The 140,796-nt window shown below is 51.1% G+C and overlaps 4 protein-coding genes across 4 annotated transcripts; 3 read left to right on the forward strand and 1 right to left on the reverse strand.

The window, feature by feature from the left end:
* Positions 1-5,702: 5,702 nt before the first annotated feature.
* Positions 5,703-46,041, forward strand: EPHA10 (EPH receptor A10; the record flags this gene model as incomplete). The annotated part of the gene is made up of 17 exons (XM_081224952.1): positions 5,703-5,808; positions 8,065-8,129; positions 8,822-9,500; positions 14,348-14,503; positions 15,016-15,366; positions 31,118-31,251; positions 33,839-34,010; positions 37,961-38,069; positions 41,617-41,678; positions 41,829-41,954; positions 43,022-43,207; positions 43,657-43,718; positions 43,957-44,160; positions 44,421-44,570; positions 44,786-44,979; positions 45,621-45,776; positions 45,927-46,041. 17 exons carry the CDS (start codon positions 5,703-5,705, stop codon positions 46,039-46,041), a joined length of 3,027 nt encoding a protein of 1,008 aa, XP_081081078.1.
* A 4,094-nt stretch (positions 46,042-50,135) lies between these two features.
* Positions 50,136-65,794, reverse strand: CDCA8 (cell division cycle associated 8). The gene is made up of 10 exons (XM_081224410.1): positions 65,424-65,794; positions 65,156-65,284; positions 62,810-62,850; positions 60,589-60,661; positions 58,514-58,596; positions 55,816-55,880; positions 54,821-54,916; positions 53,540-53,666; positions 52,708-52,794; positions 50,136-51,470 (listed from the first exon to the last, which is right to left on the reverse strand). Exons 1-10 carry the CDS (start codon positions 65,518-65,520, stop codon positions 51,426-51,428), a joined length of 843 nt encoding a protein of 280 aa, XP_081080536.1. The 5' UTR covers positions 65,521-65,794; the 3' UTR covers positions 50,136-51,425.
* Positions 65,795-65,972: 178 nt separating this feature from the next.
* AIRIM (AFG2 interacting ribosome maturation factor) lies at positions 65,973-71,327 on the forward strand. The gene is made up of 5 exons (XM_081225258.1): positions 65,973-66,236; positions 66,409-66,683; positions 68,791-68,970; positions 70,921-71,039; positions 71,213-71,327. Exons 2-5 carry the CDS (start codon positions 66,409-66,411, stop codon positions 71,248-71,250), a joined length of 612 nt encoding a protein of 203 aa, XP_081081384.1. The 5' UTR covers positions 65,973-66,236; the 3' UTR covers positions 71,251-71,327.
* Positions 71,328-120,566: 49,239 nt separating this feature from the next.
* RSPO1 (R-spondin 1) lies at positions 120,567-135,996 on the forward strand. Its single transcript, XM_081223823.1, has 5 exons — positions 120,567-120,781; positions 131,949-132,140; positions 134,327-134,476; positions 134,768-134,956; positions 135,664-135,996. Exons 1-5 carry the CDS (start codon positions 120,688-120,690, stop codon positions 135,825-135,827), a joined length of 789 nt encoding a protein of 262 aa, XP_081079949.1. The 5' UTR covers positions 120,567-120,687; the 3' UTR covers positions 135,828-135,996.
* The last annotated feature ends 4,800 nt before the right edge of the window (positions 135,997-140,796 follow it).

A 140,796-nucleotide genomic window follows, 5' to 3' on the forward strand; every position in this document is an offset into this window, starting at 1 on the left:
AGGAGGGAAAACACTTTCTAGAATCCCCAATCAGAAGACCTGGGTTGTATCACATGTCCATGCCTAAGGTGACCCTGACACATTGGAATGGGATTAAAATGATTAGCCAGTAAAAATCTTTGCTTATCCTTGAATTTCGTGAGAGGGCCATCTTCTCTGAGCAAAGGACTACAGTAGATGAACATCCAGACAAAATTGGGGCTCCCTCAGCAATTAAAAATATGAGAGGATGGGCTTCCCTGGTGGCGCAGTGGTTGGGAGTCCGCCTGCCGATGCAGGGGACACGGGTTCGTGCCCTGGTCTGGGAAGATCCCACGTGCCGCGGAGCGGCTGGGTCTGTGAGCCATGGCCGCTGAGCCTGCGCGTCCAGAGCCTGTGCTCCGCAACGGGAGAGGCCACAACAGTGAGAGGCCCGCGTACCGCGCAAAAAAAAAAAAATGAGAGGAGCAAGGTCTTGGGTAGATAATCAATGCTGCTTATCTCACTAACAGATAACACATTTATTTTCTGTAAAAAGATGTGCGTGTGTGCACGTGCGTGTGTGTGCGTGTGTATAGAAAATATCAGGGAGGGTACGTATCAGTGTGTTAACATGGTTTAAATTTTGAAATGGGACTATATGGGATGGAATGAATGGATATTTTCACTTTTTACTTAAAATATTTTTATTAGTTTCTGTTACTTTGGTCACTTAAATTTAAAAGCATGAAAATTCCCTGGCAGTCCAGTGGTTAGGACTTGGTGCTTTCACTGCCAGAGGCCCTGGTTTAGTCCCTGGTCAGGGAACTAAGGTCCCACAAGCCATGCAGTGCAGCTATAAATAAATAAATAAATAAATTAATTAAATTAAAAGGACTGCTTCAGTCTTAAAATGGGCTGCTCAGAAATGAAACTAGGATTTAAACAAAAAAACAGTCAGAAGCATATGTTGATGGATCCCATTCCCGGGTCTGGCCCCTAGTATGGTCACTCAGGTGCCAGTAACAGGTTTATCCTTACTGGGGATTTGGAGGCACAAGGCTCTCGGAACCTGATGCCATCAAATATTTAAACCATCCAACTTCCTTCTCTCACATTCTCAAAGCAGACTTCACATCATAAATTGGCTTCCTGTGCACATTTTCCCACAGGGGAAGAATTTGCTGGACATGGCAATGTGAGCATTCTGGTCCCTTCGGCAGTTGCATTTCTCATCGTATATTAATACACTGGTTCTTTGGCTCAGATAGCAACCTAAGAGCTGAGTTACTATGATCTACTTCCCCCCCCCCATTATATAGGCTCTCTCTTAATGCTGTTAAAGTGAAGTTTATGAGCTTGGACCATGATGAACTCACAAAGGTAAATGTCACCTCTGAGGCCACTTGGCAGCTGGCTAGCCAGCTTGCCCTGATGACACTCCTGTCCCTTCAAGCACATTCCCTTCAGGCTCCTGTGCTTTCTAGCCACATTCATGTCAGCCAGCTGTCTCTTTCTTTATCCTTCATTCTGTCTTTTCCTCTATGACTGTCTCTCTAATTCTATTCCTCTCTCTTCCTACCTCACCACCTAACCTTCTTTTATCCTTTCCTTTTTTATTTCTGTTTTTCACCTTAATTAACCATGGACTTGAATAATAAAATATACCAGAAATATGTGCCAGGAACTGCGCTGGGCCATACATATAAATATATTTTGACCTCACAATAACTTTGAAAAGTGTTTTTATCTCTATTTTACAGAGGGGAAAGTAGAGGCTCATAAAAGCTAAGCAGACGTGTTTGATAATTTAAAGTTCTACTGCTTAATTTTCAAAGTCAATAAATTTAAGGTTTTATATTTGCTTTATCTTAGGCAATAAAATTTGAACATTATTTTTGCCTGTGAGTCTATTGTCCTAGAAAAAAAATCACCTTAGCTCTGTTTCTTTCTTTCTTAGGCTGGAGAGTGGGAGTTGGAATGGAAGAGGAAAGAGACAAATTGGAGATGTTTCTTTGAGCAGTAGGGCTCCCCACTGCTTTTTGCACCCTTCCTCTCCTCTTTCTTGAGAGCAGGGCTTGGCCCTGATTTCTCTGGAGCAATCTTAGTCTTCTTCATGAAAGAGATGACCTTCTCTCTTCAGCCAGGACAACTGTACTTCCTGTATCTGTGCAAAAGGAATAGATCAGATTTTCAGCTCCTAGATATGTAACTTTCAATAACTTGGAGATGGAGGTTGCAGTTAAGTTGGATCTGCTCCCTGGAAGACCACTTCTCTATATTTGGATGTTGAACTAAACTTCTCAGCTCCAGCAAGTGTTTCCTCAGCATCCTGGAGGTAGTGAGGTAAAAGTAGAGAGAAACATCCCTGCCATCATTACCTCATATGGGGTTTGAGAGGAGTGGAAGAGAAAACTGGAGTTTTGGGGTTTTTTTAAATGCTCAGAACTGAATTCAGTTTATTTTCTTTCATTATCAGCTTTAGAACTATTTCAAGAAATTTTGTATTACCCAAAAACATCGCTTCAACATTATATCCTAATAAAGCACACCACTACTCTCTGTGATTAACCAAAATTACCCCTGACAACTTACATGGCCTAATTTTAGAGGATCCTCAATCTCTTCTTTTCCACCTTAGTCTCATTCTGGTCAGGTACTTGTAATATAGTTTTATTATCACATTTCCATTGTGAAACAACGAAATTTCCAAACAAATATCCCACAGAACTACCATTTTTCTAATTAAAATGTTACACTACTATGGTTGCTTCTCACATACAATATTTACCCCATATTCAAGTTTCTGATAAATCAACTGTAAGTTGAAATTCTGTTTCTGAGGCATTTCCCGGTATACTAGGCAGTGCATTTGAAAAGATATTATATTGCATTTAGTCTATAATAATTATCTTTTAAGCGTCTCTATATAATTAACAACCATTCAAAAAGAAAGTGCAAATGAGAGAGAACAAAAACTGGGTTCCAGGCACCTACACTCTTATTCCAGGGAATAAGGCTGATTGTCTCCTGGAGACTCGAATATTTGGATCTTGGTTATAGGCTGGAGGGGCAAGCAGAGAGACCTGGGCTGAGAATCAGAGCGCAGCAGCAGAGAAGTCCCAGGTCCGGTTGAAAATGGAGGCTCCAGACCCTGGTAGGTTCAGCACCACGGACAGAAACAAGACTGCCGCTGGCCCTCGGGCTCATAATTAAGCACCAAGGTCAGAACCCCCTGCAGTCCCCCCACCACCACCCCCAGCCCCGCGCTTGCTATTCCAGGGAGGAATCTAACCTGGTCCCTGGTTGACTGGCCCCTAGCACTTAAAGTTAGCAATAAACCACAGTTTAGTTTCCATCTAAAGCCCTCCTGAATTTCTACACTGAGGTGTCTATTCTGCAGCCTCCTGGTGAGAGTAGAGTTGCCCTGGAGCAACTCTTATTAAGATCCGGCTGATTTGCATATATCCGCATACACTGGGGCTTCTCCGTTCTGCTTTTATTATAAATGGATTGTTCAAACGAAGAAAGAGAAGGTTTATTTCATTCCTTCTTTTCCTCTTCTTTCCCTTATTCCTAGGGTCTCAATCTGGTGATTTCCCCGAGGTACCTGCAGGTGTGTGTTGTAGGAGAGGGTGGGCACCAGACCATTCTATGTGGTTTTCCCCAGATAATTTCCCTCATCTGTTTGCCTTCTGAATGATCCTTGTGAGGATCATAGGGAGTCTGCATTTTGTTTTAGCAAATGGTCAGAACCTCCGGGCTAAAGTCCCTGGAGCTCAGGGACTGAAGAAGCCATGGCTGGAGACTTAGAGACTCCAAAGAGGAAGGGACCCGGTTTTGAAGAGAGGGATGAGGGGTGGTTGAGTGAGGACTCATTTTGAAATGAAAGGAGTCCTGGGTCTCCAAGCAGCTTCTAAAAATACCGTCTCCCAGCGCTGGGGGAAGGGGGAGGGGAAAATCGAGCGTGCGGAGAATAAAGATGGGAAGGAGGTGGGAGTGTAAGAGCCCTTCTTCAGGTAGATCTGATTTCAGAGCCTCCGCCTGCATTCAAGGGCCAGCAGGATGCCACATCTCCTTCTGCTTCCTCAGCGAGCTTCAGTCTTCTGCGGTGTCCGAGCCTCAGTCCCTCCTGATGACCTTTCTTTCTATGGGCAAAGGAGCTCAATTCCTCCCAGTCACTATTCCTATTGCTGCTGTCCAGCGACTATGTCTGTGAGCGAGCAAGAGTGCTTGTACACATACCACACACACACACACACACACACAGAAGTGACACATGGAAATGCCCTGTAAATGACCAGTGCTCCATGATGCCAGAAATTTTCATTCTATTTGGTGCTCAGAGAGGTATGGATTGTGGTAGAGACAGTGTGATTCACCCAGTTATCCTCAGCACAGAGCATGGCACCCAGTTAACTGTTGGCTGAAGAGGTGTGGAATACATATATACAAGATGCACAGACATCCAGGCCATGCAGGACTCACATTCATTGTCAAGGTTTCTCCGTCTACTATAGCCTCCAAAGGAGAGGGGTTGCGTCCCCCAAGAAAAGAGCTCTGAAAAGCCACAGGGTGGGTGGAGCTTTCTCCGCTCAAGTTCAGTCCAGATGGTGGCGCTCGACAGCCGCCTCCCTCATCCTGGAGGGCCCCAGCCCTTCCCAGCATCAGTGCCTTAAACCCTCAGCTAGCACGTAAATGACCTTCACTAGATAGAGGTCGTGCTCCACGTTTCCTTTTGGCTTCTTCAGCGCTGGGTGAACTCTGCGAGGATTGCTCCTCCTCTCTCGCTGATTCCTGGGAGTCCGGCCGCTGCGCTCCTCGCCAGTCCCCTGGGGCGGGCAGAGGGGGATTATGGCGGGGGGGGGGGACTCCAGGCTCTGAGCAGGCTGGGGAAAGGGGTGGTTGTGGAGAGCGCTGCCTGTGTCCTGGCAGCAGGAGCAGGAACCTGAGGAACCGGTCGTTCATGCAAAATCTATCACCGGCCGTCCAGGCGTCCACATGGTTTCCCAGCCTCGGAAGAGCTGCTGGTAGGGTGGGACTCTGTCTGCCACTTTACTCTCCTTTCTCGAGTAGCTCTCGAGGTCGGGCTTGGCCTCTTCCTCCAGCCGCTGTGTGTGTGCGTGTGTGTGTGTGTGTGAAGAGGGCGGGGAGAAACGGGGCGGGGTGGAGCCACGAGATACGAGAAGCCGCAGACACTGGAAGAAACCGAGGGCTGGGAGATAGAGGAGCTTCCCAGAGCTTGGGGTCAGGATACCAGGCTTCAAAACCTCATGCAAGTCTTGGGTACAAGGGGTCTTTCAGGTTAGCTCAGAGGCTGCAAGTGTCGGTGCCTCCCAGAGGTTCGCTCCTCCTTAAGCCACGCCCACATCGCCTACTTCTCAGGAATGAGAGGCTATGGTTCAGCGCTCTGGGCCACCAACGCAGCTCATCCCCCTCCCCATGAGCCCAAATGGCTCTCAGCGCTGCCCCACCCCCACGGTTTGGAGACTGGCGGGACCCCTTCCTTCCCCCGCCTCCAATTCGCTGATCCGCCCCTGGCCTATGAAACTCCACCCCTCCACCTTTTGCTGGCGGGGATTGGTGGACTTCCCGCGGCGGTGCATAATGCTTGGTCCCCATGGATGATGGTCACCGGCGAGATCCCGCCCCCCGCCGGCGCTGGGGTCTGGGGGCACTGCTCAGAGGTGCTGGGGCTGGCGCGGCTCGAGCCGCCGCCGCACTGACAGCTCGGTCTGCGGACCATGGAGACCGGCGTCGGCCCACATCCGCTGCGCCTGTTCATCTGCCTGATGCCGCTCTGTCTCGCCTTGCTTTTGGGACCAGGGAGGCCCGGGACCGCCGAGGAAGGTGAGGAGACTGGTGGCTGCTCTTGGAGCCTGGGATGCCAAAATACAGGAGGCTGGAGAACTGGGGTGCTGGGAGAAGGAGTCGTATGGAGAGACTGGAGTCGGTATTGGGGTTTGAAGCAAGCGGGCAGCGGGAAGCAAAGAACTGGAGACACGGAGGGAAAGGTGGCTAAACAACGGAGAAGAGAGGAGCATTGAGGAGCTCGGGGGCTGGAGACCTGGGAGGCTGGGGAAGAAAGAGACCAGGAACCGTGGGAGCCAGAGGCGGCGGTTCAGGGGCCGGTGAGACGGACAGGCTGAGCAATTGGATGTGGGAGGCGTGGGGGCAGGGAGATGCGGAGGTGAGATCAGACTACGGGGAGACGGGATGGAGCCCGAACGGCGGGGGGCTAGGGGATCACTGCGTGGCGAACAGGAGGTAGAGCGCTGGTACCGCGGCGGGGGCGCGGGGTCTGGAGGCAAGTGTGGCGGGGCGCGGGTCGGGGCCGGGGTGTGTCTGGGTCCGGGAGCTGCCCGACGTGCTGACCAGGAAGCTGTCCGCAGTGCTGATTTTGAAGCGTAGACTAACCAGCGCTATCCGAGTTGCCGGGTTTGGGGCTGCCCACTGGACCAGAGCCCGCGTCTTGCCTAGATTTGGGGGAGCTGTACCCTCAGTTGAATCCAGAGGCGTAATATCCAGGTGCAGAATCCGGAGGAGCTGGAATCTGAGGCGTTGGCCTCGGGGTTGGTCGGGGCGCTGGATCTCTGATGCTTTCCAATATGCAATTCCGATGTGCTGTAAGTTATACCGAAATCGGGAAGCTGTCAGCGGTCCTGCCCACTGTCGCTGACGGCTCTGGGACCAACACTCTTAAAGGCCTCACCTTGGAGCCCCACCCCCTTGCTTAAGCTCCAGATGAGGAATCTTCCAAGATTTGGGGACGGCCTGGGCTCCTGTCTCTGAGTTGCTGCTGTGCTGTCCAAACCAGTGCTTCTTGGGACCGATGCTGAGAGCGGAATCCAGGCTGCTGGTCAGATGCCTCCTGGGGGAAGAAAGTGACTTCAAGCCTGTCTGGTATAGGAGGGGCCATGGCTTTATATAGTAAAGGAACCCTGACAGTCTTCCAAAAGGCAGTAAAGGTGACAGCCCCTGGGAAAGGGGCTGGCTGAGGAGATGAGAGGTTTTTATCTCTGTTGCTGCCGGCCGGGTCTCTCTACTTCGTTTACCCCAGAGGCCTTGGGAGACAAACTAAAAAGTTTCAAGTCTTTTCCATCCCTGGTGACCCCAGACCTCAGAAGAACCCCCAAGTATGAGCGAATTCAGGGATGTATACAGGGATCCTTTGATATGCTCACTTTCTCCCTCTTCTTGACACTCAGTTATAATTTAGGGAACCTGGGAAGGCGGGGGAATCACTGATCCCCCATTTAAAAGCCAGTCTTATGGTACTTGTCATGGATTCTGTGCCAGGCTGAAATAATGACTCCCCAAATATTTCCATATCCTAATCCCCAGAATCTGTGTATGTTATCATAAATGGCAATAGACTTTGCAGATGTGGTTAAGGATCTTGAGTTGGAGAGATTACCCTGGATTATATGGGTGGCCCAGTTGTAATCACAATGGTCTTTATAAGAGAGACACAGGAGCAGTCAGAATCAGAGGAGAAGGCAATGTGATGACAGAAGCAGAGATTGGAATGGTGCGTTTTGAAGATGGAGGAAGGGGCCACAAGCCAAGTAATCCAGGTGGCCACTAGAAGCTGAAGAAGGCAAGGAAATGGATTCTCTCCGTTGAGCCTCCAGTCTTGCTGACACCCTCACTGTAGACCAGTGAAACCGATTTTCAACTTCTGACATCCAGAACTGTAAGAGAATAAAGTTTTGTTGTTTTAAGCCACTAAGTTTGTGGTAGTTTGTCACAGCAGCCACAGGAAACTAATACAGGCTCTTTCCCTAATCATCATGGCTACCTTTATTTAGACTAGAGCTACTCACACCTCCCCGTGGGGAGGTATGGAGTGGAAAAACCTTGTCTGTGTCCTTCACCGCATTCTCTGTTTCCTCAGTTAGCTTTTTTTTTTTTTTCGGCCACGCTGCGAGGCTTAGTTGCCCCGTCAGGAATTGAACCTGTGCCCTCGGCAGTGAAAACACAGAGTCCTAACCACTGGACCGCCAGGGAATTCCCTCCATTAGCAAATTTAAAGTGAACTCACCAAAGAATCTCATGCTCCTGAACTTCTGGCTTTCTGACACTTCTGTTCTCCCCTCTCTCTAGTCATCCTCCTGGATTCCAAAGCCTCCCAGGCTGAGCTGGGCTGGACTGCACTGCCGAGTAATGGGGTAAGTGTAAACCTTTCCTTCCCTGTCCCAAGGAGCCTCTGGTGGTCCAGGATTCAGTCCCTTTATCTCCCCGTGGTTACATCAGATCAAAATGGTCCTCAGAGCATGTGGTCTCCAGCAGCCCTGGCTTCAAGCCACAGTGGCCTATTAGAAAACGTTGAGTCTTCAGTCAGACAGAAAAAGCAAGAAGAGAACTGTGTGTGTTTAGGAACAGAAACGTGGCATCTGGATGGAGCCAATGCTGGATGGTGCCTTGCACCCAATAGATCCAGCAAACAGTGCTGTTGATTGATAGACTGACAGAACAAGCAAGACTTGGAATCCTAAAAGAGGCTTGGAAACTCGCGGTAGTGGTGGGGAGATGTGGCAGTGTGGCAGCGGTTTGGTGTTGTGGAAAGGCACTGGTGGAGAGCCAGGAGACTCCTTTCCTAGCTCTGCTACTAACCTGACGTGTATATCCACTCAAGTCACCATTCTCTGGAGCCTCAGTTTCCCTGTCAGTTGGACTCAGTTGTCTCCAACGTTTCTCCCAGCTCTGCGTCTTATAATTTCAGGGTTGTGTATAGAGAAGGAGGGGAGAAGAGAATGCAAAATGATGGGGAAAGGGGGTTTCAGCCCGAGTCACCGCCAGGGCTCGACCTCTTGGGGGCGCCTTGGCTCTGAGCTGCCCACATCTTTGTTCTCCTCCCCAGTGGGAGGAGATCAGCGGCGTGGACGAGCACGACCGTCCCATCCGCACCTACCAGGTGTGCAACGTGCTGGAGCCCAACCAGGACAACTGGTTGCAGACTGGCTGGATCAGCCGCGGGCGCGGGCAGCGCATCTTCGTGGAGCTGCAGTTCACACTGCGCGACTGCAGCAGCATCCCTGGAGCCGCCGGCACCTGCAAGGAGACTTTCAACGTCTACTATCTGGAAACCGAGGCCGATCTGGGCCGTGGGCATCCCCGCCCAGGCGGCAGCCGGCCCCGCAAGATTGACACGATCGCGGCGGACGAGAGCTTCACGCAGGGCGACCTGGGCGAGCGTAAGATGAAGCTGAACACGGAGGTGCGAGAGATCGGTCCGCTCAGCCGGCGGGGTTTCCACCTGGCCTTCCAGGACGTGGGCGCATGCGTGGCGCTGGTCTCTGTGCGCGTCTACTACAAGCAGTGCCGGGCTACAGTGCGGGGTCTGGCGGCGTTCCCAGCCACCGCAGCCGAGAGCGCCTTCTCCACGCTGGTGGAGGTGACCGGAACGTGCGTGGCGCACTCAGAAGGGGAGCCCAGCAGCCCCCCGCGCATGCACTGCGGCGCCGATGGTGAGTGGCTGGTGCCCGTGGGCCGCTGCAGCTGCAGTGCGGGATTCCAGGAACGTGGTGACATCTGTGAAGGTATCCAGCGCACTGGGAGGTGTGGTGTGGGAGTGTAGTGCGCAGGTGGCAGTTGGGAGAGAGAGTGTCCTAGATGAAACAGGCAGGGTGGGGAGTGCGGAAGCCATGGGATGTGGAGCCGGGAGTCCAGACATTTTGCGGTGCTTCCAGTGGGTCCAGCCAGAATCGGTGAGTGAAGTTAATGGGAGGTGAATTTGACTCCATATAAGGGGGCATCAGGGACCTATATTTTAGGCACCATGATAAGCACCTCACACAGGGCTTCTCATTTATTCACAGCAATAAAGTCATCATTATCCCTATTTTGCAGATGAGGAAACAGAGGCTCAGAGAGATTAACACCTCTCTTGCAGTTAGGAAGTGGGAAACTGGGATTTGAATCCAGATTTGCCCAACTCTCAAGTTCTTTCTATTACACCATGCTGCCTCTCCTGTGCATAAGGAAGAATGTTACAGTAGGCCAACTGTATTAGCTAGGGGCTAGTGGAGTTGGTTGCATTATACGGAGTGAGCTCCCTGTCACCGACAATATGCAAGTCAGAGGCTGTCAGGGGGATTCTTTTATTTTTCTTTAAATTAATTAATTAATTAATTAATTAATTAATTAATTAATTAATTTTTGGCTGCATTGGGTCTTTGTTGCTGTGCTCGGGCTTTCTTTAGTTGCTGTGGGCAGGTGCTACTCTTCGTTGTGGTGCGCAGGCCTCTCACTGCAGTGTCCTCTCCCACTGCGGAGCACAGACTCCAGGCTCGTGGGCTTCAGTAGTTGTGGCTCGTGGGCTCCAGAGCGCAGGCCCAGCAGTCGTGGTGCACGGGCCTAGTTGCTCCGCAGCATGTGGGATCTTCCCAGACCAGGGCTCAAACTCGTGTCCTCTGCACTGGCAGGCAGACTCGTAACCACTGCACCACCAGGGAAACCCAGGCAGGGGGATTCTTGAGCTGGAGAGAGAGACTGGGAGGTTGCACTAGATGACTACTAAGATCCCACCCTACTCTCTGAACTAGAATCACTGCACCCCCTGGGGCAGAGCCTCCATGTTGGGGGTTCTTTTGGACTCTCTGGTCTGTAGGGCACCAGGAACAGATCTCTCCTCCTCTCTCCTATCTGCAGCTGGAGGACTGAACGGACTGAGGTAGAGAACACAGGGTGTGGATGGACATATCAAATTGACGGTGTCCATGGTGCATTCAAGTGGATGTAGCTAGAAAGTGGGTCTGGAGCTCAGCAACAGAGAGATAGATGCTACTTGAAGCTACAGGTGTGGTTGGGACAGACCAGGGAGAATGTGTGGGGTATGAAGCAAGAGGGCCAATGATGAACTCTCACAGAACAGCACTATATGAGGGGAAGTGGAAGAAATGGAGGCCATAAAAAAGACTGCAAAGCAGTGATCAGAGGCTGAAGAAGAGTGTGATTTCATGGCAGCCAAGGCCAATGGAGGTACCCAGGAATGAAAGGCCTGCAGTGTCGGTGAGCAGTCAGATAAGGCGAGGATTGGCCAGTGTCTGCCTGGTGGCCCTGGTGAGAGCAGTGTCAGCTGAGTGATGGAGAGAGCAACCAGCTGCAGTGCATTGAAAGACGAAGGCAGCTGAGGAGCTAGAGTCAGGGACCGTAAACACTCTGGAGGCTGGGTTTGAAAGGGGAGGAGAGGGCCTGGTGTCTTGAGGGGGACATTCGGTGGAGAGATAATTTTTATTGTAGATGTGAGCCTTGTTTACACATGAGGGAGGAGCCAGTGGGGTACCAAGTGGGGGTGGTGGGAGCAGTAGGCCTCGGGGGAAGAAGTATTTTATTACCGATGTGGATCAGAATTGCTGACACATGCTGCTAACAAAAAGCAGACCACGTTTTAGTCAGTTTCATTATTTTTAAATACTCTACAGACAGTGCCCTACTGCCCGCACCCTAAATGGACTGCTTTTATGGCTCCACTCCCTATACCGTAACCGGGAAGAGCTAGTAGAGAAGGGAATTACCAACTGATGGCCTCTCTTCCCGCTGTGAGGTAGGAGAAGGGCATCTGTACTAGTGTACAGTAGAATCCTGGTCTGCCTTATTCACTGCTGTAGCTTCAGAGCCTAGAACAGCACCTGGCTCATATTCGATGCTAAAAAATTGTTGAATGACTGGATCAGGTGTTGGAGGAGGGGGTTTGGATACACACTCTGGGCAATGAGAGGGAGACACACACACACACACACACACACACCCAGGAACCCAATCCCACTTCTGACTTTGGCTGAGACCAGACAAAGGCCATTTGTAATGGCATCAACTCTGCCTTGGGGAGTATGGAGGTGGGGAGGATGCCAGGGAAAGCTTCACAAGGGAGGTATTATTTTGAACTAGGATTTGGAGGAACATAGCAGTTCACCAGAAGAGAAGGGGTGTTAAGATTACAGGACAAGATCCAGAGGTGTGAAAGGAAGAGTTCAGTACGGATGGGTGGGGTGGCTGGCATTGGGGAGCTGTGGGAGGGTTTCAAGAAGGGAACGATACGATCAGATTTGTATTTAGAAAGGGAAGACCCTGCAAGTGCCTTCTGCAGCTATTATAGAGCCCTCTCTAAAGGCAGATGGATGTGGAGGCTTCTCTTTTTAGTGACCATGACTCTTGTTCCTTCTCTCCCAGCCACCAGAAGAATTACTAAAAGACTTGGGGTTTCCCTTGGGGGAAAAATCAGAGTGTACGACTCATGTCTTCAAATCTCTGTAGGACTGCCCTGGAGCAGAGGGACCCAAGCAGACATGCTAAGCTCTACAGAGCACATCAAGCCTCTGCAACGAGGTGGCATGAGCGGGGTTACAGGCAGGGAGTCTGCTTTGGACTCAACATAAAGGAATCACTTTCTAACTGCCAGCATTGTTCAGCAGAGGCGGCCTCAGAAGGAGGTGGGCTCCCCATTACCAAGTATCTGAGCAGACTGTGGCTACTGCTAGGAAAGCTGATGGAGGGTGGGCCAGTGGGAGTTGAACTTGATGACCCCTGAAATTCTGACTCCGAAGGAGGCAGGGGCCGGGAATCAGGAGTCGCTTCCTGAGTCTGCCCCTCAATACAACCTCTTTTAAGCAGAGCCTCTCCAAGTAGAAATAAGCAGTGCTGTCTCTGATGGGACCACCCACCTCTAGGACCCCAGACACCCACATACACACGGAGAAAAGGAGCCTCCCACATTCTTTCCCTCCTGCGGTGAGGACCCCCCTCCCCGCCCCCGCAAACAGATCCCTCTCTTATTTCACAGTGGAGGTGGGCAGCCCATGCTTATTATTCTCATTTGACTGATGGTTTCTCAAGGCCAGAGAGGCACAGGAAGTGGCAGAGCTAACACCGGAACCCAGGTCTCCTGAGTCCCAGCCCGGGTGGCTGTTGCCCACTAGACCACGATGTTAGCTAGCCCTGTGCTTCATTCTGAAGGCAGACTTCCAAAGCCTCCTGGGCTTTGGAGACCCTGCCCAAAGCTGCCCAAAGCCCAGGACTCTAGGCAACATGGACGCCCCTCCCCCCGCCAAACCTAAACCTTCCAGATAATGGGAACCCTCAGCCCTCTGCCCTCTCCTCCCAGACAGGGAAAGTTCTGGAAGTTCTTCCCAAGTGCTAGTCTGCATCCCTTCTGCTGTACTATGTCTTCTTGGGGCTGGAGAGCAGCCATGCTTCCACAAGCAGCTAAACCAGAGGAGAGGGATAGAGAAGTCCTGGTGGGGGCAGGGAACCAGGTGAACACCACCCAAGCTCTGAGAGGAGGGCCAGGAGCCATTGCTTCCCTCCCTGGCCCAGCTGGTGAGGAATTTTTTAAAATGGGTGTTTCCCTGTTTCCACTTCAGGCCTGAGTTGGAGGAAGAGTGATTACTACCATTATTGTATAACTGTTGTCTGTACTGGGCTAAGCAGTTTGCATGTTTTATCTCAATCTTCCAAGCACCTTTTTGAGGTAGGTATTCTATACAAGGCTCAGAGAGGTCACCAACTTGCCCAAGGCCACACGGCAAATAAGTGGTGCGACTCAGCTGCAAACCCAGGTTGTTTAGATATAAAAGCCTTTGCTCTTAACCATTGACTTCTGGGGGAGGTGAGAGAAGCAAAGTAACTGAGGAGGTGCCAAGGCTAGAACCAGGGAACTTTCACTGTCCCTCTCCTCTCTCCACCTGGCTGGCTCCACTTTCAAATGGGAACCAAGCGCGTCAGTAGAGCATAGCATGAACCCCCAAATAGTGGAGATGGGAGGAAGCTCTGACAAGTGTGTGTGTTTGTGTGCATCAGAGTTTTTGTCTCTGTAACTGGGAGTGTGTGGGTGTCTGTCCTTGGGTAACTGTGGAACACCCCTTCGAGGGCACTCTGTGGACACTGTGGACAGTGTCTGTGGAACAGTGGACACTCTCTTCTGTCCTCACATCAAAACCGGAAAGTTTGGCTCCTTTTCTTCCAGTGGGCGTTAGTTAGGGCAGTGTGGTGTGGTCTCTCAAACCAGTCGGCTTTGGCTGGAATCCCTCTATTTACCAGCTGTGGGACATTGGGCAAGTTACTTAGCCTCTCTGAGCCTTAGCTCCCTCATTTAAAAAATGAGGATAAAGCACATACCTCGCAGGTTGTTATGAGCATTTAATGAATTACTAAAAGAGAAACACTGCAGTGTTTGCACGTTAAGCGCTTACTAAGGGTTAAGTAATACTGCGTTGTTCAGTCACGAGCTGCCACCCCCGGGGCGGTGCTGGAGTAGCTGAGACCCCCGCCCCCCATTTCCCCATCACAATTCAAGGAGATAAGGCCCACCACAGTGGGGGCAGTCAGGAAAGCGGGGGGAGCCAGAAGCTGTGGCGGAGCCCCCTCCTCACGCAATTCCTCCCCGCAGCCTGTCCCCCAGGGTTTTACAAGGTGTCCCCGCGGCGGCCCCTCTGCTCGCCGTGCCCGGAGCACAGCCGGGCCCTGGAAAACGCGTCCACGTTCTGCGTGTGCCAGGACAGCTACGCGCGCTCGCCCAGCGACCCGCCCTCGGCGTCCTGCACCCGTGAGTCCCCCTCCTGAATGCCTTCCGGATGGTGGGTGGGGCGGTCCATAAGGGCGTAATCGAGGCGTTGTGAGGGCAGGGGTTCCACACTCGGGGGCGCCAGGGCGCACGTGGGGGCCAGCGACCCAGACGGCAGAGTGGAGGGAGGGGAGCCTGGGGCGGTGATGGGGACCGGGGCCCGGGGTTGGAAGAAGCAGGACAACTGAGACAGTCCAGACGGAGGGATGAGGTTAGGCTTGTTGGGGGATCACCGTGTGCACCGCCTACAACCATCCTCGCCCTCACCTCTCCCAACTCTCCAGCCAGGCGGGGGACTCCCGCCCCTCACACTCTGCTGGGTCCCCAGATCCCCGACCTCATCCCCTCACTGACGTCCTCCCACCCCATCACTGACCGCGCCCCACTCCCACATCCCGCCCCTCACTGCTCCCCGTCCCTCCCCCTCACTGGCCCCGCCCCCATACCGCCCTTCCTCCCCCCGCCCGTGACGGCGCCCGCGTCTGTGCCCCCAGGGCCGCCGTCGGCGCCGCGGGACTTGCAGTACAGCTTGAGCCGCTCGCCGCTGGCGCTGCGGCTGCGCTGGCTGCCTCCGGCCGACTCCGGCGGCCGCTCGGACGTCACCTACTCGCTGCTGTGCCTGCGCTGCGGCCGCGAGGGCCCGGCGGGCGCGTGCGAGCCGTGCGGGCCGCGCGTGGCCTTCGTGCCGCGCCAGGCGGGGCTGAGGGAGCGCGCCGCCACACTGCTGCACCTGCGGCCCGGAGCGCGCTACACCGTGCGCGTAGCCGCGCTCAACGGAGTGTCGGGCCCGGAGGCCGCCGCGGGAGCCACCTACGCGCAGGTCACCGTCTCCACCGGCGCCGGGGGTAAGGCCTTCCGCACCCCGCGCGCCTGCCCGTCCAGCCCACCGCGAGCATCCCCACAGCCCGCAGCCACCCCGGATAAACTGCGGTCGCTGGTCTTAAACAAAAATCCCCGACCCTGGCGACCCCTATCGAGGTCAGCCCCCTTCCCGAAGGCCACGGAGGAGAGATTGAGGATGCAGGTGACTCTGTGCCTCTGGGCCAGAGAGGTTATGAGTGTTAGTGATTCTGCGGGAGCCAGTGCATGCTCCTTCTCCTGACCTCGCGGAAAGCCTATGCCCCACATCCAACTCTGCAGTTGCCTTGCCTCTCGTTTCCCGGCAAAAGGGGTGGAAGGTTCCTCAATCTTTGCCCTCCCTTCTCAAAAATTTCAGTGGGAACCAGAATCATACCTCCTTCTTTCCTGTCTTAGAAAGAGGGACCCTGTGTGTATCCCGCTGACTTCGTCCCTCCACCTCTGCAAGGGTTTTGCTGCACTGTCACCCTCTTTCCTGGTCCTGGAAAAGAGCAAGGAAGCACGGAGGGTCAGACTGTAAGGGGCGATAGAATTCACTGGTCAACACATAACAGTCACATTTCGGAGTCTGGAATTGAGATGAATAAATGAAGACCTACAATCCTTTTATACTACACCTTCCTCATTCTTGACATTTACTTTTGATTTGTCTCACTCAGCTTCAAGTAATCCTTCAAGTATCCTTTGCAAGAAAGATAAGTGTGTGAGTGGTATGGTCTTTTCATATCTGAGAAGATATCCATTTGTGACTCTGCTTCCCTGTCTGATGGCAGTTGTATTGCAGAATAGTCTGAGGCCAGGGTAATCTTCATTGTTTTGTAGGTGACTTGAATAATATGAATGTGTACACACATGGATGTTTGTATAATTCTTTAGCCTACTGGTGAAAATAAAATTTAACTAATATTGACCTCTTTTCGTTGAGTTTGGCTAGAACATAGTAAAACTTCGGATCTGCATACCTTTTTTTATTCCTGGAAAAAATTTTTTTTCAGTTTTTATTTCCAGTTATTACTTTGACTAGAACTTCTGATAACTCTGATCTCTCTCTTAAGACTCTTTGTAAACCTTGAGTTGTACGTCCATTTTCTGATTCTCAAATCTTGTCGCTTCCTTTATCATTTTCAGCTCTTAATCCATTTCCTCTGCCTTTTGGGAGAGATTTCCCAACTTGCTTGATTTTCTGGAACAACAGGTTTTTTTTTTTTTTTTTTACTATCTCTATTATGATTTAACATTTGCTATTGCATTTACATTTTAAAAAATTCAGAATAGAAAAAGAAAAAGCACCCATAATCCTATTATCCAGAGATATACAACTACTAATATCTTGGAGTATATCCTTCCACATTTTTTTCTATGTCTATATCCATACCTAGAACTATCTACTATAAAACGCCTTTTGTATAATATACGTAACACAAATTTTTGTCTGGTGTTTCCTGATAACAAATCCTGTTTTGATATAGATGGATTTAAAAATCATGTTAAGGAAATACTCTTCTGTTTCCATTTTGTTAATAAAAATACTAAGCTTTCACTGATTGAGTGCTGCTCTGTGTTTGGCACTGTGCAATATGATTTTCTACATTAATTCATTTAAATCGAATGATAACCATCTTTCAGATGATGAAACTGAAGTCTGAGAGGCCAAGTGAATTATCCAAAGTCAGCCAGCTAGTAGTCGAGACCCATCTTTGAACTCAGGTCTGTCTAATACCAAAGCCCTGCTTTTAGCCCCTTGGCCATATAATGCTTTCACTTTTTACTGAACTTTTTAGAAAAATCAGCAATGGATATTAATTTTACAAAAGGCTTCTTGAGCATCTTTCAAGATGACCATGTTTTTTTGTCTTTGACCTTTCGATACGATGAATTCTATTAATGGATTTTTTCAATGTGAGTTCTTTTTGCCTTCCTAGATTATACCCTACTGCAGATGAGTGTATTATTCTTTTAATATTTGCTGAATTAATTTGCTTATATTTTAATAGTTTTTCCATGTACATTTATAAGAGAGAGTAGTTTTTTTAAATTATTGTGTTCTTTGTCAAGTTTTAGCATTTTGGGCTGGCTTTGAAAAAGGCATCAGGAATAATCTCTTCTTTTTCTCTGTTCTGGAACAGTTTAAATAACATAATTATCATTCTTTGAAGGCATGCAAAACTACCTGGGAAACTGTACCTTGCTGATGTTCCCAATCTTTTCTATAACTTCTTCTTGAATCAGTTTTGTTAATCTGTACTTTCATAGAAAATCTTTTGATGATCTTTTTCTAATTTATTAGCCGAGAAACGCTTATTTAAAAACTTTCCATAGTATCTGGAGTTAACTCTACTTTCTCTTTCTTCATGTTGTGTCCTGTGATTTCTTTTTTAAAATTATTCTGGTCAGAAGTTTATTTTATTGGTTATGACAAATAACCAGCTCTTGAACTTATCAATTCCACTGCTCTTTACTTTTGTCACTTATTTTATGATTTTATCTTTATTAATACCGTCCTCCTGATTTCCTGAAGTCTTTTTCTAGGTGAGTTCAGTGCTTAGTTTTTTTGGGTTTTTTGTTTGTTTGTTTGTTTTTTGCGGTACGCGGGCCTCTCACTGCCGTGGCCTCTCCCGTTGCGGAGCAGAGGCTCCGGACGCGCAGGCTCAGCGGCCATGGCTCACGGGCCCAGCCGCTCCGCGGCATGTGGGATCTTCCTGGACCGGGGCATGAACCAGTGTCCCCTGCATCGGCAGGCAGACTCTCAACCACTGCGCCACCAGGGAAGCCCTTTTTTGGGGTTTTTAAAAAATATTTATTTATTTATTTGCTTGTGCCAGGTCCTAGTTGCAGCACATGGGATCTTTGTTGCTGCAGGCAGGATCTTCATTGCAGCATGTGGGATCTTTAGTTGTGGCATGCGTGTGGGATCTAGTTCCCTGACCAAGGATCGAACCCTGCATTGGGAGCACGGAGTCTTAACCGCTGGACGACCAGCGAAGTCCCAGTGCTTAGTTTTTATATTATAGTTTTAATATTTTAAGCCTATGAAATTTCCTCTGAGAATAGCTTTGGTCACATCCAGTATGTTTTTATACATAATATATCACATTGTTTGTATTGTCATTTTCTTTGTAGATATAATTCACATACCATAAAATTTCACTTACCTTTTAAAGTGTACAATTCAGTCATTTTTCCTAGCAGCTATCACAAACTCTCTAATTCCAGAACATTTTCATCATCCCCAAAAGAAACCCATTAACAGTCACTCCCCATTCCTCCCACCCCCTCCAGCCCCTAATAACTACTAATCTACTCTCTGTTTCTATGGATTTGCCTATTCTGGGCATTTTATATACATGGAATTATACAGTATGTGGACTTTTATGTCTGGCTTTTTTCACTTAGCATAATGTTTTCACGGTTTGTCCATGTTGTAATATGTATCAGTATGCCATTCCTTTTATGGCTGACTAACGTTCCATTGTATGGATATACCACAATTTTGTGTATTCATTCATCAGTTTATGGACTTTGGACTGTTTCTGCTTTTTGGCTATTAGAGTAATGCTGCTATGAACATTCATGTACAAGTTTTTGTGGAAACAGGTTTTCAGTCCTCTTGGGTATATACTTAGGAGTGGAATTCCTAGGTCATATGATGTCATAGACTGAATTGTCTCTCCCAGATTCATATGTTGAAGCTTTAACCCCCAGTGTGACTGTATTTGGAGATAGGGCCTTTAAGGAAATAATTAAGGTTAATGAGATCATAAAGGCGAGGCCCTAATCCCAAGGACTAGTGTCCTTACGAGAAGAGGAACAGACACCAGAGCTCATTTGCTCTCTTTGTGCATACACAGAGGAAAAGACAGGTGAGGACACAGCAAGAAGGTGGCTGTCTGCAAGTCAGGAAGAGAGCCCTCACTAGAATACAAATATGAATCTGCAAGCATCGTCTGGGATTTCTAGCCTTTAGAACTGTGAGAAAATACATTTTTGTTGTTTAAGCCACCCAGTCTAGAGTATCTTGTTATGGCAGCCTGAGCTGACCAATACATATGGAAACTTTTTTATCTTTTTGAGGAGCTGCTGAACTTTTTGAGGAATTGCCAGACTGTCTTCCAAAGCAACTGTACCTTTTTACATTCCCACCAGCAAATGTACAAGGCTTCCCGTTTCTCCACCTCCTCACCAACACTTGTTTGTCTTGCTGGTTTTAGCCATCCTAGTGGATATGAAATGGTATCTCATTGCAGTTTCAGTTTACATTTCCATAATGACTGATGATGTTGAACCTCTTTTCATGTGCTGGGTTTTCTTTTTGTCATTGAGTTATAAGAGGTTTTTTGTCTAATCTGTATATTCTGTATACCTTTGTATTACTTTCGTAGGGCTGCTATAACAAAGTACCAAATATTGGGTGGCTTAAAACAAAAGAAATTTCTTGTCTCACACTTCTGGAAGCTAGAAGTTTGAAATCAAGGTGTCAGCTGGGCCATGCTTTCTCTGCTGTAAGGGAGAACCCTTCCTTCCTTCTAGCCTCTGGTGTTTGCTGGCAGTCCTTGGCCTTCCATGGTTTGTAGATGCATCACTCCAGTCACATGGCCCTCTTTTCCCTGTGTGTCTCCACATCATCTTCTCTCTATGAGAGTCCCTCTCTGTGTCTAAATTTCCCCACATTCAGAAGAACACCAGTCACATTGGATTAGGGCCCACCCAAATGACTTCATGTTGACTTGATTACCTCTGTGAAGACCATATTTCCAAATAAAGTCACATTCTAGGGTACTGGGGGTTAGGACCTCAAAGTATCTTTTTGGGGGGACACAGTTCAACACATAATTACCATTATGATACATGGTTTGCTAATATTTTCTCCTACTCTGTGGGTTGCCACTCACTTTTTTTTCCAATGGAGATGTAATTGACATATAACATGATATTAATTTCAGGTATACAACTTAATGATTTGATATTTGTATATATTGTAAAATGATTACACAATAAGTCTAGATCATCCACAGCCACACATAGTTACAAGAACTCTTAAGATCTACTCGCTTAGCAATTTTTTTTTTTTTTTTGGCCACACTGCACGGTTTGCGGGATCTTAGTTCCCTGACCAGAGATTGAACCCGGGTCTTTGGCAGTGAATATGTAGAGTCCTAACCACTGGACCGTCAGGGAAGTCCCAGCAATTTTCAAATATACAATATAGTATTATTAACTACAGTCACCACGCTGTACATTACATCTCCAGGACTTATTTATTTTATAACAGGAAGTTTATACCTTTTGATCACCTTCACCCATTTAAAATAAAATTTTTTAACTTCTTTATTGTATAATTGCTTTACAATGTTGTGTTAGTTGCTGCTCTATAACAAAGTGAATCAGCTATACATATACATATATCCCCATATCTCCTCCCTCTTGCATCTCCCTCCCACATTCCCTATTCCACCCCTCTAGGTGGACACAAAGCACAGAGCTGATCTCCCTGTGCTATGCGGCTGCTTCCCACTAGCTATCTATTTTACATTTGGTAATGTATATATGTCCATGCCTCTCTCTCACTTTGTCCCAGCTTACCCTTCCCCCTCCCCGTGTCCTCAAGTCCATTCTCTACGTCTGCATCTTTATTCCTGTCCTGCCCCTAGGTTCTTCAGAACCAATTTTTTTTTTTTAGATTCCATATATATGTGTTAGCATATGGTATTTGTTTTTCTCTTTCTGACTTACTTCACTCTGTATGACAGTCTCTAGGTCCATCCACCTCACTACAAATAACTCAATTTCTATTCTTTTTATGGCTGAGTAGTATTCCATTGTATATATGTGCCACATCTTCTTTATCCATTCATCTGTCGATGGGCACTTAGTTTGCTTCCATGTCCTGGCTATTGTAAATAGAGCTGCAGTGAACATTGTGGTACCTGACTCTTTTTTTTTTTTTTTTTTTTTTTTTTTGCGGTACACGGGCCTCTCAGTGTTGTGGCCTCTCCCGTTGTGGAGCACAGGCTCCGGACGCGCAGGCTCTTTGGCCATGGCTCATGGGCCCAGACGCTCTGTGGCATGTGGGATCTTCCCAGACCGGGGCATGAACCCGTGTCTCCTGCATTGGCAGGCAGATTCTCAACCACTGTGCTACCAGGGAAGCCCTATTTTTAGTTTTTTAAGGAAGCTCCATACTGTTCTCCATAGTGGCTGTATCAATTTACATTCCCACCAACAGTGCAAGAGGGTTCACTTTTCTCCACACCCTCTCCAGCATTTATTGTTTGTAGATTTTTTGATGATGGCCATTCTGACTGGTGTGAGGTGATACCTCATTGTAGTTTTGAGTTGCATTTCTCTAATGATTAACCTTCACCCATTTTGCCCACCTCTCACCTCCACCTCTGTCAGCTACCTGTCTTTCACTTTCTTAGTAGTGTGCTTTGAAGCTCAGAGTTTTAAATTTTGATCAAGTCCAGTTTATTTTTCTTTAGTTGCTTGTGCTTTTGGTTTCATATCCAAGAAACCATTGCCTAAATCAAGGTCATGAAGACTTACACCTGTGTTTTCTTCTAGTATTGTAGTTTCGACTAAAATTATTTTATTTATTTATTTAAAAATTTATTTTTGGCTGCGTTGGGTCTTTGTTACTGCACATGGGCTTTCTCTAGTTGCGGCGAGCAGGGGCTACTCTTTGTTGCAGTGCGTGGCCTTCTCATTGCAGCGGCTTCTCTTGTTGCAGAGCACAGGCTCTAGGCATGCAGGCTTCAGTAGTTGTGGCACACAGGCTCAGTAGTTGTGGCTTGCGGGCTCTAGAGCGCAGGCTTAGTAGTTGTGGCGCACGGGCTTAGTTGCTCCACGGCATGTGGGATCTTCCCGGGACCAGGGCTCGAACCCATGTCCCCTGCATTGGCAGGCGGATTCTTAACCATTGCTCCACCAGGGAAGTCCCCAATGTTTACTTTTTAAAGTAACTATTGTGGTTTTCTTTGAGGGCTAAGGTATGGTAAACATTTTAACTATTCTATGGCTACCTTGAAGCAATGTGTATTATTTTTATACTGCAGTGTTCTCTCTCTCCCCCTCCATCTCCATATATATTAAGTACTATATTATTTAATTCTTCTATTTCCTTCTTATTGTCTACTTGATGTTCCAAGGACTAAGAGGTTTAGCTTTCTCATTCTGCTTGTAATTTTGTTAAATTCCTTATATTTGTAATGACTTTTAAATATTTTGATTTTGCTAATGCATTTTTAGTTTCCCTACACGCCTTTCTCACTTTCTCCACTTTTATCTCATCTCATCCTGTTTCTTTTTCTTCTCCATCTGTTTTCTCTTCGTGGCCTTCTGCTCCTATTTCAGGAGGCTGTGTTTTCTTTCATCTTCTTCAAGATGCCAAACAGTCTCCTTACTTGTTCTTCTAACTGTCATATTAATCGCTCTTAAAGATCTGCTTCTCCTGAGTCTTCATTTTTTTAAAAAAATTATTTATTTATTTTTGGCTGCTTTGGGTCTTTGTTGCTGCGTGTGGGCTTTCTCTAGTATGGCGAGCGGGGGCTACTCTTCATTGCGGTGTGCGGGCTTCTCATTGCTGTGGCTTCTCTTCGCTGCGGAGCATGGGATCTAGGCATGCGGGCTTCAGTAGTTGTGGCGTGCAAGCTCAGTAGTTGTGGCTCGCGGGCTCTAGAGCACAGGCTCAGTAGTTGTGGCGCATGGGCGATCTTCCCGGACCAGGGCTCGAACCTGTGTCCCCTGCATTGGCAGGCAGATTCTTAACCACTGCGCCACCATGGAAGTCCCCTCCTGAGTCTTTAGAGTAATATTTTTTTTTGCTTATTCGGAAATATTTTTTCATAGGCCCAATTTCTTAGTGTTTTCTGTTTACTTGTTCTTGAACAAGGAAATAGCTGATGTTTGCCGAAAAAACCAAAAACCAAAACAAGATATATGAATTGTCCTTTTTACCAGTTTGTGAGGTTTTCAGCTGCAAGTAACAATACGTCTCAGTGCAAATGACATTTGACTGAAATGACTTATTAGCTTATCTAAGAAGAGGGGAACTAGAGCTTGGTTAATTCAGCAGCTCAACAGTGCCCTCAAGGACCCAGGTTCTTTCTTTCTCTCCACTCTGCCATCCTTATAACATAGGCTGGCTCCCTTATGGTGGCAAGTTGGATGCAGCTGCTCCAGACATCATCATATCCTTACCATCCAGGGCAGAAAAAGAACTGTTTCTTCCTCGTTGGTATCTTTTATTTTTTTTTTTAAGTTGTGATTCTATTCCTTTATTTCTTAATAGATCTTTATTGGAGTATAATTACTTCACAATACTGTGTTAGTTTCTGTTGCACAACAAAGCGAATCAGTCATATGCATACACGTGTCCCCATATCCCCTCCCTCTTGAGCCTCCCTCCCATTCTCCCTAGATCCCACCCCTCTAGGTCATCGCAAAGCACTGAGCCCATCTCCTTGTGCTATGCTGCTGCTTCCCACCAGCCAGCTATTTTACATTCGGTAGTGTATAAATGTCGATGCTACTCTCACTTTGCCCCAGCTTCGCCCTCCCACCCCATGTCCTCAGTTGCAGGGCAGGAATAAAGATGTAGACATAGAAAATGTTGGTATCTTTTTAAAAGCCAGAAACCTTTCCCATAATCCCTCCTCCCCTTAGGTGATTTCTCCTTTTGTTGGCCAGAACTGGATTATGAACCCAACCCTAACCCAATTACTGGCATAGGGAATGAGTGCACACAGATGTTTTAGAACAATCAGAATTAACCTGAGTCATCTCAGGGCAGACAGTAGACCCTGAATCAAAAACTGGGCTCAGTCAGCGGGGAAGGGGGACATGGCCATTGAATAGGTTTCCAGTCGTGTCTGCTGTACTCTCAGCCCCACTTGGGTGCTGACTGATCTCATTACCAATGTACAGTGGGAGGGCAGGTGCTTGGGCTCAGTTTTTAGCTCCACTGTCAGGATTTATCAGGCTTTCATCTAACATAGCTCTGTGGGGCTGAAATGCAACCTTCTCCTACCTCTATATCCTGGCCATCTGATAACTTTCAACAAATGTAGTTTTAAAAAATGACATTCCTGGGCTTCCCTGGTGGCGCAGTGGTTGGGGGTCCACCTGCCGATGCAGGGGACGCGGGTTCATGCCCCGGTCCGGGAAGATCCCACATGCTGCGGAGCGGCTGGGCCCATGAGCTGTGGCCGCTGAGCCTGCGCGTCCGGAGCCTGTGCTCCGCAGCGGGAGAGGCCACAACAGTGAGAGGCCCGCGTACCGCAAAAAAAAAAAAAAAAAAAAAAAAGACATTCCTGGCTCTTTCCTATCTCTGCCCTCCATCTGTATCTACAAGGGATTGTGCCCCCTCCTAGGATGTTTCATCACTCTTCTTCCCTTTGTGCCTACATCTTTTCTGGGAGCTGCCACCTCCAAGTGTATCTAGGCTGAGAGGCACTCTTCGGAGATAGGGAAGAACACTTTTCCTCCAAAGCAACTATGCAGTAGAGTGATGGCTGTGCGTTCGTTGTCCAGTTGACAAAGACCTTGCTTTTTTTTTTTTTTTAAGGGTCAGACAGTGGGAGGAAGGATAAAGGATCTTCCAAGTTATTTTTAGGATAGGAGGCGATGTCACTCTGTGAGCAGCATAGCCTGGGGGGCACTACAATTGTATTTTTCAGTCCAGTACCGCTGGCTTTAGCGTAGGTGGAAATACGCCACTCTAGTCCCCGTCACCCCATTCTGGCAATCAGCTGTCAAGATTAGTTTACGGTGACATTCTGTGTTTTCAACTCTTTCTGTATCTTTGGGTCTTAATTAGAATTTGGGGGAGACTGGAGGTGGAGCCTGTTAGATGGTTACCATTTAAAACTGGAAGCCATGTTTATACGCTTTTCTAAGAGTGAGCTCCATATGCCCTCCTCTCCACTTCCTCGGCCCGTTGCCGCCTGCTGTCCACTTCCCCTCTATCCCCTGAAGTCACCGGGAACCTCCACATTATTAAAGCCAGTGGGCACTTTGAATCATCTTGCCCCGTTTCTGCTCAGCATATGACACTGCCAACCAGCGGTTCCTCTTGCTGGTAAACTTGGTATTGAATGCTTGTTCTGTGTCAGGTATTGTGCTAAGCTTTCCATATGCATTAATTCATAAAATTCTCACAGCAGGCCTAAGGAGGTCATTATTGTTTCCAGTCTACATATAAGGAAACCGAGGCTCTTGCTTATGGCCCAATAGCTAATAACTGGAAGAGTCAGGAAGGAACCTTCCTAAATGTTCTCTTCCCTGGGCTTCTGTAGCCTCCTTTGCTCCAGGCTTTTCCTCCTACCTCTCTGGCTTCTCCTTTCCAAACTCCTCTTCCTTTGCCTGCCTTTTCTTGGGCTTGTTTCCTGAAAGCTTTGCCTTCTCTCTCTCTGTGCATTGCCCTGGGCAGTTTTCATCGAATCACCTCCTGATGGCTCTCGGATCTCTATCACCCTCCCAGGTACCTTTTGGGAGCCTTGGAACCACTTATCCAGCTGCCTTTCTGGCATCTTCTCTTGGGAACCCCTCGGCTCAACACACTTGAAGTGAAGTCATGATCTTTCCTCCCAGTAACCTGGTGGTACCTTATTCTGGCATGATTACACTTTTGTTTGTTTCTTTTTGTTTGCTACTGTCTGTTCCCCCAACATTATCTAGGCTAGGTTCTCAAATCTGTACACTGGAATCATTGAGAAGCTTTTAAAAAAGATGCTAGGGGCTTCCCTGGTGGCGCAGTGGTTAAGAGTCCGCCTGCTGATGCAGGGGACACGGGTTCGTGCCCCGGTCCGGGAAGATCCCACATGCCACGGAGCGGCTGGGCCCGTGAGCCGTGGCCGCTGAGCCTGCGCGTCCGGAACCTGTGCTCCGCAACGGGAGAGGCCACAACAGTGAGAGGCCAGCGTACCGCAAAAAAAAAAAAAAAAGTAGGGCTTCCCTGGCGGCACAGTGGTTGGGAGTCCGCCTGCCGATGCAGGGGACACGGGTTCGTGCGCCGGTCTGGGAGGATCCCACGTGCCGCGGAGCGGCTGGGCCGGTGAGCCATGGCTGCTGAGCCTGTGCGTCCAGAGCCTGTGCTCCGCAACGGGAGAGGCCACAACAGTGAGAGGCCCGCGTACCGCAAAAAAAAAAAAAAAAATGCTAATGCCCGAGTCCCACCCCACAGAAATTATGATTTAATTGCTTTGGGTTTATGACCTGACCTGGGCATCAATACTTTTTTTTAATTGTGGTAAAAAACATATCACATGAAATTTACCAAATTAACCATTTTTAAGTGTACAGTACAGTAGTGTTAACTATATGCAGTTATTGTACTACAGACCTCTAGAACTTTTTCATCTTGCAAAATGCAAACTCTATACCCCTTGAACAACAACTCCTCTTTCCCTTTCCCCCCAGACCCTGGCAACCACCATTCTACTTTCTAAAAGTTCGATTACTTTAGACACTTCATAGAAGTGGAATCATGCAGAATCTGTCTTTTCGCGACTGGCTTATTTCACTCAGCATAATGTCCTCAAAGTTCATCCATGTTGTTGCATGTGATGGGATTTCCTTTTTTTAGGCTGAATAGTGTTCCATTGTATGTCTACATGACATTATTTTTCCCCCAGCTTTATTGAGATATAATTGAATTACCTTTGTGTAAGTCTAAGGTGTACCATGTGATGATTTGGTGTATGTGTGTCTTGTGAAATGATTGCCATGGGAAGGTTAGTTAACACATCCATCACCTCACATAAGTATGTTTTATGAGTCTGGTGAAAACATTCAAGATCTCTCTTAGCAGTTTTCAACTACACCATGCCATACATTAGATCCCCAGATGTAATTCATCTTATAATTGGAAGTTCGTACCTTTGACCAACATCTCCCCATTTCCCCCACCCCCTACCTCTTGTCAAGGGCCAATCTACTCTCTGTTTCTATGAGTTTGGCATTTTTATTATTTTTTAAATTATATATATATTTATTTATTTATGGCTGCATTGGGTCTTTGTTGCTGCACGTGGGCTTTCTCTAGTTGCGGCGAGTTGCGGCTACTCTTCGTTGTGGTGCGCGGGCTTCTTATTGCAGTGGCTTCTCTTGTTGTGGAGCACGGTCTCTAGGTGCGTGGGCTTCAGTAGTTGTGGCACGTGGGCTTCAGTAGTTGTGGCTCGCGGGCTCTAGAGCGCAGGCTCAGTAGTTGTGGCGCACGGGCTTAGTTGCTCAGCAGCATGTGGGATCTTCCCGGACCAGGGCTCAAACCCGCGTCCCCTGCATTGGCAGGCAGATTCTTAACCACTGCACCCCCAGGGAAGTCCCGAGTTGGCATTTTTAGATTCTACATATAAGTGAGATCATGCAGTATTTGTCTCTCTCTGTCTTATTTCACTTAGCATAATGCCCTCTTGGTTCATCTGTGGTTTTGCTAATGGCAGTGTATCTTTTTTTAATCGCTGAATAACATATCATTAAATATATACCTATATAATTTTCTTGTCTTTATCTGTTCATCTGTCAACAGACACTTATGTTGTTTCCATATCTTGGCTATTGTGAATAATGCTGCAGTGAACATGGAAGTGCAGAAATTTCTTCAAAATTGTGATTTCATTTCCTTGGGCTATATACTCAGAAGAGGGATTGCTACATCACATGGTAGTTCTATTTTTATTTTATTGTATTTTTTATCAATTTTTAAATTGAAGTATAGTTGATTTACAATGTTGTGTTAATTTCTGCTGTACAGAGTGATTCAGTTATACACATATATACATTTTAAAATATTTTTTCCATTACAGTTTATCGTAGGATACTGAATATAGTTCTCTGTGCTATTCAGTAGGACCTTGTTTTTTATCCATTCTATGTATAAAAGCTTACATCTGCTAAATCCAACCTCCCACTCCACCCCTCCTCCAGCCCCCTCCCCCTTGGCAACCACCAGTCTGTTCTCTATGTCCTTGATTCTGTTTATTTTTCATAGATAGGTTCGTTTGTGTTATATTTTCGATTCCACATATTAAGTGATATCATATGGTATTTGTCTTTCACTTTCTGACTTCACTTAGTATGATAATCTCTAGTTGCATCCTATTCTTATTTTTTTAAAGAACCTCCATACTGTTTTCCATAGTGGCTGCACCAATTTACATTCCCACCAACAGTGCACAGGGTTCCAATTTCTCCATAGCCTCATCAACACTTGTTATTTTCTGTTTGTTTGTTTTGTTTGCTGTTGTTGTTTGTTTGTTTGTTTTTGATCCTAACAGGTATGAGGTGATATCTCATTGTGGTTTTGACTTCCATTTCCCTGATGATTAGTGATATTGAATATCTTTTCATGTGCTTATTGCCCATTTGCACATCTTCTTTGGAGAAATGTTTATTCAAGTCCTCTGCCCATTGGGTTATTTGTGGGTTTTTGTTGTTATTGTTGAGTTGTAGGAGTTCTTTTTATATCCTGGATATTAACCCCTTATCAGATATGTGGTTAGTAAATATATTCCCCCATTCCATAGGTTGCTTTTTCACTCTGTTGATTGTTTCCTTTACTGTACAGATGTTTTTAGTTTGATGTAGTGCCATTTGTCTATTTTCGCTTTTCTTGCCTGTGTTTTGGTGTCATATTCAAGAAATCGTTGCCAAATCCAATATCATGAAGCTTTTCCTCTATATTTTCTTCTAGGAGTTTTATAGTTTCAGGTCTTACATTTAGGCCTGTAATTCATTTTGAGTTAATTTTTGTATGTGGTGAAGGTAAGGGCCCAAATTCATTCTTTTGCATGTGGATATTCAAATTCCCCAGCACTGGGGACTTCCCTGGTGGTCCAGTGGTTAAGACTCTGCGCTTCCAATGCAGGGGTCGTGGGTTCAATCCCTGGTTGGGGAACTAAGATCCACATGCTGCACAGCATGGCCAAAAAACAAAACAAAACAAAAATCAAATTCTCCAGCATCATTTGTTGAAGATACTTTCCTTTTCCCATTGTGTGGCCCTGACATCCTTGTAGAGGAGCATTTGACCATATATGTGAGGGTTTACTTTTGGGCTGTCTGTTCTGTTCCATTGGTCTATAGTTCTGTTTTTATGCCAAGTACCATACCGTTTTGTTTACTGTAGGTTTGTAACATTTTGAAGTAAAAAAGTGTGAGGCTTCCAAGGTTTGCTTTTCTTTCTCAAGATCATTTTGACTGTTCATGGTCCTTGGAGATTCCATATGAATTTTAGAATTTTTTTTCTATTTCTGCAAAAAATGCTATTGGGATTTTGATAGGAATTGCACTGAATTTTTTTAGGTCACTTTCAGTAGTATGGACATTTTGACAGTGTTAAGTCTACACTCCATAAATATGGATGTCTTTTCTTTTTTTAAACACAGATTTTATTTATTTATTTATTTATTTATTTATTTATTTATTTATTTATGGCTGTGTTGGGTCTTAGCTGTGGCACGTGGGATCTTTTGTTGCAGTACGCGGGCTCTTCATTGCGGTGTGTGGGCTTCTCTCTAGTTATGGCACATGGGCTTCTCTCTAGTTGTGATGTGCAGACTCTGTAGTTGTGGCACGTGGGCTTCAGAGCACGTGGGCTCTGTAGTTGTGGCGTGTGGCTCAGTGGTTGCGGCGCACAGGCTTAGTTGCCCTGCGGCATTTGTGATCTTATTTCCCTGGACAGGGATTGAACCCACATCCCCTGCATTGGAAGGAAGATCCTTAACCACTGGACCACCAGGGAAGTCCCAATAAATATGGATGTCTTTCTGTTTATTTGTGACTTCTTCAGTTTCTTTCAGCAGTGTCTTGTAGTTTTCAGTGTGCAAGTTTTTTGCTTTTCTGGTTAAGTTTATTCCTAAATATTTTATCTTTTTTGATGCTATTGTAAGTGGGATTGTTTACTTAATTTCTATTTCATATTGTTCATTGTTAGTGTGTAGAAATGCAAATGATTTTGTGATTTGATTTTGTATCCAGCAACTTTGCTGTATTTGTTTATTTGTTCTAACAGTGTTTTCTGTGGAATCCTCGGGGTTTTCTACATATAAGATTATGTCATCTGTGGAGAGAGATCATTTTACTTCCTCCTTTCCGATCTGGATGCCTTTTATTTCTTTTTCTTGCCTAACTGATCTGTCTAGGACTCCCAGTACTGTATTGAATAGAAGTGGCAAGAGTGGGCATCCTTGTCTTATTCCTGATCTTCAAGGGAAAACTTTCAGTTTTTCACCATTGAGTATGATGTTAGCTGTGGGCTCTTCATATATGGCCTTTATTATGTTGAGGTAGTTTCCTTCTATCCCTAGTTTGTTGAGTGTATTACCTCTTGCCCAGATTATTAGAATAGTTAAGTAGCTTGTCTTCCTGCCTTCTGTGCTCCCTAATGTCTCCAAACCGCAGAGAGTGTAGAAAGAGCCTGGGGGATTAGAACCAGCCACCATGAGGGAAGCTGGAGTATAGGGTGTGGGCAAGCAGCACGTGACCTGATGCTTTCCCCCTAGGAGCCAGGGAAGCAGAGAGCTCTGGGGTGAGAGAGGCCTCCCTTCCCTCTAGTCCCGCAAAGATGCTATCTATCCCTCAAGCCCCGTGCCTCAGGAGCATCCTGTCCCCCACAGACCCTTTGGTCATGCTTCTGTAGCTCCAGTAGCCCCGCCCCTAATCCCCGCTTGTCCAGACTTTCCAGCCCCTGTCCCTGCCCCACAGTCAGATCTGGGTCCAGAACCTTGCATTACTTACTTTCAGCACCATGGGAGGAAGATGAGATCCGCAGGGACCGAGTGGAGCCCCAGAGTGTGTCCTTGTCATGGCGGGAGCCCATCCCCGCTGGAGCCCCTGGGGCCAACGGCACGGAGTATGAGATCAGATACTATGAGAAGGTGAGTCGGGGTCTGGGAGGGACCTGGGGCTTCATTCCTGGCTGTGATCTGCCCCCCTCACCCGCTGGCTTCCTTCTCTTCATAAGCACCTCCCAGCAGAAGTCCTTCTTACTTTCTTTCTAAACATTTCCACAGGCCCTCTAAGGGGCCTGCCCAGCTGGGGTTTCTTCCTGTCCTCTCCTCACCATGGACCCCACTGCTCTCCCTCTTTCCCCACGTCTCCGTTCATCACTGGTCATCATGTCCATTTTCACCACTTCTGCCTAGTGTGTACAGTTGACAAGAAGCCTTCTCTGGGGGCTGATCCAGATTTTGTGTGGCGGAATCATGTACATACAATTTGCAATCCTTTTAAGAAAAAGAATGCAGAAATACATTGTTTCAGATTTTACAGAAAGGTACCACGGTGGGAGCACATTGCTAGGTCATGGGGGCCCCATGTTGGTAAACGTTTAGCAGCCAGCTCTGCAGAGCAATGAACGTGTGCATTATTATTATAATTTTGCTGACGTGAGGAATGTGTAACCCATCATTTACAAATAAGAATAGAAAATATACAGCAATCCTTATTGTAAACTCCATATCGCCAGTTGGTTCTCATAGGATACTTCTTGCTGATTTTTGCTGACCTCTTGTATCTGTTGTCATCTCTGGTTGCAGCTCAACCATGGTTTGACAAGTGGAGTTACAACCGGATCCACCGTCTCTTTTCCGCATAAGTTAATAAACTTATGAATTTAAATTCAAACTGTTTGAATTTGACATGTAATCTGCAGTTAAACTGTTTCTCACCTTGGTGCCAACTGTATTCATTAAAGTGAAACCTTGCTTTCAACTTAGCACTACATGTGTCAGGACTTCACTCCCTCCTCAGTGACTCCAGGGAGTTCTTTGCTGAACCAGTCGGTTTTTGAATACGAGAAGTCTGGAGAGCTGTGAGTTGAGAGAGAGAGACAGAGACAGAGAGAGAAAGACAGAGAGAGAAAGAGAGAGTTGGGGGCTTTCAGCATAGAGATAGTAGCTGAAGCCAAGGGAGCAGAAGGGATGACCAAGGGAGGGGGGCATGAATGAGAAGAGAAGTCAGGGCAGAGCTCTGGGGATCCTTGATGTCTAGGAGACTGCAGCGAAGGTCACTGGGAAGGAGCTAGGTACGCAGCAGTTGCTTAGAAAGGGCTCATTGAACTGACACTTGGGGATCACAGCATAGATACAGTCCCAGCACTGAGCTGGGTGGATGCTTCCAGGCCCTTAGGGAGTTTGAAGTTGCTGGGAACAAACATCCTTGAAAAGAGGAGCCAGTACCAAAGGGGCTGTGTTTGAAAGCCTTCAGGAACGTCTCATGGAGCCCGATGACCAGAAGTGTGGCTGGTGTCACGAGCTCCTCACGCCGACTTCTCTCTGTGCACCAGCTCCACCTCCTCTGCAGGGGCCTTGCTCCTAGCACTTGGCAGCTGCCGAGGCTGGCAGCCTTGCCCCTTTCCCCCACCCCGCCCTGAGCCTGTCCTGTCTCACAGGTCATGCAGTCATTGCACTGTCTTTCGGTGGTTTGTTCAAATGCCCGGAAGGGAGATTCTGATTGGCCCAGCTTGGGTCAGAGTCTTCCCTGATTCCTGAATACCATGGCCCTAGAACTGGGGCCACAGGTATAGGGGAGGTGCACCTCTGGGGGCTGTGAGTGTGGCAGGGGCTCTAATAAGGGGGTGTGGGCAGAGACAAAATAATGGTAGCATGTCCAGCAGGTACCATTATCAGATGTGTTGGGGGCAGGGTGATGTAGAGCACAGAGCACGGGACCTGGAGGAATCGAGAAGGTGTCACCCCAACCCTTCTTTGCTTTTATTTTATTTTATTTTTTTGCGGTACGCGGGCCTCTCACTGTGTGGCCTCTCCCGTTGCGGAGCACAGGCTCTGGACACGCAGGCTCAGCGGCCATGGCTCACGGGCCCGGCCGCTCCACGGCATGTGGGATCTTCCCGGACCAACCCTTCTTTGATGTGAGCCTCACCTGTTAAAGGAGATAGGAATGCTGCTGTGAGGATTGTAGGAAGTTGGCTCCTATAGGGTCTAGCCCAGCAGCGGGCAGTGAGTGGACCGTTGCTGGGGCCCATGGGAGAGCCTGTCTACCCCTCTGAGCCCGATTCCTTATCTGTGAATCCGTGCCTTGCAGGACATTGTGAAAGTCCGATGCCGAGGGGAAGGAAAAGTTGTGGGATCCAACAAGGGTCGAACAGGTGTCAGGCCTCATTGTCTTCTTCTTTCCTCTGAGGGGTCAGGTGCAGCTCACCCTCTGGACTGCCAGGCCCTGATGCCCTTCATCCTAGCATCCCTATGAAGGCCAGCATCTTCTCTAAAGTTTCTCTTACTTGGAGGTGGGGCTGTTCTCAGCTACAAGTACCACCGAGTATGGGGGGGAGCTCGTGCTGGAGAAAGGGGCTGGTGACCCTATGGAACAAAGCTGTGGGATCTCCCCAAGACAAGTGGAGTTATTCCACCAGCCCAGGCTCCTCCCTACTCCTTTCCCCCGACATCCTCCCAGGAGAGTGGGGCCAGCCCTGGGTCTGGGCCTCACTTCTCGGTCCCTCCCCAGGGTCAGAGTGAGCAGACTTACTCCACGGTGAAGACAGGGGAGCCTGCGGTCACCGTCACCAACCTCAAGCCGGCTACCCGCTACGTCTTTCAGATCCGGGCGGCTTCCCCAGGGCCCTCCTGGGAGACCCAGAGCTTCAACCCCAGCATTGAAGTGCAGACCCCGGGGGAGGGTAAGTGATGTGTCAAGTGAAGAGAAGACCCAGCCCGGGACTGGAGCAGGGAGGCAAATTGGGGCAGGTGGTGGTGGTGGCTATCTGTGCAGTTAAGGGAACCTGCAGAACAGTTCAGTCACAACCTAATTAATGGATGAATTTGATGGACTTCCCTGGCGGTTCAGTGGTTAAGACTTTGTGATTCTACTGCAGGGGGCACGGTGGAACTGGTCGGAGAACTAAGATCCCACGTGCTGCTCAGTGTGGCCAAAAAAAAAAAAGCATGAATTTGGAATCCAGCAACTAGTGGCTTAGATTGGGTACCTGTCCTGGAGGAACGGGGCCCATGAACAACTATAACCCAGGTCTCAGCTGGTGTCTCCCTGCCTCTCAGACCCTCCCATGTCTCATGGAAACATCCTGTGCCTTCTCCAAGATTCTTCTCTTTTCTTGGGAGAAATTTTTGTCTCCTGGTCACTTCTTGCCCTTGACCGCTAAATTCTTGTTCCCATCCTGCTGCTTTGTCTCTGCCATGCTACAGACTCAAACGTGGGCCCCCGTCCCTCTTCCCACTAGGCCTTACAGTGTGAAGCAGAGGGGTGAGGCCCAGCTCACCCTCTGGACGGCCAGGCCCTGACATCTATTAACCTAGCATCCAACCTTCCCTGAGGGTTGGGGCACATGAAGGGAGTTGCACCTGCAGCGGTAAACAAAACAAAACACCAGGAGAAGTGGTTAGGATTCAGCGCTTTCATTGCCAGGGCCTGGGTTCAATCCCTGGTCAGGGAACTAAGACCTCATGAGCTGCATAGTGCGGCCAAAAACAAACAAAAAAACACCAGGAGAATTGTACACTTTCAATGGGTGAATTGTATGGTATGAGAATAATTTCTCAATAAAGCTCTTACCAAAACAAAGCAAAACAAAAGCTGAACATCAGATATTCCCAATCCTAAAGCAGCTCCAGCTCTTCCGCACGGTATGGTGCCGCCCCCTCCCCCCTTGGCTTCCCTCCCCTGGTTCCTCTTCTCCCCACCCACCCCCAGTTCCCCCTCCTGATGCGTGCAGAGCATTTAGCACTCTCTTTTGTTGTTCTCCTGCTGCTAAAACAGCCCTCAGGATCTCACCTCTATCTACCCGGAGCAGCTCATGAAAGTATTTTCCCGGACAAAGGCAGTTCCCCCTAAGAGGCATCCTGGCACCAGCTGTCAAGATAATAATTCTTTCCAACCTGCTACATGAGTCTAATCCAAGATAGGAAGAGTTCTGAGCCCAAAGGGAGGTGGAGATAAAATGTTGAGGGAGTTTGAGTTCTGGGAAAGGAAACAGCACTTCTTGCTCGAATGCCTGTCTCTGCCAGACCTTGGCCAGGTGCTGGCAAGAGATTAGAGCTGTGTCTTGAAGGCTGGGGAACGTCTGAATGTGTGGAAGTGGGCAGGGAAGGCATTTTGGATAGAGGAAGCCATCGGAACAAAGGCTGGCGGGTTTGGCTGGAGTGGGTGTGGCGGAGGGCGGGAGCTGGGAGCCAGTAGCTGAAGAGGGCTTATGACTTCCCTTAATTTGGTGCTTCTTAGTTGGTAGATACACTGCTCAGCTTCCGGCCAGCCTCCTTTGCTGTGGCCCTGGCTATGGGGAGTGGTTCCCCAATCTGCAGAGTACTTTTTCCAGTGAGCTGTGACCCCAAATCAGGATCACGAGGAAGGACCATGCTTCACCGCTGTATTAGTTACCCGTTGCTGTGTAGCAAATTACCCCAAAACTCAGCGGCCAAAAACAACAGACGTTTATTATCTCATGGTTTCCTTGGGTCAGGAATATGGCCAAGGCTTAGCTGGGTGCCACCTGTCTCAGGTCTCTCAAAGGCTGCAATCAAGGTGTCCTCTGGGGCTGCGGTCACCTCCAGGCTTACCTGGGGCGGAGTGGGGAGGGGGTGTCTGCCCCCCTGCTCGGGCTCTTGCTGGCTGTTTGTGGGAGGCAGGCACATGCCTCCTGGGCTTCTCCAAGGGCTATTTATAACCCAGCAACTAGATTCTTCCAGAGACTGCGAGAGAGAGAGAGAGAGAGAGAGAGAGAGAGAGAGAGAGCAAGAGGGCACCCGAGACAGAAGCCAGTCTCTTGTAACCTAATCATGGAGGTGACATCCCATCGCTTTTGTTGTATTCTGTTGATGAGAAGCAAGTGACTGTGTTCCGCCCACACTCAAGGGGAAGGAGCAAGCACCAGGAGGTGGCGAATCCAGGAGGGCCATCGCACAGGCTGCGGACCACAACCACTTTTATCTCCATCCTCAGTTTCCGCGTCCGCATGGATACTTCATTTCAAACAGTCCTTGGCAACTCCACCGCCTGCTGCCACCAGCTGGACCCTAGACCCAGTTCCCCATCTCTGAAAATGTGGGCTCTGAAATCTTCTCTTTGACCCTGACCTTGTTGGCCTCTAACTCTCCCTTCCTCTTCTATCCCTCTTCCTCACTTGCTCTGTGACATCCTAATAGCAGCTCTTGGGATCTGACCTCATCTCCCAGGCTCTCAGCCCCTCCTGTCCCCACAATCATCTCTCCCCAGTGAGCACAGATTCTCCCGGCAGAAACATGCCCCACCTCTGCCGGCCCTCCTTCCCCGGGCGTCGTGCTGCACCTGCCCCGCTAGTCCCCAGGCTTGGCTGTCCTCCTCCGTCCCTCGCCAAGGCTGCCTGCAGAGTTGTATTTTTCTAATCTCAGTTTAGTCTTCAGGGCTGCGTAGCGTTTTCCCCGTTCTCGACAGTTACCCCAAACTGTCACGTCTCTCAAGCACCTCCCCTCTCTCCCCTCTCCCGAGCCAGCAGATCCCCTCACTCCTCTCCCTGTGGGCAGGAACTCTGTCTATTGCTCGAGCTCCCTGTTACCCTTGGGATATACTGGCTCATACTCCTGGCCTAGTGTTCAAGGACCTTCCGGTTCTGTCTCCTCCCCCAGTTCCCTTCACCCTGCCGCCCTCCAGCTTTATACCTTCATATCTTGCATCTGCATCTCTGCCTCCAGGCAGTCTGTTTTCCAGCCACATGGGATGACTTGCCGTTTTCCAGACCCAGCAGGTGCATCTAAGCATCATCAACAACCCTTTCAATCTTCCAGGTCCAGTGCAGATGATGCCTTTTCTGCAAACCTTCCTCGCTGGCTTTAGGAAGAAATTATCACGCCTCTGCTCAGCTCTGCTCATGTCTCTGTTTCTTTTTTTCGTTCTACAGTTAAGATTTTTCATTTCTGTCTCCCGCACTGGTCGGTACACCCTTCCAGAGCAGGGATTTTGGCTCATCCATTGCTATCTCCCCAGAACTAGTGCCACCCTGGCACACATGTTGAATGGATGGATGGTTGGATGGATGGGTGGATGGATGGATGGATGGGGCTGAGAGCCTGGCTCTTCCCCTGGGGAAACAGTTCAAAGCAGAGGCTTTAAGATCAGGTTCGAATCTTAGGTTCACTGTTTGTTAGCTGCGTGACCTTGGGCAAATTACACAACTTTTCTCAGTGTCAGTTTTCTCACCTATAGAATGGAAACAGTAACACCTTACCGGCTTGGATCACTTAGTCTTGAATGGAGCAAGTGTGCATTAAATGTTAACTCATCATTATTGCTGGTGACAGTTCTGGATGGAGGCTGGGGAGCTTGGATGACAGGCCATCCCCCTGCAGAGCTACCTTCATTGTGCATCAGAAAGGCAAAAAGGGAGGCCTGGGCCTGCCTGTCTGGATGTCTGCTCCTCTGTCAGAGCTGGGCTGCAGTGGAAGTGCCTTGCCCTGGGAAAGGAGGAAGCTCCAGGTGCCCCTGTGGCTGGTGGGGCTGCCTTGGTCCCTTGCCGCCGGGAGGCCGGGCCGAGTGCGGAGGTGCTGTGGGAATCCTGCTGTGGGGTGAGGACAGGAGTCTGTCCTGGAGCTTCCCTGGGAGCCTGGTCCTCTGCCTCTCTCAACCTCGTGGTTTCCCTCCCAGCTGCCTCGGGGTCGAAGGACCAGAGCCCCGCAGTCGTCGTCACCATTGTGACCATCTCAGCCCTCCTCGTCCTGGGCTCTGTGATGAGCGTGCTGGCCATTTGGAGGAGGTAGGTGGCTGGTCCCAGCCTGGATGATGCCTGATGGGCCATATCCCTGTGCACATTCACGTGTGCTCACAGGCACCCATGTCTGTATCTGCATTTGCACCTGTGCGGATGTGCACGGGCGAGCACACCGCTGTGTAGATACAGGCGTGGCTGGTGTGGTCCTGGCCCTCCCCCCACCGTCCCGACCCCCTGCTCCTGCAGTCAGCAGCGTGGCAGCCAGCATGGCAGCTAGCTCGGCCGCTCTGGGATGAAGGGGATTTAGCTCCTTAACTCATTAAATGTCAGAAGGCATCGCTGAGGATGGAATCAAGCTCCAGCTGCTCCGGTGTGATTAGGATCCTCCTGAGGCGCTCAGAGGCCCCCAGCCCGTGCCCGCAAGGGATCTGGAGGCCCTTCAACACAGGCAAAAGGAAGAGAGGCAGAAATTGTGTGTGTGTGTGTGTGTGTGTGTGTGTGCGCACGCGCCCACGTGCAGGGAGAACAGGGAGGGGAACTCATAAGCCAGAAACCCCCAACCCCCAGCAGAAGGAAGCTGGCAGAGGGGGCTGAGAAGGGGGATGGGAGGAGGGGCAAAGATGTGGAGCTTGGGTCTGGCTCAGGGAAGATTCCGGCCCTTTGGCATGCAGCAGAAATCTCATGGCATATATATCGCCCTTCTCCCCAGGGCCACAATCTGCCACATGCAGAGGCACCCCGGGTGGGTTCCAGGCTGGGGCCGAGTTCAGCAGACTGGAGGGGCTGGAAAATCCGCATGTGACAGGCTGGAGTGGGGGGAGCGAAGGAGAGAAATGGGCCAGCCCGGGAGCCACACGTCAGCATCCTGGAACCGCCTGTGGTCTGGAGGGACCGTGAGCTTTCACTTGGCTCGGAGGGGACTGTTTGCTTGGTCTTGAATAAGGTGCCGAAAGTGACTGAGGAGGAGAGAGTCTGGGAGCCAGCTCTGCCCGGCCCGGGTGAGTCAGGAAGGCAGGACAAGAGTGGAATCTCCTTCCTCACAGAGCTTAAAGGTCCTTATGTGAGACCTGTTGGAAAAGCGGGAATGGACAGGAGCTGAGAGCATCTCGTCCTGGCTGTGAGCTCAGGGTCTCTGGGAGGCAGAAGGAGGAAAGGGGAGAGAGGTGAGCAAGGAGGGCCTCTTCAGGCAGACTCTCCAGAACAGGGGCAGCTACCCAGCAGCTCCTCGGAGACAGAGGCACCAGAGCAGGCAGAGTAAGCCAGGGGTGGATTTCAAAACCTGCTCAGAATCACACGGCACCAAAATGAGAATCTGCCTGGTCTAGCGCTGACGGGCAGAGAGGCACACATCTCCAGCACGTGTGTCCCAGCTTTGCAGACAGTAACACCTCCTTCAGCCGCCGCCTCCTCTCACAGTCTCTGCGGTATCCGCTCTGTGCGGTGGGCTCCTTACCTCTACTTTCCCTCCCCAGTCCATCTTGCGTCACCCAGTGGGAGCTTCTCATTTTCTCTGCCACCACTCCTCCAGCCACTCAGCCTTGCCCCCTTCATCCCTCGTTACCTCTCCCAGGTGTTCCCCTCATTCATGGAAGTCCTGTTCCCGTGCTGGATGACTTCAGTAGCCATTGGAGGACCTGCCCCACCCCTTGGCCTCTGGGTTCTTTGACTCCCTTGTTTCCGCGGACCTTCTCTCCTGTTCCATCTCAGCTGCCCTCTCCCATCTCCTGAGGTGGACCTGGCCATCACCCCAAATACTGACACCAGTTCTGCTTTTGCCCTGCAGACTCCCCGTCCTTTGCAGCTCGCTCCCTCAGCCACGTCTGCTGCACCTGCTCTTTAACAGCATCCTTAACCCCTCAACTTCTCGCCCCCAAGTCTACACACCTGCCTATCTCTGCATCCATCCTCCCCCTCCTTTTGATCTGGAGGAGGTGCCGTTCTCCCGGCCAGGATCTTCTACCTGTGACCATACTTCCTACCATCTCAGGAACCCATTACTATTGGTAATGTCCACTTCTTCCCCACATGATAGCTAACATTTATTTAGTGCTTAGTAAGCTCTTGGCACCAGTGTGATCAGGCACGGATGTCTTTATCCTGATTTTATTAAAGAGAAAACCCAGCCCCCTGGTCCCGCAGACAGAGAGTGGACCACCTAGGGAGCCGGTCGTCAGCTTCCAGAGCCCGTGCTGGCGACCGCCATCGTGACCACTCCATACTACAGGACAGCCTCCTCTTTCCCACTGGTATCGGAACGTGGTCCTCTCTCTCCAGTCGCCCCAACCCCTCCTCCTAGAGCCTTCACGTGACCTCCTCCCTCTGCTCCACTTTTTCTTTCCTTGCTTCCTGTGATATCGCCCGCCACCTCCCCCCACCCCCGCCCCCGATTTCCCTTCTGTTTCCCTCCAGTTTCTCTGGTGGTTCTTTCATGAGCTCCTCCATGGCATCCTTCTCCTCTACCCAATTTTTAAATGGTGGGGGTCCTCAGACTTGTTCCCTGTCCCACTTCTCAGGCTCCCTCCTCTCCTTGGGCAATACCCCCAGCTCCAGAACTTGTATCTCCAGAGCACACCTCTCTGCCAAACTCCAGACATACACATAGCTAACTCCCTGCTCATTGATCATCCCTGCTTTTACCAGAGGCCCTGCAAACTCAAATGTCTAAATGAGAACTCCCGATCTCAGTAACTGGTACACCCCACACCCTGCTGGGCAAGCTGGAACCCGAGTTGTTCCAACCTTCCCCCTCTCCCTTTCTGCCTTCCAGCCATCTCCAAGCCCTGTGGCCCTGTCACCTAAATGTGACTTGAGTCCTCTTACTTTTCTCTGAGTCCATGGTCACCGCATAGCCTGAGCCACTGCCATCTCCTGCGGGGACACAGCAGCAGCTGGGATGATCTTCCTAAAATGCAAATCGAACCTTGGCTCAAAACCCCCCAGGGGGTTCTGGGGCCTCTCCTCTGCCCCCAGGATAAAACCAAAGTCTTTTATCTGGGCCTGCAAGGCCCTGCCTCAGGGGGCCCCAGATGCCAGCCTGTGGCTTTGTTGATCATGATGCAGTCCTTTGGTCCATGGCTGCCTCTGTCTCAGGAAGCCATCCTTGACGGCCCCGGCCACGTCAGATCCATCTGTTAGGTGTTCCCCACGGTGCACCACCCTTCTTTGCTTGGACCTGTGAGTGGGCTTGTGGTTCCTTCTCAATGTTTGTTTTCTTGACTAGACTGAAAGCTGCCCCTGGACACAAGGTCTGCCTGTTTTGTTCAGCTGTAGGCAGGGGAGCAGCTTGGGCTTGAAGTCAGGGCGTGGATTTGGGTGCCTCTGGAGTTGCAAGAATACACTATGTCTCAAAGTGAAAATAACTAGGAATGCGGAGGCGGGTGAGGGGTTAGGTCTGGGGCTAGGGTCGTATGTGTGATGTGGGGAGAAGCTTTCAGACCAGCAGGACAAGAAGGCCCCTCCCCTGGGGCGCAGACCTTATCCTTTTGGAGGGACAGAGAGGTGCCGCCCTGGGTGCTGGTGAGATGGGAAGGGCTGGGACAGCCTGGCTCAAAGAATGACTGCGGACCCCCCGACCCCTAACTCCCTACCCCAGGACCTGCAGCTATGGCAAAGGAGGTCGGGATGCCCATGATGAGGAGGAGCTGTATTTCCACTGTGAGTTGTCTGGGCCTGACGCGGGGCGGGGAGGGCACCCCCGCTACCTTACCCCTCAATCCTCTTCCTTGCTGCCATTGCATACCCGCCACTCCTCCAGTCGTGGAGGCCCCTTGTCTCACCCCCCCCTCTCTTTCCCTGCGTTCCCAGTCAAAGTCCCAACTCGCCGCACATTCGTGGATCCTCAGAGCTGTGGGGACCCGCTGCTGGCCGTTCATCTGTTTGCCAAGGAGCTGGATGCGAAAAGCATCACGCTGGAGAGGAGCCTTGGAACAGGCAAGCTAGGCACCCCGGAAGCCTTATCCGTTGGGAAGCCCCGCCTCCGCCCCCTCCCAGCCCTCTCTAGAAGCCCCTCCTCCATCCCACCCGGTCTCTATGCTGTAAGCTTGCCTCCACCCCAAGTCCCGCCCCCACTTCTGGAGGCCCCGCCTCTACCCAGTCCCCACCCTGTCCAAGAAACGCCCTCTCCACATCAAGCTGGACCTCCGTCCACCAGGGTCCAGGGAACGAGGTGGCAGAGGAGTCTGTGACCCTGCCTTCCTACCCTTTGCCTGTCCCCAAGGTCAGAATTCTCTCCAGGCCCTTTCAGAGCTGGCTCTGCAGACTGCCACTGGCGGAAGTTTGGTCCCAGGCCTTCAAGGGACGATGGGGAGGGGCCTTTGCAAGCTTGGGGACCAGGCATACCTGAGTTCTAGTCCTGGCTCTACCACTGACCAGCTGTGTGACCAGGGGTACGTCCCTTTTCTGCTTTGAGCCTCAGTTTCTCATCTGTTAAATGGGCATGATATTTGCCTCAGAGCTGACGTAGGGGCTTTCCAGCACTCAGCCCAGGGCCGGGTTCACAGTGGGTGCGTGCTCTCTAACGGTCAGTCCCCTTGCTTCCTTTTTTCCTGTCTGCAAACCCTCAGCCCCTGCACTAAGGCAGCGCTTTCACCAGGAGCCTGACACTCTTCCCTGGCACTGTCAGCAGACTCACTGGGTAGAGACCAGAAAGGGGCAGCATGGCAGAATAGATGTCATCGTTACCCTTCCCGGGTCGCCCTGGGCCTCTGATGTGCTGGCACGTGCAGCGTCCTCCCTTTGAGACTTCGGAATTTCCCACCAAAGCCGGCAGGGAGGACTCCCCATTTCACAGAGGAGAAAACGGGGACCGAAAGAGGGAAAGAGCAGAAGCCCATGTCACGCGGCTGGTACTCACTTTACCAGGATTTGAAATCAGGAGACCCGAGTCCCAGGCCGGAAACGGCCCCTGATCCAGAAGCTGCTTTCTCCTCGGCTCACCCTGCCCAGGTTGGCCGAGGGAGCGGCCTCGGGTGGGTGTCTGAGGTGCTCTTTCCCCCCAGGGCGGTTTGGGGAGCTGTGCTTCGGCTGCCTGCAGCTTCCGGGCCGCCAGGAGCTCCCTGTGGCCGTGCACACGCTGAGGGAGGGCAGCTCCGACTTGCAGAGGCTCAACTTCCTGGCCGAGGCCCTCACCTTGGGCCAGTTCGACCACAGCCACGTGGTGCGGCTGGAGGGCGTCGTCACCCGAGGTAGGGCCCATGCTCCGCCAGTGTGGGAGGAGATGATGGGGTGGGAGGTGGAGGTGTGCCGTGCCCCCAGGCCCTGTGCTCAGTCATGAGAGGGAGCCCTGATGCTGCCCACCATAGAGAGAAGGGCTCAGCTCTCCTTCGCTGACTCTGGCTGGCCTCTCGGACCCTGCGTGATCTTTGGGCGTGTGGTGACACTCGGTGGGGTTGGATCACTTGGACCTTCAGTGATCGCCCTCAGCTATCCTCACCTTGGCCTTTGTTCCCCTCAGATGACACCTCTTTTGTTCTTCAGCACAGAGGGTCCTGGGCTGGGCAGGAGGGTGGCAAGACTCAGGGAGCTTGGCCTGGGTTCTGGCCATCTTGGCGGGGTCTGGGGCCCAGGTGGGGGAGCACATGTGCTCACAGAGGGCAGCAGGCACCTTAGCGTGTGTTCCCCTCCCTGGGTACAGGAAGCACCTTGATGATCGTCACTGAGTACATGAGCCATGGGGCCCTGGACGGCTTCCTCAGGGTGAGTGGCCTGGGCCCTGTGCGGTACTGATGACCATGATATTCTTGGTCCCCCAGTTTTCCCTTTGGTGGGGCTTGGGGTTGGCCTCATTCCCTATAAAGATGCCCACTGGCCAGGCTGACCTGGCAGGTCACATGGCAAACTGAAGCCCAGAGAGGTCCAGTTGACTTCCCTGGGGTCACCCAGCAACAGGGGAAGCGAGAGTGCAGCCTGGCCTCGCTCTCCTCCTCTCTCACAGCGGCATGAGGGCCAGCTGGTGGCTGTGCAACTGATGGGGCTGCTGCCTGGCCTGGCGTCGGCCATGAAGTATCTGTCGGAGATGGGCTACGTCCACCGGGGCCTGGCGGCCCGCCGGGTGCTGGTCAGCAGCGACCTCATCTGCAAGATCTCTGGCTTTGGGCGGGGACCTCGGGACCGAGCAGAGGCTGTCTACACCACCATGGTAAGGAGGCCTTCCCTCAGCAAACTGCCCTGGAGTCCCCATCGCCCCCCATCCCTCTTTCTGGCTGTGTCAGGGTCACTCCTGCCCCTCCATCCAGTTGTCCGTGCCAGTGTGGGCCTCGCCTGTGGTCAGCCTGTGGACCTTCCCTAGATGAGCAGCCGGGGAGGCGGCAGGTGGGGCTGGATCTGTGGCTCTGTGGGTGGGGAACCCTGGCTGTGACCTGGTCCCCTCCTGCCCCTGACCTGCCTGCCTGCCCGCAGAGCGGCCGGAGCCCGGCACTGTGGGCCGCCCCCGAGACGCTTCAGTTTGGCCACTTCAGCTCCGCCAGTGATGTTTGGAGCTTCGGTGTCGTCATGTGGGAGGTGATGGCCTTTGGGGAGCGGCCCTACTGGGACATGTCTGGCCAAGACGTGAGTGACACCCGTGGCTTCTGCTCCTTGCCTTCTGATCCTGTTGCTCCCTGACCTCTGCCCATAACCCTTGACCTGTTAGCCCCAGGCCCCTCTCCACTGTCTACTTGCTTCCAGCCCTGCCTGGTCACCACTTGAGCCTTCCTTGGGATGGGGTGAGTGTGTGTATTGGGGGACCTAAACCCTCCTGTCTGCCTGCTACCCCCGTGGCCTAGGTGATCAAAGCCGTGGAGGATGGCTTCCGGCTGCCACCCCCCAGGCACTGCCCCTCCCCCCTGCACCGACTGATGCTTGACTGCTGGCAGAAGGACCCAGGTGAGCGGCCCAGGTTCTGCCAGATCCACGGCCTCCTGAGCAAGATGGTGCAGGATCCAGAACCCCCGAAGTGTGCCGACACTACCTGTGCCAGGTACAGCTGTCACCTCGCCTGTCCCAGGTACATTCCCGTGTATCTCCAACCATACCAGACAGAGCAGAACTCTCACCTGTCCACGACTGCCCCCGCGCCACCATGTACAAGTACAGCTGCCCCGCCTGTCCTCCCCCACCAGTCCAGGTACGACTACTCGCTCAGGTACCCCTGAGTGATCTAATACTCCCACCTGCCTTAGGCATGTATAACTTTTCATCTTAGTCACTTCTGCTTGTCCTGGGTTTTACCCCACGTATCCCAGGTAGAGTGACCACATACATAAATGGGGTAATAGTCCTAACACATCTGTAGTTCCAATAAATAAGGGAAATTAGTATGCGTGTCCCCAGTACCAGTCACTTCCCAAACTCTCCTAGGTACATCCTACCCAAGACTGTTCCAGATACTCCCAGTGCCTTTACCTGGCTCCTATGCAGCTCCCTCTCTGCCAGCCTGAGCATCGTGAACCCTCGCCTGCTCTGAGAATACCGGGAACCCTGTGTGAGCCAGGCCTGTCGGAGGGCTCGGCCATCTTCACCTTCTCCTGGCCGTTCCCAGACGGCCTCTCCTCAGGAGAGTGCCCGGGTCTGGGCCCCAGGTCCCTGCTGTCGACTGACCACCGCTCCTCTGCCCCCCAGGCCTCCCACGCCCCTGGAGGACCGTGCCTTCTCCACCTTCCCCTCCTTTGGCTCTGTGGGCGCGTGGCTGGAGGCCCTGGACCTGGGCCGCTACAAGGACAGCTTCGCTGCCGCCGGCTATGGGAGCCTGGAGGCTGTGGCCGCCATGACTGCCCAGTGAGTCTAAGGGGCCCGGGGGCCCTGCCCCTGCCAGCATGGGAGGCCCAGCTGGTTCTGATTCCGGTTCCCTGGCCGGGCAGGGGGTGGGAGGGACGGCAGAAGGTGGGGAAGAGCCAGCTGGGTCTGACCCGTCCTTCTTCTTCGCAGGGACCTGGTGAGCCTGGGCATCTCATCGGTGGAACACCGGGAGGACCTCCTCAGCGGGATCAGTGCCCTGCGGGCCCGGGTGCTCCAGCTGCAGGGCCAGGGGGTGCAGGTGTGAGCAGCCCCACTCTTCCAGGCCAGGACCCCAGGGGGCTCCAGCCCCCAGCCTTGCCCAGGACCCCTGCCAGCTGCACTCCACCCGTGCGGAAGTGAGCTCCCAGAGCTGGTGTGGAGCCCCGGTTTCCCCCATTTCCCTGCCTTCTCCCCCCATTTCCCCCAGTCTGAGCACCTTGGCTGACTCAGTCCCCCTGGAAAAAAGGTTCAAAACCTGGGGAGGATCCCTGAGATAACAGTGGGAGGAAATGCAGGGTCTCAGAGACCAAGGTGGGCAGGGGCAGGGAGGAAGACATAGCTTTAAATGGCCCGGTTCATGCCCTTCTGTCTTCCATACCCACTGGGGTCTGGGGCCTACTCCAAAGGGTGCCCCTCTTTCCCGCAGACCATTGGCCATCAGGCAGCACAGGTCCCTGATGGATGGACTCCTGTCAGTGACCACAGCCGCCTGGCCGCCAATCCTGATGGGCCATGGGGCCTCAGCTCCCCGTATTCCAGCTGGGCCCTGTCTGGACACCGGTCCCGAGGCCCAGGCAGGCAAAGGTGGTGCTGAGCTCAAGGGCTGGACCCCGAGGGCCCCGGACTTAGGAGCTGATTTCTGCTTCCCCCACCCTTGAGCTGACCATTCAGGGTGAGGGTGAGGGTCCCGGTGTTCCCCTGAGGCCCCACTAGGTGCCCCCCACCCCCTTTGCTTTCCTATTATAAACTCATCGGCCAGGACATCTGGGAAGAGCATGAGAGAAGTTTTCTCCCTGGGGCCCCAAGAGCTTTGCTCCCCAGACTTGGGGGATGACGAAGACATGACTCTCAGAGATGGAGCTTCTCTCTCTAACAGGCTGGTCCAACCCTTACCGTGCAGGTGGGGAAAACAAGACCTAGTGAGGAGTCAGGGCCAGAGCTGGGGTTGAACCCATGTGCCCAACTCCCGATCCAGAGCTGAGGTTGGCTCTGGAGAGAGTCCTTGGTCCTTCCCTGTGTCACCAACACTCTTTCCTGAGGCAGCCCAGGGGTCCTCTGAGGTGACCCCCTCTTGCAGGCTCCATCCCCTGCACCCAGCCTCCCGTGGAGTACCTCCTCCCTCTGGCCCCTCTTCTGCGGGGCTTTGGCAGAAGTAGTTGCACTGAGCTGAGTCCAGAGTTCCTTATCCAGGAAGGCTTCCCAGAGGCGGGGGTGATCTTGAGGCCAGGGCTTTCGTGGCACTTCTGAAGGAAGGCAACTGGGTCTGGATAGGTCACCGCTGACCTATGCCCGCTGTGGGTTTGGCTGCGTGTGGGTCGGGTGGGATGGGGTGGGAAGGAGACAAGGGCTACAGGAAGGGCTGAAGGAGACACAGCCGGCCCTTGGAGGGCCCAGACGAGGTGGGGAGGTGAACTCAGGCTCCAAGAACTCCTACTTGTCCCCCATGGGAGACCTTGGGGCCTGTGGACCGGACACTCCTGATGTGTGTATATGGAGGGGTGTCTGGAAAGGTTCCTTGGCTGAGAGTCTGATGCATCCATTGAACAGGGCCTTGGAGGAGCGGGGGGAAGACTCTTTCTTTAGGTGGTGGAGTTTTCCGCAGGCCAAGATGGAGAGCCTAGGACAAGAGGAGTCCAAGCAGAGGGGCCAGCATGAGAAGGAGCCTGGAGGGTGGGAGATGCAGCCCATCTTTGGGGAGTGCTCCGCGGTGGGGGACGGTGCCTCTCAGCAGTGCCTTTGGCCTCATTCTGCCAGCAGGGCAGGCGTCCCCCCACCCCCGCTGTCCAGCTCCTGAGCACCTGCCTCAGCTCAGTGTCCTGGGGGGTGCTAGGGGAGGCCAAAATATTGCTTCTACCTTTGACAGAGCTGGAGGGTCCCTTGCCGGTGCCCTCCAGGCTCTGCCCCGAGGGAAGTCTGGAAGGGACATTCCAGCATCCTGTGGAAGGAGCCTCATTCCCATCTCCAGCCTCATCAGTCACGCCCTGAAGGTCAGAGTCCCCTCCTCCTCCCCGTGCTGTTCTGCAGAGTCCCCTGGCTGTGTTGGCAGGACTTCGGTGTCCAGGGTAGACCTCCCTTCCACTGAGGAGTGAGGTCCCAGCATCCTGATGGGTCCCAGGCCTCAGCCCTGCACAGGTGCCGGCAAGATGCAGGCTGATGGCTCCCTGGGAGCCCTCTACAGATCTATTTTTATATGGACCTTATTCACTGGATAGAGAGAGGTGGCCTGCAGCCCCCCAGCACCCATATCTGAGCCCATCCGGGGAGGGAAGGGGCTGGGTGGGGGTGGGGGTGGGGAAGTGGTTCCTTTGACTAACTCTGGAGGTGTTTTTATAGTCCTTGGGTTCTATACGCAGGACAAAGTAATAAAAACTTGTCTGTGGTATGGTGCCTCTGTCAGTGACAGTTGCTTAACTGTTAAGTAACTTGTGTGGGAGGGTTTCGCCCTCCGCCCCGCCCCACCACAGGGGTCTCAAAAGTGTGTGTCTAAGATCTCTGGGCAAGAGACACACGTAGGAAATAGATGCCAGGACAGTGTGATCAGGGTTTACCCTAGGGCTGAGCGCTGGGTGGCTTCCCCGAGGGGGCAACGCTCCGTGGCGGTGCCATTGCCGGAGATGGACCACGTAAAGGGAGGGGGAGCAGGTTGAGCAGCGATGTGGGAAATGACGAGCTCGGTTTTGGGCCAGGCTGCAGCATGTGTCTGACACTGAACAAATGGTGCTTAGGTGATGTCCTAGCACAGCCTCCACAAGAACCAGCTCTTCATATGACTAATTGAACCTAACTGTTCATAAGGCAACACATTTGGACTTGATTCAACAGGACGTCCCAAGTAGGGCTTTTGGAACGAGCAGGGGGGCCTGTAGAGCAAAGAATGAAACTACTGTTCATTGGAACGCCAGGGTTCCTTGAAGCTCCCCGGGTGAGGGGCAGGACTCCAGGCCTCATCCTCCCTTCAACTCAGAGCAGCTCTGCTTTTATTTGCTTTATACACACAGCAGAGGCTACAAAGTAAACTGCCCACAGGGATGAGGTAAGAATTCCTTTGAATGGGAAGAGGTCTCTGAGGGCCAAGGAAAAGTGCTACACAGCTCTTGTTGACTGTGGCCCGTGTTGCTAGATATTTTTTGGTGGCTAGTGACTATTTTTGTGAAATCTCACGATTTTTACATTGTTAGCAATTAATTGGAAAAGACAAAATCGCAGCGAAAAGCGTTTGCGGCCCTTTTTGGTCTGTGGGCTGGCGCTGAGGTTTGAATGTTCTTTGCCGCATCCCAGCCCTGTGATGGTTCAGCCCATGCCTTAAAAATCCTGGGATGGGGAGCTCATTACCGTCTCCAAGCCAACTCTGATATGGAATGAAGGACTGCTCCATCTTTGTCATGTGACTGGTATTTATTAGGGACCTGTTACATACTACACATTCCCTGCAGCTGGGTCTAGGCAGTAGTGCAGTTGGAGCCAAACTAGGGTGAGGGTGGCTTTGAGCAAAGAACGTTGGATCCTAAGTGTCTTCTTGATGTCAGGCTCTACGTAACAACAGTGTACCAGATGATGAAGGAAAAGGTAGAAGCCTCAGCTTTGGCGACGTAATCGCTTGAAGTGAGTAACCTCTACTCTACATGCTGTCACTGACTGAAGGGCCTTCCCCCTAAACTGTCCACACCGATGACCTGCTGAACCGTGACCCCAGTCTGTCTTCTCTTCCGCCATGAGCCCCACGTCGATCATTTTGGCGAAGAGAGAATTCCAGGAAGGCAGATCTGCCAGAGCCTGGAGCTTGGGAAGTGAGAAGCACGATCACTGAATCACCTGGGCCCCTGCTTTGTCCCTGGCCAATGAGACTTGCTACACAAGTAAACTACAGATACCCTAGATACTGCGCCCCCATGATGTAAATTTCTAGCTCATGGAAGGAAGGTGTTGGGGGAAAGCTTCTTGGGCTCGGTTACCCGTGACCTGGATCTTGGGGAGAGGGCCCCCTCTTCAGGTATCAGAGAGGTTCTGCCTGAAGTAAAGGTTTTCGCATCTTCTGAGGAAAGTAGCTGCTTGCAGACCCCCACTCCAATAGCTTCAGCTCCAAAACTGTCTCTGGTCCAGGTAGCACAGCTTGGAGATGACAGGCAGGTGGAATATCAATTAAAAACAAATCCACAATTTATTGAAAACAGGTATCTTTCAGTAGCTCTGATTAGAATAAATCAGCTTACAGATACCATGACTCAGGAAAACAGTATGTACAAAAGTCTCAGGAAAGGGAGAATAAAACAACTTGAAAGAACACATCTTGAACAGGACTGGATTACTAGAATGGTCATGTAGGAAAGTAATACAAAGTACAACAAAGAGCCATACACAGAACACTGTGCTCTCAGGCTTGGCGTGGGGACTCTCAGCTCCCACATGCTCAGACCACATCTAATAATTCTTTGGGGCAGAGGTGCTGGCTGGAGCACGGGGATCTCAGTGCCCACGTGACAGCCCACGCCAGGGCAGAGGCCAAACGTGAGGAATGAGGCCACCAGGCAAGCTACGCCCACTCCCCCATGAACCTCAGAAGACAGAAGTGCTCTCTGCAAAGTCTACAGACCTGGTGGGGACCACAGGGCCACGGAGAGCTTAGAGCTCCTCTGCGGCCAGTCATGTAAAAACCCCAGATTAACCTAAACCCTACAGTTCCCTTATCCAGATTCCCACTAACCAGACTAACCAGAGAGGTAGAGGAGCAAGACATGGAAGCTGCCCACAAACCAAGTTCTGGTCTTTGGTAAACAGGGATAATACAAACTACTAGTCTACAAGTCAGCTTGAAACAAAACCACTGGGCATGGCAGGTGTTAAGATTGCAGAGCCCCGTCAGTACCCACCACAGGAGGGAGGGGACGGGTGCAGGAGGGGAGATGTTTCCTCCAGTGGTCACTGCTGTGGCAGGTCCTGGCCCCATCTGCACAGTCCCTCCCAGCTTCCTGGAGCTGCCCTCTCACGGAGCTCACTTCTCTGAGCCCAGCTCCCAGCCTCAGGCACGCACAGGGCGGAAACGCCAGCTGGAGCGGGCTGTCTGGTGAGGGTGAGTTGGCAGTCTTCCCGAGAACATGAGGCTCCCCTGTGCAGCCTCGGCTGGAGTTAGGGCAGGGCGAAGAGGACGTGGAGTTACAGCAGGCAGAGGCGGCAGCTCTGAGAGCAGGAAGGAGAATTCAGCTGGGAGAACGGCAGGAGGTTTGGACTGTATGGACACAGAGGCAGGGTCTGTCATGTGGGTTGGGAGGTGCCAATAGCAACGTTTCCTGAATTCTCCAAGAGGAACTTCTCCCTGCTCTGGAACTTCACACTCAAACAGACAATAAGCCGAAGGGAAGAGGTGTCTTCAGGGTCCCAGAAGTGCCCATTGAAGGTCCATCCTGTTAATTCTGGCTTCTTGGAATAGCAGCCTCATTTGTGAGTCCGTATGCTGCTGCAGATTTGAGCAAGACGGCTCTGAAAGGAAAAGGAGAGAGGCCCTTTAGAGAGGATGGAGCTGGGCAAGCTTGCCCACTTAGCACGTAGTCTACTCGGGTAGCACTGGCTTTGGGGCCGCGCTGGTATGAGTGAATCTCAGCCCTCCATCCTCTACTGGTAACACGAACAAACGAACCTTTCTGGAAGGCAGCTACGCCCTCCTCTATACACCAACGCAGACCGAATTGACCTTTCTGAATCTCCATTTCTCATCTGAACAAAGGTGCCAAATACCATCTCAAATGAGACAGTGAAGGTATAATTTGGGAACACCAATGCTGTAGGTCCAGCTAGATGATGGATGTCACCAGATCCGGGGGGCCGGGTATGTGTCTGATCTCAGCACCGGCCTCCATTCTGTACGACACGTTTGGGAAAGTAGCTCCACCCGTCCCCTTACTTGGACGTACCCTTCACAGACCTCCCCCCAGAAGGGGGGACCTACAGCAGCCACGTTTGCACTAGGTGTTCCCATCCACCAGCCAAAATCAAAGCGGACGGGACCGGGGAGGCCCATCTGACCAAAGCTGAGCTAATTCAGTTCTTCCTCTTGAGAATTTAAATGAGGACTGAAACTGGACTGTCCGCGTCGGGCAATGGAGCGATAGAGTCAGAGCTGGGAGTGTGGCTACCCAGAGCCACATATAGACTCAAGGTAAGGGAGAGCAGAACCAAGAGCCTCGTGGAGAAGGTCACCCACTGAGGGGGGGAAGGATGAGGTGCGAGAGAGATGAGGGCACGGGCCCAAAGACAGAGCTGCTGCAGGAGCTGGTGCACCAGAGCGGAGCCCCATCAGCTCCTGGCACTGGTGGTCCCACCGCTCGGAGGGCCTGCCTGTTCAGCGCTTTCTTTGATTCTGTGGGATTCCTGGTAGCAAGCTCCTCACGCTGTTCCCGAACTGTTGTAAGGAAGTTTCAGTTCCCGGGGGGTCAATTGTGCCCTCACATACAGGCACCAACTGCCTGAATGAGGCAGGATTTGATTCTCTTGTGGAACTTCTGTGGTAGGTACTCTGGTTGGACAAAAACTCAGCATCAATTTAGGGACAGAATTGCTGCTCAGTAAGCAGGATAACAGTCAAAATCCCTTGGAGAAAAGAGGCCACACAGTCTTAAGTGTAAAGCAGCAGGCCAGACCCAAAAGGCAATCCTAAGTACGGCTAAACCCAGAAGGCTACTGGAGGCCTCCTGTGTGTGGAGAGGAACCAGAGACTTACCGAGAGCTTCTTAATGTTTCCCAAGGCCTCTGGATCCAGCTGTGCGATATCAACCCTCTGCAAGTCACTGGCCAATAACCGCATGCTCTGTGTGGAGGGGAGAGGGTTAAAGTGGCACATCCCTCAGGGCAGGAACCTCCACCCAGCAGCCCAGTGTGCTCCAGGGTCCCTGGATGTCCTGCACTCGTGGAGGGGGATGGCGAGGCAGGCAGGAGGGGAGTTAATCCGAAAGAGACAGTGACGTCGGTGTTTATCACTGGGCCAATAGCTGGATCAGCTGAGTATAAGGGGTGCACGTTAGCTTAGAAACGCCCTGCAGACCTCATCTGAGATAAACCATCCCGTCTGTCCCAGGAGCCGAAGTCAGCAACTTGCTCTGCCTGCTTCAGACCCCTCGAAGCTACACAAAGTGGAAGACACAGCTCGAGCTCCCCTTTCCAGATGAAGCACGCATGCGCCCCGACAGTGCCCTCCTCTGCACACCCCTTAATATCTCCCTCACTGCACACATCACGTTAGAGTTAATTGGGAGCCTAGCTTGACTACTGAACTGCTTCTCAAGGGCAGGAATGTCTTCTACGTCTTGAACCTGCTACAAGACAGATGGGCAGATGTCAGTGGATGAACAAATGAAACCCAGAGCTGGGCAAGGATCTTCCCAGTCTGGAGCTCTAACCTGGGAGAGGAAATGGTTCTGAGTCCTACAGAAATGTGGATATCAGAAGCCATGCAACCAAAGGGACTTTGGGTTTTGGGAGAGAAGTGGGTGATGGACAAGAGAAATGCTGAGTAAGCAGCACGCCATGGCCTGATCGCTCTCTGGAACACTTACCTCTCCGTCTCCCACTGGCACGGTGAGGAATATCTCTTTGCTGTCAGCAAGAGGACTGCCATTTACAGAGACATTGTAAATCCGCTCTCTGGCTGCTGGAGTACGCAGGCCTGGGGTCTTGAAGACCCTATAAAGTGGGGAAATCTCTGTAAAGACGTCTTGGCAGACTGAATGACACCAGGCACTACGAGTCCTTCCAAACCCCATCTGGCCTCAAGCTGCAGTTTTCAAATCACACATTTCTAAGAAGGCGCCTTCTAAATTTAGGGTTAAAAAGCAGTATTGACTAAACAGAGCTGGAGGAAGGAGGTTGTAATTATCAAACATACATCTAGCGAAAGTCAATTCTTATCCATGTAAATTTTAGGTCCAAAGCTCCATATGGAAACCAGTCATCCATCCATCCATCCATCCATCCATCCATCCATCCATCCATCCATCCATCCATCCACAAAGTCAGAAATAAACTGTGGTTAATATATTTCCAAGAGTGGCTAAGCGCTTCCATCAGGAGGACTTTTCCAGGGTCAAAGTTGGATGATTCAGAGATTACATCATTATATTAATTCCCAAAGTGACTTTCTCAAGACCTTTAAAATGCTGCCATCTATTTTTCCCTAAGTGTCTTTTGCTATGTACTCACGTAAAAAAAAAAAAAAAACAATAAGCAGTTAAGGAAGAGTGAGAAGTAGAAGTAGAAGGTAGGTCTTCCTCACTCTCCCCACTCCAGATAACCACTCTCAGTTCCTTATGCGTCCTTCCAGAAACTTTCTATCAAATGGGGTCATCTAGGACACGCTGCCCTGCCACCTGCTTTGGAGATGCTTGTGATCGTGAAGCTCTTTTCCATCAGCACATGCAGATGTACTTATTTTTTAATGGCTATACACCATGTCCTATCTAGTTGACCAGCACTGTGGAAGGGATTAATTTATGCTATAAGAACATCCTTGTTTATACGGGTCTCCCAAAAGGTGGTGTCCATTTTCACTCCTACCAAGAGTATGGGAGAGTACCTACCAATTTAAAATAAACTTGATCAGAATCAGAAAAGACCAAAACAGTCACTAGAGGCCTCCTAGTCATCAGGGACAGATAAAGAATCATTTGGTCACCAAAAACACGCAAACCTACACTCAGGGGAGAGGCAAACATTAGGAAACCCAGGTGGTTACCCTCCTCTGTGAGGGCTTCCCAGTATTTTCTTAAACACCCTTCTTTTCTGGCAGACATCAAATGTTGGGCTCCCACAAAAATCCAAGTGCTGCTGTCAATACTCACCTTGAGTCAAACCTGGGTGTCAGGCCCGGAGTTGGTTTCACCATAGACAACTCCAGTCGGCCCAAAGCTGGGGTAACAGTGGCACAACGGCTTGACCTACAGGTGAGACATGACCATTAGGTACGCCAACTCTCAGGTCCAGGGACGGCAGCCGCAGAGGCAGGTAACACTGATCATGTCAGAGCCTATCCTGGGCACGTTACACACATTAGCTCGTGCAGCCCTCCCAACCACGCTCTGAGAAGCACCATGATCCTCATTTCCGGATGCAGAAACTCAGGCATATTGAGTTAAATAACTTGCCCAAGATCATACAGCCAATTAGGGCAGAGCCAGAACTCCGAACCCAGGCAGCCTGCCTCCAGAATCTGACTTCTCAATCAAGCTAACGAATGAGGGGAAGGAGACAGCCCCTCAGCACCCTGCAGGCCCCCCTAGCTGGAGCTCCTGTCCTCCTGCCAGACAGCTCCCACTGCCCAGGGAGAAATGGGAGGAGCCCACCGCTTCACAGACACACGCCCCACTGACTACTTTCCTGAGCCTGTTAAGAGGCAGCCCCTCCCCGCCACTCCCAGCATAAACAGTTCAAGTCTACAGTGACTCATTACTTACCAGGAACAGGAGGAATCTTTCAAGAAACTAACTACAGGTAGGTGACAGCCACTTTGTGACTGACTGTGGGTAGCTCTACACGTGGACTGTCAGGCAACTAAACAAAATATGCAGTGCTTACTCTGTGTTTCTGGGTCTTAATCTCCTTGTTTGCATTAAAAAAAAAAAAAGTGGGGGAAGACAGAGAACGTGGGCAGAAGAACCAGAGGTGTTGGGTCAGACGGTTTCTAGAGGCCCCTCCAGCTCGGATACTGGAGGATTCGATGATGTGAAGCTCAACTTGAACACAAGTCACAAAAGCCCTTTTACCACCTATTTCTGCCATGATGAATGTGGTTCTCCAATAAAACCAAAAACACATCTAAATCTGGAAAACCTGTTACCTTTTACTTCTGCCTTTTCCTTGTACGGACTGGGTTCTCTTCTTGGATGGAGGACACCTTTTAACCTGAAGTCACAGGCAAATGAAACTGAGGTTACAAAAAGCCCTGCAAAGGGGAAAGGTAAGGGAGAGGGGTACCAGCTCTGGAAAAGAAAACTAATACCGAACATCAGAAGGTCTATCTCACAGAATTCACAGTGACTTAAATAATTCTGAACATAATTGATCAACTAAGAATCTATACTGCCCGAGTCTTCAAAATAGAGGCCTTTGACCGAGAGTAAAGGTAAGTGTCTTCTGGACTGAGTGCAGCCTGGTTGGTCTCCCCACCCCACTCCCACCCCCTCACAAAGTGCTGCTGTGACGGTCACTAAGGGCACCCAGGTGCCCAATCCAAGGAACCCTCAGCAGTCCCCACCCTTGCTGAGTCCTCGGAGGTACCTGACAGGAATCACGCTTTACCTGCTGACAATCCTCCCTTGTTTCTAAGATCCGCCCACCTCCCCACTTCTCTGGCTGGCCCTCTGCAGGCTGCCTCAGGAGCTCCTCTTTCTACCTTCCCTTCTAGGGTCCATCCTCAGCCTCCCCTCCACGTTCTCCCTGTACAACCTCATCGACTCCCTCGCTGGGACAACCACCTAAAGATCTGGGTGTCGTTGTCTCTCAATCTCTTACTTCTGCCTGAGCTTCAGGCTGAGGTTTCTGTCAGGGCTAGCTGTCCTGGAGAAGTACTGAACACTCAGCAGGCCAAACAACTGACACAGGGACTGCTCCCCTTAGCCCTAACCCAGCACTACTCCTCCTCCTGTGCCCCACATGCCACCGGATGGCAGTTCCCTAGGCTAGAAACCACCGAGTCATCTCTGGTGCCTCCTTCCCTCTACCAATCTTGCCTACTCTCCATTATAAAACTTATCTCAGAACCATCCCTTCTCTTTTTACAGGGTCAGTGCCTCAGTTCAAGAATTACAGCAGCCTCTGCATGTAAATCAATGAAGTTAGAACACACCCGCACACCTGCACAAAAATAAACTCAAAATGACTTAAAGACTTAAACATGAGACATGGCACCATAGAAGTCCTTGAAGAGAGCATAGGCAAAACATTCTCTAATATAAATTGTACCAATGTTTTCTTAGGTCAGTCTCCCAAGGCAATAGAAGTAAAAACAAAAATAAACCAATGGGACCTACTCAAACTTACAAGCTTTTGCACAGCAAAGGAAACCATAAAAAAAAAAAAGGAGAAAACCTACGGAATGGGAGACTGTATTTGCAAATGATGCGACAAACAAGGGCTTATCTCCAAAATACACAAACAGCTCATCCAAGTCGACAACAAAACACAAACAACCCCATCGAAAAATGGGCAAAAGACCTTAATAGACATCTGTCTAAAGACGACATACAGATGGCCAGTAGGCACATGAAAAGATGCTCAACATCATTAATTATTAGAGAAATGCCAATCAAATCCACCTCACACCGGTCAGAACGGCCATCATTTAAAAGTCTACAAAGAACAAATGCTGGAGAGGGTGTGGAGAAAAGGGAACCCTCCTGCACTACTGATGGGAAGGTAAGCTGGTACAGCAACTATGGAGAACAGTGTGGAGATTCCTCAGAAAACTAAAAGATAGAATTACCATATGATCCAGCAATCCCACTCCTGGGCATATAACCGGACAAAACTGTAATTCAAAAACATACATGCACCCCTATGTTCACAGCAGCACTATTCACAATAGCCAAGACATGGAAGCAACCTAAATGTCCGTCGACAGAGAAATGGATAAAGAAGATGTGGTGCATATATACAATGGAATACTACTCAGCCATAAAAAAGAACAAAATAATGCCATTTGCAGCAACATGGATGCAACTAGAGATTATCATACTAAGTGAAGTAAGAGTCAGAAAGAGAAAAACAAATACCATATGATATCACTTACATGTGTAATCTAAAATATGGCACAAAAGAAACTATCTACAAAACAGAAACAGACTCACAACATAGAGATCAGACTTGTGGTTGCCAACAGGGAGGGGGATGAGGGAGGGAAGGACTGGAAGTTTGGGATCAGTACATGTAAACTATTACATATAGGATGGATAAACAACAAGGTCCTACTGTATAGCACAGGGAACTATACTTAATATCCTGTGATAAACTGTAATGGAAAATATATAAAAAAGAATGTCTCTATGTGTATAACTGAGTCACTTTGCTGTACAGCAGAGATTGGCACTACATTGTAAATCAACTAAACTTCAGTTTAAAAAAAAAAAAAAAAAAAGAATTACAGTAGCCTCCTGACTGGTTCCCTTGTCTCTAGTTTTTCCTCTCTCCCGTTTATCCCGAATCCTATTCTGAAATACCTATCTGGTCATGTCATTTACCAAGACCTACCTCATGAAACTGCAACTTCCAAGTTTGGCGCACAGGGCCATTCATTTTCGGGCCCCTGCTCTCCCCAGATCACCCTCACAGTTTACACCCCAGCCATACCAAACTGCTTCCTGTTCCTTAAAGGGCACTTTCATACCTCTTCCTGGAATTCCCTTCCCTTTCTTCTCCAGCTAGTGAAATCTCACTCATTTTAAAGGCTGTGCCTAAGGGTGCTGGGGGAGCATACTGTATTTTAAATATTTCCTTTTTCTCCTGACAGGCTCCAGCCCTGAATCTGAGTGCCTACTTACTCTTGCAGTTTGAGGATTCTTATTTTTATTTTCTTCCTCTTCTTCTTCCATTATCATGTCATCCACTTGCATTACCTTTCGTGCTATAAGAAAGTTTTAACAGAGTGATATTTCTCATGGGAATAAACTTTTATGCATTCACATTTCTTACAGGAAATAAAACTTATGCACTCTTAGGCTGTAATCAAGAAATAGATCCAATATGAAGATGACTTTAAAAAAAAAAGAGGGTTTACACAAAAAAGAGGGTCTCAAGAGTAGTTAAGAAACCCCATATAATGCTTTGTATGGCAGCCCAGCATTCTGAATAAGAATGCAGACCCTGGAGTCAGACAGCCTTGAGCTTGAGGCCTGGCCCTGCCTCTGACTAGGTCACAAGGCTTCCATGGTGATCATCTGTAAAAGGGAGGAGCCACTTCATAGGGATATGATGAGACCTGGAATGTGTGCTCCACAAAAACACGGTCTCTGTTATTCATCCAAAACCCTAGAATTGTGCCTACTGTATAAGTGCTTATTAAATATTTGTGGGACGAATGAATGTAAAGTCCCTTGGACGGTACTGAACACATTATAAGTATTACTATTTATTATAATAAAATACTATTTATAAATAATAAATTATCACGATTATCATCTTAGAAGGAAAAGGGATATGAGAGATGTTTAAGATGGATGATAACAGAGGAAATAATACCAATTTTTAATATTTAAGGGGTTGTCATATGGAAGACAGCTCTATGGGACCTCAAAGAGCAGAACCAGTATCAATATGTAGATACCACAGGAAACTCTGGTTCAAAATTAGAAAAAACGTTCTAACCATTACAGCTGTCTATCGATGAAAGGTAGTCTCACTGCTAAGTACGTACAACCATGGGCTAGAAAATCCCAAGCAGGGATTCCATAAAGAAGTTTAATTATGGGAGGACAGATCAGACTTAATGACTTTTAAGCTTTTTTTTCTCCCTGACACAAATAAGAATCTAAGTATATTTACCTTTAAAAAAAAAAAAAAAGCTTACAATGAAGTTGAAGTCCAGTGGTTGGAGGACACAAAACCAATTTCAACTGTTGTTTGACATGGGCCCCAGTGTGTTCAGTTCCCAGTGGTGAAATCGGAAGACCAGCCCCCCACACCCCACACACCAAATAAAAAAAAAAAAAGGAATTCAGAAGAGAAATTGGACATTACCTAAATGTAGAAATAACCCAAAGCGACCTAACAAATTGCAGATTTGCAGCTAAGGAACTAACTCTAGGAACACCCAAGTCCAATTATGTCACAACCTTAGCGGGGCAGGCCTGGAATATGACACTAGGAAAGTGAAAATCCCATCATGCTGTCTTCATGCTACAGGACAACTCTGATGGAAGGCAAGCTGGAACAAGAATTGGACGGTGTTTCTGGCTTGGCCCAGTGGAGAAGGTGCCTGCTTGGTGGGCAGCCCCAAACTCCAGGTCTTGGGTCAGGTCCATCCTCACTGGAGTTGGATGCATTGAGCTACTGGAGCTTAATGACAGTGACATCACATCCATAACAGAACTCACCCTGGCCTGAGTCTATGCTCACTAATTACAACCCAGCTTCCCCCAAACTTACCCTTTAAGATAGTGTTTCTCAGAGTGTTGGACGTGTATGTGAGGGAATTTTCCACAGATGGGTCAGTGAATTGAGTAACATGGAATGACACGCTGAGACAGTTGGTCCTTTCACAATTCTCTTTGAACCCTTCTGATCACATCAGGCAGAGTCTTGGCTGGCACTACCGTGTCTTGTAGCACCTCTCCAAACCTTGCTCACCTCTCTAACTCAGGGAAGCAACAGTTTGGTTTGGTTTTTCTTCTTTTACTTTCACTTTAGCTCACACATTGGTCTAAAGAGTTTGGTTAGTTATCAGTCCTGCATACCATTAACTGAATGCAGAGGCCAAAATCAAATTTTTGGATTTGCAAGACTGAGGACCAGGCATTAGAGGGAAGAGGTTCCTCCAATGAGGCCTCCCCAAGCAGCCAGTCAACCACACTAGGCCTTCATTCTCTCAGTTCAACAAGGGGTTTTGAAAAGTACTCACTTTTGGCAGATTTCAAGGGTGTCTGAACAGCTTCTGCTGTTAGTTTGTTTATTTCTGTGATATCCAGGTCAGCCTGTGATGAACACAGCCAGAAAACAACAGGTATATTCCATCAAATATGAGGAACAATATTTTAAGATTAAAAACATTAATTAAAAAACATTTTCCTGGGCCTCCCTGGTGGCGCAGTGGTTGAGAGTCCGCCTGCCGATGCAGGGGATACGGGTTCGTGCCCCGGTCTGGGAGGATCCCATATGCCGCGGAGCGGCTGGGCCCGTGAGCCATGGCCGCTGGGCCTGCGCGTCCGGAGCCTGTGCTCCGCAACGGGAGAGGCCACAACAGTGAGAGGCCCGCATACCGCAAAAAGAAAAAAAAAAAAAAAAAAAAACATTTTCCTGGGACTTCCCTGGTGGCGCAGTGGATAGGACTCCGTGCTCCCAACGCAGGGGGCCCAGGTTTGATCCCTGGTCAGGGAACTAGATTCCACATGCATGCCACAACTAAGAGTTCGCATGCCACAACTAAGGAGCCCATCTCCCGCAACTAAGGAGCCCACAAGTCGCAACTAAGGAGCCTGCCTGCCGCAACTAAGACCCCATGCAACCAAATAAATAAATAAAAATTAAAAACAAAAAACCCCAAAACATATTCTCTGATACATACAAAAGTTTGTTATGTTAGTTATAATACAAAATATTGAACTTCCATAAACCCACCATACAACCGAAGGCCTAAAACATTGCCAATTGCTTGCTTCTAGCTATGTATTTTTCCCTTTTCTATTTCCTTGCCTCTCCTCGAAATGTGACCAGTCTCCTAATTCTGTCATTCCTTAGAGATAACCACTATCATCATTCCATTTGCTTGAAAGTGTGTGTGTGTGTGTTTCTCCACAAATGTGTATGTGCTTAAACAATATTTTGTTTGCTTTTGTTTTTGATCACTACTTGTGGTTGTAGTTAATTTGTTTTCACTGCTATATAATATCTATCACGATGGATTTGTCCAATCTCCTCTCAACAGTATTTTGCTATTACAAACACTGTTACTTTGAACTGTCTTATACATGTGTCTGATGCACACCTGTCCAAGTTTTCTCTTGGCTATATACTTAGGGATGGGGCATTACAGGGTTGTAGGGTACACAAGTGTTCAGCCTTAATATTATGCAAAATTGTTTTCCAAAGTGATTGTACTTGTTTACATGCCAGGAGCAAACAAGTTCCTAATGACCCATATTCTCTACCACACTTGATGCTATGTCAGCCTTCTCATTTTTTTCCCTCCAGCTTTATTGAGGTATAATTGACAAATAAAAGTCTAACATATTTAAAGTGTACAACATGAGGATTTGTGATAAGTACACATTGTGAAATGATTACCACAATCAAGTTAATTAACACATTCAGCACCTGACATAGTTACCTTAAAAATTTTTTTTTTTAAGTCTAGAGGGCCAAAAGTTTTTCTACTATGCCCCTGGGGCCTTCAAAAAGGCTTCCAGTCACCATTCTAATTAAATTTGTTCCCAGTGGTAACTATATGTATGGGAATAGGCAAAAGCAGGCATGATTCACAGGGCTTTTCTTGCAGGGCATGTGTAAATACCAGAATAGTCGTTACAGACTAGGAATGACACAGGTTTCATCTCTGGGCTGGCAGAGACTACACGGAGTACTCAGACGAGGATTCTGAAGCTGTCAGGGCTTAGCTTAGAAAGTGCTGTGCTAGACAGACGAGTGCTGTCTGAAACGGATGATGGAACGGAAAGTGGCTACTGAACATTTGAAGTGTGGCTGGTGTGTCTGAGGAACCGAATATTTTATGAATTTTAACTAATTTAAAGAGCTACACGTGGCTGGTGGCTACTGTAACAGACAGTACAGATCTAAACTCTTTATTCTGCCTCATCTAGCAGGCCAGGTCACCGTGTAATGATGCAGGGGCTTAAAGGAACTTGGACTTTAGGCTTTCTACTTCCCCTGCAAAGGTCCGGGCAAAGAGCTGCAAGGAACCTGCCAAAAAAATAACTACCTCTCTTTATAAACCTTGAAATTATCTGGGCTTCATGTACTCAGCATTTGACAACTATAATTTTTTTGTTGACACAGATAATGTCCCCTCTGGAACCTCTTCCACAGTCAGCACCCACTGGTTGAATTTTGTGAACAGACTAAACTTAAAACTAACCAACAGTTCAAAAATAGGAGAAGTCACTTACTGTTGCTGCTTCCTCCAGCGCCCGCTTGTTTCCTCCAAGGGCTTTGAAAAGAACGTTTTGTTTAGTTACTATCAGATTTTAATGATTTAAATAATAAACCATCCTCCCTAATATGACCACTTACTTTTCTTACACTGGACCAGATTAAGCCATTGATCCAACACTCAGGAGCCTTTACAACCTACTTTAATCTTTCTCCAAGCTTGACTGTTCCCCTCATGGCTTATTCTAGGTTCCACCACACCAAAGTGCCTGTTATTTTCCAAACGTGCCAGTGTCTCTCATGACTCAGTGCCCTGGTACTTATTTCCTCTGCCTGAAATAATCCTCTGCACCCAAAAAATTTCTAATTCATACTTCAAAACTCAGCTCAATCCCAAACTCTGCTTATTTTTCTCTCTCAGCAGATCACTGCAATGTGCTGAGTTAGCTGCTCACTATCATCATATCCAACAACTACTCAAAGCTGTAAAAGTGCCCACCCCTGCCTTGAACTGAACTCTTTGAGGACAGAGATAATACCCATAGCTTCTAGCAAAAATATGTCACACAGGGCTTCCCTGGTGGTGCAGTGGTTGAGAGTCCGGCTGCCGATGCAGGGAACACGGGTTCGTGCCCCGGTCCGGGAAGATCCCGCATGCCACGGAGCAGCTGGGCCCGTGAGCCATGGCCGCTGAGCCTGCACGTCCAGAGCCTGTGCTCCGCAACGCGAGAGGCCACAACAGTGAGAGGCCCGCGTACCGCAAAAAAAAAAAAAAAAAAAAAGTCACACAGTAGGTATGGAGTAAATGTGTACTGAATGAAGAGGTCTTTGCAGATTTAGATGTAGAATAAAAACTTAGATTAGGTCCTCTGGCTGGAAAAACTGGTAGTATCCCCTATAATAGTTAAGAACTCAGGCTTTGGAACCAGAATGCCTAGGTTCAAGTAGAGTCTGTCACTAACTAGCTTATGAGACTTTGAGCAAAGTAAACAACCTCTGTGCTTTAATCTTGTTGTCTATAAAACAGGGATAGTATTAACAATTAATATGGTTGTGATGAGGATGAAATTAGTTAATGTATGGAAAACACTTGGTACAGTGCCTGTCTGCCATAGAAAGCACTATATAAACGTGCTCATTGACCACTACTCTATTCTCTTCTGTAGTACTCATAATTTTAAATATATAATCATGTCCAAATTTTAAAAATGATCCTTCTCCACTAACTTGTAAGTTCCTGGAGGCAAGGACAAGCCTGTTTTTTTTTTGGTTTTTTTTTTGCGGTACGCGGGCCTCTCACTCCTGTGGCCTCTCCCGTTGCGGAGCACAGGCTCTGGACGCGCAGGCTCAGCGGCCATGGCTCACGGGCCCAGCCGATCTGCGGCATGTGGGATCTTCGCGGACCGGGGCACGAACCCGTGTACCCTGCAACGGCAGGCGGACTCTCAACCACTGCGCCACCAGGGAAGCCCAACAACGCCTGTTTTATTTCCCAATGCATCTTCAGCACCTAGCATTGTGCGTAACACATGCTCAATGAATATTTGCAGAAATGCACAAATAGGTTAATAAATAAAACAGCAAGTCAAAAGCATCACTGAACGTCTACTATGTGAACAGAACATGCATTTCTATCCAGGAAGGAGGCTACATACTGGGTAATTAACAATAAGGAAAATAGTAAAAGTAAGGGTAACCCAGCAAAAGGACAACCTCCTGCAGTTCCCTGGACATTTAACAAAGGGGTGGGGAACAGGCTGGGATTTTTCTCTGGCCAGGAAAACTCTTGAGTCCCGGCACTTCACAATTTGATATGCCTATTTTTAAATTAGCATTTTCCCTAAGCTGCAGGAAGAGCTGCTTGGGATTATCCTTCCAACTGAGGTCTGGTAATAAACCAAGCTATTCACTCATTCATTTTCAAATGGTTGGATAAAATATCTCCCCCGCCGCCCCCCAAAAAAGAGTATTTCATGACACATGAAATCTATGTCAAATTCCCATTTCAGTGTGTCCATACGTAAGTTTTTATTGTAAGACAGCTATGCCCATTCATTATAGCTGTTTTGGAACTATAACAGCAAAGTTGAGTAGTTTCGACAGAGAACCCTCTGGCCTACAAAGCCTAAAATATTTATTATCTGGTCCTTTAGAGAAAGCGTTTGCCTGCCCGCAGAGGTAGATGAGGGTAAGAGCTAAGGAGAAAAGAAAAAGCCGGGAGGTGAGACGGGGAGTGGGGGGAAGGAGTAGGGCTGCAGTTTCCTGCAGTGATCTTGGGAGACCTCACTAAGAAGACGCAGGCTGCCATGGTAACCACAGAAGGGCTCCAGGCCGAGGCCTGGGGAAAGACTAGCAGCTCTTACCGAAGTAGTCGAGCCAGTTCATCTCGCGCAGCGCCTTGGGGAGTCGCAGGATCTCGATGTTGTACAAGTTATCCATCTCCTTGAGGAGGTTCTGCCTGTCTGACTGAATCTGCCTGGATCGTATTTGCACTGCGAGAGGGCAGAGCGGACGGGACACGGGTCACCCGGCGGGCGAATGCGGCCTGGAATCCGTGCTGCCAGCGCCCCAATCCGCCAGCACCCCGCGGCTGCCCCAGGTGCTAGCGACCACCCGGGCTCCGCCCCTTACCTTCACGGTCGAAGTCCTTAAGAAAAGAGGCGAGCTTTCGGCTCCGTACCGAGTTGGTCTTGGCCACCCGACTGCCGCCCTTCCTAGCCGGAGCCATGGCGCTTCGAAGGAGGCTGCGGGGAGAGGGGGCCGAGCCACAAGGCGTCAGCGGCGGAGACGGGGAGGGACAAGGGGCCGCAAGGGTCAGGGAGAGGGCGGAGGGCACCCCAGGGGCTTTGGAGGGGGACCCCTGCCCTTCGGGGCCTGGGCATAAAAGATTTGCGAGGCACCCACCTGTGGGTCCCAAAACAGGGGTTGAGAAAAACCTGGCGGCTTCAGCTGAGAGGGAGCGGCTCCGGGGCTAACCAGACATGCGACCGCCGCCACCAAATTCAAACTGCCACAGGCTGACCAGTGAGAAGCCGCCGTCTTAGGAGGGTCCCATAATAACCAATCACAGGGAAGCTCCGCGATAGGACAGCCAGTCCACATGTAGGACTACAGTACCCAGAAGGCACTGACGGCATATTTTCGCGACTTGGTAGCCACGTTGGGGCATGCGTAGAGAGACCCGGAGGCAGGCTGGGGCTCTTGGAAGGTCCTTAAACTTTGATTGCTTTAGCTTTAAGTTTTCCCGCTGGTTTAGGGAAAGCGACCCGCAGCCTCAAGGAGAGGAGACAAGCTTCTGGCTCCGGATGCACGGATAGGCCTGGGGAACCCGCAGTCTGAAACAGGAAACTACCCGAACCCGGACGAGCCTCCTCCGAGGGATAGTCAGGAAACGCTTCCCGAGGTGGGAAACAAGGGTCCTGCCTTCCGAGACCCCCTCTAAAGGTAAGACAGCGCCTCGCGCTAAAAACTTCTGTCGGGAGGGGCTGGGGAAACGCCGTTCTCACCTGCGGACGGAAATAACTCCCACCCATGACCCGGTCCTTCCCCTATCGACTTGGAACCCTAATGCTTTTTTTGTGTTTTTTTTTTTTTTTTTTCCTTCCCCCAGCGGAAGATGACTCAAGACCAGCCTTTGCTCGCGGTGCAGGAGGCCCTGAGGAAGTGCTTTCCCGTGGTGGAGGAGCAGCAGGGCCTGTGGCAGAGCGCTCTCAGGGACTGCCCGCCCCTCCTGGCCTCCCTCAGCAACCTGGCAGAGCAGCTGCAGGCCGCACAGAACCTGCGATTTGAGGATGTGCCGTCACTTCGGGCCTTCCCAGACTTACAGGAGCGGCTGAGGCGCAAGCAGCTGGCGGCTGGTGACACTCTCCTGGACAGGCTAGGGGAGAGGCTGTAAGAGGCTCAGTGGCGCTCGTTCTTGGCGGAAAGATTTTAAAACTGGGTGTTTAATAAGCTAGGATCAGTCGGAAGGGTGTTTTTCTTCTTACTTGAGAGCGTGGTATTTAGGGATATGTCAGCCTTACCTCCTTTCCGTCGGTTGCAATGGGATCTCTGTCAAGAAGCCATTTTCTGGCACTTCCCTTGTCAGACTAAGCGTGACAGTGGTGGACTTTGTAAAAGTTATCAAAGCAATGGGGAATGCTTATTGGCCCTCCTCTATAGTCTTTCTTAGGTAAAAAGCAGTGAGGAGCTATACTGTAAACTTATTAGGTGCCAGAGCTAAGGGTTTTACATACATTATCTCATAAAATCTTTTCAACACCTCTTTGACTTAACCTCACTTAATTAATTTTTCAGGTGAGGAAACTGAGGCTCAAGCAGATTGCCTATGGTTGTGCAGTTAGTAAATAGTAAAACTGGGATTCTAACCCCAGTATGCCTGACACCAGGGCCACTTGTTCTGCTGTTCATTGGTGTCTGCGTGCCAGGAGTAGCACGTCTCTAAGCTCTTACTGTGCCTAATGTTAGACCCTCTACCTTAGAGTTACCGGTAATTGAGGATAGAGTAGAGACAGGGCACGTATGGCCTTTCCTTGACCAGGACAAAAGAAGGTTCTAGTGTGTAGAGTCTGTGCCATAGACTAATAGGAACCTGTCAAAGATGGGGGGCCTTCTTTGTATTCATTTGTACAAAAAACATTTATTAAGCACCTATCGGATGCCAAGCACAGGTGCTAGGAATACAACAGTGAACCAGACTTAGTTCCTAAGCTGAGTAAAAGAGACAAGACAATCAATTAAATTTGGTCACGGTACGTTCTAAGATAGTGAACTTTTATTTCAATTGATTACGTGTTTGTATGTGAGTATCGGGCTGTTAATTTTAAGTCTATTTTTTAATTGTGAGTCACAGTCAAACTTTTTTTTTTTTTTTTTTGCGTTATGCGGGCCTCTCACTGTTGTGGCCTCTCCCGTTGCAGAGCACAGGCTCCGGACACGCAGGCTCAGTGGCCATGGCTCACGGGCCCAGCTGCTCCGCGGCATGTGGGATCTTCCCGGAGCGGGGCACGAACCCGTGTCCCCTGCATCGGCAGGCGGACTCTCAACCACTGCGCCACCAGGGAAGCCCAGTCAAACATTTTTGAAAGCTGCAGTTCTAGGCTAGGGACTGCCTTGCCCTTTGGGAAGTTGTAGCCTTCGTCTTGGTGGCTGGGCCCCTTGGAGTCACCAATGGAATAATAACAAAATTTACCATAAGCTAGGCGCTTCGCGAAGCACTTAATATGCATTGTTGCATTTACTCTTCACAACAATCCTTTTCATTCATTGGACAATTGTTTATTGTTCTGTCTGCCAGTCTCGATGTTTTAGATACTTAGGATACACAGTGAACAAAAGAGACTGTTTTTATTCGTGATTGAGAATAAGTAACTTTCCTAAGATCCACAGTAGTCTGGGTGTGTCAAGAGCCCAAATCTTACCTGTTCAAGAATTCGCTAGGATGGGGCACGAGGTAGCATGAGAACACTACTGGCTTGTTGCTTCAGTTTCCTCTTGCTTATTCCTTTCACGTACATTGCATTGGACTGTGTGTGAGCACTTGCTCGCCTGTATGGCAGCCCCAGAAGGGCCGCTTGGTCTTTACTTTCTTTGGCAGCTGGGAATAATATCATCACACAGCTTTGAGAGCCATGTAACTTCAGCCTCTCCACCTTTAAGTCCGTTCTTAATTCTTGAGCCACCCCTGCCTCCAAGACACTATCATCAATCTCTGTAGACCAGTGGATCTCATTTGGAGGCAGTTTTTCCCCACTGGGATGTGTGGCAATAAATATCTGGAGACGTTATTGATTGTCACAACTTGGGAACGGTGGAGGCGTGGTTTGTTCTTGTCGTCTAGTAGGTAGAGGTCAGGGATGCTTCTGAACATCCTGCAGTGCACAGGGCAGCCCTCCACCACAAAGGATCATCTGGTCCAAAATGTCCTCAGTGCTGAGGTTAAGGAACCTGGCCTTAGGCCTTTCGCATGATATTGCCTAATATCTGACTCTCCCCCCAGAGCCGACCTCCTCAAGGTGCGTGATGTAGTCAGCAGCCACGTGGAACACGTGCTTCAGGTCTATGAGCAGCATGCAGACATGATCAGCCTCGATGCTGTCCTGCAGGCTTCAGCTGCAAGCCCCTCTGTGGCTGAAATGTTGGAGTGGTTACAGGATATCGAGAGACATTATCGAAGTTTGTATCCTTTGCACACATTTCAGGTAGTTCCAGAGCTGTTCCAGGAAGTCTTTTTAATTTCAGTTTTCACAAGATTGCCCAAAAATATATAGTATGGGTCAGTTCTCTTTGGTTCTTGAACTTGGATTCTTTCTGCATTCCTTTGTACAGTCATTCCTTAGATCACTTATTGAATAACTGCTCCCTGCCAGGCGTTGCTCTAGGTGCTAGAAGATAGGCATTAAAAAAAGGACATTATATAGAATGTCAGATGGTGATAAGTGCTTTGGAGAAAAATAGAGCAGGGAATGAGGAAAGCGAGGGGTGAGGGTGGGCTTGTGGTTTTAAATAGGGTGGTCTGGGCAGGCCTCACTGAGAAAGTGGTATTTGAGAAAAGACTTGAAGAGGGTGGGGGAGAGAACCATGGGGGTATTTGGGGGAAGAGTGTTTCAGGTAGAAGAAACAGCAAGTGTAAAGGCCCTGAGGTGACAGCGAGCCTGGTATGTTCAGGAAGTAGCAAGGCAGCCAGTGGGGCTCGAGCCGAGTGAAAGGGGGGTGGTCTAACAGGAGATGTGGTCACAGAGGCAGGGCTAGGCCTGGTGGGGCCTCCAAGGTCTTTGAAAGGATTTTGGCTTTTACTCTGAGTGAGATGGAAAGCTATAGCAGGTTTTGAGTAGAGGAGTGACCTGATCAGACCTATGTTTTTGACAGTATCACCCAGCTCTGTTCTGAGGAAGGACTTGGGTGGAAGCAGAAAGACCTGTGAGTTGGAGTCCTCTCACCGTTTTCCTCTCAATTCTTGCCTGTTAGTCGCATCTACTCTCTGGCTGGAGTTTCTACCTTCATTTGAGTCACTCCCAAGCCAACCTTTATTCTTGCCTCTAGTTTTGATTTTCAGTTTCCCGCAGATGCCTCCCATTGGAATCTCACGGAACTGCAAGCTGAAATGGAGAATTGAAATCCTCCATCCAGCCCTCCTGTTCAGCTCCTGTTTCCTTAAGTTGTAGCATCAAACCTGTCTGATCACTTAGTCTGGAAACTTAAGCAGCATTTTCCCCCCTTCCTGCTGTTTTCTGCTTGCAGCGTAGCAGCATCGGCCACAGTGGTGGCAACAGCGGCGTGGGCAGTGGGAGCAGTAGCTGGGGCCACCCTCACTGAGCGCTTATGGTGTGCCAGCTGCCGTTGTAAGAATGTTTGCACTCAGCTGTTAAGTCCTTCCATTCTGCTTCCTTGGTGCTTCTTGTAGTTTGCTTCTCTATCCCCACTGCCTCTACCATTGTTTCTCACTTGGACCCTTAGTCACATGCAGTCTCTAGACAGGTTTCTCTGACCCTGGCTTCTTTCCCTCTAAGCCACCCCCGGGTAGTGGCCACACTCCGCAGATCTATCTTCCGGAAGTCTCGTTCTGATCCTGTTGCTTGTGTAGGAGTTTTCAGTAGCTTCTGGTGCTCTGAGGACGAGAACCCCCATGCTGGTCTTTGTGTTCTGGCTCCACCCGCCCTCTCGGCCACCTTTCCTGGTACTCTGCACATCGTTCTATGCCAGCCACACTGGAAATGTCCTGTCCCTGAATCCATTATGTGCTTCCCCACTTCTGTGCCTTGGCTTAAGCTCTCCCTACCAGCTGGGATCTTCCTCCTATCCTTTAAAGGGGATGAAGTCATCCTCTGAACTTCCACTGAGTTTTATCTTTCCTGTCATTTAGAGTCTTTTCAGTTTCTGTTTTTTTCTCACCACGGTTAGATCCCAGATTGCAGGGACAGTGTTTCTGTCCTTTTCCCTGTAGCCCAGAGCCATGTGTGTAAAGAAGGCCTCGGTAAAGATGTGTAGCAGAGGCGAGTCCTGCCCCCCTGGTAAATGTAGCAGTAGCTGCACTTTCACTTTTCTAGCTCCCAGGAGCTCTCTCCAAGGTATTTTCTTCCTTCAGCATATTTCATTTTCTTTTTGAGCACCTTCCTTAACTCCCAAGAAGATACCTGAAGAGGAAGTACCTTCTGTCCTCGATCCAGTGGGGAGACTTGGGAAACATCCAAGCTTTGCCCAAAGCCTGGGACCGAATTTCAGAAGACGAACACCCAGACCTTGTACGAGGTACTGGTTTTCATTTAGTCCTTCGTGTCTCCTCCCCTCCTTTCTTTCTGTGTCTCACCTCTTTGAAAGCATGTAGAGATGCCCTCATGGTGCCTATGTAGCTTTTACAAGTCTGATGTTTTGTGTTTTCTGGAGAGGTGATATGCCATGTGTTCTCTCTCTTCCTGTTCCAGATATCCTGTTGAATGTTTCCTTCTTCCTGGAAGAGTGAAGAAGCCGTGTGTTTATCGGGAGACTAGGGGGACGCAGTTGAAGACCGACATTGCTGCACTCTGATATTTCTAAAGAAATGTCAGCGTTGCAACTGGACTTATTGGAAATGTCAGTGCCTAGAGCCTGAGGATTGTGCTGGATGTTTCTGATGTTGGGTCTTCTTCATGCCAGGTCCTGGGGTGAGGGCACATGTTCACACCTTGCCCTTTCCTAAGGCTCAGGGCAGTGGACAGAGACAGAGAGGATGCAGGAAAGGCCGTGCAGAAGAACACTGGGGGCAGAAGCAACAGCCACAGAAGTGGTAAGGAAGGAAAGGACGGGGTATAGAGTGCCGCTGCCCCCAGCATCATCCAAAGCTCTGAGCCTCGTTGACACCAGGTCCTGGTTTCATGTATTTGTGTCAGTACCCAACTCCTTGATGAAAAAAGTGGCTTTGATGATTTAAAGAAGTAAGGGGTGGGACTTCCCTGGTGGTCCAGTGCTTAAGAATCCACCTTCCAATGCAGGGGACACAGGTTTGAACCCTGGTTGGGGAACTAAGATCCCACATGCCGAGGGGCAGCTACGCCTGCATGCCACAACTAGAGAGAAGCCTGCGTGCTGCAACGAAAGATCCCGTGTGCCGCAACTAAGACCTGACACAGCCAAATAAATAAATAGATATTTTTAAAAAATAAAGAAGTAGAGGTGATGTTGGTGGAAAACAGTTACTGTTTTCGAATTGCAATAGCTCCTTATCATCAAAACAATTTCAGTTTCTAGAGCCTACCACCAGGGGGAGGTGGTGCAGCATGAATTACTCTGAATGCTTTGTGTTTGGAGGGGTTCCCTTGCTGCTCTTACTATCTGAAAGTAAGTAACTGGCGATAGTGGGACTCCTAAAATAACTGTTTTTTCTTTTTTTTAAACCAAAGCTGGTGACTGACTTGCTACAGTTCTCTGATCTTGAGGTAGCTGTGTGGATGGGAGAACACCAGCTCACAGTCAGGCATTCAGGGTTGGGTTTCTGAGGCCCAGTGCCTTCATCAGTGAAATGGTCGTGGTACTTCCAGACCTGTCAGCTTACTGGGCTGGTGTAAAAATCTGGGTCATTGGATGTAAAGAGGCTTAATAAAGAATATAGATATTTTTCAAAATGGAAATGATTTTTTTCATATTACAAAAGTGATATATGCTTTTTTAAAAACAGTAGAAGGGCTTCCCTGGTGGCGCAGTGGTTGGGAGTCCGCCTGCCGATGCAGGGGATGCGGGTTCGTGCCCCAGTCCGGGAGGATCCCACATGCCGCGGAGCAGCTGGGCCCATGGGCCATGGCCGCTGAGCTTGCGCGTCCGCAGCCTGTGCTCTGCAACGGGAGAGGCCACGGCGGTGAGAGGCCCGCGTACCGAAAAAAAAAAAAAAAAAAGAAAAATTGTAGAAAACATTTAAAATGCAGAAAAGTATAAAACAAGCTCCACCAGAGATATTTTGTTAAGTATCTTTTTAGTGTCCATATTCACAAGTTTTTTTAACAAAACAATTAGGGTGTCATTGATAAATACTGTTTAAATTATCTTTTTTAAAAGTCTTAATATAGTTTGGCCAGTTTTTCATATCCGTGAATATAGCTCAACACAATTATGAATTTTATGAATGTATTATAATGTTATATTTTACATGTATTTTTTAAAGTCATCATGTTTTTCTACCTGTAAGGATAATACATTCTGGCTGTGAAAAATTGAACTATCATAGAAAGTGAAAAATGCACAATATCCACCTACCAGATACGTAATCATTTTTAATAATGTGGTGTATATTCTCCCAGGATTTTTTTTTTCTTCCAGGAATTAAAAAAAATCTATCACATATATAATAATTGTAAATAACACTTAACTCAAGACATTTGGGTATCAAGTCTTATGATGTGCTGTGGGTACAGAGGTGAAGGAGAGCCCTAAAAAGATTTATAGTTCAACCAGGGAAAGATTTAAGCCAGTGTTTCTCAAGCTTGAAAATGTATATAAATCACTGGTATCTTGTTAAAATTTAGATTCCCATTCTGTAGGTCCTGGGGTGGGGCCCTGGACTCTGCATTTCTCACGAGGTCCCAGGTGATGCTGATGATCAAGGACCAGACTTTAAGTGAAGAGGTTTAAACTGTAATATAATAATGCTGTATTTGAGATCAAAACAATTCCATGAGAGAATGGAGGTGACAACCAACTGCTTGTGAAACTACTTCGTGGTGACTGACATCTGAGTCAGGCCTTGAGGCTCAGAAAGGAGTGCAGGGTGCTCCACGTACAGGGACAGTCTAAGCAAAGGCAGTATTTGAGAAAGAATGGAAGCTGATACCTCCTGGAAGTGTGCGGGCATCGTGCTTGTGGCTTGTACCCCCTAGAACTGGAAGCATTAACAGTTGACTATAGCAAGTCACTGGAGTTCACCGGGGGACGGAAAAGTGGCAGGAAATGGGTCTGTAAAGGTGAACTGGGATGAATTTGTGAATGCCATGATCAAGAGTATGTATTTTGCAAATGGGAGTTGCGTGTGTGTGTGTGTGTGTGTGTGTGTGTGTGTGTGTGTGTGTGTGTATGTAAAATAGCTTTTTAAACCTCATTGAAGCAAGTAATCATGACTGAATAGACACAAGTATGTTTAAGGTGCTAAGTAATAACTATGTATTATTTAAGTATAATTTTTCCTTCTTAGCTTTTTTCTTCTGCTGTTAAATTGCTATCCTAATTGTCCCTTTTATTTATTTATTTTTCTTATTTTTTTGGTTGCGTTGGGTCTTAGTTGCAGCACTCGGGGTCTTCGTTGAGGTGTACAGGATCTTTTTGTTGTGGCTTGGGCTCTTCATTGCAGCGCACGGGCTTCTCTCTCTAGTTGTGCGTGGGTTCCAGAGCACGTGGGCTCTGTAGTTTGTGGCTCACAGGCTCTTGTTGAGGTGCACGAACTCAGTAGTTGCAGCATGCAGGCTTAGGTGCCCCGCGGCATGTACGTTCCCCGACCATGGATCGAACCTGCGTCCCCTGCAGTGGAAGGTGGATTCTTTACCACTGGACTACCAGGGGAGTCCCTCTAACTGTCCTTTTTAAATTTACAATTAATTTGGTTTATTTTTTGAGTAAGTGATACTTTCACATTGTACAAAATTCATAGGGTGCAAGTGCATATTCAGTGAAAAGTTCCCCGTTACTCAGTCCCCCTCCCTGGAGGCAGCCAATGTTAAATGTTTCCAGTGTGTCCTTCCAAAAATATTCTTTGCCTCTATGAGTGCAGGGGTGGTTACCCTCCAAGATAGCCCCATAGATCCCAATGATCCATGCCCTTGTATACTCCCCTCCCCTTCAGTGTGGGCTGACCTTGCAGATTCGCTTCTGATGAATAGAAGACAGTGGTAGTGGTGGTCATTTCTGGAACTAGGTTATGAGGAAAGACTGGCTTCCATGGCAGGTGCTGTCCCTTGCCCTCCTGGGGAAGTCGTCTGTGAGGCAGCCCTGTGGAGAGCTCACGTGAGAGCCTGATGCCTGCCAGCAACCCTGAGTGAACTTGGGAGCAGACCCTCTCCCCGAGCTGAGCCTTCAGATGAGACCACAGCCCCAGCTAACAGCTTGACTACAACGTCATGAGGACCTCAGCCAAAGGCAACCTAGCTCAGCCGGGCCGGGATTCCTGACCCATGGAAACAGATAATAAATGTTTGTCTTAAGTCGTTAAGTTTTGGGGTAATTTGTTACACAATGATAGATGACTAATGCAAGAGGCAAATATTTTTGTATTCTCCGTAACTTCATACAAATAGTAGCATGCTGTATATCCAGTTTTGCACCTCGTTTTTTCTACCTACTGTATCTTAGAGATCATTCTATATGAATATGCAAAGAGCTTCCTTAATTTTTTCTAGAAACAGTTGCATAGGTTTCTGTTGTGTGGGTATAACATAATTTATTTAGCCCCTTACTGATGGCCATTTAGGTTGTTTCCAAAGTCTTGACGCTCGTTAGGTTTTGGTAGCCCTCCCTTTCACTCCCACCCCTGCTCATGGTTTTTTCCTTGGGATTTTCAGTTAGTTAATACCACCCCACCCACTCACCCCTAATAAAAAAAGAATTCTGTTGGTATTTTTGCTGGAATCGTATTAAATTTATAAACCAGTTCAGGGGGAATCATCATAGTGGGAATCCTTCTGGCTCTCCTTTAAGCATGCTACTGGCTCATGGGTTGAGAGATTAAATGAGTTCTTTTCTCTGTTTCCCTCAGGTGGGGAAATAGACTCTTGGTGCTCAGAACCCTCTTCCCTGTCCGTGAAATAATCTGTTGGGATGGAATGAAGAATGTGTGTTTCTTTCCTGTCTCTACCCCATCCACATTTAGAATGGACCTCAGGATTCTTCTCTCAGGCAGATTAGGGGGTTTTCAAAGCCAATGGGATCCTAGGCTCTGAAGAAAAGGACTTCTCCCTGCCTAGGGAGAGTCCAGGCTGTGTGGTCTCTCGGACTTTCATGGGGGCCAGGGACCATCTCCAGCTTGTTCAAGCATTGGGTTGTTTGTAATTCTTTCTCCCTGTGAGAAGGTGGGGAGAGTGCACAGTTGGAGGAGCAGATTCAGGGATATGGGGAAGGAGCTAGTGTGTTGATAACCAACTCTGGAGAAACCTTGCTGAATTCAAGTGACGCAGACCTGGGTCCAAGTCTCAGGTCAGCCTCTTACTAGACAGGTGATCTTGGGCGAGCCATTTTCCCTCCTCTAAGTTTCAGCTTCTTCATCTGTACAATGAAATGATGATGTTTGTCCTTACAGAGTTGTAAGGCTCAAGTGGGAGGAGATGTGTGAGGGCTTTTGGTAAATTTATAAACATTGAAGGGGCTGAAATTCACTTGAGATTGATTAGTCACCTACTGAGTGCATAGCTCTGGGCTGTGCCCTTTAACATGTTCCTCAACCCTGAACAAGCCGTGAAATAAGTATGTTTGAGAAACAGTTTTCTACGTGGCCACAGCTTATCAGTGGCATTGCCGGGATTCGTACCAGGGTTTTCTTGGTTCTGGTGAAAGGGGTCTTTTCCTTACACCACTGTTTCCTCTCTGCCACAGAAGGCAGAAGCTCCCTCACACCTCCTCAGCTGTGACAAGAGTTGGTTTCCCGAATACCCAGCCGTGCCTGGGGACGTGAGTCCTCCAAATGCAGCGGTGAGTGCAGCGCTGCCCCCGTCTGGCTTGGCAGGGGCACATGAGGCGTCCAAGGCTCAGGGCGCTACAACCTTGCCAGTTACCCTCCTTTCTGATCCCACAGCCAGGAGGCTTGGAGTGCGTCCTGGGGCCGTCTGCCAGAGTCTTACACTTGTGCCCTTTATGCCAGGCGCTGGGAGGAGAAAGCCAGTCCTTCCAGGCACTCTCCCTCCTCCCCATCGTTCCTGGAAGGCTCCTTCTTGGTTTCTACAGAGTGCAAAGGAAAGTCACTTTTTCTGAGACTGGTACCTGGTACAGCATATGAGGGTCCCAGCCCCAGAGATTCTGATCCAGTATGTGTGGGCAGGGGTGAGGTAGCTGTATGCTTATCAAGTACCCCCCCCATTCTCTTGCAGGGTCATTCTTGAAGAAATAGCCTTAGTCCTGAGAAAAAGCAGCAGCACAGAGAGAGAGAGAGAGAGAGAGAGAGAGAGAGAGAGAGAGAGAGAGAGAGCTGGGTAGGATAGCCACAAAGATTGTGCTTCTCTGGGGAAGAAACCAGAGTTAACAACTTTCTCATTGCACCTCTTCTTCCCTTTTTGTGGCTTCCCAGCACCTAGCTGGTCCTCAATCCCAACGGACACCCGGCTGTGTTCCCCCAACCCCTCTGCTGTTTGGAGCGGGGTGGTAGTAACTTACGTACACGGCACCTGACAGTCTGCCACCTCCATATCCATTCATTCAGAGGCCTCCCGGAACAAATTGCCGGTGATACGGAGATAAATAGGGGGAAGTACACAGTTAGTAGGTCCGGCAGATACGTAAGCCCATTGTGAGATGTGCCGTCATAAAGATGTGCTGGTGACGCAGTGGATGGAGAGAGACGGATCCTTTCTCTGGGCGTTTGTGGGAGGCAAGAAAAGGGAACGTAAGAGTAGGTCTCCAGCAGCTTAAATTCAGCCAGAATCTTCCCTCCGGTCTCTAATGGACTGAGAGATGGGGGAGGGGGTCAGCCCGACCCGTTTGCCCTCATGTGAGCAGGGAGCATCATCTTCCCGGTTCAGACGTGCGCAGTAGTTCTTAATTTGCACAGAAAGCCCGGACTAATAAATCCACTACTCAGTTGCAATCCGCACAGCGCGTTTATAGGCAGCAGCTGACTTTTATCAGCTCGTTTGTTCTTTCACATAAGCAGAGTTTTATGAGGGTCTCCTGAGCTGGCTCATAACGCGATGAAACGTCTGCAAAACTCAACCATAAATCCCCGGCACCTGCCAAGCAGAGGATGCTGTTTTCCAGGCACATTTTGTCCAGCTGGCGGCTCTGTCCCCTTGCCCAGTTTGCATTTCTGCACTTGTCTCTTTAAACTTGGATTTGTTTTTCAGCTCTCTGCGGCCTCTTTAAAGGCAACTGAAAAATGAGGGGTAGGAAAAAGGAACTAGAAAGTTATGTCTGTGCTAAAAATTACGTCTGGCTTATGTTGCCCTGAAAGCTGGTTTTGATCCCACTGCTGAAACAGAGATCAGGCTTCCCAGCCACACGAACCCCAGGGCCAGGGACTGGAGGACAGCGCCAGCTGAGTCCACTGTTAATACTTTGATTCTTTTCTGGGCCATCACCCTCTGTACTTGCCAAAGACCCAAATCCTCAGTTGTCAGTTCCGTAAATTAAAGGAGCAGCTCCAGAGGCCTTTTCCCCAGATGGTCTCCAAGCATGACATCTTTTCCCAGCATTTCGAGAGCTCCCCCAACACGGAGAGTAAATTTAAATGCCCTCCGTCCTCCAAATAAGGCAAGACCTGGCCTCTCTCAGGATGCTGGCTGGCAGAGGCGGACTGGTTTCTTGGGAAAGCTACAAACGCCTCAGCAGAGCAGGTTGTCTGTCTAGGAAATGCTATGTGGCCCAAGGCTGTGCTCTCAGAATCATTCACCTCTCTGTTTGCAGGGTCTCTTGGTTTTGGTCAGGCGACCACTAGGCCCGAAGAAGACCCCTGGGGCTGCCCTTCATGTGGCCTCATCTCTTGCTCATTTTCCCTAGACCCCACTTCAGGGCAGCTTCCTGGGCGTGTGACCTGTGCTTATAAGGGTCCCCCAGCTCGGCCTAAGGCTCTGCTGTCACCCTCTTGAAATTCTTAATAGTTTTTGAACAGAAGGCTGGATTTTCATTTTGCACGGGGCCCTGCGAATTACGTTGCCAGCCCTGCCCCACTTCCCTCTGGTCCTGCTGCAAGGAGCTGCCCCAGGTCTGTGGACAGACCCTCTCTCTCCTCCCAAGTCCAAGTCCGAGACTGTGGAGAGCAGGTTCCTTGCCTGGCCGTGAGGAATCTGGCCTTGCCTCCCTCCCCAGGGCTCCCGTTGTCCAGTCTTCCGGTTTCAGCCACTTCCTGTCACGTGACAGCATCTCGAAAAGCCCTGAAGAGGCCTCTTCCAACCCTAACTCACTGAGTGTCGTCACCTGCTCCTGGCCCTTCATCACCTTCACCTTCCAGAAAAGACTTAGGGTCAATGCACTCTGCTAGGAGAAAGCTGCCTGCTCTGATGGAGGGACTGAAGCCTCTGCTAGGAAAAAAACAGCTGCTAATCCCCATCCCCGCCCCAAAGGCAAGACACAGTTCCCTGCACGGGAGGGGGAATCCCCCCTTCCTTCTCCAAGCCCAGCTGGGACACCATCTACTCCATGATGTCTTCTCTTATTCCCCTACTCAGAACAACCCTTCCTTTTCCAGCATGTTCCTCGTATCTCTATCACTTCATTTTTTGTATCCATCCTTATACCCCTACTGGCCCAGCAAGGTGCTCAGCACCTCTGGGGACTGAAACGAGTGGCAGAAATGCTGCAGAGATTTTGCAGCTGCCCGGCTCGGAGGAGGTGGACTTGCCCCACCTGGTGGGGTTGTGCAGGGTTGGGGGGCTGGTCCTAGGCAGAGCGGACCGGCCACCGGTGGCCGTGGCCTCCCCTAAAGCCATGGTGTCCTGGAGAGATCACGAGCTTCGGCAGAATCCTGGCTGTACCACCTAGGACTGTGGGGCCTTGGCTTTACCTCTCTTCCTGTGAAATGAGGATAATACCTGACTCACCGGACTATTAGGAAAATTAAGTGAGCTAATTTATTCAAAGCGTACAGGATAAGGCCCAGCGCACAGTAGGTTCTTAGTAACTGTTTTATGCTGCCCTCCTCCACCTTCTGGAGGACTGAAAGCTGAGGCCTTTCCTCCTTTGTCAGGTATCAGCTGGGCTGAGGGTATGGTCCCTGGCTACGTGTGTCTGGGAGCTGAGCTGGTGACAGAAGTGAAAAAAGGCAGGAGCGGACCCACCACCCCAATGGCAAAGAGCCGCAGGCCAGGCAAGGCAAAACCTCCTCCCTTCCCCAAGCCCTGCCTGGCTTGGGTTCCCAGATCCACCCGGCATTGCCACACCAGCGGAAATGGTGGTTGCCTTATGATGGTTGCTGTCCCAGCCAAACCCCAGGACTCTGGCGACAGCCCTGACTGGGCCTGGCCACCACATCAAGGACAGAGCTCCACCCTCTTTCCTGCACCCCCTCCCACCTCAGGCTTCCCCGCCTCTTTCCTCCCCAGAGAACCCAGGGTGGAACCTCTCCCTGGGGCCGGGGTCGGCCACAGGCCCCTGTGGCAGCTGCTGCCGTGCGGTGGAGAAGGTTCTGGACGGGGAATCAGGACATCCGCCACTCGCTCCTGTGGGACCTGAGCAGGTGACCCGACCTCTCTGGACCCCAGTGTCTTCATCAAAAAAGCAAAAACAAAGCGGGATAGCAGACAAAAGCTTCAACTTCACAAGAATTCTGCTGCAAGAGTTAAATGGGCTAATAAATGTAAAACAGCTTCAAATCATATACAAATAGAAGTAATGTTCCTCTGAGAAGCAGCAGGGTGTGCTGGAAAGAAGAGGGATTTGGGAGTCCAATAAGAATTGCACCATAATCACTATTTACTGAGTTTCTCTGCTTCAGGCTTATGTCTAGTGCTTTTAGATCCATTACAACCGCCCTGTGAGGTAGATTTATTCCCCCGGTTTTACAGATGAGTCTTGATTTAGGAGGCTCAGGTGACTTGACTCTCCAAGGTCACGTAGCTGATCTGGGATTTAATCCTTGAGGAGCTCCAGCGTTCCTATCTACTACATAGCCATCTAAGACAGCCCTGGCCAGTGTCCGTAGCCAGTCAACAAGACTTCTCTGTGCCTTGGTTCCCTCCCCTGTGCAGTGGAGGAGAGGAAGTGAGCTCAGGAGAGGAGTGTGGCTGGCACAGTGCAGGGCGGGTGGGATGGTGGCTGACTCTACCCGCAGCAGTGGTTCCCAGCAAGGCCTGCGACTGCCCCCCCATCACAGGCAGGGCTTCTGGGGACCACTCAGTGAGGGAAGCCTGGCTCAGGTAGGAGCATAAGGTGTGTCATTTCCCAGCTACGCTTGGCAACTCTTCAGAGGCAAGGCTGGTGGATGTGAGACACCCCGCTGCCCAGGGCAATCTGGAACCTGCCTCACTTCTGTCTCCATCCACTGAAATCTCCATCATGCTCCACGAGTCACCCAAGCACCAGAATTCCACACCACTGCGTGGGGGAAAGTGCACCCAGTGAGCCAGGCTCACAGACCGGTTTGTGAGAATAACCAGCACCACCTGTGCAAGCCACGGACCCCAGCACACTGATCCAAGGCCCGGGGTCTGAGGAGGGCACTTCTTTCTGGCTGAGGACCCCAGCCCAGTAGCATCCTCTATCCAGTCCCCCTCGCCCTGGCTGCCTGGCCCAGCAGGAGACAGGCAAGATGTGGAGTGGCCATCATTTAGACCCTGTGTAACTCTGAACAAGCAAGGAATAAACAGTCTCTCCCTTGGTGAGGACTGAAGGATTGAGACCAGTGGTTCTTATTCTTGGCTGCAATGGGAGTCACTGGGGGAGCTTTGTAAAGCACCAATGCCTGTGTCCACCCCCAGATTCTGGTTTAATTGGCTCGGATGCAGGCATTTTAAAAGCACCCCCTCCCTGTGACTTTAATATGCAGCAAAGGTAGAGAACAACTGCGTTGATACAACTCATTCATTGAAGAACCTTGCTTTTGAATGTCACCATGTGTCACATACTCAGCTAGGCTCCAAGGTGAGCAAGAGTCTGGGCCTCTACCCTCACGGGGCCTGTATTCTAGTGGGGAGACAAAATAAGCTAGCAAGAAAGTGGGTAATTGCAGATGGTAATAAATGCTGTAAGGGACATGGAGCAGTAATGCAGTGAAAGAGATGGGTATTAGCTGTGGCTGCAGTTCTCAAAGTGTCGTCTGGGGACTCCGAGGCCCTTTCAGGGGATCTGCCAGGTGGAAACGTTTTATAACATAGTGGTCCCTTGGTATCCGTGGGGGATTGTTTCCGGAACCCACGAGGATACCAGAATCCACAGGTACTCAAGACCCTTATATAAAATGGCATAGTATTTGCATATAACCTACGCTCATCCTCTCGTATGTACACTTTAAATCATCTCTAGATTACTTATAATACCTAATTCAACGTAAATGCTATGTAAATAGTTGCCAACATGGCAAATTCAAGTTTTGCTTTTTGGAACTTTCTGGCATTTTTTTTCCAAATATTTTTGATCCTTGGTTGGTTGAGTTTGCAGATGCAGAACCGTGGATACGGAGGGCTAACTGTACTAAGACACTGTTTGCCTCTTCTATTCTCATTCTCACACAAGTGTACAGGGGAGTTTTCAGGTGCCCTGTTGTGTGTAATGACATCCTCACTCTGACAGCTAACGAGGCGTGTGCTTGTGTGTTCCAGTGTTTTAAAACATTCTCAGATTTAATGTCTATTTTGGCAAATGTTGATAGATACAAGCCACATGAACACCAGCAGAAACTCTCTGGGGTCCTCAATTTTTAAGAATGTAATAGAGTCATGAGACCAAAAAGTTTGAAAACTGCTGATCCAGGGGAAAAGGCTTCCAGAGGGTTCTGAGGTATGGGAACCAGCTTGGTGTGTCCAGGAAAGAGTAGGAAGGCAAGGAGATTACAGTGAAGAGAGAAAGGGGTTGGTGGCAGATGAGGTCAGAGGGGAAGGTAGAGACAAGGCATGCAGGAATCTGGAGGGAGGACTACTGCAGGCAGAGGAGGACTGCGAGGCTGTCTGGGTGTGAAATAAAAGATTGAACCAGGGGCTCCCCTGGTGGCGCAGTGGTTGAGAGTCCACCTGCCGATGCAGGGGACACGGGTTCGTGGCCCTGTCCGGGAAGATCCCACATGCCGCGGAGGTCCGTGAGCCTGCGTACGGCAAACAAACAAACAAAAAAAAATTGAACCAGGATGACAGCCGTGCAGACGGAGAGAAGTCGATTCCAGAGATATCTGGAAGGTGGAGTCACCGGGACCTGGTGATACATCAAATGCAGAATGGAGGAGGATGGCTCCAGCTTGCTGGCCATTCGTCAAGGCAAGGGACACAGGAACTGGATGAGTTTTAGGGTGGGTGGTGGAGGACAGAATGTGAGAGGTGTCAGGGGTGGGGGATGTCCAGCTGGCTTCTGGAGAGGTGGGTTTGGATGTCACTGGAGGAGTCAGGGCTGCAGTGATCAAGCTTTGGGAGAATGTGTGCAGAAAGGAGGAACTTTGCTGGGGAACCCCAACCTGCAGGACGTGGCACAGGTTGATGTCAGAGCGGGTCGGGGGAGAACCAGAAGGTCCTGGGGGCCAGAAGCCAAAGAAGGAGACCGTTTCAAGAATGAAGGAAGGTCTGGGCTGGTAAGAGTGCAGAGGGGTCGTGTGGGATGAGGATGGCTGTGACCTCTGTAAGAAGAAGGGTTGCAGGAACGCTAGTTTGCAGTGGGTTGAGGGGTGAAAAGAGATGAGGACATGGAAGTGATGTGTACGGAAAGACTTCCAGGAGGGAAAGGAAGAAAATAGCTTGAAGGAGGTGCAGAGGGGGTCTTTTAGGATGGAGGAGATAGGAAATTTTATGTAAGCTGAGGGGATGGTTGATGGCACAAAGTCCCGGAACTGGTGGAGAGGCTGGCTCAGGGCCGGGGGAGGGAAGAACAGAAACAGTTACAGTGAGTTTGGGTGGAAGGTAGATAGTGAAGGGAGGGTCATCTGAGTGGCAGGTAGCAGGTAAGGTGGTTTGTAGAAGGGGAGATCAGGCAGGTGGAGGCTTGGAGAGGGAGGGGAAGGTTTGGACCGCCACTAAGGATGCTGGGTGAGGAAGCTTCTGGGCTCAGCGGCAAGGCTGGGCTTGGGACTTCTCTGCCCCTCACCCAGAGTGGATCCAGAGGGCTCAGAAAACACCAGAGAGACTGCCTTTAAGCAGTGATTCCCCTCAAAGAGCTCCTCGTACTTTTCCCCAGATGTTTCCCAATTATTTTCACCATATTGAGAGGAAATGCATAGAAGAGGAGTGGGGATTAACATGCTGACTTAATGTGAGGAGAGAGCAGAGAAGCTCTCAAAACACTTCTGAAAGCAGTCAGGATCGTAATGTGGAAATCCTGGTTCCCTGAACCGGACCACTGGGCAGCAGTGCTTTTTTTGTTTTTGCGGTACGCGGGCCTCTCACTGTTGTGGCCTCTCCCGTTGCGGAGCACAGGCTCCGGACACGCAGGCTCAGCGGCCATGGCTCATGGGCCCAGCCGCTCTGCGGCATGTGGGATCTTCCCGGACCGGGGCACGAACCCCCGTCTCCTGCATCGGCAGGCGGACTCTCAACCACTGTGCCACTAGGGAAGCCCTGCAGCAGTGCTTTGATGGTGCTCTTCCTCCTTCCCTCCATGGCCACCTTCCTCCCACCATCCCTCCAGACTCATCAGCCTTGACACTTCCCTCTCTTCTGCCTTTTGGTCCTCCTACCCCTGCCCCAGCTCCAGCGTATCAGCCCCCAAGATGGTGGCACTGTCCACGCCTCTCAGGAGTCTGTCCTTTCCCCTCCTTTCTCAGTGCCGAGACTACTGCTGGCCTCAGCCTCCAGTCTGTCCTTCCAGTCCACCCTCTGCCAAGAGGATTGTTCTAGACTATACGTAAATCTAACCATGTATCCTCTTACTCCTGAAGTCTTTCAAAGATTCCCAGGGTGTCTAGGTAGAGACCTAAACTCTTTTTTTTTTAATTAATTAATTAATTTTTTGCTGCGTTGGATCTTCATTGACGCATGTGGGCTTTCTCTAGTTGTGGCGAGCAGGGGCTACTCTTCATTGTGGTGCGCGGGCTTCTCATTGCAGTGGCTTCATTTGTTGCAGAGCACAGGTTCTAGGCACGTGGGCTTCAGTAGTTATGGCGCGCAGACTCAGTCATTGTGGCTCACAGGCTCTAGAGTGCAGGCTCAGTAGTTGTGGCACATGAGCTTAGTTGTTCCGCGGCATGTGGGATCTTCCTGGACCAGGGCTTGAACCCGTGTCCCCTGCATTGGCAGGCGGATTCTTAACCACTGCGCCACCAGGGAAGTCCCCCAAACTCTTCTTTTTTTTAATTTAATTTTTTTTTGGCCACGCCACGTGGCATGTGGGATCTTAGTTCCCCGAGAAGGGATCGAACCTACGTCCCCTGCATTGGAAGCATGGAGTCTTAACCACTGGACCGTCAAGGAAGTCCCAAGACCCAGACTCTTCAGCATGGTGTTCAAGGCCCCTCACTGGCCCACCAACCCCACTTCATCTCCCAGCACTCCTCAGGTCTCCTCTGCCCCTATGCCTTTGTTCATGGGGGTTCTCCTGCCAGGGAAACCCTACTCCCCTTATCCATCTGCGGGGCTGGGGGAATTCTATTCACCTTTCAGGGCTCAGTTGAAATGTCACCTCCTTCGTAAAGTTGGCCTTGACCACCCACGCTGAGTCACCTCCCTCATCTAAGTCCCCATAGTACCCTGTACTCCAGTAGAATAGCCCATCTCACTTTGTGATAACCGGCTATTTATACATACATCTCCTTTCCCTAGACTGTGAGCTCCTCCAGGACAGGGGCCAGGGCTGATCCTCTGCTACGTCCCAGCAAGGACCAGAGTTTGGAGGCTCGTGGGTGCTGAAGTGAATGAATGAGTCAGTATTCTCATGGATCTTGTGTCATCATTGTGGGAACCACTGCTATAGTTATAAGGATTTTTTTTTTAAAAATGTGTTATCCAGTATTATACCACCCAGAAATGCATAGGGATTCAAAGACCCAGGGAGGTGGGCTTTGCAGAGCCCATGGAAGAGGAATCTCGGGAGCCTGCACAGAGGACAACTGGCACCTGGCTTCCCCGTGCCCCTGCAGAAGCTGTCCCCGAGACCATTAGCCAGGACCCCTGGGAGTCCCATCCTGCCAGCTGGGCCTCTGGACAACCCAGGACCGAGAAGCACTGATGGCTGGGAAGCCCTAAAGAGGTACTCATCACTCATCAGCTCAGGCTGGCACCAGTCTGCCCTGCCCAGAGGCAGGGGGCTGCATGAAATGAATCCTGCTCTAAGAGGCCCTGGCTCCCTGAGCCTGCGTGACAGCCCAGACAGTTAAAATGGTTGTGCATAGTCACATCTGCAGGTAATTTCTGCATCCATCTGCACTGGAACAGATCTCATTCAATCAATTAGAACAACACCCTCTGTCCCAGTGCCATCTCTCAGGCAGGAGGGGCCCCAGTGTCCCCTGGACAGCATGTTGCTCAGGCTCTTGTCGGAACCCGCTGTCTCCTAGTGGGCTCCAATTGCATCAGGAGTAACCATGAGGTCAGCGGGCATGCTTGTTATGGGCAGCCTGGTCTCCAGCCGCCTGGGTGCGTGCGCAAGGAGCTCCGAGGCCGTGCTGCCTGACATTTGCAATCGTTTAATGGGGATAAGTTCCATCTTTGAGCTCTGCTCAGCCTTTCATTCAGCAGCCAAAATGTCCACCCTGAACAGGACATAAATCCTATTGGCGAGTCACTGGGCCAGCTCTCCTCCTGGAGCCGCATCTTCCCTGTAGCTCGCCAGGGGCAGCTGTTTGCTCCCCAGTTCAGGAAAGACCTCAGGAAACTGATGGGGTTCAGGGGAGAGAGAGCACTTCATTGGGAGTCAAATTCCAGAGGAGGAGTCCAGGTTGGGTGAGCTACTTAACTCCCTGAGCTTTGGTTTTCTCATTTGTCGAAACAGGATGATACCTACTTATCTTAATTGTCCTAAGAATAAAGGCCCCAACTATGCCTGACACCCTGTAGATACACAGAAAGTGCTTCTTTCCACCTATGTACTAGCTGTGTGACCTTGGGTGACATACATAACTTCTCTGGGATTCGATTTCCTCATGTGTAAAATGAGACCATGAGAGAACCCATCTCATATGACAGTTGTGAGGGCTAAATGAGGTCACACGTGCAAAGTGATTAGAAGGGTGCCTGGCACGTGATAAGCACTGGATACACATTAGTCGTCATTGTTTTTACTCCTTTGTAGGTCACAGTTATAGGAGAAAGGCCTAGTCAGTGTATTATTTGGGATGCTTTGGAGGTTAATCCTCTCCTTGGTGGGGTTCCGAGTTGAGACAAGTTGCAGTTTGGGAGGAGAAAGAGGACAAGTGGGAGGGCTGAGTTCCAGACCGACCAAATGTTCATTTCACGAATGTTTATTGAGGTACTACTGTGTGCCAAGCACTGGGCTAAAAATGTAGTGTTGATAGGAACGCCTATCCGCCTATCCGGATTACTGTCATTCATGTGATCTGGTGAATTATTTTTCTCTTTGCTGGGCTATCCTTTTTTTTTTTTTTTTTGCGGTACGCGGACCTCTCACTGTTGTGGCCTCTCCCGTTGCGGAGCACAGGCTCCGGACGCGCAGGCTCAGCAGCCATGGCTCATGGGCCCAGCCGCTCCGCAGCATGTGGGATCTCCCTGGACTGGGGCACGAACCCGTGTCCCCTGCATCGGCAGGCGGACTCTCAACCACTGCGCCACCAGGGAAGCCCTATCCATTTTTTAAGAAATCACCAGTGAAAGGAAAGAGGTTCCTTGACACCACTGCAGCGGAGCTTCTGGGGTATCTCCATGGGGCTCAGGTCCTGGGTGATATCTTTCTAGGATCTTCCTCTGTTTATGCCTTCCCTCTTTTTCTAGTCTTAGCTGAGAATCCTCAGCTAAGGTCAGGTGGCCTGTCCTTAGCTCCTGATTCTTTGTCTATCACTAACAATGCATATCTTGAAGTTGCCGGTACTTTGTCCATGACCTAGGATGAGCAGGCACCATGTCTCTTGTTTTCTGCTCTTCTGCAGAACCTAGCGGATGCCTGGCATGGAATAGATACTCGAGAGATATTTGTCAAACAAAGCGGTGAGGCACGGACTTTGGGCCTGTGGTCAGGTGTAGGACTGGGGCCTCTAAGAGGTAACCTACCTCCACCTTGGACAGCCCCTCGGACCTCCCCCCATGACCAGCCCCTGTGGAATGTCTCCAGGGCCAACGGTTTCACTGTCTTCCTCTGGCTCCCATTCCAGCTGCTAAGCCCCTGTTGGTCAGGAAGTTCTTCCCAATGTCTGACTATATCTCCAGGAATAACTTAAGCCTGCTGTCCCAGAGCCAGGCAGCACAGAGGCAGACGGGCATCCTCCCTGAATGCCTCTCCCTGCTCCCCCAAGGAAAAGACTGCACGAGGGACCAGAACAGGAAAGTGACTGGGGGTGGGGGTGGGTTGGAAATGGGACTGACAAAGGTCAAGCACATGTCCCCGAGGAAACAGAATGTAGTTGTGGTGAGTGGGGCTTGGAGACTCCGGCCCGCATCTGACCAGAATCTTAAGAGCTTTCCTGGTGGAGAGGCACTGGCAACCAAGAGGGGTGAGCTCTCACCAGCTGGGTGCCCGGTGTGGGGCATCAGGAATCCTGGAATGCCTACTGGGCAGAGTCCGAGTGGGAGTCTCCAGAAACTCGGCCTTCCCAGGCTGGGCTGAGGTTGAAAGGAGAAACTCAGCCTGGCCTGGACCAGGACAACTTGCCACTCAGCAGGCCAGTGAGTGGGAGCCTCTGGCAGGGACGACTACCAGAAGGAAGGGCCCCATCCTCAGTCTGGGTCAACCCCAAAGCCCCCCCAGCTAGACTACAGACGGGCCACTGCGTCCTCTCTGCCCTCACCCCGGTGTTCACTGTCTCCTCTGCCGCGCAGGCCTCCTGCGGCCTGGAGGGATGAAGCAAAGTACTCACAAGGGCCTGGGGAACACCAGCCCACACACTCCTTCCTGCCTCCTCGCTCCCTTAAGAGCTGTTTTCCATCTGCCTCTGGTTTTCCCAAAGTCACGTCGGTTACTCCGGCAGAGGATGGAGGGACAGCTCAGGGGCAGGAGGCGGGTGGCTTGCTTTATGTGACCTTGGACAAGTCTCTTCTCTCTGAGCCCTGAGTTATTTCCCTGCACAGAGTGGGCAAGGACAAGGATATTTACATGCTTTTTGTTTTTTACAGTAACAGACACTTCAGTATTTTGGTGAAAAATCTGAGTTGGAATGTCGATGTTTAAAACAAAGAAAAGCAGAGCTACTCTGGTTGGAGTGGGGGAAGGGTCTGGGACCCCACCTGCTCAGCCTCCCCCAAACCCACGGCCGAACGTCACAGGACCTCATGACCTCTAAGAGACTTGTTGCCCTCAAGTTCAATGGGGCTCCTAAGTGGGTTAGGACTGGGAGGTCCAAGGGCAGTGCTATCAGCTGGAAAATTGTTGACAACTAGTTCAACAGCAGGGTGGGGGAGGCTAGGCTGGTTGTACCTTGATCATGAAATAGAACTAGCTTCCTGCAGACGGTCCCAGCTCCAGCTGAAGGAGTAATAAGAACCGCCACCCTCCTGAAGCAGCGCACATGGCGGGAGACGGGTCCCCGGGCTTTGCCCTCGAGGGGCTGAGGACACACTGCCTAGAGGCAGGAGATCGATTTGATGGCCTCCCGGGGCCCGACACCTTGGGTGGGGATGGCAGGTGTGGAGGAAAGCTCGGAGCACGAACGCCCCTACCAAGAAGAGACTTGAGTCCTCAGACCAGCCTTGCCCCCTCCATGGGGAGTGACTTTGAGACACCCAACCAGACCCTGTCTCCAGCCTCCTCTCCGGAAACCCCCTCATTCCACAGTGTCTGCTTAATCCCTGTTCACAGCAGGCTGACCTCCTGCCTCCGTGGCCTCACACTGAGCCTGCTCCAGATCCTCTCAGGCCTCCTTCGAAAAATAAATAAATACTTTCTCTATTATCCCATTAGCAGCTTCACAGGTTTTTCTGCTATTAGTTCCCAACTCCAGTGAAAGTGGAAACACGTGTCCTGAAGAGCCTCGCTTGCCCATCAGCCTCTGTGGGGCTGGTGCTAAACTCCAGGTGGGAGCTGTGCCCATCCACCTGCAGCCACCCCCTGGCGAGAGGTGGGGTCAGAACCAGCTCAGCTCCCCCCACCGAGTTCCGCCAAGCTCAGCATATACCAGCCCCCGACCCCAAACACACCAGACGAGGATCTGGGAGAGGCAGCTTTTGCACACTTCTCCTCACAGGCTGTGCATCTGCAGGCAAAGCTCTTTACCTCTCTGGGCCTCAGATTCTTTTTTTTTAATGGAGTTTATAATCCCTGGCTTAAAGGATTGGAGGACCAAACTAATCTGAGAGACCCAGGGAAGGTCTTAAAAGGCACAAAGTGCTTTGCCAGTGGGGTAGGATATTTGGGAAATATTTTATTTTTCTGACCTTTGCTCCTACAGATTTAGAAAAGGAAGCAGCCAGGCCTTCCCTATAGCCGAAGAGGGGACTTTGGCAGCTCAGATTCTCTGGCATTGGCTCATCGGCCTTCCCTTCTATGCCTACCACACTCTACTTCCCATGGCCATAGCTCTCTGAGAAGATTCTAGGATGCCAGATCGTCAGCTCCTCGAGGTCAGGCAGGGAGCTGCCCGGTGGCCTCATCTAACACCCGCACAATGCCCCGGGCAGGCCCTGGCACAGAGCAGAGTCAGGCTGGGATCTGGGGATGTGTTTGTCTCTTCATTCTATCTCTTGGCCCCTTTTTCCCTTCCTCTGCCTGTGGCCCCAGGCAAGAGGGCCCAGGAAGGCAAGGCCAGCCCTTCGGCCCAGGTGTGCAGGAGTGTGGGCTGTTTCTGGCTGCCCCCGGGCACCAGGCAGCTCTATTAGTCTGGGCAGAGCCTGTCGGCAGCTGGCATCTGTCAGCAGTGCCTGTGAGGTCACTGCTCTGCCTTCCAGTTTCTAATGAAATAGGACTAAGTCCCGGCTCAAGCCATCTCTGAAACCCTTTGTCCCTTGGCTCCCACCCTAGTGCCCCTCCTTACCCCTCCCAGCACCCCAGCCCCACTTTACTTCTTCTCTTGTCTGTGAGCTTCTTGAGACAGAAAGGGTATCTCGTGATCCCTGGGTAAGCAGTGTTGCCCGGGCCCTGGAGTCAGCCTTGCTCCATCCAGTGCCATTCAATGCCAAGCCTGAATTGTGACTCTCTTCTTCTTTTTTTTTTTTTTAAATAAATTTATTTATTTTTGACTGCATTGGGTCTTCGTTGCTGTGCGCGGGCTTTCTCTAGTTGCGGTGAGCGGGGGCTACTCTTCATTGCGGTGCACGGGCTTCTCATTGCAGTGGCTTCTCTTGTTGCGGAGCATGGGCTCTAGGCGCACGGGCTTCAGTAGTTGTGGCGCGTGGGCTCAGTAGTTGTGGCGCACGGGCTGTGTGGGATCTTCCCGCACCAGGGCTCAAACCCGTGTCCTCTGCATTGGCAGGCAGATTCTTAACCACTGCGCCACCAGGGAAGCCCTATGATTCTCTTCTTAATGGGCCGTGTAGTCTTAGACAAGGGCCCCAACTTCTCCATACCTCTAATTCACTCATCTTTAAAGTGCAAATAGCACATTGCCATGAAGATCTAGTGAGATAATACATCAACACTTTGCACTTTGCAAGCCCTCTGAGGGATAAGCTGCTACTGTTACTTTCCCCCTAGCCCTGGTGAATATCCAGTCCCAGATTCAGTCCCAGGCCCCAGGCCCCAGGCCCCAGCTCCCCAGCCCCTCCTTTCGGTTCCTGGCCAGGGGAGAGATGCTGTTAGCTCTGCCAGAGTGTGGCTTCCCGGCCTGGGAAAGGCTGTCCAGACACCTGGGAGCAGCAGGATGACTACACCCAGGCAGCCTCAGGGCCCACAGCCTCCCTGGGCAGACAGGACCCTGGAGCACATTCGTGGGTGGGGAGCTGGATGTGCCCACCTGCACCACTGAACTTGGCCTCAACGTTGTCTGATGAGCTGGAGCATCTTACCAACCCGCTGCTCCGCCCCTCGCTGTGGGTCTGTGTCAGCTGTTGCGCAGCAGGACCTGGCCTTCCTTTCCCTATCAGAAGTGAGAAGTCCCTTCTCACCCATCAACCAGCCACTCTCACCACCTTGGTTCCCCCAAAAGTTGCAGGAGATCAGACGAGGGCATTCTTCCACCTCTGAGCTGCTAATCCCCTCTCCAAGTCACCCTTGAAGGGGGAGGTGAGGTTGGGGACTGGCTGAGGGACACCTATAACCCACTTTCTCTTGTCTTGGCTGATGCTGGTCCTCAAGGGAGCAGGGGAAGGGCTGAGTCTTCTCCCTCCCGGGATCCTGGGCTCTCTGGCCAGGGGCTGGGGCCTTTGGTGAGGGTCTCAGGGACAGCTGAATACTTTGGCATCAGGTTCCATGCAGGCCAGGATGGGGGTGGGCAGGCCTAGCCCCCTCTTGCCAGACATTGGTGGGGGGCTGGGCATGGCCTTGTGGGGAGCTGGCCTGGACACGGCAGAAGGCAGGAGGCTGGACTGCCTGACCTCCCGTGAGCCCAGAGGCTGCAATTCCTGAGTGATTCTCCCCTCTGAGCAGCTCTCCTGGGAAAGCTGGCAGGTCTGGGTCAAGGGGAGGGAGTCTGGTATGGACCATATTCAGGGGCGGATTAGCTGGGGGAACTGCTCCCACCAGCAGGGAGGGGAGAGATAAAGCCTGGGAGCTGGAGAAGGGGGGCCCAGCATGGAGACATTCCCTCCCCTGACCCCAGGCCAGTGCAGAGCCGTGTCTGTGGTGGGGGAGGGGCTGCCCCCTTTCCCAGGGTACTGGCCGGCCCTGGAGCCCAGCACTTTCTCAGGCCCTTTATTAAATTTCTCAGGAGTTAGAGGGGAGGTTATCCCTCCCCCTCTTCCCCAGGCTCCCCTCCTTTTGTCTCCCTCCCCAGGAGGGTCGGAAAGGAGCTTTTCTCATTATTGTGGTTATTAAAAAATAAATGAGCCAGGGACAGAGACACACAGAGACAGAGAGACTGAGAGACAGAGGCAAGCAAAGAGAGACAAAGAAAAGACAGACTGATGGAAGAGGGAGCTGGGAAGACGGAGACAGAAGGAGGTTCGCATAGAGACTTCTAGAGCCCGTGAGAAATAGATGGAGAGATCCGAGGCCACTTGGTGTAGGAGGCAGAAAGGAGGTTTGGGAACTTTTGGTGGCATTTCAAGTCACAGCTCCTTGGGCCTCACTTACCTCATCTGCAAAATGGAAATAATAATTCTTATTTTGTAGCATCACCTTGTCATGTAGAAATAATGTCTGTACAATACTGAGTGCAAAGCCTGGAGCTTAATGGCTGCTCAAAACATGGCCTTATGTGTATTATATGTTCTGTGTGTATGTATGGGCCGGGGGAACAAAGTCAGTGAGAAGTCAGTGGTGCCTGGGGAAGTGCCCAGGCACGGCCCGCGGGACAGGACTGGGAGTGTCAGAATGCCTCACCCAGGGAATAACTGTTCTCAGGTCCAATCCCCCTTCCTGGTTCCTCACCTCACTTCTCTGAGCCAGTTCATGGTTCCTGAGTGGGAAGGAAACTGGAGTCAGAGATCATCCATCTCAGGTTGTTTGCTTTTTCTTTTCTCTCCCAAATGAAAGGCTTTGGAAGCAAACAGCCCTGGCACTGAATTCCAGAAATTTACTATGAATTTTTTTTAAGGGCAAAGGGCTAATAATGTTTATCTCATATGTTTAAAAAAAAAATCTTGGTATAAAATTCCCTTGTAAAACCCAGCCACTTTAAGTGTACAGTTCAATGATCTTTAGTAAATGTATGGAGTTGTGCAACAGTCCAGTTTTAGAGCATTTCTATCACCCCCAAAATATCCCTCATGCCTGTATGAGTCACTCTGAACCCCAAGCACCTACGAATCTATTTTCTATTTCTACTGATTTGCCTTTTCTGGACATTTCCTATAAGTGGAATCATATAGTGTGTGGTCTTTGGTGTCTGACTTCTCTCACTTAGTATCGTGTTTTGAGATGCATCTGTGTTGTAGCAGGTAGCACGCCTTTACCCCCTTTTGCTGCTGAGTAGTCTTCCATTTATGGGTGTACCTCATGTTGTCCATCCATTCACCATTTGATGGACACGGGTTGTTCAAAGGGTATTTTAAGAGTTAAATATGGGACTTCCCTGGTGACGCAGTGGTTAAGAATCTGCCTACCAATGCAGGGGATACAGGTTTGAGCCCTGGTCCGGGAAGATCCCACACAGCCCGTGTGCCAAAACTGCTGACTCACGCACCACAACTACTGAAGCCCGGGCGCTGCCACCGCAATGAGAAGCTTGCGCATCACAACAAAGAGTAGACCCCGCTAACCGCAACTAGAGAAAGCCTGCGTGCAGCAACGAAGACCCAACGCAGCCCAAAATAAATAAATAGATAGATAAAATTTTTTAGAAAAAGAGTTAAATATGATACTGTGTGTAAAGTGATTAGATCAGTCAATATCAGATAATTTTAAATAGATTAAGGAGAAAGAGAGAGAAATTTCCTTGCAGGCTTACCAAGGCAGTCAGAGTTGGGAGCCCTTCGTAGTAATTTGCTTCTCACATCACCACCCAGGGTAGGTCATTCTACTATCCTGTCTGCTCTAGGGAGAAGAAAACCACAGCTTGGAGGAGAAACTGGCTTGTCTGTGATCACACCCAGTAAGTGTGGAGCTGGGACCATGTGAGCCTGTGCAGTTGGCCCCAGCCCTGCAGCACCTACTCCGCTGTCCAGGACCTGCACTCGGCCCCCAAGAGAGCATCAGGGGCAGAGCTGGAATTCCCACCAGCCCCTCGCTCTCAGCACCCAGCACTTACCTCCACCCACAGGGCCTGCTGCAATTAGCTACAAATCCACCCCACCCCCACCCCACGTCTCCTCTCTCCCCTCCGTCCCTGCGGAGTCTCCAAGCATAGAGCACCGTCGGGCTACTGTGTCGGGCACTGCTTCACAGGTGTGGCATTCACAATCTACTTTAGTTTTCAGCAACCCCTGAGTGTTGGTGCAAAGGCTCAGAGAGGTTCGGAAACTTGCCCAAGATCACACAGTTTGTGTGCAAGTGGTGAAGCCCAAATTCCAGTGTCTATATCTGTTTGATTCCGAACCCCATTCTCTCTCTCTCCCTCTGCTCCCCTCCCTCGCAGAGGCTGGAGCTCTACATCTGGCTCCCAAATGACCCCCCCCAGGAGGGAAGGCAAAGGCCTGGGGACCACGCTGCAGGGGGAGGGGAGGGGGCTGGAGGGGGTGGGCCGAAGGACCGCCTGGCCTTCTTCCCTCCAGCTCGGCTCCGAGGCCCTCCCTAGGGCGGCAGCGTGCTGAGCTGCCCTCTCCTGTCCTCCCAGCTTCTTCTGGGAGGCAATGTGCTTCTCATCAAGCTGGTGTTGGGTTTGCACCACACTGTCTAATTGCGAAGGGTTGGGGGAGTAAGGGCACATCTCGTGTGAGAAGAGCAGTCAGGCCTCTCCCACCTCCCAGGGAGTGGGAGGGGACTCCCAGCACGGTGGACACAGCTGTGCCCGTGCCCTCACCTAGCGCCAGCCCAGAGGGGCAGGGGACGGGCTTCCAGAGAGAAGTCCTTTCGAGCCAGGCCACACTGCCTTCACCTGCACCCATCGGGGGCTGGAAGAGGCATCGACTCTAGGCTCCTCTAGTTACCTCGCCTCTGATTAGGGCTCCCCGAGGGCAGGGCTGAGCCCCTCGGGACAGTCTTCCAGGACCCGGGCCCCCTCCCCAACCTTTCCCCACACCCAGCAGGAGGACATGCACCCCGCGCCGTTCCGCAGTGCTGGGTTCACAGTGGAGAAGCTGTGTAACGAGGGCTCCGAAGGCTCCGGTTTCCTCCCCACCCAGCAGGTCTGTCGGGGTGACTGCGAGGCGGCGCGGATGCCTCCTTCTCGAACGTTCTGAAATCTCTGTGAGTCTGAGCCAGGCCCTCCTGCCTCCTCCCCCACTGCCCCGACGGGGCAGGGAGTGACTGTTGAGCTGCCGGAGCTCCCGTCACTTCCCAGGGCACACACACGCCTGTCACAGCCGCAGAGGCACACGGAGACCCACACGGAACCCTCACTCCCAGTTCCTGACATGTGCACGTGCACACCTGCCCTCACAGATGCGCTCCCCCCAGACACACAGATGTCTGCACTTCCCGACACTCAAACACAATGCCGTGTGCTAACACACACGGACACACACGCAGCCACTCCATGTAGGTGCTGAGAGTCACTTACACACTCAAACACAGTTCTGGAGCATACGCTGAGGCACATGTCAATAGGCACACCTGCAGATACACACACGGACATCCGTTGCAGACGCACGCAGGAGTGTCCTCGTTCTCAGGGCACGATTACATGCGAGGAACCCTAGGGTTCGAGCGCGGGAAGGGACCTTGAAAATGCACTTGCCCAGCACCCTCCTGGTAGGACCTCGTCAGCTCTGCCCAGCGGCTGCAGTAGCACCCACAGAGAGACCCAGCTCTCCGTCCAGGCTCCAAGGTCAAGGAGTTCTCACGACATCTGAATTTTGTCAGAAGGACCCTGTTGATCTGGTCCTTTGGAGATCACCTCCGGTGACTCAAAACCTCAGGTGCTAGAGTCCGGGGCTGGCTCTCAAAAGGAAGGGGCTCTGGGGGGAGGTGGGTGGGGAGGAGGATTCACAGGGGGCCTTGCCAAAGAGAAGCACTGGTTTGGATTAGGGAGGACACCTTGTCCCATCCAAGCTGAGAATATTGGGCTTATTTGGCTGCTTCGACAAAAGGAGGAGGAGGAAGTGGCCCAGGCTCCTGTCCTCATGATGCAGTCAGCACACAGGGAAAACGTGGGGTGGGGACCGAGGCAAGGGCAGGCCAGCAAACCTGAGCACGACGGCTGGTGTAGGCCCCCCAGTCTGGGCAGCATAGCTTGGAGGGGAGAGGCAGGGTCCTGGGCTTTGAGGGAGCAGGGTGGGGAAGGGACCAGGGTTGTGTAAAGGAAGAGAGGCCCCACTCATCCGAGGCCAGAGGGTCCAGAGCGAGCACCTTGAGAGTGATCTCGAATAAGCCTTGCTTCTATTGGGGCTCAAGGCCTGAGCTCCAAGTCACCTGGGCTCCTTTAATTACTCCCCCACCCCGATTCATTCCTGGGTTAGAGCCTCCCTCTGGGCTCCCACGGCTCCCAGCTCCTGGACTGCAAAGTATCTCTCTGTATTGTAAACAATTACCTGCCTCCCTCACTAGAGGGTGACCTTATTTTAGGTCATTCATTCATTCATTCAGTCAGTCAGTCATTTGTTACGAGCCGTGTAACGTGGGGCCATTCATTCTCTTCTCTAAAAGATGGATAATGATAGCACCCTCCTCAGGATTGTTAAGATCAAATGAGTTATTATACATGTAAAGCTCACAGAACATCACCTGACACAGAGTAAGTGCTGTGTAAATGCTAGCTTAAAAAATGTACAGATGCACACCAGACACGGAAGGCTGGGGACACAGGAGTGAGTAAGGTGGATACAAAGCTCAAAGCCTTGGGGGCCGGGGCATGGGATGGGGTGTCATCCTGATGCAGTAGTCACAGTAATGCGTGATGGCTGTTGTAATGGGTGAAGGCAGGATTTTAGGGGAGCACAAGTCATGGGGTCCCAACCTGGGCAGAGGGCTGGAGAGGGGTTTCCTAAGGCAGGGATGTTCAAGGTAGGACCTGGAGGGTGAGTCGGAATAGTCAGGTAAAGAGCCAGAAGCAGAGTGTTCCAGGCAGAGGGAACAGCGTGTGCAAAGGCCTGGAGGCAGGATGTCTAGATCACTGTTATGAGCTCCAGGGTTTAGCCAGAGCCTGGCCCAGGGTAAGTCTTCAGTCGTTATTTGTTGACCGAGCACTGATCTTTTTCTAGCTCCTGCAGTGGATACTCACACTTCATCCAACAGAATCTCTGTAGCAACCTTGTGAGATGGGGGCTAACGTATCCCATTTCACAGAAAGACACTGAGGCCCTTGCGTCGGTGGCCAAGGACACACAGCTAGCGGTGACTCAGTGGTAGACTCAGGATAGTCCATCTCTCAGCTGGCTTTGGAGGGTCATGGGAATGTTTCTTTGCTGCTACTGCAGAGGAGCCCTGAACAAAGACCCAGGCATGACCCGGCAGGCTGGGGACAGGCCCACAAGGCCCTTTCCTTTGAGATGCAGCCCCTGGGATCTGAGATCAAAATGCCTGGAGCCCAAATTTCTGGGCCACCATTGTCCATCCTGAGCCTGTGGTCTGACCTCCTCCCATACTCAGCCTCTCGATGGCCTAGGCTCGAGACCCAAGCTCAGAGGGTCCACCCCTTCCCACCTCTCCTTCCCTGGAATTCCTGGGGACTGCATCTGGCTCCTGTCAGAATGAGGCCTCTGGGCCTCTGTTCCCTGGGCAGTGCTCAGGACCGTGTGTCTGCAGCTGTGGCAGATGTGGGCCTGGGATGAAGCCATCATGAGGGGTGAGGGTGAGGCCTGCCAGGACACCCCATGGCCAGTACCCCTCTCCAAGTCCCTGTCTGCCTCCTCCGGCCCAGCTGTAATTTTCTTATCAGATGCTTCAAAGTGACACATCTGGGCACAGGAACGACAGTGTGTCTCCCTTTGGAAAGCTGAAGTCCAGGAGGAGGCCTCGTGTGCATTGTGGGGGAGCACAGAGTCCAGGCCCAAGGAGCTCAGGGCCAGGGGCCCAGGGTACCAGCATGTCTGACGGTTGCTCAGGCCTGGCTGATGGTCCTCAGCCCCATGTCTGGCCAACTGTCAGTCTGTTTCCAAATTAAAAATGCTTATTCCTTAGGGTGCCAGGTCTCCGACCCCAGAACAAACACCAAGCCCACTACACAGGTAGGAAAACTGAGGCCTGTGGCTGCTAGGAGGGGCCAGGCGCAGTTCTCTCTTTCCATCTTCCTGGGGCAGGGGAAGGGAGGCTGGTCTGTCTGTGCTTCCACCCACCCATCTTCAAGCCACTCTCAACCCCCAACCCCCCCAAATGCTCCCTGGAGCTGGTCCCCAGCGACCCCCTTCCAGGGAATGTGATGAAAGCCCTATTTATTATACTTCAGCTCGGACAGTTGTTTCAGATGTTTCCAATTCGTTAGCCTGCTCACACATCTGTTCCTGGTTGAAGTCAGAGACTAAAAAGCAAAAAGGAAAACTCGATGTGTTTCACACACCCTCACTCAAATGCACATGGACTGGCACACACCCCCCTCCCTCCCAGAGACCCTCACAATCCATCCTCGCCACGCTCACATCCCACTTACTTTCACTCCACATGCTCGTGCTTGCTCAGCTTCCACAGATGTGCTCACACCCAACACACCCAGTTGACACACACACCCTAGCATGCACGCTCATGCCCACGCGCCCCCTGCACCTGTCCCCTCATAGCTCCCCCCCGCGGGTCCTCCACTATCTGAACACCTGACAGGTTGCGGGTGAGCCTCACAACCCCCCGGTGGGGTGGAGGAGTTGCCCGGATCAAGTCTTGGCTTCCGGTCTAGACGCTGACCCTCTGAGCCCAGGGACCATGCCCGTCCTCTGAGCCTCAGTTCCCTTGTTTACAGAAGGATGTTGTCTCCTTCCTTACCTCAGGGGGCTATCATGCTGGTTCAAATCTTGCACGTGAGCACCTGGCCTGATGCCTGGCAGCGAGCTGGTGCTCCCGGTCTAGAACGCAGATCATTGTAACTGCCGCTGCTTCCACCTTCCCTTACGCACACGCGCACCCCCACACACTTTTGCTCCTATGCTGAATATACAGGCATGGGGTGGGATTGAAAGATCTCTAGGGTCCCTGAGAACCTTGAGGTCCTGCAATTCTTGACACCTGTCCCCCAAATGTATACAGCTGGACGTGGCTGCGTGCTCAGCAACCCAGGCCAACACACACACACGTGCAGGCGTAAACAAAGGCATGTGCACTCAGAACAAAAACCTTCCCATACACAATCCTTAACACACCCACACTTCCCTACACATTCACACGCACCCCCGCCACCGCCGTGGCGCACACTTGCACTCCCTTCTCAGCTGATTCACACACTCACAGCCAGCTACACACGGAATGCCTGGGGGAGGGGATGGGGATCAGCCGGGTAGGGGTGGTCTGGGTTCCTAGGGCCTAGGGCTGGACATCCGGCTTGGAGCTGAAGGAAGAAGTCACCTCTCTTGCTCTTAGGCAGGCTGGGAGCACTATTGAAGTGGGGAGGGGAGGACAGCCCCACCCAACTCTGGGGGCCCGGAGCGGGGAGGGCAGGGCGATGATACACGCCTCTCTAATGCCTGGCAGTGCTCACCCCTGTCACCCCACCTCTGGAGAAACTCTCAAGCAGCTCCAGGGAAAAGGGAGGCTGGGAGGGGGGCACAAATGAGTAGGGTGAAAGGTCAGGGTGATGACTTCTCTGCCCAGATGGTCCACTGATTGGCACCTCCTGTTCACCAACCCCAGCCCCCAGGTCTGGGCCATGAACTTGGAAACAAGAGCCCCCCTCTCTCTCTCTGCCCTCCCATCTATCCCTGTTCCCGCCAACCACAGGTGGCTTCCATCACGGCTCAGCCAGACCAGCCCAGGGCCGCTCCAGCCTGGGGTGCTCCAGGCAGGCTTAGCCCAGCCCTCCATCAGCTCCCCTGAGCCCCGGGTAGGGTGGGCCTGGCGGTGGACTGCTGTGGGATAGAGGAGCCCTGACCACCAGAGAGCAAGCAGAGGGGGTCTCCAAGGCCCACCACGCCTCGCTCCACGTCCCCCAGGCTGACCCTCCAGCTGTCTGTGAGTCACGGCCCTTTTGCTCCTTCAACCCAGACCCCAGAGCAGGTGGGAGGAGGGGTTTTCCTTGTTAGACCCCGATGAGCTCAGAGCAGCCAGCTCAGCACGTGTGTGTGTTGGGGGGTCTGAGTCAGAGCCCATCTGCCAGGGGCCCCCCAGCTCCCCTCCCTTCCCTGCCCAAGCTTTAGGGCCACCTCCTTCTTCTCTCCTCTGTTCTTGGAATCAGAACAGACCCGAGTTCAGATCCTCTCAGCCGCTGACTTGTGCTGTGACTGGGGACAAAGCATTTAACTTCCCCAAGCTTTGCTTTGCTCCCCTGCAAAATGGGCAAATGATAGGCTTTGTGGTGAGGACCCATTGAGATCATGGCCACCAAAGGGCCTGGCCCTCCATAGGTGCTCAGTGAGAGCTTGCTGACTCCATCCTGAAGCCAGGTGACCTGTCCCGACTCTGCACCCTTGGGAATTTCTTCTTTCAGCAGACACTCCCATTTGGGCCTCCACTGCAGTAGGAGGGGGTCTGCCTGGATGAGGAAGGGCCGCATCTCTCCCAAAGAGCCTTCCCTGGCTCTTCCAGTCTTCCTGTCAGTCCCCCGAATCTGAAGGACCATAGGCCCTTGGGGAAGGAGGGGTGCTGCTGGGTGGCAGGTGGTGCTGGTGGTGCTTGGAGCTGCCCAGTGCCCTCTGAAATGGATCTCTCCTCCCAGCCACAGGGTGGGCAGTCAGGACATAGCCCTCCTTCCCCTCCCCATCCCAAGGCCAAGGGCAGCACGTGCTACCGCTATGCTTTTAACTATTGCACATCTGCAGGGTTTGCATCTGTGCGTCCACCCTCTTCCTACCCTTGAAGAAGGCTTCTGCAGGTACTTGAGCTGGAGTCAAAAACTGCAGAGGGAGGAGAGTGGGACAGTAGAGGGGCTCCTGCCATGCTCCTCATCTGGGAAATAATATCAGGTGGGAGGAGAGGGTAAGAAATAAATATTTATTGAGTACCTACTGTGTGCCAGGCCTTGCCCCAGAGCAATGCGCGTGTTAGTCTGCATGTACCAGAATGTAATTCCATGAGGGCAGAGATTTTTCTGTTTTGTTCAGTGTTATAACCCCAGTATCTAGCACAGTGCCTGGTAAGTGGTAGGCACTCAGTAAATATACACTGAATGAACGAGTTTGTACCTGTCATTCTCTCATAACTCTATGAGGGAGGTGCAGTTATTATCTCCATGTTACATTGTCTTTACTGGAGGCTCAGAGAGGGTAAGTGACTTGCTCAAGGTCACACAGCCAGGTAAATAGAAGAACTGGCCTGTCTGGCTGTCAAAGCCCTTGCTCTGTCCACTTCACTCATGAGCAGGCCCAGATGACCACGGTTACTCTGTGTGCACAGGTGCCCCGGCATGGGGCTCATTGCCCCTACAGTCTCATAAACATACGTAGATGTTCTTGTGTGTTCTGGTGCCCCAGGGTACCTATGAGGACTCCCATGTTTGCTCTGCACTCAGAAACCGGCCCCTCCACCAGCCCCAGCATCAGTGTACCTGGACACCCACTGAATATGGACTGGACACGGGATGCAAGATGCAAGACACAGGACAGGGCACCCAGGCCTCTCTGGGGCACACTGGACCTAGCTGGCTTCTCCTGTCTCTCTTGGACCAGTGCCCAGAGGATGTGATTGCGTGTGCATATTTTCAGTTGTGCATGGTGTGCGTATGTGTGCACACACTTCCATGCATGTGTGTGTTGGGTGTGCGTGTGTATGCATGTGAACCTGAGTTGCTTCTGCCTCAGAGACCCTGGCCTGCCCTACCTCAGGGTCCAACTCTTCACAGACAAAATGGGGTCCTGGGAAGGCTGACAGAGAAGCTGGAAGAAGTCAGCTCTCGGCCTGGAGCCAGGGGGCAGGGAGTAATGCTTGGGCTGGGGGTTGGCAAATCCCCACCCTCCTCCTTCCATCCCCGAAAAGGGGGGGTACATCAGAGCTAGGGTCAAGTGAGAGTACATACACATATGTACAGACACACACACACACACACACACACACACACACTGATGCAAGTACACACCCATAACCACTGATTGCCACAAAGACAAACACAGATGGGTTCATGTGTGCAAACGTGCCTGGACACTAACATGGACTCCTATGCACACAGAAACACGCACACGCACACACACGCAAACGCACACACACACACACATACCCCTGATGAGCACTCAGATCCACAGACACACACATCACAATGAACAGATCCAATCTCATCATATGAGCCCCTGCCTGACTCCCCTACCTGCCCCATCCACCCTCTCCCTCCAGCAATACCCTCCTTTCCCTTGAGCTTGCTTGGGCCAGACTGAACTGAAGGTTTACTCTGCAGGATGAGTGAGGGCTCTCCATTGCCCATCCCCTCCCCACAGAGTCCAGGGACCAGGGACAAGAGCACCTGAACCTCACTGGCTGTCCATCTTGCTCTGTGTAAGTCCTGCAGGGACTTATGGAGCATCGTCTCTCATTACGCCAACCTCACAGTGCACACTCGGCCATGTCCTACTTCCTCTGGGTCTCTGACGATGACTTACCTTCAGCCTCTGGGACTTCCCACGAGCTCTTGCTCTCAATACGAACCTTTCCCTCTTGGTTAGGCTCTTGGCCTAACCAACTTGTGCTCTCTGGTCCCAGATGAGAGTCATTTTCTCCAGGAATTTTTATGGCTTGTCCACCTATGCTTGGGAGTCCCACTGCCTCCAATTCATCCCAAAGGGTGCACCTTTCCCCTGAAATGTAATTGCTGCATGACTTGTTCCTCTCCTCATCTGTGCTGCCCTCAAGCAGAGGGGCCAAGTCTGTCTTATCTGTCATTGTTTTCTAGTTTTGTTTTGTTTTAGTTTAGAACTTGACATATAGTAAGCACCTCATAAATACTAATTGAATACATGAAATGAGTAAATGAATGAATGAGGGCTTCAGCCCAATCTCCTTCCAGACACTCTGGGTTTGCTTAGAGGGGCAGGGTGATAGAAGATGGGCTCTTCAGCTGGGAATCGGGACACCTGGCTTCTAATCTCTCAGTGGCAGAGTGACCTTGGGCAATTCACCTCCCTTCGCTGGGCCTGGTCCCCTCCTCCATGAGGTACAGGAGAGCTGATGGCCAGGTGCTTCCTGACGTCCTTCCAGCTCTGCCACCAATCGTGGGCCCTGCAGTCTGGGCAGTGCTGGCCCTTGTTTTCAGGGAGGGACAGGGACATGAGTGGAGAATCTGAGTATCCTTTACTCTACAGGATAAAGTCTGACCCTGGTTTGGCATTCAAGGCCTTCCACCATCCAGTCTCAGCCCCAACTGCTTCTTTATTTCATTCCCTCCCCTCACCCCATGCAGCACCCACACCCACACCCACACCCACACCCACACACACTCATGGACACCATGCAAAACAACAGGCCCACAAGAAAAAGGGGCTTCAGGGCTGTACCAGCTGCTGGTCACTGAACCGCCATCAGCATCTCGGTGGGATGGAGGAAGCACGGGCTATTGAGTCAGATGATTTGAGTTCAGATCCAGGCTTCGCCGCTCATGGGTTGGGCACTTAGCCTCTCTGTGCCTCAGTGTCCTCATCAGAAAGGTGTAAATGGTAATACCTTCCCTATGGGGACGCCTTTGATCAAAGGAAGCAAATGTCCGCAAAGCACACTGAATGTCGTGTGACCCTGAAGAATGATTCATTAGAAACCTGCTCTGTGCTCAGGCCCCTGACAAGGTGCTGAGAGATTTGGGAAAGTTGCTGCCTACTCTTGGGGACTCATGATCTAACCAAGAGAATGGATGCAAACCCAGGAGCCCCATGGGAAAAAATGTCATCTGAGGTAAGGGGCAAAGGACAGGCTGGGGGAAATAGCTGAAGTGAATATGACAAGCAAATAATGAATATCCTTGCCATCTAACAATCTTATACAACTTAAGGGGAAAACACCCCACAAAGACTTCCACAGATTAATGGGCACACGATACGGATACAAAATTCACAGCACAGAATATAATACTGCAGATCAGCTATACCTCAATTAAATTTTTTTTAATTCACAAGAGAGAAATTATAAATGTTTAGTGGCAGATGTTTGTAAAATATATTCCATCTTATCAGTTATCAAAGAAAGGCAAATTAAAGCAATGATAACACTTCTGCCTATCAAATTAGCAAAGATTTTTTCTGTAAAGAGAATAGCCAGTGGAGGTAAAATCACGATGAGAACAACCTCAAACACAGCCACCTTTCCCATTCATCATTCTATATTTATTATTATTATTATTTTTTAAAAATTTATTTGTTTTACTTATTTATTTTTGGCCGTGTTGGGTCTTTGTTGCTGCGCGAAGGCTTTCTCTAGTTGCTGCAAGCGGGGGCTACTCTTCGTTGCAGTGCGTGGCTTCTCTTGTTGTGGAGCACGGGCTCTAGGCACGTGGGCTTCAGTAGTTGTGGCACAAGGGCTCAGTAGTTGTGGCTCACGGGCTCTAGAGCGCAGGCTCAGTAGTTGTGGCGCATGGGCTTAGTTGCTCCGCGGCATGTGGGATCTTCCTGTACCAGGGCTCGAACCCGTGTCCCCTGCATTGGCAGACAGATTCTTAACCACTGTGCCACCAGGGAAGCCCATCATTCAATATTTCTCAGACACATATGACGCACCAGGCACCGTTCTGTGTGCTGGGAAGCGGGTTGGCAATGTGGACAAGGAGCCTTCCAAGCATGCACACCAGCAGTGCAGTTAGAAGTCGTGTCCGCGGCGCTGAATGACATGGTTGAGCCGGGTGACGGTTAACAGAGACGTGGATGCAAACCTGGGCGCGTCATTAGTGGCTGTGGCACCTGAGGGGAGCTGCCTGAGTGGCCACGCCCTGTTTCCTTGTCTGTACAATGAGGATGATCATATCCAGCCCACAGCGTTGTTGAGCGCTAAGCAAGCCAACAGGTATATGACACCAGGCCTCAAGCTACTGCCCCTCCAGTAGCAGAGCCTATAGACACGTGACGTCCATTGCGCATTGTTTATCATGGGGGATTTCCCCACCCAAGTGTCTAACAATGGAAGAGCGGCAAATATATGTTGTTACATTGACCACATCACGTATAGAAGCCACTCAAAATGGTACTTCAAGGGGCTTCCCTGGTGGCGAAGTGGTTGAGAGCCTGCCTGCCAATGCAGGGGACATGGGTTCGTGCCCCGGTCCGGGAGGATCCCACATGCCGCGGAGCGCCTGGGCCCGTGAGCCATGGCCACTGAGCCTGCGTGTCCGGAGCCTGTGCTCCGCAACAGGAGAGGCCACAACAGTGAGAGGCCCACGTAACGCAAAAAATAAAAAGAAAAAGAAACTTCAGGTTTCTTAAAGAAAGCCAGGGATCATTTCCTACTTATCTGTGTTTTCCTCGCACATTGCTGATCTTAATCAATCAATCCGTCATTGAGAAAATACCTATATGCCTGCTTTACATGCATCTTATCAGTTCTCCCAACAACCCTGTAAGAGGGGAGCTATAATTACTGTCATTTTACACATGAGGAAACAGAACTTGTCAAGTTCAAGAGACTTGCCAAGGTCACAAAATTAACAGGCAGAGCTGAGATTTGAACCCAGGTTTAGCCTGGCTCCAAAGCACTGGGCTTTGCCACTTTGCCCTGCCATGCTGTGGGAGAACAAACACTCACTAACTCTCTGGTGCTGGAGACAAGAGATGGAGAGATGACTAACTACGGGGGCTGGGGAGAGGATAGGAAGGCACGGACTTCTTCCGAAGCCCTGAGACGGGTGACGGGAGGTGTGGGGATTTGGAACTGGGCTGCCTGGAAGAGGTCAGCTGGGTCAGAGACAGGAGGACTAGGGAGCTGGGATCGTTTCTAGGGAAGGAGTAATCTGACTCTTTCTAGGTTGAATTTGGAGAGATGGCCGGCAGCTTGAAGCATTGACAGGTGTGAAGATAGGAGAACCAAGCTGGAGATGGATATATGAAGGAGACCGAGGGCTCTGGACTAAGAAGATGGCAGGGCAGTTCGAGAAGGGAAAGTGTTTGTTGAGGATGTACTACGTGCCAGAACGTGCTAAGTACTCTGTTTTATGGCAGCTGTGTTTTGGAGTGTCTGCCCAGTCACACCCCTTTCTTTGGAATTGTCCTCTATCCACAATCCCTCCTGGAAGGAAATTTTTTTTTGGTCATGCCTCGCTGCTTGCGGGATCTTAGTTCCCTGCACAGGGATTGCACCCGGGGCCCCGCAGTGAAAGTGCCGGGTCCTAACCACTGGACCGCCGGGGAGTTCCCCACAATCCCTCCTGAAGGCACCTGCCCAGGCAGCCACATGAACGCTCTCTCCCTGGAATGGGCTCGGACCCTGGGAGACAGAAGTAGATCCTGGGCAGCCACACTATTAGGTCACAGAGAGCTGAGGCCGGGTTGGGACGGAAGTGGCCTTGTAGAAGCTGGTCTTCAGGGAGAAGGCACAGCTGCACAGACAGAAGTGGTGATAAGGGACCATGTGACCCCATAGAGGGACAGATGGAGAGCGATGACTGTCACCTTTCTGGTTCCCAGGAGGCAGCGCATCTCTCCTGCATTTTGATTCCCCTCCTTGGATACTCACCAGATTATCAGTTGTAGCATTCTGGTAAACCTCATTTTCCTTGAGCTGGCTTTAGAGGGTTTCTGTTCTTTGCCACCAAATGACATTGAACTGACACATGAACGTTCTGTCTTAAGTGTAAAGTGCCTAGTGTAGTGCTTGGTTCATTACTGGCAACAACAAAAATGGTAGCTATTATTATCTCATTTACTCCTCAAAGTAACCTGATAAAACAGAAGGTATTATCATACCCATTGGAAAGATGAGGAAATTGAGGCTCACTGACGCATTCCACAAATACTAGTGGAGTTCCAGTGCTGGGGATACCAGAGAGAAAAGAGCCTGGCTTTGAAGATGCCTGTATTCCCATGTCAGAGAAAGACACAAAACAAACAAATAATAAACAAGAAAACACCAGGCAGCAATAAAGTGCTGTGAAGAAAATAATAGAGAACGGCCTGTTAGAGCTACTTTAGGCCGGAGAAATCCTCTCTGAGGAGGTGACACTTGAGCTGAGACATAAATGACAATAAAGGCAGGCCATGTACGGACCTGGGAAAAGAACATTCAACGCAGAGGGAAAAGCAAGAAAAAGACTCTCCGGCAGGATTGAGTTTGGGGCTCTCAGGGGACAGCAAGAGGTCACCATGAGCAGAGTCGGAGAGCAGGGGCAGGCCACCAAGGGTTTTGTGAATCAGGGGACATGTTTGGCCTTAATTCTAAGTGCAGTGGGAAGATTTAAGAGTGCCATGGTAGACAGCCCCCCAGAGATTCCTACATGCATCCCCCAAACCTGTGAATGTGTTACCTGACCTGGAAAAAGGGATTTCACAGCTTGACTAAGTTAAGGCTCTCGAGATCAAGAGATTATCTTAAATCATCCAGGTGGGCCCAGTATAATCACAGGGGTCCTTATAAAAGGGAGACAGGAGGCTCAGAGTCAGAGAACGAGATGTGATGACAGTGCCAGAAGTCAAAGTGATGCAAGGAAGGGGCCACGAGCCACAGAATGTGGGTGGCCTCTAGAAGGTGGAAAAGGCAAGGAAACAGAGTCTCCCCCAGAGCCTCCAGGGGTAATGCAGCCCTAAATTGGGCTTCTGACCTCTCGAAGAGTAAGATAATAAATTTGTGCTATTTTAAGCCACCGAGGTTGTGGTAATTTGTTACAGCAGCAATAGGAAATTCATACAAGTGTTATGATTTGATTTATATTTTTAAAAAAATCACCCTGGCTGCTGTGGATTGTGGGGACAAAAGGGAAGCCAGGAGACCAGCATCACCAGGCAGGCAGTGACAGTGCCTGGACCAGGGTGATGGGAGAGGAGATGGAGCCCAGTGCATGGGTTCAGACACCCTCTGGAGGCGGAAGTGCAACAGCTTGCTGATGGATCAGAGGTGGGGAGTAAGGAGATGGCAATCAGAATGCCTCTGGGTTTTACCTTCAGCAGTTGGATTTACTGGTATGGGAAAGACTGTGGGAGAAACAGGTTTAGAAGTGTCAAGGGACTCAGAAAAGGTCACCCAGCCAGAAAGTGGCAAACCCAAGACTAGAACTCTCAGCCCCAACATGTTTGAATCTGTGAGGATGATCTCACTAAGGAAAAGACTTTAGGAGATTTTTAGTTAACATTTAGTTAACACTCTATTAGTGGAGCTCTCCAAAGAAGGAGAACCAATGTGGTGTGTGTGTGTGTGTGTGTGTGTGTGTAGTATAAGGAATTGGCTCACACAATTGTGGATGCTTGGCAAGTCCAAAATCTTCAGGATAGGGTGAAGGTGGAAACCCAAGGAAGAGCTGGTGTTGCAGTTCAAGTCCAAGGCCATCTGCTGACAGAATTCCTTCTTGCTCAATGGATGTCAGTTTTTATTCTATTAAGGTCTTCAACTGATCGGACGAGGCCCACCTACATTATGGAGGGTAATCTGCTTTCCTCAAAGTCTTAAATGTTCATCTCATCTTAAAAATACCTTCACAGAAACATCTAGAATAATGTTTGCACTATGGCCTGCCCAAGTAGACACACAAAATTAGCCATCACAGTTACTTTTCTTACTATCAGACATTGTGTTTTTTATCTATATTAGTTCCTGGTCAAAAGAGTAGCACAGAGGGCCAAGAAAAACCCTTAAGGGCTGGGAGAAGAGGTCGGCAAAAGACAGAGAACAGGAGCCAGGATCGTGGAGAGAAGCCTTCCAAGAAGGAGGGGGTATCAAGAGCTTCAGAGAGGGTCTTCCCTGACCCTTTCAGTGGTTGGGACTCTGAGATCCCACTGCAGGGGGCACAGGTTCGATCCCTGGGAACTAAGATCTCGCATGCCGTGGGGTGCGGCCAAAAGAAAAAAAAAAAGTTGCAGAGAGATAGAAAAGGAAGACAAAGGAGTTACAGAATGTGGCGATTAGGAGGTTGCTGGTGACCTTAGCAACGGACTACGCAGTGAGAGTGAGGACTATGAAAGGAAGAAGGGCTCTTCACATGCAAGCAATGGGAACTTGAGTCCCACAGGGGAGCCAGCAAGTGAATGATTACAAAGTACAATGCCCACTAGAGATTGTCATACTGAATGAAGTACATCAGACAGAGAAAGACAAATATCATATGATATCACTTATATGTGGAATCTAAAATAGTGGTATAAATGAACTTATTTACAAAACAGAAATAGAGTCGCTGATGAAGAAAACAAACTTATGGTTACTGGGGGGAAGGGGGGAGAAATAAATTGGGAGATTGGGATTGACATAAACACCCTTTTATGTTTAAAATAGATAACTAATAAGGACTTACTGTGTAGCACAGGGAACTGTTCCCTGTGATGACCTATAGGGGAACAGAATCTAAAAAAGACTGGATATATGTATACGTATAACTGATTCACTTTGCTGTACAGCAGAAACTAACACGACATTTTAAACCAACTATACTCCAATAAAACTTGTTTTAAATTTATAGTTTAAAAATAAATTAATTAATTTAATAAATAAATTTTTAAAAATACAACATCCAATGAAACAGAAAGGAAGCTGTGATAGGGAATGTTGCTGGAGCTACTTAGATGGAGAGGTCAGGAAAGGCCCTTCAAACAAAATGATGTTTAAGCTGAGATTGGAAGGAAGAAAAGAAGCTGCCCACGTGAAGGTCTGTGGGAAGGATGAGCCGGTAGGGGACCGGTGCAAATGCCCTGAGATGAGAAAGAGTTTGGAGTGATCAACAAGCTGAAAGAAGCTCGGTAAGGCTGAAGCTGAGAGAGAGGGGTAATAGATGAAGCCGGAGGGATGTGGCCTTATAAGGGAAGGTGTTTGGAATTTAATCTAAGTGTGATGGAAAATCACTAGAAGGTTTAAGCAGGGAAGTAAGTGATGGGATCTGCTTTATAATTTTTAAAGTTTATTGTGGCTACTGTGTGAAGCCTGTGCTGGCGAGGGAGCGGGGATAGAGGGGAAGCCGTCAGGGATGCTTACAATAGACCAGGTAAGCCGCATAGATGGCATAAAGGGGTAGCAGTGAGGTAAGCAGTAGGTAGGTTTGGGAAATGGTCTGGAGGTAGAACCAACAGAATTTGCCGATGGAGTGGATGTGGGAGGTGAGAGATGGAGAAGAATGAAAAACAACTCCCAGTTTCCTGTTTGTCAGGTTCACTGCTGTTTACCAAGAAGGGGGAAATCTGCAGAGAAAGAGGTTCTGGGTCACGAGTTTAGTTTTAGGGGCAGGACACTGAAGGGGTCACTCTTGGCTGTCTTAGCTGTCTTGATGAGGGTGGGCCTGGGTGGCTTGAGGCGGGGGGACACTGGTGGCAGAGTGCCCAGTGGAGGCTGGCAGGTAGCTGGGGGATTCTTCTGCAGAGCTCAGTGGGAAAGGGCTGAGGGTTTGCAGGGCAGTTGAGATGTTGGGGTGAGGCCAGGGCAGAAATCATTATCCAGTAGTCAAAACGTCAAGAATCTGAATTAGCGGGGGAGGGAGGCGGAGGGTATGGTGGGGGCCTGTGAGGGGAGTCTGGGATCTCAGGGATGGAGCAGTTTGGGTGAGGCCAAGAGGAGGGAGTGGCCATGTGAGCAGGAGGCTGAAGTGGACTATTGACACTGTCTGGGAGGTCCGGGGGGTGTTGAACATGGCATTGACATGGAGCGTGAGGTCCCTGAGATGATGTTTGTGCCTGCGACGGAGAAGAGGACCTGGAGACAGACATCAGCGTCCTGGGTAAACAAAGAAGTCACTGGAGGGCAGGTAACCCCGGTGAGGAGAGGGGGGATGCAGAGCAGCAGGAATGGAAAAGAGCAGGAATTTCCCAGGATAGTGCAGGGAGGGCCACGACGGCGCGGGCGAGGGGAAGAAGGCTGATGGCTCCTGTTCCCCACCCCCGCCCCGGGCGAGAATCGGTGGGTTTTCCAGACCCAGCGGGGTGAGGGCTGCGGCATCCCAGAGGTGTGTTAGGGGAGCCCAAGCTCCCTACAAGGCAGACACTCTGGGACGGTGGGTTTATGGTGGGAGCAGGCTTCCAGAGGACACACCGGCCCTCGGGAAGGGAGAATGAGAGAGGAAAGGGGAAGAGCAGGAAATTCCGCCCCCTCCCCCCGCCCATCCTCCCTCCCTGGGGCTTCTCACCCCCTCCAGACTCTCCCCTTCAAAGCCAGCCTTCACAAGAGCTGCCAGGCACTCCTTCTAAAGCACAACTCCATCCTGCCTCTTATCTACTTCATAAACCCCACTGCCCTCCGGGTAAAGTCCCTGTTCTTTAGCCTGGTCCACCAGGCCCTTCTGGAAGGATCTCACCTGCTGCCCTCCTTCCCACCTCTCTCATCCTAAATCCACACAAAGCAGGATGAACTTATACCTCTAAGGGCACCATGATGCGTCAGGCCTCTGGGCCTTTGCACACACCATTCCCTCTGCCTGGAATGCCTTTTTCATCTCACGTGCCTAGAAAATGCCAAGTCTTTCAAGCAAGCATCTCCTCTTTGGAGAAGCTTCTCTGACGCCCTCCAGGAGCCATGATTGCCCCTTTCTTTGTGCCATCACTCTTCCTCATCTACCTTGTTTCATAAATCTATCTCCCCAACTAGACCAGGAGTGCCTTAGGAGGACAGTATGATATCCATTTCTCTCTCTCTCTCTCTTTTTTTTTCTGTACCATGTGGCTTACAGGACCGCAGTGAAAGCGCTGAGTCCTAATCACTGAGCCGCCAGGGAATTCCCTTATATCCATTTCTCTATCCTCCATTCCCAGCCCAATGCCTGGGATACAACAGCAGTTAATATTTATGAATGACAGGACAAAAGTATAGCTAATTATAAAAAACCAGCATGTACTAAATACTCACTGAGATTCCTAGCACTGCGGTGAGCTCTTTAAATGCATTTCCTTATGTTACGCCCATAAGAACTGTGGTGGAGCAGGTAGTGTTACTATACTGATTTTACAGATGAGGACACTGAGGCTCAGGGACTGGTCCAAGGACATTGAGCTAGTTGGTTGTAGAGATGGGCTTCTAACTCAGACAAGCCTAATTCCAGTGTCGGTGCACTTGACCACACTATCCTATATTGCCTCCATGAAAGAGAGGCAGAGGACAAGATCTCAGAGGACAATGGGGTCACGGAGACTAAGGTTTGCAGGGGAGTCTGCCATAAATTGACAATAACAAAGTCATCTTTTCTTTGAGTCACAGTGTGATCACAAGCACTGTTTGTTACCTACTCAAAAGCCCATCTCCCCTTCTTCAGTGCTGTCAGAGTTTTGCTTTTGTCTGTGAACACCCTTCCCCCCATAATTCAGGTAAATCCTGACTGGTCTAAGCTAATTTTAGAAGCATCATCCCTCTTGTCTGGTTGGTTCAGTGGTGGGCATGTGATCCAGTTAGCTCTTTTAAATTTCTTTTTAATTGGGATAAAATAACACAGTGTTATCTTTTTAACCATTTTAGAGTGCCATGTAACTCTTTAAGTTATTGCTGGACTTGGTTGAAGAGGTAGTGCCTGGAGCTGCTGCAGCCATTTTGTGATCATGAGGATAATGGCCAACATACTGAGGGTGGTGGAATGAGATTAGAGGACAGAATATGATGTGTGTGGTTCCTCAGCTGCTGGATCATTCCTACCTCAGCTCTTCCTGATACATGAGATAATACACCACCCTGCTGTCTAAGCCATTTTGAGCTGGTCTTCTATTACCTGTAGCTAAAAGTATATTGATACTGACACTGCAGGTGGTACAATAGTTCTTGCCTGACAGAGGACGACATGAAGTATAAAGAATTTCACTAATCTCTAGGAGCTACTGCCCTGGCCTGAATCTACTGACCTTAGGTCTTCTAATGAGAATGATGATCTTAGCCTGGGTGAATAGTAACAGTGACCTGGGACATCATCTGAATAAGCTTGCAGGAGGTACAAAAGATGCAATCCTGGCTGTCTAGGGGTTCAGTTTACCAAACATCAGTTAAGTATGTCTAAGGTGCTGGGATCATAAGGCTGAATCAGACACAGCCTTTGCCCTTAAGGGGCTCACACTGCAGTGGGAGAGATGACCACAGGCCAGTGATGAGTGGTGAACAGGTCTACATGAGGTCCGGAGGCTGATGTGCAAGATGGCTGGGTGAAACTTCACATAAACATTTTGAAGGATGGTAAGAGAAGGGCCAGAGAAGAAGGCATTTCTAGGCAGAATGACCAGCATATGCAAACTCAGGGGACCATGACTCTTTCAGGGAAATTACAAATTATTTAGCATAATGGGAACCGGGCTGGCCACTTACAGGCTGTGTGTCTCTGAGCAAATTACCTGATGTCTCTGAGGCTTGAAATTCACATTTGTGAGAAAAAGAAAAAAGAAAGTAAAATGGTTGCAAAATTAGGTAACGGAATTTAGATGCAAAGCACAGTGCTTGGCATATATTAGGTGCACAAGAAATGCTCTTTCTTATTCATCCATCTTTCTCACATGGTTCTAATTCATTATCTTCTCTGACCCAGGTGGCTTTCTTCCCTTTCTCACTCATTCCTGAGCCTAGTAGCGAGGCCCCCCAACTCCTGCAGACTTTTCCTCAGGCAGGAAACCCGACCCACTGCCTGGCCTGGGACAGCTTCTGGGGCTGGGTGGTTTGTGTTATTCATTCTCTCTCTCTCTCTCTTTTTTTTCCCCCTAAATGCAACAAAATAAAACCAAACAAAAAGCCCAACGCCTGGCGTGGCTTGTCAGGGAGTTATGCAAGTGTGTAAAAAAATAAAATAAAATAAACATCGAGTTTTCGGCATTTGGGGCTGTTTGATTAGGCACAGAGCAGAGCCAAGGGCCGGTGAGATGGAGGAAAGGCTCAGGGCAGAGGGGAGAGGGGAGGGGCTGGAGAGCAGGGGTGGAGGGGGCCCAGGACCAACTCAGAAATGGCTGTTTGCCCCCTGCAAACTTGGCAAGGATCTGGCTGAATGAGCCCAAACCCTGGTATTTGGGACCCAACGGCTCCACTTTCTCTGGCCATCCACCAGCTCTGCTCTCTGGCCATCAGGACACACCAGAGGTCATTCCATCCATGCCCCTGTCACTGTAAAAGACCCTGTTCCCTTGTCTCCATAGTTAGGGCTCCCCCCTCCTCTCCTGAGGAGATTCCACAGCCTGTCTTGATTACTCCTACCCCCTCCCCTCTCCCCTCCCCCCATCAGTATAGCTTTTCTGCTCTAACTTAACTCCTGCTAACTATAGTTTTAGCCCATTTCCCTTTACCCAATCTGAAATGACGCTGGAAAACAGCTGTTTGCCACCCTAAGAAGTGTTTCCCTCCCTCCCTTCTTCAGGCTTGACTTCAACAGCATCTGGGTCACTGCAGGTGTCTGCATCCCTTCAAGACCCAGTCCACAAACATGCATAGGGTCCCTACCGTTTACCGGGCGTTTGCATCCTTCATTTCACTGCCCCTAAAAAACAGATGAGAACTCTGAAGCTCAGAGAGGTTAAGTAACTTAGGCATGGCCACACAGCTGGTAAGTAATGGAGCAGGGATTTGAATCTCGGTCTTATTTCAAAATCTACCTCGCTCTCCTGCACCAGGTCCCAGTGGAGGGTCCTCACCTGGGTTCCCAGGACGTTATAGCCTCACATTTCCTCTGAACTGGGAAGATGCTATGAAGAGCTGACTCTGAGAAGAGGAGGGCGTGGCCGGGACCACAGGCCCCGTTGAGCCTGTTCCTTGTCACTTTCCAGGTTCCTGATGGAGAAACTGAGGTTTCGAAAGGCTCCCCGGCCCTGTTCTGACCCCAAGATGCCTGGAGCTGCAGCCGGTGCTCCGGCTGCGTGGAATCCCCAGGATGCGGAGTGGGGGAAGGGGAGGAGACAAGGATAGAGGGTCTGCGCCAGGGTCCAGACCAAGTATGCGGGTGCCCGCCCTGCGCTCCGAGCGCAGCGCCCCAGCTGGGGGCAAGTGCGCGCGGGAGGGGGGCTACGAACTCCCGGGCCTGGCGCTCCAGTCCGTTTTTTGCTGCGGATCCCGGGAAGGGGGGCCGGCTCGGGGGTGGGACTGCAAAGGGGGGGGGGATTCCCTCCCTCGTGCGCTAGGAAGACTAGCCCCTCTCCCGGCTGGGAGCTCCGGCGGAGCCGAGGCGCAACGGAGAACCCCGGCGCGGGCAGAGAGCCGGGAGCGGATCGGCCGAGTGGGGCACTGTGGAGAGGAGGGCCGGACCGGGCCGCCCCGGAGGACCGATGCGCCGGGTGGGGCGCTGGCCCCGGAGGGCGTGAGCCGCCCGCAGATTGAGCAACTTGGAAACCGGCGGGCGGAGCGCGGGCGCGCTGGGCGCCCAGGACAGTTCCGCGGCGGGCGGGTGAGCCGGCCGCGCCCTCGCCCCTCCCGGGCCTGCCCCCGCCGCGGCTGGCAGCGCGGAGGTGAGTCCCCACGGAGCTGCCCCGTCCTCCTCCCTAGCGCCCCCTTCCACTGGGACCTGGGGCGCCGTGGGCCCTCTCATCTGGGCTTGACCGAGCTGAGTGCGGGGGGAGGGGGGTCGGGGAGACCAGGGGACTTATGACTGCTCTCGGGTCAGCGAGGGCGGGGGAGGGCACCCTCCTGCGAGTCCTGCCGTCCCCACCCCCGGCATCCCTCAAGCCAGTGGGCAGCCTCCTCGCGGTGCTGCCTCGGGCTGCCCTCAACCCGGCAGCCCCCGGTGATCGTGCTCCCTCGAAGTTCTGAACTCCCCAAATCCACCAGACCTATTGTCCAGCGCCCCCGATCCAGAAGCTCTTGACTCCTGGTGTCTTCGCCTCGGATTCCCCCGAGTCCCACGGCCTCTAGTTACCACCCCCAGTGCCGCAGCCCGGGCCCGGGTCCGACGTGGCAGGCGGTGTGTGCCGCGCCCCGCCGGTGCGCTGCGAGGTGGCGCGGCTCACTGTCCCGCGGGTTCGGGGAGCTGAGGGACTTGCTTGGTTGGGGAAAGATGGGGGCTGTTGGTTAACCCACGGCTCCCAGGAGGGCCGGGTCGGATTCCGGGTGCGCGAGCTTGGGGAAAGGGTTTTCTTGTGAAACCCACCTATTGGACTTGGAGAGTTCTCTTGGATTTTGGGGGGCAGTCAGGGGGACTTGAGGTCCACCTCCCCTCCCCCTGCACCTGTTGGGCCTCTCCCGATAATAGGGAAGAAGGCTCTGAGCGCTTGGAGTCGTGATGAAGGGGCGCGAAGGAGCCTTTCCCCGCTGCCCTTGGCGTTGGGGGGCGGGGCGGGGGGCGGTCGGCCCCAGCACCTGGCTTGGCTCTGGCAGACACACGAATCCCGACAGGTCGGGCCGGCACGTACTAGGTCCCGCCCCAGCCCAGCAATTCTGCCCCCGCCCGCCAGCCCTCTCCACCCGTAGCTGGTCCTGGGGAGGGCTGGTGAGAAATTATCTGGATGGTTTACATTTTTGGGTCTGTATCCGGCCCCGGACCGGGTACCAATTTATCCAAATAGTGTTGCAGGGAAGAAGGTGAAAGTGAATCCAGACTTCTGGGGGCACTGAGTCCCCGCCCTCAGCACCACCCCTAGCCGTGCGCCCCTCCCCGGTCTGTCCTCCGCTCCTCGGACCACCTAGCACGTGCGGCCTCTCTCCTGGGCCCCAGCCTCTGCCTCTGCCTTCCACCCCTTCCCCAAGCTGGGTTGTGCCCTACACCCCTCCGCTCCCTAGGCCTTGCTCTGCCCTCCAGATCCCCAGTCCTGAGCAGCAAACCCTTTGCTCACTGACTAGGTTTGTAACCGCAAGACCCTGAACCTGTCCGTGCCCATAAAGTGGGAATAATTCTGCTTTCCTCTTAGCCTTGTGATGAGGCGTCAGTGAGGGCCTGGCCCATGGCAGGTGGTGCAGGCACGTCATGAATGTGAATGCCTCACCCCGACCCTGGCAGAGACAAAATGCCCCTCCTCACCCCCATGGATGCCTGAGACCTTGATCACTGCCAGCAGTTCCCATTGCTGGCTCTGCCGGTGCAGAGTGATGGGCCTCCAAATAGGACCTGCCTGTGCCATGTAGCCAAAGGGGCAGAGGAAATCAGGCAGAGGAACCGCGAGAAATGAGACAGGCTACTTAAAAGAGAGTCATTAGTTCCTATCCCCTCTCTCAGCCTTGGTCCAATGTTGTCTCTGTGTGTGTACCCACTGCATATGTGTGTGTGGGGATGAGGTGGCGGGGAGGGGGCAGGGACCTCCTCTCTGGAAGGATGCGGATTCAGGGACCTGTGACCTTTTGGGGCTTGGTACTGCAGCGTTCCTAGTCTGAGACCTGTCCTGCCTTTAAAATCAGATATCACATAAAATTCAGAGTTTTCCACTTCTCTTTTAAAAAATCAGAAGATCTAGCAATGTGGAACCAGTATTTCTGCCTATCAACAGTCAACTGGAATGGAATAGCAGATGCTCCCTTTGGATGGGACATTTGCCCTCCAGTTCACCCCCCCCACACCCAGTGTCCCTCCTATTTGTTGCCTGTATCCCTGATAGAATGAACTCTTAGCTCCTTTCCAGGGTTGATTCTGTATTGAAACTCTTCCTATCCAGTGATGGGCAAGGAAGGCCAGTGCCACTTGCTCCAGTGACATTCAGCTCTGCAGCCTCCTCCCCACTTCCCTGCTGAGATCATGGTTTAATGGGGATACTGCTGGGAGTGGGTTGGAAGATCCTCCCTGGCAAGGGTTGGGTGAGCCTGGCAAGGGCCAGACTGAAAGCTAAGACCCAGGAGGACAGAAGGGGAAGTAGAGGGAGGGAGAGGAAGGGTGCTAACAGTTGCTGAGCACTAACTCTGAAGTGCCAGGCACCAAGCTGGGCAGGCACAGGGAGTGCAGAGATGCATAGACCTGTTCTGCCCCAAGGACCCAGGGCTACTGATCACACAGTGAGACCAAAGCCTCACAGACTCAGGATTTAACACCAGCTTTGTCCGATGTGGTCTTCCTCCAGTGTTTGTCAAGTTTAAGGACTCAGGGCACCCTGAGAATGTATCTGCCAGGGGTCCTCAGACCTCAGTTTGAGAAAGGCCACCATTAAAGTTTAACCCTATCACTTTGAGTGATCACTGGGGCCAAGGCAATCAACCATAAAGATAAATGCAAATATGGAAATGGCAGAACAGTGTTCAGTGCTAAAATGAGTATCCAGATGGTATGAAAACTGTTTCTATTGCTTTTTAGATGACCATCAGAATATAGACACAAAATGCAGTCTTGGTCATAGAAAATGCAGCATTTATTGAGTCCCTATGTGCCAGGCACTGTTCTAAGCAGTTTCGTGTATTAACTCATTTAGGCTATAAAAACAACCACCACCCTCTTGTAGATAAAGAAATTGAGGCTCAGGCCAGCTAAGCAACTAGCCTAAGGTAACAACTCATAAGTAGCAGAGGCAACATTCAAAGCCAGGCAGTCTGACTCTGAAGTTTATGACGTTAACCATCATACCTACGGCCAGCGCCTGGGATTGTGTACTTGGAGCTGAAGACCCCGGTTTGATAAGCTCGGCCGGACGTCTGCAATCTGTGGGTGATGGAAGTGTGTGGTGGGGGCTGGAGAAGGCGGGAAGGCTCTGGCGGTTCACGCAGGGAGTACTGGAAGGGCAGGTAGGGGCTGGCAGCTGACGGGGCGCTTGGGGGTGGCTGGGGGCATCTCCGCAGGCTCTGGCCAGAGCACCAGGTGGGATCCGTCAGTCTCATGTAAACACTTCTCACAAGCAGCTTAACCACTTGAGTGTGTCTGGCCTTCAAAGCCGGTGGGAGAGGCCAAGGAGGGAGTGCTGAACTCCCTTGTGGGATAATGATTTATCTCCCATGCAGGTGGGCTCTCCTGGGGCCTCCCTGGAGGCGAAGGGGGAAAGGATTGGGACGGGGTTGGGAGGGACACCTCCGCTCTAGCATTTCAGCTTTCTCATTCGTTAAGCCAAAACTCAGCCAGCTCTCAGAGCAAACCTGTGAAATATTTATCCCCATTTCATAGATGAGGAAACTGAGGTTCAGAGAGGCTAAGTGACTTGTCCAAAGGCATCTTAAGCAGCCGGTGGGAGGGTGATGCTTCTCTGGCATCTACAAAGCTTCTCTAAGGCTCTCTGTTTCCTCCCGTCCCTGTGTGGGTATGGGTGTGTGTGCAGCAAGTGTGTGGGCCAATGGACGTGCAGGCATCTGTTGTGAAAGTGTGCAATACTGTGAGTGGGAAGTGGGTTTTCGTCCCCTGACTCCCAGGTTGGGCTCCAACTTCCCAGACACATTTCACCAGGGAGGGACCAGCTCCCCCTGCCCCCATCACCCGGGCCAGCGGGTCCACAGACCTGGCTCTCGCTGGGCAGGGGGATTATCCCCATTCTCTGTGTCTCTGGCCAGGGCGGGCGTCGCTGCCTCTTTTATCCTCTCACAAAGGCCAGGCCCGCAGGGCCTGCTGTGTCAGAGTTTCTGTGGCCAGGGGAAGCCTTACTTCCTTTTCTCCCGCCAAGCCCAGAGGGCCACGCAGGGTCTGCGAGCTTGTCGGGGGCCACTGCTCTAGCTCCAGGCAGGTGAAAGGCACATTGGTGACTCAGCACTGGGGAGAGAAGGCTGAGGGGTCACTCATAGAAGGACAGAGAGAGCTGCTCTTTAAGAGACATGATGTTACTGCAGCATGAAGTCTGTAGGGTAGACCTAAAGAAGGACTTCCTAACATTGGGCAGGCTGGAAACCAGGCAGCTGGTTTCCAGTGATCCACAAGTTTGATTTGAGTGTCCACCCTATTCCAACGACTTGGGTAGCCAACTCCCATCCCATGTTAGGGACTCTTACAAGATAGGCAGAGGAGCAGATTTCTTCTACGGGGGTGCCAGGTGGGTAACTTGTAATGTCCAAACATTCTGAGTTCTCACAGTCTCCTGGGTAGGGGACCACATGGGAGCGTAGGTGGCATAGGTTGGGGGGCCCCATGGTTCCCCAGAATTAACCCTTCTCTCTCCTCCCCCAACAGGTTGGTTTTTGGAGGTGTCCCTGCTGAAGGACAAAGAGTTCTCCCATGTGACACCCCAAGGTGCCTTTGAGGAAAGCTCTCTGGACCTCCTTATGGGCTGATGGAGAAGTGGGCTCCCCACACCCTCTCTGTCCCCAGCTGAGATTATGGTGGATTTGGGATACAGCCCAGGCCTGGGCCTCCTGCTGCTGACCCAGCCCCGGAGGCGTTAGCAAGAGCCCTGTGCCATCCACCCCCCAGAGACCACCCCTCCTACCAGGGGCCTGGAGCTGGCGAGTGACTATGCGGCTTGGGCTGTGTGTGGTGGCCCTGGTTCTGAGCTGGATGCATCTCACTGCCGGCAGCCGGGGGATCAAGGGGAAGAGGCAGAGGCGGAGTGAGTAACGGATGCGGCTGGACCACCGTGGGCCTTGGGAGTGGTGGTGGTGAGGGTGCTGTCTGGGGACTAGGGCCCTTGGTCGTTTCATTCTATGACGACCATTGCAGATTTCTACATTGTCTATTACATTACTCAGTAGACTATCCTGTTTGTGGATTATCCAGTGTGTGGATTAATTTATTGAGATCACCCACTCTGTAGATTACTCACTTTGTCTGTTTTCCCCTTTGTAGACTCTGCTTTCTAGATTAACCCCTCTCTTGTGAGGGTCCAGTTTGTGGATTCTGCCCTTTGATATAACACCAGCTTTGTGTGGTATCCATGGAAGTGCTTCCCGGCCCAGTGCTCCTGGGGTGCTCAGTGTCCCCCCTTTATGGAGAGGAGTTCAGGGCTCCTTTCTTTTAGTGGTGTCTGAAGTGCAGCCCTTAACCCCTTGGGGCCAGGAACCCCACACAGCCTCATGGTGGGCAACAGACATCCCTGCCCAGATAACGGGGCAGAAACAATGGAGCAGAGAAGGTTGTGGGACAGTCCACTGCTGTGGTTTTTAACCCTGCCCAGTGGGATTCAGAGGTCTGTGCTGGGGGGTGAAGGGGAGGCCGTGGGCAGGAGGCTGCCCCCCCCACCTTCAAACCAGAGCAGCGTCCCTCTTCCCTGCTTTTGGGAAGATTCCACGTAAGATGTCATTGGAGGAAAGGGTCTTCACAGCCTAAAAAAATTAAATCCTGTCATTGTGCAGATGGGAAAACTGAGGCTAAGAAAGGGGAAGAGATGACATTCCAAAGGACACACAGTCAGTATTGGAACCCAGGTCTCCTGGTTCCTGTGAGCCCAGTCTTCTTGAAAACAGAGCCTGAAGGAGTTTACCTCTCCCCACCATCCCCGCCGTCCCTCCCAGGATCCCATCCTAGGCAGTCCTGAGAGCAGGTCCCCCATTCTCCACTTGATGCCTCCAGGGATGGGGGTTCAGTACCTGCCATCATGTCGTGGGAGTGGCCACTGCGTGTGAGGGACAGTGCCAGGGAGTGGGGTGGAGGCCCGACCCAAGCCTATCTGTCTCTCAGCATCCCCCGGAAGAGATGTCACGCCCCCAGGTAGACAGCTCCTCTGAAGTCTAGTCCGACCACCTCTTGCTTCACTTCTGAGGCCTTCCGACCGAGGTCCGCCAGGAAAGGCTGAAAGGCAATGGAGTTTTTTTGGGTCTCCACGGGAGTGGCCAAGGCCAGAACCCAGCCCAGAGAGAGAAGCTCAGAGAACTGGTGAAGCTGAAAATCCCTGGCTTAACAAACAATTAGAGACGGTTAGGTTTAATCAGCAGCGAGGCCTTGATTTTCCTCCCTTCTCATCTGTCATGGCCAATATTTTGGACTCCACGGGCCAGATGCGGTTTAGTGGTTTATAATCAGTCTCCTCTATTTCCGAGAGGAGAGAAAGAATGGGAGAGGCCACTCATCGTCATGTGATGTGCACTAGTGGCCACGCTTCCACTGGTGAGCCGCACACTCACTTACACCAGGGGGTCAGAAGACCTGGGTCCATCTTTTGCACTAAAAAAAGAGAAAAGTACTGGCCTGGCCATCAGAATGGGCCACTCCCAGCAACAGCCAATCAAATGCAGCGATTTTGATGTGCCCACTTTTGATAGAGCCACATCTCACAGCCTCGACAGCATGTAGCCCAGTGTTTATTACCAAATGGTGTGACTGACAGACATCCTTGATCACCATCAAGGATGCGACAAGGTTGGGGAGAAGTGTGGGAAAGACTCAAGATGCAACGAGGGTCCAAAATGGACAGAGGTTCGGGGGGATATGGGGGTAGACATTGCTAGGCAATACTTGTGAAATCATAACCAGAAAGCTGCAAGTGTGATTGTATAGGAATACAGTGAGGGTTACATGAGATAATAGGTACACATATTGTGAAACCTTTGTGAAATATCAAGCTCTGTATGGTCAGGATGCATGTCGTTGTTTTTTTGTTTTTTTTTATTTTTTTATTTTTTTGCGGTACGTGGGCCTCTCACTGTTGTGGCCTCTCCCATTGCGGAGCACAGGCTCCGGACGCACTGGCCCAGCGGCCATGGCTCACGGGCCCAGCCGCTCCGCGGCATGTGGGATCTTCCCAGACCAGCGCACGAACCCATGTCCCCTGCATCGGCAGGCGGACTCTCAACCACTGTGCCACTAGGGAAGCCCTTTTTAAAAAAATTTTTATTGGAATATAGTTGATTTACAATGTTGTGTTAGTTTCAGGTATACAGCAAAGTGAATCAGTTATACATATACATATATCCTCTCTTTTAGATGCGTGTCATTATTATATAAACAACCTGTGGACCATTTTGCCCCAGGGTTTCCATGGGAGTGGAGGAGGGAAGAAAGGATGGGGACAGCACATGTGGCTGCTCTGGCCCCCACCACGTGCAAGGGCAGTGGGCAGCCTAGGGGGCAGAGGCAGGCTTGCTGTGTATATGAGCCTCAGGTCTGTCGACTCTGCCATCCCGTGACTGCATGCCAGTGGGGCCACCAGAAGCCACCCAGTATAGCTCTGATCCAGAGCCACACACCAGTTTTGAGCCCAGAAATGTGTGATCTCAGGTCTGAGAGATGGTGTCCCTGCACAGAGGCGAGAAGTTTAGCTGTGAGTCCCAAACCCTGACAGGGCGTCCTCCTCCTGTCCCACTCACTGAGGACGCCTCCCCTCCCCGAACCCTCTCTTCACTCACCCTCACTGACCCTTGCCCTCTGCTGACTGCCTTCCCACCTGGATTTCCTGCCCATCACGGAGCCCTCTTTCCCTCCCCATGCCTCTCACTGAGTGCCCCTCCCCTTACTGAGACCCTTCTCCCATCTGATTCTTGGGCCCCTTCACTCAGTCCTGCCCCCATGAAGCCTGCATTCCTTCACTGAACCCTGACTCTTCCAGAGCTGGACTCCCTAGTTTTTTGTTTTTTTTTTCCGGTACAGAGGCCTCTCACTGTTGCGGCCTCTCCCGTTGCGGAGCACAGGCTCCGGACGCGCAGGCTCAGCGGCCATGGCTCATGGGCCCAGCCGCTCCGCGGCATATGGGATCTTCCCGGACCGGGGCACGAACCCGTGTCCCCTGCATCGGCAGGCGGACTCTCAACCACTGCGCCACCAGGGAAGCCCTGGACTCCCCCTTTTTTAAATTAATTTTTATTGGAATATAGTTGATCCACAATGCTGTGTTAGCTTCCGCCTCACAGCAAAGTGAACCAGCCACACGTGTACATAAATCCACTCTCTTCCAGATTCTCCTCCCGTACGGGTCACGACAGAACACTGAGTAGAGTTCCCTGTGCTATACAGCAGGTCCTTATTAGTTATCCATTTTATATATACTAGTGTGTATATGTCAATCCCAATCTCCCAATTTATCCCTCCCCTCCCCTTCCCCCTTGGTAACCATAAGTTTGTTTTCTACAGCTGTGACTCTATTTCTGTTTTGTAAATACGTTCATTGGTACCATTTTTTCAGATTGCACATGTAAAGGATATCGTATCATATTTGTCTTTCTCTGGACTCCCCTTTTTTGCCCCTTCTCACTGCCCCGTCCTCCAACTGGAGCCTTCCTCCCCTCCGTCACTAACCGTCTGTAGAGTCCCTCTTCCCCGGCTGAAGCCCCATTCACTCCTTGGGCCATTCCCCACTCGCCCGTTGCGAACCCCCAGAGGCCGGCCCCGGGTGGCAGAGACGGGTCATGAGGAGCCCGTGGGTGAAGGGGGAAGAGGCCATTTAACCTGGTGTAGAGGATGTGGAAAGGAACCAGGAGGGCTGCGAGGGCCCAGAGGGAGTGACTCCTGAGATGTGATTTTAAAGATGAGTAGCTGATGTGCAGGCAAGGGAGTGGGGGGTGGTGGGGGAGGCGGAGGGCACTCCAGCCAGGGGACCAGCCTGTCCAAAGGTGAGGAGTTGGGAGGAGGCACAGACTGTGCAGGAAATGGGGTGCAGCAAGGGGTAGCTGGAGGAGTGGTTTCTGGGTGCAGTTCTAGGGAGCCCTGAGGTTTTCACTGGAGCAGCTCTGCTCATTCTGTGTTAGACGTGGATGCTGTTTTCTACTGAAAAGAAGGGTTGTGCTGTTAAAACAAAAAGCTGAACACCCATTAGGGTAGAGCAAGGAAAGCTGCCTGGAGCTGAGGGAGCATCCTGGGAGCGATGCCGCACAAGTGGGCAGAGGTCGGAGGGTGGAGCGCTTGGTACCCGCCAGGCTGAGGAGTTTGCCCTTGACCTGACTTGAGCTGTGGGTAATGAGGACCCACGGAGAGGTCTGAATTAGGGGAGCAGTGTGGTCCAGCTGCAGGACTGGGTGAGGGGAGGTGGTTCGAGATGGGAGGCAAACAGGCCAGTTAAAGGCTATTTGGGCCCAGTCGAGGAAAAAGTGTGGGTCTAAACTAAGCTCACAGCTGAGTTAAAGGATGCCGGATCTTCCCGGGGGATGTGCCCAGGGCACCAGGGCACCAGGATTGGACACATCTCCTGGGAGAGCATGTGGCCTCCACCCGCTCAGCGAGGTCCCAGTTCCTGTCACCCCCCTGCCCCGCCCTTGCCTCCGCCCACTTAACTCAGGGCTCTCTCACCGAGTCTAATTCCTCCAAGACTAGATACCACCCCCAAACAAAGGTCAGCCCTCCTCTGGGTCATGGAGAGTTCCCCTCCCTTGGCACTGACCCTCACCCACCCCCCCGTAACTCCTCATTCCTATCCTGTCCCGCTCCCCACACTTTATCAAGCCCCCCAGTGAGCTCCATCCATATAACCCCCTCCCTGAGCCTCTGCCTCACTCACCACATCCTCAGCCCTACATTCTGGGGGAGCCCTATCCCTGTGTGGAGCCTCACCCCTTACTGGGCTCCCATTCAGAAACAAGACAGGCTCCACCCTCCCAAGCTCTTTCTAATGGGAGGAAAAGACATATTAGCAGATAATAACGACACAAGGTGATATCTACCATGATGGATTCAAGTACTGGGGGCAGGGAACACACAGAAATACTCCATCCAGATTTTACATGGAGGTGAGATCAATGGAGACTTCCTGGAGGAGGTGACCTTAGTTCTGAGGCTTGAAAGAGTTAAGCTCAAGAGGAGGCAGAGGGTGTTCCAGGCAGAAGGACCAACTTGAGCAAAGGCACAGAGGTGTGAAGTAGTGTGATGTGTTCAGAGGAACAAAAACAATTCCATATTGCTTAGAGGTAGTGTGAAGAGATGAGGTGGATGGGATCAGCCTATGGAAGCTTTTTAGGCCAGGTGGAAGAGCTGGGTATTAATTCTGCAGCCAATAGGGAGCTATGGATGGGTTTTAGGCAGGGGTGTGACACCATCAGAATTGGGGTTTTGGAAAGATCTCGAGATGAGAAAGTTGGGGACCTGGGAGAAGTGAAGTCCCTGGAGAGGAGGCACTGTGGCCAGAAGCCATTCTTCAGGGGGGTGGGGGCTGAGCCACCCCGGGGCAAGGCCTAACTGTAGAAACATCAGCCCGAAAGGGGTTTGCATGGGGATGAAGGGGGCGAGAAGCACCAGGGAAGGGAGGAGGACACAGCTTTGCCTTCCTGGCTCATGCACTCAGGCTCCACTGAGTGCCTGGGAGCGGGGGCAGTAGGGTGGGGGTGGGAAGGGCAGAACTGCATGAGGGGGTTTCGTGAAGAGCTTGGAAGGAGGCTCCATCAGCTCCCTGAGCGCCCTCCCCATCACTGAGCCCACCCATCCTCAGCCAGGCTCCAGCCCTGCCAGGCTGCCTCCCCTGCACGCAACCCTCCTGTCAGGGGCACAGAAGCCCGAGGCAGCATTTCAGATTGTGAATCTGACCACGCCCTTCTGAGGTCCCTTTCCCTGTCAATAGACTAAAGCCCTATTTTCCATTCTGTGGATGCCCTCGGATGGTCAGTGCCTCAGAGCCTTTGCACAGGCTGTTTCTCCTGTCGGCACTCCCTCTTCACCTAGCCTGCTGCACAAGGGCATGCCCTTCATCGCTCCTACAGTCCTCACAATGTGCAGCCAGCCCTCAGTGGGCGTCTGTTGCTACACCTCCACATCCCCAGTTCCTGGCAGCTCTGACACGTGTTAGGTGTGCGGTGAACGTCTGTGGAATGAATGAGCCTCAGTTTCTCCCTTTGAATTATTATGTAACCTCTGCCCGTACCCAGCATCTTCCTTGGACACCCCCCACCCCGGCACACACAGAGCCCCGTCCACTCTGGCTTTCCATCCACTCGCTGCCCATCTATTTGCGTCACTAAGCCGAGAACACCCTTTGGGTCCCATTCCCCTTGAGAAGTGTCTCTTTCCTCCTTGGACTGCCCCTGCCCATCACCAAGCCCCTCTCCTCCTTGCTGAACACCACTCTCCCTTCCTGAGCCCCCAGACCTCATGGAGCTCAGCTCCCTAGTCCCTTGTCCCTGACCCCAGCCTCAAGCCTCAAGGCCTGTCTTACCACCTGAGCTCTGTATGTTGACCCTCTCTTATCCTTGGGTCTTCACTCCATCACTTCACCCTGCCTCTGTCTTGTGATCACATTCCCCACCCCCAGCTGGTCTCTCCTTTCTGTCTGTGTTCTCTGACCCCCTCTGTCCCTCTCCTCACTTTACCCACCCCCACCTCTATCCCCTCCACTCACTCTTCAGCCCCCTGTGGTTTGGCTGGCATCCCACCAAACTGCCTTTCTTGAGGTCACCCAATCACCTCAGTGCACGTGTTGTAGATTTGTCCAGGGCTCCCCAGTCATGGTCTCCTCCCAGCCCCGGTCCCCGCAGATCTCGCCCTTTTCCACTCGGTTTCCATCCCACCACCCCCCTCAATGCCCTTCCATCTCTCCAACTATTCCTTCTCAGCCTCTTTCCAGGCACTTTCCTCTACTTGTGTGTTGAATGCGAGTACTGCCCGGGCCACAGCTCTTGATCCTCTTCTCAAGCTGCACAGCTCTTTCCCCCGGGACGCTTTCCTCTCCCACGGATTTAACCCCCAATGATGGCTCCCAGGACGGATCCCTGAGTTCTCTCCCTTCTCCATAGCCAGTCTCCTGAATGAGATGCTTCTCTTTCCTCACCTTCCTTTACCCTTCAGCCACTGCCCTCCACTCTCCACCCCCACCAGGGATGCCAACAACCTGTTTGTGGCTGATTCCTTACGTGACATCTCAGAAGCATTTGGCGTTGGGCTCCCCGCTCCTCCCTTGAGTGTCCTCTTCTCCACTTTTTTTTTTTTTTTTTTGCGGTACTCGGGCCTCTCACTGTTGTGGCCTCTCCTGTTGCGGAGCACAGGCTCCGGACGCGCAGGCTCAGCGGCCATGGCTCACGGGCCCAGCCGCTCCGCGGCATGTGGGATCTTCCCGGACCGGGGCAAGAACCCGTGTCCGCTGCATCAGCAGGCAGACTCTCAACCACTGTGCCACCAGGGAAGCCCGAGTGTCCTTTTCTCTTGGCTTCCGTGATGCAACATGCTTTTGAGTGTCCCTACCTGTCTGGGTGCTCCTTCTCAGCCTCTTCGTTGGCCCTTCTTTTTCTGTCCTTCTCTTCAATGGCTAATGCCTCTTCTCACTGTCTGCACCCTCTCTCCTAGTCGTCTCATGGACCTCTAGGCCTTTGATGACTGTTTTATATTAAGGACTCTGTGTCTCAATCTCCAGGTAAAATGTTTCTCTTGAGTTCCAGACCCACAGGTTCAGCTGCCTAGTAGACACCTCCCCCCGGATGTCCCATGAGAACCACAAACTCAACACAAGTCATCATTTCCTCCACCCAAATCTGCTCTTCCTCCTGTGGGCCCTCTCTTGGTGAAGGACCAACAGCTACCCCACCACCCAAGCCCAACGCCTAGGCATCATCCTTGTTGTGTGCCTTCCCCGGGCTCTCACCCCACATCCAGTTCATCACCTAGTCTCATTGATTCTACCGCCTGAATATCTCACCTGTGTCTACACCTGTCCATCCTCTTGGTTCAGCTCCATCTCTTTGAACCTGGGAGTCCTCCTCCCTCCAGGTTTGCCATCCTTACAATCTGGTCTCCACACCACAGAGTGATCTTTCTAAAATGGAATCCTGGCCATGTCTCCTGTTTTAAAGCCCCCAGGGATTCCTCATGGCCTTTAGGGTAATGTCCGTACTCCTTTATAAGGGTTCGAGGCTGTTCCTCCTCTGGCCCCTGCTTCCCTCTCCACTCACTCCATACACCAGCCATGCTGAACTAATTTCAGATCCCCCACAGGCCGCACTTTCTCTTGCGGGTCACTGAGAGCTCTGAAGGGAGATGCACACAGAGATCTGTTGTTGGTTGAGTGGGGGGCGGGCAGCAGGATTCTGAGAAGGCCCTTTGCAAATCTGTCCTTAAGAAAAGTGATAAGGAACGAATAAATGAGTTACGGGAGCATAGTGATAGAGGCCCACAACTGGGACACCTGGATGACTTTGGTTTTTGAAACCAAGGCAAAAAACTAGAAGGAGCATTCATTTCAATAATGAATTAAATAAAAACCTTGAGTATAGACAACTTAATATCTTTGAAGTAAAAGTGATACCTAAAATCTACAGTGACATTAATTTGTAATACAGCTGAATAATGGCCCGAAGTGGAAAACTAATCCCAAGGGGTTTCCATCATAACTTCGACACCACCTTTGGAGCCTTTTTTTTTCTCTTACAATGACCCAACCAACAAGAATGATATTAAGTTTTAAATTCATTGATTACTTACATGGTAACATTGACTCTCTATAAATAAATTCTCTATTTTAAAAAATCAGTCTGGCCATGCTTTCAGTTTGCCTGTCACCTTGTATTGTCCTACCCCCTGGCTTTCATAAACTTTGTCCCCTCTGCCTGGAACACATACTGGCTGTGAAACCTTGTTTAAGTAATTCGACCTCTCTATTTCCTCATCTGTGAGAAAGAGGATGAAAAAAAAGTAGTAGTACCCCCTTCACGGGTTGTGAGGTTCAAATGAGTTAATACTTGTAAAGCATTGAGAGCAGTGCCTGCCACAGGATAAGTGTTCAACCTTCAGGAATAAGCTGCCATGATTATGATTACGATTCTGTTGTTGTTGTTTTATTGTTGTGTTTGTTATTCCCCTCTTCTCTTCTGTTCACCTGTCTCTTACTCGTTCCCCTGTTCTGAAATCAGGGATCATTCCTGGAGCAGGTGTTCCTCCCCACAACCCTGCAGAGTGGGCATCCTGATCTCCCTATTTTGGTGGTGGGAAGGGAGGCCCACAGGATGCAGTGTTTCACCCAGGGTCACAGGCTGGGCAATTGGCTCAGGTCCAGCCAGCTGAAGCCTGAGCTCTGGGTCCTCCATTGCGGCACAACCCCCTGCCATCTCTGCTCTGATTCCCCTGGCTCTCTGCCTCCAGCCTGTATCTACAGATCCTCGCTGCCTGGTTCCTCTTTTAGTGACTGGCCCCATCCATCCCCTATGCCAGAACCCAGGGAAGCACCGCAGCCTCCTCCCGCTATGCTTGGTCACCATGACCGTACTGATTGTATTCCCTAAGCAACTCTCAAATCGTTTTCTCTTCATCTCCACTGAACAGAACTTGGTTAAAGACTTTCTCATCTTTCTCACCTGGATGATCTGGTCAGCATCCTCCCTAAAGGTCCTCCGGTCTCTGGTCTCTCCCCAGGCTGCAGAGGAAGCTTTCCAACATGTAAATCAGACTGGGTCTTGCTCCTGCTTAAAACTTGCCAATGACTTCCTGTTGTCTAATCAGCTCTGAGAAAGATGGCCCCAAAACTCTGCAAAACAAGGATTCTGTGGCCAAAATGTCTCAGAGGTGCAGTTCACTCTTTCCCCATTTTAGAGAGTCACTCTAATTCATAGGAGCATAATAAAGGCTGCAAAAAGTCCTGCAGTAAAGAATCCTGTTTAGACTTGTTGGATCCGGTGGTTCTCAGTCTCACCTGGTGCAATGGCCTTTTCTCTACATCCTTCTATGAACATTTAGGGGAATCACGTTCCAAGGAATACTCTTTGGGAAACGCTGCCCAACAGGATGGAATTCAAGTCCATTGGCATGATATAAAAGGCCCCTCCTGATAGGACACCTTATCTTTCACTTGTACCCCAAATTATCCACAATTCTCTTGGGGTCATTCTGCGCCTCTGTGGTCTTGCCCCTGGAGGGCCCTTGTCTCCACTTCCCAATGGACAAATCACTACTTATTCTTCAAGAGCTGGCCCAAATGGCACCTCCTCTGTGACTCCTTCCTTCCTTATTTCTGGGTCCTCTATCGCTTGGCCTTGTGGCTGCCAGCATGTTCCTGGTTGCAGGCCCGTCTGCACCCCTGAGAGATTAGCTCAGCTTGGCCAGGCGTCTTCCCCTCCACGTCCCCAGCACTCACACTGCACATGGTACCTGGGAGGGGCCGGGTGAGTGTTGGTTGAACAAGTGAATGAGGAAACAAGATCAAAGGTCTGAGACTCAACGCTGGCGCTGGGGACCATGCTGGCTCAAAGGATGGTTCCAAGCTCAGCACCTTTGACATCTTGGGCCACATTGTTTTTATAGGAGCTGCCCCCCGCATCGTAGGATGTTTAGCGGCCTCCCTGGCCTCTGTCCCCCAGATGCCACTAGCAACCCCTCCCCAGTGTGATAATCGAAACGTCTCTAGACTTTGCCAAGTGTCCTCTGGGGAACAGACTCATCTCTGCTTGAGAGTACTGTTCTAGACGCGGGTTATTCCAGCTGTCTTCCTGTCTCTGGGCAGGTGGCCTCTTTCTCATTTTTCCTCTTGTCCTTAAAATTTTCTCAAGGACGAAAGCCCTCCATCCATACCTGAGCCTGAGCTTTCCTTCCTCTGGGGTGGGGGTGGGGATGAGGGAATGTGTAAATTCCAGGATGGGTGCAGCCTCAGTGCCTCCTCTGGGGATGATGGAGCAAGCCTGGAGGGTGAGTTTGTGTTGTGCCTGGACCTAATAGAGGCATTTAGGGTGGATGGCAGCCCTTGCTGTGCTAGTTCGCTTGAAAGCAGATACCGGGGAGGTTTATAAAGCAGCCTTGCAGAGAGCTACCAGCCTGGCCTGTGCTTTCTGAGAAGCACATTCATTCTACGGGCTGAAACTCCTGTCTACTCACTTCCCATCCTTGTGGGATCCTGGGAAAGATGGAGGTCTCTCCCACAGCTGCCTCTCACCCTTGCTCCATCCTTGCAGTCAGCGCCGAGGGGAGCCAGGCCTGTGCCAAAGGCTGTGAGCTCTGTTCGGAGGTCAACGGCTGCCTTAAGTGCTCACCCAAGCTGTTCATCTTGCTGGAGAGGAACGACATCCGCCAGGTGGGCGTCTGCTTGCCGTCCTGCCCACCTGGATACTTTGATGCCCGCAACCCCGACATGAACAAGTGCATCAGTGAGTGTGGGCGGGGCTGGGCAAGGGCGCCGGAAGCTCTGGACATGGGGTGGGGGTGGGGTGGGGCAGTGCTTTGAACTGTTGATGGACTACAAGAGGAGTAGAGGGATACGGAGGAGGGGAGTCCTTTTTTTTTTTTTTTTTTTTTTGCGGTACGCGGGCCTCTCACTGTCGCGGCCTCTCCCGTTGTGGAGCACAGGCTCCGGACGCGCAGGCTCAGCGGCCATGGCTCACGGGCCCAGCCGCTCCGCGGCATGTGGGATCTTCTCGGACCCGGGGCACGAACCCGTGTCCCCTGCATCGGCAGGCGGACTCTCAACCACTGCGCCACCAGGGAAGCCCAGGAGGGGAGTTCTTGATTTAAATATCCAGCTGCTGGCCAGACCTCTCCCCAGACATCCCACCCACGTTTCCAACCCATACCATAGCCACATCTCCTCCCTCCAAACCTGCGCTGACCTGTATTGGGTCACTCTCAGTGTCCCAACCCATCACCCAAGCCACAGACCTGAGAGCCAACCTCTTATTTATGCCCCCACCCCATCCATCCAATAGCCAAACTGTGCCTCCTTCATCCTCTTTCCATCCTCCCTGCCATGGTCTTATCCAGGGTCCCATCACGTCTCTCCTCGACCACTGCAATAGCCTGTTCATCTGTCCCCCGACCCTCATCTGGTTCCCTTCCACCCTCCCTCTGCACTGCGGCCAGAAAGATGCCTCTGAGACACATAACCAGAAAATCACTGCTGGCTCCACTGAGCCCTGGTCAGCCGTCTCTCCCCACCCTTTCCCCCCCGTCTTCTCACTCTGCTCCGCTCTCTCACACCAGCTACCGTCCCACATGCTCCAAGACACACGCTGTCACACCTCCCTCTCAGCTGGGGGACATGCAGCGAACACTCTCCTGTAAACAACGCCAGGGACCTTCCCATTCTGTTCAGAGCCTTGGAGTTTAGAAGGCATTTCCAGACCTGTCAGTTGAGCCTCCCAACCACCTTTGGAGGGAGACAGACTTAAGTGATGTTACCCTTTTCATAGCTGATAACTTCGAGGTCTCAGGGGAAATGACTGATCCAAGTTCAGCCGACTTGGGTTCTAATCCCAACTCCGCTGCTTATTCATTGTGTGACCTTGGGCAAGTCGCAGCCTCTCAAAACCTCATCTTCAAAATGTGGGTGCTTGCTTTTACCCCCTAGGGTTGTTGTAAGAGGCATATGGAAGCCCTCAGGGTCTGGCACTCAATAAACAGCTGCTGTTATTCTTACTTTTGTTCATATTTTGCCTGCCACCAAACCCAAGAATCAGAGGCCAGGAGGCACAGAGGAGGGTGGGGTGGCGTTGGGAAGCTTGTGAGAACGGAGGTAGGACCCCGGGACTGCCCTCTTGGTCCTCAGGGATTTGGGGTAGGGCGTTCCTGGCTGTGCCAGCTTCTGGGAAACTGGCATCCCAGACTTCAGGGGTGGAGACTGGGGAGAAGTCAGCTCCACCCACAATCCAGGAGGGGAGAGATTGTGAAAGACCCCTCCAGCTTCTAGCCTAGCCCGGCAACCCACCCTCCCCCCACTTCCCCAGAGGAGGGAGAGCTGGCAGGAGGGCTTCAGGGAGGGACCCAGGAGTCCAACCAAGGTGGTTCCTCGAACCCGGCCTTGTAGAGGCAGAGGAATTTGCCCTGGGATTGCTCTCCCCTACTCCAGGCAGATTCTTGCTGCCCCGGGCAGGAGGAGAACCAGGCTCTGGGGTGTTGTGCATGCCCAGCGATAGGGGGAGAGGAGACTACACAGCCACTCTCAGGGTGTCATTGTATCCCTCGGTTCAGCTCTGATTAGGTGGTCCTTGGGGTGCCGTGAGAGGCTGGGACGCTCCTCTCGCCCCCACTAATCTCCTCTCCTCTGAAACCGGCTCTCTTGGGCCTCCCTTTGGGCTCCCGGGCCTGGGATTGGGTTGGGGTTGAGGTTGGCTGACCGTGGCAAGAGTCCCAGCCAGCCCTCAAGAGAGGCTGCTTTGGTCTCCTCTCCCCCCATCCCCTTGCCTTCCTTTCTCTCCCTCTCAAGACTCCCCTGTGGTAATTGCAGCCCCAGGCCCCGTTCCTGCCCTGTGTGAGTGGGCGTGGCTGGGTGGCCACGGGGACCAGGGGAGGCGTCCATCCGAGGCTGAGCCAGAGGCCCCCAATCTGGCCCTCTCCTCAGAATGCAAGATCGAACACTGTGAGGCCTGCTTCAGCCACAACTTCTGCACCAAGTGTAAGGAGAGCTTGTACCTGCACAAGGGCCGCTGCTATCCCGCCTGTCCCGAGGGCTCTGCGGCTGCCAACGGCACCATGGAGTGCAGCAGCCCCGGTAAGGCAGGAAGGCGCGGTGGGCAAATGCTGTGGCCCAGGGTCCAGGACCCCGGAGGAGGGGCGGGCGGGGGATTCAGCCAGGGAGAACGTGGGCTAGGCCCTGTGCAGCGAAAGCGCATCACCACCACCCTCTGAGCTTTCCCTCAGGACTTTTCTGCCTTCTGGACTAAAGACGCCTCTAGCCTGGGGCTGCGGCTGAGAGCAGATGGGAGGGGCTCCCCTGGGGTACCCGGGGCCAGGGGAGGAGACGTGACCCCCTTCTCCTCTTGCTTCCCTCCCCTCCTGCCAGCACAATGTGAAATGAGCGAGTGGTCTCTGTGGGGGCCGTGCTCCAAGAAGAAGAAGCTCTGTGGCTTCCGGAGGGGCTCGGAGGAGCGGACACGGAGGGTGCTCCACGCCCCTGGGGGGGACCACACCGTCTGCTCCGACACCAAGGAGACCCGGAGGTGCACGGGGAGGAGGACGCCCTGCCCGGAGGGTGAGCTGCGGCCTCACCTCCCTGGGGTCGGGGGTCAGCACAGCCACGGGAGTTCTGACCCCCTCTGCTTCCTGCCTGTGGCCCAGGAGAGGGCTCAGGCCAGGACCCCATACTGTGCAAACCCATGCCAGGCAGAGAGTGGGCCCCGCAGCTGTGTGATGGGCTGGGAAGCTTCTATGGCCCTATCCCTCCCCATTTCTTCTGAGCCAGTGGATGTCGGCACTGGAAGTGCCCTCCGAGGTCAGATGATGGGGACGTGGAAGGGGGTGTTAAGACCCAGAGAGGTGCAGTGATTTGGCCAAGGTCACACAGCCTGCAGGTGGCAATGATGTGGCAGTGTCCTGGGGTGGAGGAGTGGCGGGGGGGGCGCTGTCCTGCCTGTCCTGAGAGCTGCAGTGACCATCTGGGAGATACCCTCAGCCCACTGGGATCCAAGGTCCGAGGAAGACGTGAGGAAGAGGCGGGCGTCTGGTTCATCGAGGGGTGCAGGGTGAAAAGGCTCACGGGACCCCTTCTCAGTACCCATGTTGCAGCGCCCTCTGCAGTGGCTGCTTCTCAGAGGAGTCCTTGAGGGGACCCCGACTGCCTACGGGCCTCCTCCCCACCTCCCCCCACCGCCCAGCTTCCTCACCACATTCCTCCTCGGGCCCTTGGCCATGCCCAGGGCCTCCCTGCTGTGTCAGGACGCCCTTTGTTGACTCTTACAGGGCAGAAGAGGAGGAAAGGCGGCCAGGGCCGGCGGGAGCATGCCAACAGGAACCCCGGCCGGAAGGAGAACAAGGAGGCGGGTGCCGGCGCTCGGAGACGCAAGGGCCAGCAGCAGCAGCAGCAAGGGACAGTGGGGCCGGTCACCTCTGCGGGGTCCACCTAGGGACACTGTTCAGCCTCCGGGCCCGTGCAGAAAGAGTCCAGCCCTGCTCTGTGTGATGAGAGCTTTACCGAACTCGAGCACTGGGGGCAACGCTTACACACACTCTCCATACATACACGTACACACAGATACGTGCACACAGGTCCCATGTCCAAACGTGTAACTGACATACATGTAAACGTGTGCACGCGCACACGTGGACACACACACACACACACACAATCGAGGTTACCGGAAGACACTTCTGTCCCTCGGACATCATTGGGTCAGCAGGGCAGGGAGGCAGAGGGCTCATCTCTGCCCTGCAGAGGGCCTAGTGGCACACACTTGGTTTGTGATGTTCCCAGTGGACACATCAGAGGGAACATTTTCCAGCGTCCAAGCCCAAACTCTGCAGAGTGGAGCCTTCTGGAGGAGCTGATAATACCAGCCTGGTGCGGCAGACCGCAGCCAAGCTTGAGGCGTGTTCAGCATCTCCAGCCGTGTGACTTTATCTCCGGAGAGTATTGTTACACCTCCATGGTCCATATCAGGGCTTTCCTGACTCTGAAAACTGCTGAAAGGTTTATTTCAAATTACAAACGAAAACCAAATGACAACAGTAGCCACAGGTACCACGTTTCTTTTCAGGGTACGGGGTTGGTAGAGTACACGGGAGGAGGAAGTGAATTTCAAGGGATCCCTCCTGGTCTAATTTACAGAAGGTCCAGAGCAGGAAGAAAACTTGGGGGATGTGTAGAGCAGTAACCAGATTCTCTACATCTTTGTTACTCAGAGTGTGGTCTGTGGACCAGCATCAACATTATCACTAGGCAGCTTGTTAGAAATGAGAATCTCAGGTCCCATCCCAGACCTGAGGAACCAGAGTCTGCATTTTTACAAGGTTCCAGGTGACTGCCATGCACATTCAAGTTTGAGAAACACTGCTCTAATTACCTCTACGGATGGAACAAAGGTCTCGGCCAGCTTGCAGCAGGAAGGATTCTGGTCAGCTGTAAAGGGAGACTTCTCACCTGGGAGAGGTAGAATCTATATACTGAAGGGCTATAGTGGCCCTTCTAGGGGGAGGGAGTGCTCAGGCTCTCTGAGATGGTTGGGGACCGTTGGACGGGAAGGTAGAACAGGGGATAAAATCACTTCTTGTGGTGTTCTGAAGTGTCCACTGGCAGCCATCCGGGCACCAGGCTCTGGAGGAATGTTTGGTTTGCAGAGGGGAGCCAGACAGGGGCCTTGCTCTCATGGAACTTAGAGGTTGGTGGAGGAACAGGCATGAATCAAGTAATCATTTGAATAAATGTATAATTATAAATGAGAGGAGTTAAAGGCAGGCAACCACTGAAACATACACAGAGCTATGAAAGTAAATAAAACTAAATAAAAATAAGAGACCCTATTTCGGGGAAGCTTTTTAGAGGTGGTGACCTTTGAGCCAAGCTCTGAAGGATAAATAAGAGTTAACACAAAGATGAGGAACGGCATTCTAGACCAGTGCTGTCCAATAGAAATACAATATGAGTCACTTATCTCATTTAACATGTTTCTAACAGCCACATTTAAAGAGTAAAAAGAAACAGATGAAGCTAATTTTAATTATATCTTATATTTAACCAAATATATGCAAAATGTTATCTTTTTAACATGTGATCAATATAAAAAATTATTAGTGAGATCTTTTACATTCTTTTTTTAAACTAAGTCTTCAACATTCTGTGTGTATATTTATACTTAAAGCATACCTTAATTCGGACACTAAATTTTCACCAGGAATACTTGATATGTATTTTGATTTAATAAAAATTCAAGTCGAAAAGTAGATTCACATACCCAAAGTGTTTAAAGAGTAGGTTAAAATTTTCTGATAACTGAATTGAATATGTTTAAAATTTTTAATTTAATTAATTGAAATGAAATAACATTAAGAATTCAGTTCTTCAGTTGCACTGGCCACGTTTCAATTGCTCGCTAGCCGTACGTGGCTAGTGGCTATTGTATTGGACAGCATAGTCCGATATAGAGGGCACAGCACATACAAATGTCCTGTGGCAGACAGGAGCTTGGTGTTCAATGAACTGAAAGAAGGCCAATACAGCTGGGAGGCCTGGAGGGCAAGAGAGGTGAGATGTTCCCAGAAAGGTCGCCTAGAGTTGGGTCTTTATTCTCAGAGCCAAGAGAGGCCGCTGAAGAGTTTTAAGCAGCCACCCCACAGGATCAGATTTGCAAAAGGCAAGTCTGATCATGTCGGCCGTTGTATAGACGACAGATTTTCGGGAAGCTGTTCAGGAGGCTGTTGCTGTCATCCAGGTGAGACGTGGTGGTGACAGTGGAAATGGAGAGAAGAGGACACAATCAGAGGTATCTGGAAAATAAAGTTGGCAGAGTTTGGCGATAAACCAGACATGGAAAAGGGGAGAAAGGGAGAGGGAGGTGTCAAGGGCAAAGTCCCCATTTCTGGCTTGAACATCCAGACAGAGGATGGTGCTGTGTTCCGAGATGTGGAACTCATGAGGAAGACCAGTTTGGGAGGAGAAAGAAGACCAAAACTTTGGTTTTGACCGTGTAGAGTTTGAGGTGCCCATGAGACATCCTGGTGACGAGAGTGGGTAGACATTGCATTGACACAGATACAGGTCTAGCGTGCACAGGGGACGTCTGAGCTGGAATGCCAACAGGCATAGAGAAGATCACTGGGGCTGTGGGTTGGGAAGAGCCCTGGGTGACGAGAGGCCTCAGCACCCAGCTCTGGGCCCTCCAAGGATAAAGATCAGGTAACAGAGGGCCGGTTGGCAGAAGAGTCAGAGAACAAGCAGGCAAAGGAAAACCAAGGGAGTGTCACGTCCCAGAAGCCAGCAAGCAGGAGGGGACATCAAGAGGACCAAAAGCTGCTAGGTGCAAATAAACGAGGCCTGGGAACTGACCACTGACTTACAACATGTGCACCAGTAGTGGCCTCAGCCAGAGCTGTTTGGAGAAGGTGATGGAGGCAGAATTCAGCACAAATTCTTTCCAGAAGTTTAGCCGAGAGATAGAGAAGTAAGACAGGGGCTAGAAAGAGATATGGGCTCAAGAGAGTGTCTTTTCTTTTTTTAGGTGGGAAAGATTTGAAAATGTTTAAAACCTGCTGGGAAGGGTCCAGTTAAGAGGAAGAGGTTGAACACACAGGAGAGAGAAGGGGAAATCAGTACTGAAAGACTCTGTGGGGAAGGACAGCTCTTATAGGAGCAAAGAGACGGGGGTGCCAGAGCGGGAAGGCTGGGAGGTTTGGAAGTGGGGAATCTCAGGTCTGTGCACCTGACACACTGTGGGGCTCGACCCACCCATATCTCTGAGCCCCTTCGCTGCTGGTCAGGAGCCTGGGTGGTCACGGGCTGCCTCCGGCCTCTCCCCAGCCCCTTACTTTGCCTTCTCTCTCCGCCCCGGCTCTGTCTTTGCCAGTCTCTCTAGCCCTATGCGTCGTCCATCTCTGATTTGGTCTCTCTGCCTTTGTCCCTCCCTGTTTCTCTGACTCTGTCCCACTTTTTGTCACCGTGTCTTTCTCTGTTCCCACCTCATCAGCCCCTGGCTCTATCTGCGTGCACCATTGCTTCTCTGTTTTTCTGTCTTTGGGTATCAGGCCCTGCATGTCTTGGCTGTCTCCGGCTCTGATTTGTCCTCATCTCCCAGAACCTCAGGTCCTCGCTACTTGAAGGGTGGCCATGGATCAGCAACCTCAGCCTCATCTGAAAGTTTGCTAAAAATGCAGACTCTCAGGCCCCTCCCAGACCTAGAAATCGGAATCTGCCTTGTAACAGATCCCCCAGGTACTTCACATGCATGTTAAACGTTTCAGAAGCACTGCCCTCAGCTTTCCTCTAAAACCTCAAAACCAAAACCCAGAATCTTAGAATCAGAGTGAGCTGGATCCTCCTGTATCTCCTGCATCACCTGGGTGATGCTGAGGCATTCCGCTTCTCCGCACCCCTCCTAAAGCCGCTCTTGATGCTTTAGGCAATTAAAGGAGGGAACTTAATAGGAGCTCCAGGGGGTCCTGAGCTTCCAAATCTGCAGAATTACCGGTGGGAGGGAATTCTCCTGGTACGGATATACTGGTGCGTCCAGGTACAATTCCAGTGTGTCCTTGCAAACATTCCCACCTGGATCTACCCCCATCGGTCTCACTCTGTCCTTTCAAGACTAACAATGCTTTTTTTGAGCTGGAGGCAGGGTATGGGTTTCAAGATGGGGGGCCAGCCTTAGAAGCTCGCAGCCTTAGAAGCAGCCCACCTGAGGCCGGAGACCATAGGTTGGATGAGAAGTCACACTTCGTGATTTTCAGAGTGAGGGTGTGCTGGAGAGAGGAGTCATGTCAGGATTCCTAACACTGGGACTTCCCTGGCGGTCCAGTGGTTAAGAATTGGCCTTCCAATGCAGGGGACGTGGGTTTGATCCCTGGTCGGGGAACTAAGATCCCACATGCCACGGGGCAACTAATCCCCTGTGCTGAGGGGCAACTAAGCCCATGTGCTGCAACTACTGAGGCCGCACACCACAACTAGAGAGCCAGTGCTCTGGAACTAGAGAGAAGCCCACACACCGCAGTGAAGATCCCACATGCTGCAACTAAGACCCAATGCAGCCAAATAAATAAATATTTAAAAAGAGAAGAAGATTCCTAACCCTACTCCCAGGTTTAGGCAACAAGAGCATGTGATGTGTATACTGCTGTTATCTGGCCACAGTGTCATTTGGAAAATGTTAAGTTTTCCCTCTACAGGGTCGCAGACTTGCTCGGGCTAACACATTTCTGACCACCTTACCCAGTGCCAGCTCTGGTATGTTTCAGATCAATTCTCCAGAGAATGCATTTGTTTTCCATTTCAGTATTTCGGGTGATGGGATTGTGTTTTCTGAGTTTGTTTTTTTTAAGTATGTTCCCCCCGCTCCACCCCGGTTTGTTTGGTTTGGTTTGGTTTGGAAGGACAGAGAGAATTTA

The sequence above is a fragment of the Mesoplodon bidens genome (assembly GCF_964165515.1).
Source record: "Mesoplodon bidens genome assembly, chromosome: 2".
NCBI lineage: Eukaryota > Metazoa > Chordata > Mammalia > Artiodactyla > Ziphiidae > Mesoplodon > Mesoplodon bidens.

Coding starts and splice junctions, on each gene's coding strand:
- CDCA8 (XM_081224410.1), bottom strand. CDS start 65,520: ATGGCTCCGGCTAGGAAGGGCGGCAGTCGGGTGGCCAAGACCAACTCG. Junction 53,667..54,820: donor ACACCCAGGTTTGACTCAAG/GTGAGTATTGAC, acceptor CCCACTTTATAG/GGTCTTCAAGACCCCAGGCC. Junction 52,795..53,539: donor TGCCAGTGGGAGACGGAGAG/GTAAGTGTTCCA, acceptor CCCTCCACACAG/AGCATGCGGTTATTGGCCAG.
- AIRIM (XM_081225258.1), top strand. CDS start 66,409: ATGACTCAAGACCAGCCTTTGCTCGCGGTGCAGGAGGCCCTGAGGAAG. Junction 66,684..68,790: donor GACAGGCTAGGGGAGAGGCT/GTAAGAGGCTCA, acceptor CTCTCCCCCCAG/AGCCGACCTCCTCAAGGTGC. Junction 68,971..70,920: donor GAGAGACATTATCGAAGTTT/GTATCCTTTGCA, acceptor ACTCCCAAGAAG/ATACCTGAAGAGGAAGTACC.
- RSPO1 (XM_081223823.1), top strand. CDS start 120,688: ATGCGGCTTGGGCTGTGTGTGGTGGCCCTGGTTCTGAGCTGGATGCAT. Junction 120,782..131,948: donor GGGGAAGAGGCAGAGGCGGA/GTGAGTAACGGA, acceptor CCATCCTTGCAG/TCAGCGCCGAGGGGAGCCAG. Junction 134,477..134,767: donor CATGGAGTGCAGCAGCCCCG/GTAAGGCAGGAA, acceptor CCCTCCTGCCAG/CACAATGTGAAATGAGCGAG.